The sequence below is a fragment of the Strigops habroptila genome, chromosome 11 (genome assembly GCF_004027225.2).
Source record: "Strigops habroptila isolate Jane chromosome 11, bStrHab1.2.pri, whole genome shotgun sequence".
Lineage (NCBI taxonomy): Eukaryota > Metazoa > Chordata > Aves > Psittaciformes > Psittacidae > Strigops > Strigops habroptila.
Genome location: NC_046360.1, coordinates 6164319 through 6286214, shown reverse-complemented (window position 1 = coordinate 6286214; position 121896 = coordinate 6164319). Strand labels below are relative to the sequence as shown.

The window sequence follows — 121896 nt, the reverse complement described above, 5'->3', positions numbered from 1 at the left end:
TAACAATCTACAACAGCCGCCTGCGTAATTTACTTTATGTCCTTTTTTTTATCTCTGCTTCTACCAGTACTGTTTCGACAACACATACGGAGAAAATGTTACCTCTCTTGCACTGGTTGAAAGTTATTTTTGCCAGTCAAAACATTACAAATAACCTTGAAATAATTAGGTAAATGGTGGATAACATGATTCTACATTACCATTTAGATGGCTCTTTTTCATTGCGTGGACAATGAAATTTCTCTGCATTAGCCACAGTGTTATTTTGTTTGTAGGAGTGTAAACTCTGCTAATTATGCCTGGCCAAAAATTGAAAAGAAACCTGATTATTGCTTCAATGGTTTAAATTTCTTGCATTCCAAGAGAGCAACAGCGAGCGGCAGACCAACTACCATTTTGACCATTATGTTACTCAAAGCTGGAGTTACATGAACGTTGTTTTTCATCCCCTTGCTTTGAACAAGATCTTCCATTGGACTTATTAATCTGTGTAGTTAAATTACCAACTAGTCTGTGAGTAAGAGTAAACTTCACCATATTCATTTCTCTAATCCATCTCCAATCTCCACCTACTCTCTATAAAGCTTGAGAAAATTAGGACATGAATCACTATAACCACAATCTTTCCAATCATAGATCAGAGTTTTTCAGGGGTCATTAAAAGCTCTGATTCCACTCACTATGGAATCAGATAACTGCCAATGAGAGCACCATTGAATACACCGTTACAAATTCTCACAGTTAAAGCAGGCTTGGGGAAAAATTCACACGTGCCTTTCTGTACTCATTTTAAGATCATTTAAATTAGAAAGAAAAAGAAATAATTGTCTCTTTGTACAACAAAGAACACACAATAAACAAACACGCAATTATACTGGGGCCACAAGCCTTCTGAAAAGTGTTAACTAGTATATGCCAGTAAAACATAAGTTAGTAAGCATCTTTCTCAACCATATGAAAGATCTTAAATAAGAGGACTGCTGGATTTCTGTAAAGTATGTCATTAAATGACCACAAAACATACTCTCTTTTCTGTAGCTACCTAGAGAGAACAAGGCACATTAAGACAAAAGGGCTACTGACCAATACATTAGTAATTAACTTCAACGGGTCAACTCCTCAAACGGAGGCTCAGAGATCTTTCTAAACGATGCACAGAAAATCATGTCCCTCATCCCCAAACTATCCACTGCTAACATCCAAGCACACAAGCATTCTTCTTAGGTCATTCCATGCGTGAAGGAAGATAAAAAGTATATGGTCAAGCAGCCTAGACAGCTGTTATTTTAAAAAGCAGAAATTACTGAATACAATTAATCTGTAACAAAAGTCAACCTCAAACAAGGAAGGACTCCACAAAAACTCTAGCTAATGAAAGATGTTTCCTTCTTTATTATTGTGTAATACTTCTTTCACAGAAACATGGTATTTACAAATATACACATACAGGCTGCTGATCATAAAATGTTACTGAAGAATTAGTCAAAAAATCAATTTACAAAAACCAAAAACTTCCCAAAGATATTCTGGCTGAAAAAGTTTAATGAAATTCCAAGGAGACGCTTCTGTACAGAAAGATAGGTTTTAGCTCCCCAAGTTCTGGTAATCGTAGACGAGTTGTGAACCAAGTGAGCTAAGCTCAGCTGTACATTTGAGATGAGGCAGTTTCTTTTAATATTGTTCTTTTTCACATAATTCCTTAATGGTCAGTTCAACAGGTCTCAGGAGGCACTAGTTTGTATGTTTTTGGAAGCTGCAAGCATTGCTCTCACTTTGGCCATAAGATCCTGTGGAAAACAAAAGGAAAATGATCAGACATGTCTGAGCTTTGAACAGAGCTAAAGCATGTGATTGCAAAAACCTGAACGAAAAGGTTAGCTTATGCTCCAGACTAACATGGAACAGTTAGAGTCATGATCATCAGATATTAACAGTTCCTAGCCTAAATGAGTGAAATAATCTGGGGAAAGTTCCTATGCCAGCAACTGAACTCTGGGTTTACTGAACGATGTGAGAAAATATGCATATGTATAACATGCTGCATAAATATTTAAAGTAGCTTCTCTACAACAAAACACAGAAATGGAAAGCAACTATGACTGTATCTTTACAAAAACTGTAACGGACACACAACTACTAAGGTTTAAAGAAGAAAAGAGACAGAAAGAGCTGGTAAGAAGAGAATGCTAACAATTACTCTGTAACAGAAAGCTTTTTTTTGTTTGCTTTGCAAACTTGAATCAAAAATTTACATAGCAGCAGTATTTTTACATTTGACAGACTGACTGAAACATTAAGTCTGTTGTGAAACCAAATAGCAAGTCTCAGGCTTGCCTGCGTATCCAGTGGAAACAGCATTTCAAAAGGAAATGAAATTTCATGTAAATGGCACCAAATAATTGGGTTGCAGAAAATGATCACAAAATAAAGTGCATCCATAATGAATTAAAGTTACTTAAAATATTTCTTCACAAATGCAATATGAAAGAATTAAAATCCTTAGGTCCTTTAAAGCCTTTTGCTCTCAAAACTCGTCATAGGGGAATTCAGCATCACTATTCCACTTTACAGATGGAAGGATTTGACTGAAAAATAGATACTAAATTGATTACGGTCAGCCAGCACATTGGCAGCAAAATGGTCTTAGTAATGATTAGGTAAATTGCATTTCTTTGGGCCCTTAAAGACAAAAAGATGCTTAACTAATCTATGTCGGCAAATATCTTGCAGACTCACAAGAGTTTCATTCCCCGTTTTATTTTTTGCAAGTAGTAACTAAGGACTGCATTTTAATATCGTAATCTTTCCTCCATGTACAGCTGTACTTCAAGTAAGCCAACTAATATTAAACTAGCAAATGCTATGCAATAAGCAGTATTTAATCCAAGAAATGCATGAACCAATTACCTTTGTCTGAAGGGTATATGTTTTTAAAGGGTGGGATGTTTACTCTGCTTTAAAGACCATGAAGTAGTTCATATCCCACTTCCCACAGCAGGAATTCCCATGCATTTGTTTGGTAGCCTAAGAAGTGCTATGGCATTAGTACTCCATTTTCTATCTTCCTGAATATGCTTGGTTTGGGTTTCTCATAAAAAATGGATGAAATATGGTATATAAGATACTAGCGTCTACCAGTTTTAATTCCCATCTACCACTATTTCCCTAGCGGAACTAAATCCTTGAACAATATTAATTTATTTAAAGAAAAATCTATCCATTGGAAAAAATAAGAATATAAAAAGCAACTCCGATTTGATATTGTAAATTTTCCAAAGCATAATTAAGAGCTTTCCTCCTCTAAAGTCAGCATATTCAATTGGAAGAAAGTTAAATATACATGAAGACTCTAAGAGGATGAGCGAAATTAAAAATTTTGAAGAGTGGTACCATGTGGTAGCTTTTAAAACAGGAATGGAATTCTTTTGATGGAGGCTGGGTATCTTAAAACTGTGTCAGGGAAGCTGAATGAGCTGAATGCATTTAAATTACTGCACAGCATATAGAGGCACTTACTTATTATGCCATGATTCACAGCAAACTTGAATATATCAACAAAATCATAACAATTGTTCAGAGACATAAACAGCAACAAGGGTGAGATAAGTGAGTTGAAGATACTGCTTAAGGCATACACTTCAGTTTGCAAGAGGTCATATTTTTCTCTACTACCCACACTACAAACTTAGCCTTTGCCAAGGTATTTCTCCTTCCTTCCTTTCTTCCTTCTTCCATGAAACTTGTTAAGAGCTCTACATGGTAAGATAGGGTATTGTAGCATAACGTGACTTTCATATCTTAACAGTGAATGTACTACGGCATGAATTTAGCTTGGTCTTCAGAGGCTTGCTTAAATTTGAAAGGACAGCAGCTACAGAAGCAACAGAATTTTCTTCTCATAAGCAAACAGATTAAGAATGACAATGAACATGTCTCTACATCATATGCAATACATCAGAATATGCATATACATCAGAATAGTACAAGATAGTAAGAAAACAACATGATGGACACACCTAATTAGGCAACATACTTTGAATTTTTTATTTGTACCTGAGTGATTTTACTCTGCACTGAAGACACAATTGCTGAAGAGATTTGGCCATCTTTTTCCTGATAAACTCCCCTAAAAATAAAGTATAATTAGAATTAGGAATTCATAGTAAATGTCTAAAAAATGCATTTTACTCATCATGATTTTTTATACATATATGCGATACTTTATACAAGTATCTCGTAAGTCAGGAGCTCTCCCATTCAACTAGAAGCCATGACAAGCCACAGTCAGAAGAGCCACTCATACAACTGATGCAGAGAAGTCTGGATAACAGCCTAGGAATTTAACAGGACTGTTTCATATTGCGTAGAAATAATTTAATTAGGAATCTTGCACAGACTTTACAATTCAAACCACTCTATTAAAACTCTACTTCAAAGAGTTATCCCATTCATTGAGATTCCAATTTCTAACTTACAACTCGGTTGCAGAATTTTCTGCACCAGTTTTACTGTAAGAGCATACAGAGATATTTACTCTAGTAAGCAACAGAAATCCAATGTCTTCATTAGACTGATGCACACAGTGCTGTCCTCCCAGTGTCTTCTACTTTTAATAGGCACACATTACATCCACACAGAGCTCCTCACCACGATAGGTCAAAAGACACACTCACAGTCAAGAAACATCAGCATTGCTGTATTACAGTTGAAGAGCGTATTACCTGGAGCGTTCCTGGCTGGATTCCCTGCTCTCCACAGGAGAGACACTAGTTGAATGTACAGAATTTTTGTGTGTGGACGGTTTGCCTGGTGACATGGATGGTGAAGGAGACCTAGCTTTGGACTTGGTACGTGATCTAGACCGCCTCTTCTTCTTCTTTTCATGGGGACTTCTGTAAGAAGAAAATATTCTACTGAAGAATACTTAAAGCAGTGGTACACTAGCTCTGTTGAAGTTGCTTGTCACCCTTCTAAAAGCTTACGTAACCCTTTTCCACAGAATACTTCTCACGCATTCAGCAAGCATCAGTTTTAACCCAATAATTCTATGGTTGTGCAAAACACTTCCTCAGAAGCAATTTTTTAACATATTACATTAGGCAACTACTAATACCTGAGGCTCTCACTTGGAATGTTGCTTCACAGGTACACAGGAATTACTGGACAATATTTGATAATTTGAAGGATGACAATGAAAAATCTTTCATTGGAGATTTGCAGAATAACTTTGCTAGAGGGAAGTTCCTTCCCAAGCAACATCAGATGCTTAAAATATAATGAGAAATATAAGAATTTATATCCCTTATGATTTTCCTAGCTCATAAATGAACAAACCATGGAATCATAACTATGCAAAAGATATACAAGGCAAATCGATGGTTGGTTTGTTGAAAGAAATGGCCCCCTTGTGACCCAATCTAATGCAACCGACAGCAGGCTCAAAATTATAAACAAGGTCTTGTATGCCACTCAAACAAACCTGGACCTAGCAACACCGTTTAAAGTGCAAACAGTTTATGAATTGGAAAGTAGATACACAAATCTTTGTCACAATCAGAGCTGGAACAAAGGGCTTATGGGTACCTGATGTTTTCATTATTGATAGAAGGGGAAAACAGAGGTAGCCTCCTCATATGCAATATTAAGCTCAAAGAGAATTCAATTAGCAATATACTAGAGACAGAACTATCAAAATCTTTATACATTGTTATGAGTTTATGGCTGTATGATTTACACACCAATATTGACATTACTGTAATTAGAACTACTAAAGTAATGACTTTCTTAGAGTTAGGCAATACCTCATTGTAGGCATATCTCTCTAGCATGCACTGCTAGAAGTCTGTTCAGGAAAATGTTGCTGAAGCTTCTAGAACCTCTTAAAAAACACTGTAAAACTTTGAGCCATCTTTTAAGTATTGCATTATTGGTTCCTTTATTTTTATTTGGAATTTGCTACTTTAAAAGCAGCTACACTATAACATTAAATTCTCATATTAACGCTGTACACCTCTGATGCTTAGAATTTATCATGCAAATATCTGGTCTTTATAGAGAATTCAACATTCAAGACTTATAATTGCAAAACCTCCTTAAACTTTTCTTGCAAAAATAATCATTAAGTGGCAGAAGAAAAACTCCACAGCTCTACTGACCTCTAACATTTTCACAACTATAAAAAAACCACCAGTTACAAAGTCAGCTTTTCCTTGGGAAGCAGATTATGTACTGTAATGGACCAGTTTCTTAAAACATTATAATGTAATCAAGCTGTGAATGTATTTCATACTTAACTCTTGAAAAATCTCAGCAAACATTCATCATGCAAGAATATTTTACAGTAATCTTTTTCAGTGTTTTTCATCTCAGATTATGAAGAACAAACAATGTAAGAGCTGAATGAATGTGTCCATCAATTTTCTATTTTTAGAACATTCCATTTGCTAAAACTAGGCTTATTTTTTTAATATCTTTCTAGGTACAAAAGCTAGCATCAAAGAACTATGCATATTCTTTGTGGAAAGTAATTCACTGCAGTCACATTAAAACACTCATTTACACTGGACTTCTTCATAAAGTGACTGTGATAGCAACTGAGGCAACTGAGGTACAGAATAAGTAGAACAAAAGACAATTGTTACGTTTATTCTGAAGCACACCTCATTCTACAAGCAGTGAAACAGTAATTTCCAAACAAGTCAAAGCATAGCTTCCTGGTTCTTAAATATTTTCTTCTGGAAATACACCTAAAGGTTTACAAGCAATGCTAGATATTCAGCACCATAATTGACATCAGATTAATGCCCTGAGCAAGTTTACAACATTGCAGTTTTCAGGAATTCTAACTTTCAGTCCTCTTGACAGTACTGGATTCCAAAGTTTGCCTACTTAGTGTAACGATGGTTAATAAAACCCACTCAGCTGGCTGCTGCTATGTAAGACTGAAATCTGCTCTCAGCCACCAGGTAAAATATACACTGCTTACTCATAGAAAGCCCAAGTAAAGTAATTAGCTTTCAACAGACCTTGAACCCAACCTCTGCTTCCATTACACCATTGTGAAGAATCTATTCCATAACTGAACAGGTCCATCACTCATCCACATTTCTACATAAAAAATTAACATGCCAGTCCTAAGAGGGCTGAAATAGTAGGTTTTCTGAAATCAGAGCTGCAAAATATTCTCATCTATATGTAACTACAATATTCTTTCTTCAGTCCACAATTTTTTGCACTTACTGTCATATTTTGTTGTGAAGTGTAGGCCTAACAGAAGTTTACCATTTCCACCTATATTAACTTATATAAGCTTTCCATTTATATAAACAATTTTCACTTTATATAAATAAATACTGTTTAAGGAGGAATCTAGTTTGTTTCACAATTACCATCATAATTTACCATTAGTGGCATAACTGTATTGAAAATAGCTCAGGGCTGTGAAAAAATTCTTGTGCGTGTTTATAGGAAGAAAAACATTTTAAGCTTCTGTATGTTTTCTGCTTAACCAAATCTGCAGGCTGAATTCCACAGAAGCCTCTATTATCTCAAGTTGATGAATGCGAATAACGGAATCAGTTGAAGTATACTGATGAAGCTCTCAATTATGCGTACCACACATCAATTAATTAGAAACTGTCAAGAGATGGAAAGTTACCTCAGGAAACAATAGACATTTTTAAATAATCGTAACGTCGAAAGTGATCTCTTTGCTTCTTATCCACAAGAGATAGGAAAAAACAGGTTAAGACTTAATCTTCACCAATTAGAAGAAAAATTCTGTATGCTCGGTTTAGTAATTCAGTGTGTAGGGTTTTGTATACACTTCAGGTGTACATATACAAGCATGAAAAATTTTCACTTCTTTGCATGTTGAAGGCATAATATGCCACAAAATATTAGACACAAAACATTTTAAAACCTTCTGGGCACACATTTTGCACACGGTTATCTTCTGCAACTGGTGAGCCTAAGTAATGTTTGGTACGCCATTCTGATTACAACAGGTTCAGAGAGACTATATGCAAGCTGCTCTCAAAAAAAGGCCACCTCTTGATGCATTTCACATTCCACTCTCTCAATAAAATAATTGCTAAATGTAAAGCATACCATTTGCTAAACTGGAGTTTCCCCTTATTTGTGCAGATATGATGAGATGCCAAGCAATGCCAGTAGGAATAACGTAATACCACTATATGACCTCTGCACGGAGGCCATTTGGTTTGCACAGGCAGAGCATGAGAAAATAAGTCAAAAAGAAGGAAATATAAGAATCCAAATAAAATCTGAACTCTCACAGCTAGTAGATAGTAGCATATTAGAGTTCACTGACTGGGTTGTACATAGTGTTCAAACATATGCAAGAATGGGAGAAGGACAATGAGAGCTTCTATTATTCTTTTTTTTTCTCCCCAGAAACATTTGTCTATTAAAATAAAGCCCAGAACATAAAGAAATGTTAACTTCTACCTAGAGAGTTTGCAACACATCAGGCAATGTTTATGGTCTCTTACGATGCCAGGACATAACCTTCTCCAGGACCAGGTATACTTACTTGGAACGTGGGCGTTTCCTACTATTTCCAGGACTGTTACTAATGCGATAAGCTGTGGGAACACTCCTTTCATCTCTCCGCCTTTCTGGTGTGTGAGCCCTTCTCCTGGGGGACCTTGACCGTGACCTGAGCAGGAAAAAAAAAATACAGAAGTTTGCTTTTTGTTACTTCTTTCACTACTTTTATTTCAGTGGAGTTGTGCTGTCAGCAATTGCAAATAGAACACCTTTCAAATGTCTATTTTATATCAACGTGGGGTATTTAGTGTCCAAGACTTGTCAGCTGCATAAAAATTTCCCACCCATGCAAGACATTTAGGATGTAGTTATCCATTGCTTTTCACTCCCAACGGGGGTGGTGGAAACATTTTTTGCTATAGCAAAACCATTTATTTTTTGCTATTGTGTACTAATGTCAACTTCTGCATTAGTAGGTGGAAAAGTTTTACTTTAGCCCTGTCACCTTTTGTGGCAACAGGACTTACTAACATTGGTATGCAGAAGCCCAATTTGGCTCAGAGCCTGAGATTGTCAGGCCTGACCTTGTCTTCTCGAATTAGTGGTATGTTTTTAGAACTGCTGCATCATGGAGATAAATACAAGTTTTTGTTTTCAGCGCATCTCCATCACTGACAAGTCCAGGAAATTTTATCCCAGATGCTGTAGAATGATCCTAGCACAATATTTTCACTTGTGCAAGTGACCAACAACCCACGATCGGTGTTGTTTGGCACTAGCCATTTGACTTGAAATATTTTTCCTAGAAAAGTGAGAGAAAGATATCAAGAGAGGAAAGAATAAAGCATGCCCAGTTAAGATCAGAGATCAACTTAAGCCTTTAACTCCTTTTCTCTACGATTTGGCATTAAGTGGATGTGCAAGTAAAATCTAAATATTTCTTAACAAAATAAATGGAGTGAGAAAAGTCCTGACAGATGCAGGGGAGCGGGGATGATGAAGGGGGTGATTCAGGGACCCAGCTTGGAACAAAGAAAAAAAAAAACCCCAACCCCAAATCCACCCAAAATTCCTGACAGTAACAGTTAGTTTTGTTCTCACTAAAATATATAGTTCAAATAGTTTTACTTCTATTTGCTTACTTATTTTAAAGTCTTTCTTATTTATTTACTATAGGTATGTCATTCCATGTATACCAAGCATTGATGTTCTTGAAAATACCTAATTTGCTGTGATTAAAAGACAAGTCATTTGTGAAATCACTGCTCTTCTGCAGACTCACACCATATATATAATATATATACATACACACACTCCTGAGCCATTTCTCTTACACCTACAACAAAAGAGATCAACTGAAAATGAAAAAAATTAATCACAATGACAGTTAAAGTGTTGCAAATTAATTGCTTTGTCACTTAGAAATCTGATCTTTACCAGGCCATTCAGAAGGATTAAAAAGGAAAAAACCAACAGATGATAAAGTTTGGGGTCAGTCAGACACCTTGACATTTTACCAGGATTTCCCTCAAAAGAGCTCCAGCAGTCAAATCTTTTCGCTGTCGAAGTTGCCTGATAATTTTCCCGCTCTGTTGCTGCTGCCATTGATGAGCTGCTCAGAGTTGGCTCCATGCTCAGTGTCCCTGTGGATGCTGTGAGTCTGTGATACGGAGGCACACACTTCACATTGAGAATAAAATGTCCTAGTTTTGGTTATTAACTAGAATCCTGAAAAGGCTCAGTCCCTTAACCAAAAGCTGAACGTTAGTGAAACATGCCTATATGGACCAGCCTAAAAAAAGTCCAATCAGAAAGAAAAAGTCATTAGCTTCATTTTTATGAACTGAAGTTTGTGGTTCTATAATATCACCAAATGTTAAGAACTTTGGCCATTAGGTTCAAACAATTAAAAGCAGCTTAACAGTTTTACCGCAATACATCAATTATTGCTTTCATTAGACTGTTATTTCAAAAGGTACTCTATTCCCTTTAAAGCCAATATCACTTCTGTTTAGTAGGGTCCCAACAGTTCAAGGGGTTACAAAGCTTGGCATGTCTCATTACAAAATAGGAATTGAAACTAAGTGAACGGACACTGCCTCAGTAATAAGAAAATCAGCCTGGAAGGAGGAAAAAAACCACCCAAATCACCTTTTTTCACGAAACCCAGCTATTTCCAAGTCTCTTAAACTAACATTGAGGCAAAGTTGCACACAAACACACACACACATACTCTATCCAAACTTATTGACAAGTAACCAGTTAATAAGGTATGCAACTACTAAGGACTCTTTATAACTCATTGACTGGATAAATTCTGTGGCTTAGCACTCCTCCATTACTAGACAAGATAAAGAAAAACAGTATCAAAGAGAAGTTTAGATGTTCCATCTCAACCAAGTTTCATTTAACTAAATCGCTATGTAACGAGTGCTTCTGCTTCTCCTCCTCTCCTTTTACACAGACAAACAAACCACACTCACACATACAAATAAATAATTAGCTTAGATCATGTAGTACAAAGATCTACTGGTAGTTCAGATGAACATCATAATTCTTTGATTTACTGCCAGCCAACTGTGAACCCTCACGTCTCAGCTAGAACAGCATAACTGAAGACTCCAGTGACCGACAACCTACTCTTCTTTAAAGAGCACCACTCTAAGGTACATTTCACATCAAACTTTTTAACAGTGCTTTCAAATCAATTAGGAAAAAAGACACTGATGAAGCATTTACTAGAGGTGCCCAAAAGGTACCCAAGACTGCTTGCCTTCCAAAACAGATTTAACAAATGTGCCCCATCTTTGACGTTGAGTACTTCTTTGTAATAACTAACTATCTCTTTGGGACTAACAGCTCCAAAGCAATCCACGCTGCAACACCTTACAGCACTTCTGGGCATGGTTTACTGTTTCCATGACTTTTCTTAAACTTTAATCTGTCATGTTGGTCTAGAATTAAAACTGCACAATGCTAGGAGCTTTATGGGACTAGCTTTGGCACAGAAACTTTGTTCTAGAAAATAACATGCAGTTATACAGAGAATTGCTGTTAGCACACCACATGCTGCAATTAAAACAATATATCTGGGTTCCTTATGTAGCTGCAGTGTTTTAAACTTGCTGCTGCAAAACAGCTTTGGTTGTGCTATCCAGAAGCATGCTTTGAATCAACTTCATGTTATAGGAACAGAATTTTTCAACTTTAATATTGCTGAAGAGGCATTAGAAAGAATTAAAAAAAAAAAAATGCAACAGTACAAAAATTGTATCTTACCACAAAAGACTATTTTTAAATGAAGCAGAGCCTCTAGACCTCTAATAATGCAAAAATAAATGATAAACAAATGGTATAAAATGGTATAGAGACAAATATATTGCAAAGTTCAAATATATTTCTAAGCACAATAAGCACTTTGGAGAAAAGATAATATTAAGATACACAAACCAAAAAGGAAGAGCTTGAGAAGTACATTGAGCATCCCCTGAATAAAGAGCAAAGAAAGTTACTGCAAATTTCTATGTTTAACTTCACTTCCCACATCTCATTCTCTATTAACTTGTCATGCTAAGTTATATGGTAAAGGTGAGTTTTAATCTTACTTTTTGAAAGAACTTATACCATTAAATAGTAACTACTCAAAGTATTTTCAAACAGAAGCTCAACTAACGTTTATGTGGAAACCTCATAAAATCTAAGGCTTCCAGACCGTTCCCCAAATACAGGGTATGTGTTGAGTGGTCATTATTACAATTTAGAGATAATTCATTATCACCTGAATGCAACATAGGCTAAGGAAAAATTATGAAATAAGCATAACTCCTCTTTTGGCTGTCACAGTTCATTTAAATATAATAGTTTAAATAACTTCAAATCCAAAATACTTATCTTCACTATGCAGATACTTCAAACCTAATAAGCTACTCTCTAATAAAGTTATGAAAGTTTCTTTATTAATAAAAAGATCCTGTTTTCATTAACAGGAACTGGAGCAGTAATTACTACAGAAATGGAAAATCCCTTTTTTTTTTTCCAGTCCACTCTTGAGGTAAAATAAAGCAGCAATAATTACTTTATACTGAGATTTGTAGCTTAGAATATACATTTTGAACAGAATAAAATAAGGCGACAAAATCTCAAACATACAACATCAGACTGAGATACCCAAATAAAGCAGTTACTCAAAATAGGGACGTTCCAGTATAATTTAGCATCAATGTCCACACAATAAAAACTATCTCTTATCACTATTCATTTAATACCTGATGAACATATTGACCTTTACAAATAGTTACACTTTATCCCAGGAGGGTATGTCCTTTTGCATAACCATTCAATAGCATTCAAATAGTTTTGGGAATCTAGGGAAAAAAACACTGGTTTAGCTGAAGCACAGGGGAAACTGAAGAGGAAAGAGATGTGAAAGGTGTCATGTTTTGAATAAGACATGACAATGCATGGAAATTATTTTCTCTGAATCCACACTAAATATATAAATACATAGGAAAAAGAAGGAAAACCAGTCACGTCTTCTAGCTAGGCAACAACATTTACCTTTTTTGGCAATTACTAAGACAAGGCATTATTTCTGTCTAAACATACGTGAGACAAAACACATCCAGATCTGACTGGGTTATGAATCAGCCTCCCACTCTTGATCACTCTACAAATTTTCTGGTTTCAGGAGCAAGAGCTTTAATTTTGGAAACACAGTGAGTATGTTAAGGCGTAGCAAACCCCTTCAATAAAACAAGCCTTCAATCATCACCATTTCTTGTACAATGTGAGACCACGTGGACCCTAATTAGAAAGTCAGGGCTAGAAAAGATCTCAAGAAATAAAGACTATTCAATATTCTCCAAACTATAAATCTTGATACAGAAATTTCCCACAATGGAGTGTTCCAAGCTGTATTAACTGCCTTTACCACTGAGACACTATGAAAAGCTTTCTAGTCTCTCTGTTAGCAATTTAAATCTGTTACTTATTGTCCAAACTCCAAGGACTGAAGAAGAATGTTCATTTCCCTCTTTTTTGGCATACGTGAAGATTTATTTCATCTTCCTTCAGTCTTTCCAAACAGTCATTCCAACTCTCAATTCTGAAAATTCTTGATGATTCCCTCTAAACATCCTCCAGCTGGTCTAATTCCTTCTAAAGGACGCACAAAACTGGACACAGTACTCTAGTTGAGGCCAAACAGAACAACATCTTCCAGATGAGGAGACACTTGACACATCCCGCCTTAGACTTGATTGTCTTTACTGACTACATTAAACCAATACAGTCACTGTATTAAGTATCAGTTGCAAGAGAAAAATATTCATTACAGTTGAATTAAAAGAAGTCCTTGGTCAGAAGTTTAGATTTAGCCATGTTCTTGTGAAATGCTATGGAGAGGAAAGTACATTCAGATTTTTAACAGGTCTCCCACCTAATATAATTGCCACTAATTGAATTTCTTATGGCCTGCAGAAAGCTCAAAGGGAACAGGCACTCATTCAGCACTGATGATACTGTCTTAAGTTCCCAGAACCAACGGGTTTCTGAATGGGAGAGACACCCTCCAGATACCTTCATTTCAAGCAGTACTCACAGAACACAAAGACAGGCTGAATGGAAAGCCCTTTCCCAATCAGCTCTAACTTTCATCACGTTTTAAAACGTGCAAAATATGTGCAAGACTTGGTGAGTTTTTCTGAAACAATTTTAAAACTCAGCTACCCAGCATGAAGCTTATTGGACTTTTCAGGTTGTGGAATTCAACATCTGATCAAGGAAATATCCAACCAGATCTAATCAGGTGGTGTGTTGATTCACGATTTAAGGCTTTTATGTGTCTGTTACTTGATTTGTGCTAGGAGGCACACTCAAGGTGGCACATGAAGATTAGCTCCAGTTGATTAACTGTTCTTGAAGATTTTTGTGTACTTTTTCTACCAGCTGGCCACCAAAAAAACCCAAAACCCAAACCCACCAAAACATAATGAGACTATCCACTGTGTATGTGGAGGACTTCAGAAGACTGTTGTCTTTTCACCAGCAGAACCAAATGTATACGAGTTCGTGGAAATACTCAAGCCTCTAAAGGACCATATATCTTATCTCCCTGAAGTCACTGAAGACATATCACAGTATATATTAATCTGAACTTGCAAGTTCCCATTAATCTGGTCACTGCCCGATGCAAACTCACGCAACATGCAGGATTATCTTTATCCTGTCGAGTCACATACCCAGGTATTGGTAAGGATCTTCTCAGGTGATTCTTTCTCTTTTTCAAGGTACCACAGAACATTACCACTTTTTTTCTTTTTTTTTTTTTTTCATTACGATGATGTTTCTCTTTACTTTTACCATGTATCAGTGAAATCGTGGATAAGTATATGCAATATAGCTTAGATGAAGTTACATGGGAGGTTCAAGTGAAAACATGGCTTGACAGGGAGTTGAAAAGATGAGTGATTCACCTGAGGAGACTTTTTTCCAAGGTATCCTTAACTCTTAAGACTTACATTCACTACTTGAACAAGGAAAGCTTCATTCAGTGTCATTCCCCTTACACAGTGGTAAGCACAGAAAAGGAATGACACACAGTACTTTGGAATGTGCCTTTTAACACAGAGCATCATGATCATCTATTGTCAAAGGTAGTCAAATAAGCAGCACTTCCGACTGATCCTTTCAGCCCAAGTTATGTTCATTTAATTCACTGCATCTCTGAACAGCAGAGATGCTTTCTGCAACAGTATTGTATTTAACCTTAAAATAGAAAGTTGTAATGTGTTAACACCTACTTATATTACTGTAGTTAGAAACTTCATCAACAAACAAAAAATGCACAAGAAAAAGAACAGATGGAAGTTCTGTCACACCGCCATAAAGGGCTAGAAGCTGTTTTTCAGGAAGAAGCATATGTCATAGGCATGGCCACAAAGATATAGGAATGCATGATTTTGCCTACATCACATACATATATAACTGTGGTAGTATTTATATACACAACTCATTTGAACAAGTTACTTAAACACTGCTCTGTAGCATGATCCAGGGAATACAACCGCAAGAATAAGCCCCTTCCTACTGACCACAGTAATTGCTATGTAGCAGGGATTCAGATACGACAAATTTTACAGACAATAAACTTTAAGTTGCCTAGACCCAAATGTCTTAGATGTAATTAACACTATTAATGTAACACAATATATATCGTTTTATAGCTGGGCAATTAATATTGTGCATTTAATCTCAGTAATGATTAAATACAGAGTTAACTGAGCTGGGCTACATTCATTCTATGGTCTCCCTTCCTTGTAAACTCTGTTTTCACCCTTCTTGGATTCTTGTCATATCTCTCCAGCCATTCATCCATCATTTTTTCACATGCTGCCCAAATGCTTGTTTTTCCTCCGAGCTTTGCTGTTCAACCACACAGTTCTCTACCTCTATTTCTTACTTTAATATTGTCTGGTTACGTTACTCCAGCAAAAGCCACAGACTTATTAGCAAGTTCTCTTCCTGCTGTAATTGCATTCCTACACATTATTGCCAGGTATTTCACAGACCAGAGTGAAAAAGCATTTACTGGTACAAATTTCACACTATGTAATTAGAAATCAATGACTCATTATCTCATTAAAACTATTTTCAAAGACCTTCCACATTTGATGATATTTATATACTGTCTTCAAGGTGACTATACTCTTTGTAATGGGTATGAAGACACATAAATAATGGAAGAAGTGCAAAAAATTTGTGTTAGCCCACAGAGAACTTGAAAGAATATGTTTGGTTTCCAAACCCACCTTGAATGCCTCACAGTTCTATAGGCAGTGGGAAGTGAGTGCTTTGCTTTTGAATGTGATCTAGATCTGGACTTAGACGATGAATGATACTTGAATGGTGATCGAGATCTTGTCCGAGATCTTTTCTTGTGTTTTTTTCTTTTCTTTTCTTTTTCTTCATCCCTAGGAAGATCTTTGCTTTTGCTTGAAGGCCTTTCTGCTTGTTTAACCTCGAAGGTGGGTAAAGTTCTGACTGTAGTCACAGGACATGGTATGCTATTGACACTCTGAAATCAGAGGAAAATAAAGAACAGTGTTCAGTTTTCAAAGCTGCACACATACTTTTAATCTGAGAAAGTCCTGTAAGTGTTGACAACACGTAAGCATCTCTAGTCCTTTATAGCGGGGTTACATCTACTGCTGTGCATGCCACATAAATGCAAGTTCTAACAAAGAAACAACAGGTATCCCACTCGGTAGTCCTGCCAATATCCAGTAGGTTTTTTGCAGAAATGTTGGATAACGAGTACAGCAGCAAGGAAAATAATAACTAAACAATCACCTTGTATTTTTTGACTCATGAAAGTGAGAAATGCATCCATCTTACGAACATAGTTCTTAAATCAATAACAATCTAACCTCCCACAGATGCTTTAAAACTTCAAAATGCTGCATCAGTATCACGTAAAGTGTGCGTAAGTAAGGCTGATGCCTTCGAAAACACGCGTCTAGTAGTATTTAATGGAGGCTTATATAGTTCCCCAAAGATACATATGCAAGGTGTGACATGCATGCTGAGACTGTCAGCTTAACTAGGACATAGTTCTGAAATTTTCACCTTTAGTTTTTGGAAGAAATGTGTTCTAAAAATGGGTACTATCAGATATTTTTTCACGTATTTATCTTTTTTATTTAAAAAGGCGAAACCTGAAAATACAATCAGGACCTGGTGACATTCAAAGTTAAGTTTTGTATCACTTTCATGCCTGAACCGTGCTGTTTAGATGACAACCTCAAGGAAAACAGCAAAATTAATTTGTGCTGTTACAAATTGTTACTGCACTTGCCAAAATAAGTATTTTGAATGTAAAGGGTTGGGAAGAATTCAAAATCAGGTCCATGCACAATTCATACTCAGTAATTCTGACCGCAGTCAGTTAAGCAAAACATACCATATTCCAAAGCATTTTCAAATTATCAGCTTTTACCGGAGAGAATTCTGCTCAATGCCTTGTTTAGAACAATTCAAGTCAGGTACTACAGATATGCTCCTCATTTCCAAGCCTGTCATTCCCCCAGCTGCCATTTCAAGGCAACTAGAGAAATCAGTTTCTCTCTGTCATAATTTCTGCTCCACCTGTCTGACATTTTCACCGTTTGATATGAGGATGCTTAGTGTGATCAGAATAAAAAGTGATACACTAAACCCTGAAATAACCAAATTAGAAACAAGTGATCTTTTCCTTTCCTTTTACCCTTCTTCTACCGTGAATATGTCAAGGCAATAACTGACCACATTTGACTAGCTGGAATTCCACCTTTGCTGCAAGTTAAGAGAGCCACGACACTTTTCTGAGCTTTAACTGGTAATTGCTATCACAATATTTACAAAAATAGAAATAAAGCAGTACTAACGTAGTTTACTTTAAGGATTAGAAACACTTTACAGCATGATCATTTGAGTAACTGGTTTACCAGAGGCCCATTTCCGGTTTCACTAACTTCACTAACTTCACTAACTTCCGGATCCATGTGTAATCCGGACACTTCATTTTTAAACTTCAATTTCCAAAGAGACCACTGCAGCTGACTTCTGTTCCTTAACAATGTTATTCACCTCTTTATACAATACCCTAGTTTTCGCTTTGAACACTACTGAATATGCAACAGACCAGTTTGCCTTGAAGTAGACACCTCTAATAGCTTGAAACAAAATAGCTGTAGGCAAAGTAAAGTCAAGAGGAAAACAAGAGAGGGAAGAAAAAAAATTCAATGGTTTTCAGTGCCCAAGTTCATTTGGCCACATGAAACAGAAGTTATCATACCACTGCCAGAAAGGAAGATAATAAATGAATGACACGTCTACTTTCCAGCTCACACATGGAGATTCTCCCAGCAATCAGAACAAAGGACCCCACCATGCTAAGCCCCCCTGCATATCCACCAAAAGCACTGGATGCTGAACCCACGGGCTCTCCTTGACTTTCAGGATGCTTACAGATGCTGACAGCACTGTCCAGATACCCCTGAGAAAAGCACAGCTGCAGGCTGGCTGGCTGTAGATTCAGACTCCACTGCTTCATGTTACCAACGAATTAGGTTTGGAAAGCCATGCAGAAGTAACTTCATCTACCTTCAGGTGAGTATGTAGGTTCTGGAGTGAGAGACAACAGTTACCACGCAGGGAGAAGTCACCTATGTGTCCAAACCTACTCAATACACTACTGAGACCAGGAGCTCAGGTGAGAGTTGTTGGAGTGCAACTAACCAAGTATGAACAAATATGCTGATTCCTGGTCGTGGTTTAAGGACATTCCTTCAGCGACAACTCTGGTTGCCTTCAAGAAAAACAATCACCACCAAAATGATCCATCACCAAAGCACAACACAGAGCTCAGTGAAAGAATTTAACATCGGGAAGTTGCCAAGCCACAGAGAAATTTCCAGGTGTATAAATGCTGCTGAATACAAATATTTGGGAAAAAATAGATTTGCCTTACTGTCTGGCAAACAGAAGAAGCTGTCAGTGGTTTGTGTTTTACTAGTGAAAGCTGATCTAGGTAAGCCAAGGAAGTGGGAATTAAATTGGAGGCATGAATGTGGGGTGGGAGGGGGGAATATAATGTAAAAAAATGAAAGCAAACAGAGATACTGGGAGATTCCTGAGCATTTCCAAAAGGCAGAAAGACTCCCTCTTCCTGACCAGGTTCTGCAAATCTGCAGGCCAGTAGGGACACATTTTTGGAAAGCATGGCAACAAACTGGTTACCTGCTGGATTTTATTACGCATCTCAAGGGACGAGAGCTTGAAATATTTTGAGAGCTCTTCTAAGAAGTTACACTGCAAACATTCAGATAGCATTCATTGAATCACACTTCTTTGTCCGTTTTTAGGTGACAGAACATTTTTTTGGCCCATATTAAATGCTGCATTGTCACACAATTTCACTGGCAGAGTTGTTCTCCAGCATTTTGTTCGCATGACTGAAGCAAATCTGGTTAAAATAATGCTTCCTACAGCAAACACTTGGTCTAAAAAATGTGTCAGAGATACCTTTTTGGAAAACAAAGATGATTCAACAATGCTTGTTTAGCAGGAATGGGTTAGGAAAGAGCTCTGTGTCAGGAAGAATTTATAGTTATATGAGAACAGAAATGAGCACTTCAGTTCATTACAAGGCATTTGCATATTTGAGGCATTCATAAGACCAGAACACACATTAGTTATTCTGGGGTTATACTACTTAATCAATACACAAAGCCAAGACTAGAAGTGAACCAAAAGATGCTTAATGCAATAGAACGAAATACTAGCATTGTTCCTGGTACAAATAAAATCTACTGGTAAAGAACATTATCAATAATGGTACTAACACTTCTACAACTGGCTAATATTTCTTTCTTTCTGAACAGCTGTATTTTGCAGAAATTTGAATCCTATGTTAGATCAAGATTGGATAGAGTGAAGAATGTCAGAACTGCGAAGAGTTAATCAACACATCTTTTACTTCATTAAAATCTGAAAATACTCCAGATTCTTTTCTACCACTGTAAGTTTTTTACCACAGGTTCCCCAAAGCTTATGGTGAAGTGTTCCCTGGCTGAGAATTAATAAGCAATTCTCTACCAGCAATGGAAATGTATGACTGCTCTGTGCATGAAAGCAAGAAGTTACTGCTTTGAGTCTGTCAGTCCTAACCTCAATAAATTGGCCCAAAATGATTAAATAGAAGTGCTGAACACATTTCCTATAGAGTAAGTTCCTATATAACAAATTCAATACTCAAAGACTCAACAGTTCCATGAGGGCTTAGCTGCTGCACCAAAACACAGCTATTAGCAGTAATTTCTGCTGTAGTAAATTCTTCAAAACTAGAGAGAATTTTGCATTCTCACTTTTGACAGGCCAACTGTAAAGAAATTAATGGCTGTGAATCTGTTTGCTGTATGGATCCATATACCTTTGTATCTTGAGTACTTTGAAGACTAAAAACCAAGGCATAGAACATTCTTAGCACCCTCACCTATCTTAATTAAGATGGCAGTTGCTGATATTTACCTTTCTTCCTCCCTATTAAACATTCAAGTATTTACAGTATGAGGAATACCAGTGAGTTATCCGCCCCCCAAACACATTAGTATGTGACATTTTGCTTTATGTTTTTATCTGTGCTTTTGAAAAAGCAAGATAAAGGAAATTTAAGCAGAAACACACACCCCCTTCCATGCTAAACAGAAGGTAGATACCTATATTCTAAAAAAGTAAAGTAAGAAACAAATCGCCCTGAAATATTCTAAAGCATTTTTTCTTTAAATACTTATTGGATGGTTTTCATTAGACAATTACATTTTGCTCACAAATTAACATTAAGAAAATATGCAAATATAAAATTCTGTTATACATTATTATTCCACAGGCATGCAGCAATATTTACAGTCCATTGCTAAAAAAGTAGGATCAATTACAGCTGTGAGAGTAAAAGACGTACACTATCTATAGTTGTTGATAACCCCGTTATGCTTGGCAAAACTTGAACAGCATCTCATTTTTAAACATGGCACACTTCTATTTCACTTGTAAGCAGACTACTTTCCACAGAGAAAAATAAATTGTTATATACAGGGCAAAAGTAAGGACAAGCTATCTGAAGAAACAAACAATAAATTAAGACTTCAAAACAGGGAAGATGAAAGAGCCAAAATAAGTGAAGTTTTGCTTTGCACTATAGAATCTTTACATTCTATAGCGCACAATGGCAGGTGACATTTGGAACAAGTCATTTATAGAGAGTTACTTTCAAATCATGGGCTTGTCTGCTTTTGCAGCATTGTGATTGCTGATTTCTCTCCTTGTTTAAATCAGACATTAAGGTTTCCACAGGTAACAGTTTGGGTATAACCAACTGTCCTTTACATGCATAGCAAAGTACCGTCGCCCCTAAAGCATTTCTGACACAGGCTAAAATATGAGAGATGAGCAGAATAATCGGTATTAGAAACCCATCAGACACGCTATTAGTTAAATCATGTCCCGTAGACAAAAATTGAACTGTATTATGGTTGCAGAACACTTGTCACTACATCAAGTAACTTCGCTGAAGAAGTTGAACAGACTGTGCCTTGTCTGGCCACCCACCACTGCTGGCCCCTTCTCCCATTTCTGTCAGGTATTACCAGTACCAGTAGACTCTGGGAGACACTTTATCAACTAATTTAATGGTCACCTACAACCAATTTCTTTGACAAAGAATGCAGGTCTGCAGGCCTTCCTTGGACAGGGACAGCAGGGAGGAGACTTCACCTACACAAATGACATTTATCAAAACTTTTTGCTGGAAGCAATGATTTTGCAGCTTAGATTTTCCCTTTGTGAGACTTCTATAACCTGCTACCATTGTCAAGCACTTGATGTGTTAACAAACACATTAAGCAAGTGTTCACCGGCAAGACATTGAACCATGCCAATTTTCTTCTGTGAGGCTTGGCTACACACAGATAGAGAAACAGAGCTCCATAACAGATTCTTTTCCTTTCTCTTTTCAACCTTTTGCTCTCAGATGCACCCAAGAACAACACTGCTCAGATGGACATGGTTGGGGATAACTAAAAGATTTGAACTGGCACATTTGCAGACAAACAACATTTTAACCCCTGATAAAAGTGGCAAAAACGTGACATGCCTACAACACTAAGTGTACCATACAAAGGCCAACTACCAACTGTGACACTTGTATTCAGAATTCAACTTGTGCCAATAGCCAACAATATGCTGAAAAAACCCAACAACCAATCCCACCCCCCAAAACAAACCCAAACCCCAAACATACCTTCTTAACATGAGCTCTCCCAGTATCTGGTCTACTTAATTCAGGTTTTGGTAAAATATATATAGGAATGCAAAACTAGCCTTTATTCTACTTATATATAGGTATATATAAATCTTTTTTGCCATTTTAGATTTATTTTAATCATTTTGGTATAAGATTTTAATTTTATATTCTGAAATACCTTATCTGTTTAAAAATAAAAAGGCACTTTGATGCAGCACTCCAGATAACCTGGGGTACTCCAGCTCTGCAGATCTACAAGAACTGCAGTTGTCAAAACTACAGGTTGTTTGCCATTGTAGGACAAAGAACATACGTTCACCGCAGAGTGACTGCAACTTCTCTTTACTGACACTACCCGACAGATGTGCCAGTTGGTGTGATTTTCTTGTTACAAAAGTGTCTATGTGAATTATATATGTAAACACAAGAAGCGAGATGCCACCCAAGTACTGTTTACCCATATCCTGAAAAAGCGCAGACTTCACAAGCTAAAACGTTACTGGAATCTTATCTCTTTTGGAAAGTGAGCTAAGCTACACGTTTTCCAAGTTCTTCCACATTTTCCAAGTTTTGAGGAAATATTATCCATAGAACTGTACTGTTGTAATGCACGCAAGAACGGCGAGAAGCTATTTGTGAAAAGCTGTGCTGCTTCATTGCTCAAGCTGATTTTTCAACCTTTTGTTCCTCTTGCTTGATTTCACTTTAAGGAAAAGCAGGAAACCATACAAAAGAAGTAACTCAGCTATGGAAAAAGTAGATCTGACTATTTTTAAGTTTCAGCTGAAACCAAAAAAGCTTAAAAACACTATGTTCTGTGGTATTGACTATCTTTACATACAGTTAGTGGAATCAATTTTGTTCAAAGGTATAATGTGTACTCAGTACAAGCATTTCTTTCAAGGAATGCTAGGTATCAGGAAAATCTGACAGAGGTCAGAAAAGCTTTGCTCATTTAATGCATTCCTACATAGTGTGATAAGCACGTTTTCAGCACGAATGTACATTGTGTGTGCATTCAAATTGCACTGCTAGTCTTTACACAGAGAATTATGCATCTCCCACAGACATTCTCAACTCCTCTTCAAGCTTCATTATACACCTCCATCATCACGCCACTTTTTGAAATACATTTTAAGCTACAAAAATCATTCCACTATGTTAAGTCTGTGACCATTGTATATCAATCTCTGTTTCCTGGATTCCTCATTGGATGCTCCTTCCCCCAAAACAGGAGATGAAATACATTAAGTGACATTTTTGGTGGATTTCAGTATTTAATTTTATTTGTTTTCTGTACTTTCCCCATTTAGTTCTATTGACCAAACCGCAAAACTAATTTTACATCTCTCTCGACTTTTCTGATATACATACTTATTTTTTCTATTTACAGCTACTGCAGTTACCCCTCGTTATTTTTCCAATCAGTGTTTCTAAATGTATCTGTTTCTGAAATAAGACTGAAAATAGCTCAGAAAACCCCTGTGCTACCTGTTGATTTATAAACTGATTTAGACAGCATGATGCAGCTTACTGGATCCTCACTGTATATAAAACAGAGGTTAACAAATCCACAATACGATTTCACTTATCTTTTTTCCAATAAAATTTCTTGACTCAAATGGGCTGTTACAAGTAGGCAAACGAGGCAAGTACAGCAAAAGGCAGATCACTCATTGGAACAAACATAGATGGAAGCTTTTCAAATACGGCAAAGGAACAGAGAACCACTTGAAAAACATTCACGTTTCAAAATAAACTTTTATATGCAAAATCTATAAGCATGCATCTATATAAACTTATATAAGCATGTCAATAAGCAAACTACACTTACACGGAATATTACTTCCAAAGACATGATGGCATTTTTGACTGTTCATTAAGACAGTTCTAGCATTTCCAATACAAAAGTCAATTTTATTTCAAAAAGGAAGGTCACTTCTGTGACATTTAAACATATATTTGAAATTCTAACTAAGCCCTTTTATAAAGGAAGCACCCTCCAAACCATTTCTATTGGTAAGAAGTAATGGAACTGGTTACTTTAAAATTCTTAAATACAAACCAGTTTACTGAGAAGTGGGATTAGGGGTGCTTTGTTTGTTGAAAAGTTCACTTGCTTTTAGTAAATTCAGCTTAGAGCTTTGGTAAGTTCAGATGTGAGTGAGGACACCTATCTGCTCTTCTGCAAAACTCAGCTGTTACTGAAGACTTACTGGTTATTTCAGATATTCTCTTACAGAAGAATGTCAAAAGAACCTTTGCTTAGAAGTATCTATGCTCTTGACAAATCCCCTTGAGAAGGGGAGCAGAACTGCAAGTCTGAGGAATTTTGCATTATCATTGTCTCTTTGCATTCATTCTTCAATGACTGGAAAAAAAGTACTGATGTGCCAGTCAGGGAAAAATTGTTAGCAGTAGCAATGGGAATCCTAAACAGGATCTCTTTTGGGACATGACCACACTCAATTCACTTGTCTGCTAATGTGTGCTGATATGGATCACTTAAACTCCAGGTACGCCAATTGTCTGTTCCCTTGAAAGCATTTTGAGGGATAATTTTTCCATGATTTGGAAAAATAAAGAACTGGACAATGAATTACTTGTTAGGTACTGGAATTCTTTCCATGGGAAAGAAATCCATGGAAAGCCATGTTGTTAATTCTTGTAACCACACAGTCACAATCAATGTCTGAAACTTTCATCTCAAGTATCTTGCTTGATTAGTGCAACCAGGAGTGATTTACTAGCTTTTCTGGAAGCAATGTAATTCCAATACCAGGAAACCAAAGTTCTACTTTCCAACAATATTTGTATTTGCAATGTGCATGGAAGGTCTAACTGCAGCATATACAGACAAACGAATTTCTGCCTGGCTTGTGAGGAATCCTGCAACAATACCCCAAATTTCTGGCCCTATTTGGGTTAAGTTTCCGGAAACTACATAGTCTACACCAAATCTCATTCCTACTTTTTACCTACAGCTGCTTAAAGATATTGCAGTGAAGATTTAAGTCTAAGGCAATTATTGAAAATGGATTTTGACAGTTTTTCTTCCATTAAGAAAAGAAATTGTCTGGACTTGCTGGAGGTGTCCGTAGAGGTGCTGGAAAAACAAGACTCCCCTGTCTTTTAGCAAGCACGGATCAGATCACACTGGATTGGCATGTGCTTGTGACACTCCTGGAAGTATTGCTTCTTAAGCTAGGACAAGCACTGGACTGGCACAAAGAGTGGCTCAGTGAAAAAGCTGGAACAATGCGAAAAGAAAAACAGAACAGAAACCACATAGGAACAGAGCCTATTCTCCTCTGTGGCTGAAGTTAAGCCATTAGGAACTTAAACAGAAAATATACAATGTAAATGGGAAAGTGATTCTTTGACAGAAAACACAGTTTTGCTGCCAAAACCTGCAGAGGGAGGGAAAAGCTTCAGGACAGTGCTACGATGCAGAACAGATCAATTCTTGAAGGATTTTCCTATATAATAAATTCAAATCTCTCATTTAGGCTTTCAAAATTATAGTTGTTTTATTGAAATCAGAAAGGTTTATGTGAAACACATTATTTCTTATCTATTTTAAAGAGCATTCTTAGTGTCTTAGTAGGGAAAAAAGCAAATGTGTGTCTTTGATCAATAGAAGTTTTTAGAGTTTGGTTTTCTATTTCATTACTGAAGTCTTATGGCCCAAGATTCCTCTTTAAACTTGCCTACTCAAAAACTGCTATCTAGAGGATCTACCCCAAAAGATATTTTTATTATAACTACTCATCAATAAACTGACTCATAATAGTTCTGTTCACTGAAGAAGATGACAACTGATTATCAGTTACATCTGCATGATAAATCCTCTTTTTCCTCTTTGTGATAAATTCTAATAATGTACTGTATGGCTATGAGAAATTAGGTTTTAATTTCCTTTTGAAGCAATAGTGCAAACAGCCAAATGGCAAGAGAACTTATTAGCAATGTTATTGCATTCCTGAAACCTAATAATTCATCATCAATATCCAGGTTACTCTCAGATTTGGCCTAAGAGTGCAATATCATGACAACCTCCTCAAAAGGGAGCTTCTGAAAGCCCTCAAACTGACATTACCCTAGTATTGTCTATTGTGGTTGACTATAACGAAAATGGGTGCAACTGGAAAAGAGAATTACAAGGCAGAAGAAAGATGGAAAGCAGTCTGCCTCTGCCACATGACTATTTCCTTGTAGTCTTCTGGAAAGAAGCAGAGGATTCGAATTTCTATCACAACTATCAGAAATTGTTCTTTGAAAGTAGTGCAGGAATACTAATGCTCCTATTTGATGTGCTACAGAAAGATACTTGCTTCTACTCTCCAAAGATCCTGCTGAACAAACCCAATAGATCAGGCCATTTCATGAGCAAGTAGGCACAGGCAGTGTGCACACTCTTCCAGTTGTCTAGAAGACAGCCAGCAGAATAATTAGCCCCCTCAATTATTTCACTGAGTTTTTTGTTTTGACTCTTCACTGACTTTGCATTGAATAACATGCATACCTGTATTAGAATTGTGTACCACTATCTGTAAATTTAGCTTTTTCTTAAAAATAATATCCTTATAATAAAACAAAATCTTTTGGAACTCCCACACTAAACTTGGACCTAAAAGACAGAGAAGAACATGCTAGCACTCTAAACTTTTAAGGAGTTTACATTAAAAACTCAACTAAAAGATGACAAAGAACCACCATTATATAGCCGAGTTTTCTCCCTCTTATAGTTTTTCTTAAGGATGTCTCAGCTAGAAACCTTAAATCACATTGATTGGTTTACTAACTATTCAACTGTTCCATGACAGTTAATAAAAATAAATCAAACAACAAACCCCAGCAGAACAGGTGCAAAGTACGTGTCAAAGTAAGCTCAGTTGCCTGTGAACTGTTTCTGAACTTGAAGATGTCTACTCACATCAAAATACACATTAAATAAGTAAGTATCACAACAGATACACAAATACTCTTGAAGGGAAAGCATTCTAATTCATTAACCACTAGTGTACAGAGTTAAGCTTGTAAGCTCATTTTCCTTTCTGTAACTGGCTGACCTCTGAATTGTGCATAATTTCTCTACCAGTTCTTTAATGACAGATGAGAGACATATGTAAGATAACTGAAAAAGATTAACAGTGGTTAAAATTCAAGTTTCTCTCCATTTAGAAAAGCTTCTATCTCTTCAGTCAACTTCATAACATAGTGTCAGATTCACAATCTGTAGGTAAGATTTTTGCTAGCTCTACCAGAAATTCATTTCGTGCTTACCTCGTTACTGAAGGAATTCTCCTCAATTTTCTCAGTTTCTGCCTCTGCCAGAGGGTTTTTCAGGGTCTGCAAGAACAGAGCAGCCTTCCTTTTGCGCTCTGCCTGTAGCTGCTTCTCTTTCGATTCTTTGGAGGCCTGGGCAAGCTTCTCTCTTGCTGCAGCTGCTAATCTATCCTCTAGTTTCTGCTTTGCTAAGAAAGACAATTAAGCACAAAGTTTAGAGTAATGCTCGGGGAACTTCAGTTTCCTTGAAACAAACACAACGAAACATCCCTTCCAACCATTTTCAAACGTAATACAGCCAAAGTCATAAGGATGCATCAGCTTGAAATTAGAAAATTCCAAGCACCTGAATTCAACCTGCTTGTTGAAAAGCGGTACAGGTGAAGTAAAAATATTTAAGCTTAAAGAAAATGACATGAAAACCCAATCCTGAAAATTCAGGATACTTGTCCTTTTGTATTTACAAAAGCTACTAAAAAATCAGCACTCTAAATTCAGAAGCTTTTCCTTGTACTTGTTAAAGCGATGCAAACTCTCCATTTGCTCTTTCCACAGATCTGATCTTTACCTTACATTTTCCAGCCCTATTTACATACATTTTAAAATGGTTACATAAAGGGCTGCTCCAGAACCTTTCAGAAGCTGTTTCACCATTGTTACAACCAAAAGCTATTGTTGTGTGATTACAGCAAATTAGCCATTTGATTTAAACGTGCGCCTAACAGATGTGTCTAATCCTTTTAATCTTACACTTCCACATCTGTGGAACACATCTGTGTTCTGTGCATGTACAAGGTGACTGCTTTTGCTGCTCAACTGCAGTTTTTCCAACATGCAACTTTTCCCAAGCATGTTTTATACTTCATTCTTATTATCACACAAAACATTTCACATTTGCTTTAGATATCTATCACCATAGCCTACTTTGTGTTACTGTACTCAGTGGTACAGAGCAACCACTGCTTAGGAACAAAAAAAAACCAACCTCATTTTGAAATGAAAAATTGAATTCCTGTGGTATACTCATAATTGTATGAGAAGTATTAAGTTTTTAAGCTGGTAAACACTGGCAGTATCTCCACTTATTAAACACTCTCTGCTGTGAAACAGCCCTGGGAAGGAATGAGGGAAATTCGATCTCTTTGAAAGATGGTTTCATTCAAATTCACACAGCATACCCTTCTGCCCTTACACATATAAACACAGTAACAGGAAAAACCCATACAAAGACTTAATGGCCTTGCATTGTAAGCGTAACAAAACATCAACAGGGTGATATTAGTCTCTAACGTGCTCTCTCAATGCTGTATAACTGAAAAACAGCTTGAAGCATTTCATTGTTCTCTGAAGAAAATGAGAAATGGACATGCCTTTTTCTGGGCTCTGTTAATGCAATCTGAAAACTAGAACTTTAGTGTTTTACTCGGAGGTTGTAGCAGAAAAACAAAATCACATTCAGAAAGTTCATGCGTTAGGGCAAAGTACTCAATTTCAGTGTGTTGTAAGTTTGATTTTAGCTGAGCAACCAATGATGTTTTCATTCTTAACAATAAGTAGGAAACTGGAAAAAGAATTCTCATTCTATTAACATGACACAGTGAAGATTCAATATACCATACTTATTCACATGACAGTTTTGTAGTTTGCCTGAAGGACTCAATCTTTCCTTTTGTTATCAGTGTAACATGGGATACCTTGTTTAGCTTCCAACTCCTCCTGTGTAAGTTGAGGTTTTCTCTCTTCAGTAGCAATACAAGGAGTGGTAACAGCTGGAGTATGGTTTGAAGCATTATTAGCATTCTCTTGGCCCTCCTTGCCCTCTTCTTCCTCCTCATCACTGTCATCATCTAATTTTACACGGTTTTTCTCCAAAGGAAGAAGGTCATTTTCTTTGGCCTTGATCGCAAAGCTTATCGGAGCAAATGATGCTGTGAATGAACAAGTGAGATTTTATGCATCTTGACCACAGCAGAAAGCAGGTTGAACTTCTTGACTTCTAAAGAAACTTGTATCATCCTTGTTACGCTAATTATTTTGGGGAAAAGAACATCACAATCTTTTTAATTTCTTTTCTCCTTTTTCTTTCTTTCTGATTTTTTTAAGAAATGTTGGGAACTTCATTTGCCCTATAAAGATCTATCTCAGAGTCCTTTTCTAATACTTCACTAGCAGCAGGAAAAAAAAAAAAGTGCTCTAAACCATCTCAGGAATTAAATTTCCTGAAACGAGATAAATAATTTCATATTCTGTCCCAAATAAATTTTAGTTTCAATACTACTACTTTTCCCAAACGAACAATCTACTCTTCCAGGCTTAACATGAAAACACTTTACCTGACACACTACAGTATGATGTCCCTTATGTGTCCTTCACACTAAATGGTTTGCACAACAATAGCATTTGGCAGGATCAGTGAACAGTATTTAAAGACTTATTTACTTTGGGGAGTTAACAACATTACAGGAGGTAAAAATGCAAAAGCTAGGTAGTTTTCCCCAAATGTCTTAGCTAGTCTTGCTGTAGCAAGACTGGTAGTCAACTATTCCTTTCAAGCAGCCCCTACTACTCCAAGACAAAAGGACAGCACAACACATTCATGCCAGCACACTCAAAGGAAAATGAATGCCTGTAAAAAATGTGGAATACCACAATAAAAAGAAAACTGTGGATCATTTCAAGCTAAGTTGTATTAATGAATCTTTAAAAAATATTAAGCATAGCTGATATTTAACTATCATATAAAATAGAGAATTAATCTCTAAACCATTTATCCAAAATGCAACTTTTAAGAATAAAGAATGGCATTTCTCACACATCTCAAAGAGAAGCAACCTACTATCATGTGGTCTGCTGCAATATTTATCTGCCTCAGGATGCCTTTTGCATATATATCCTACAAGATTTCAATTAGGGAAATTTAAATACAATAATGACATTTCATACCAAGGTTTATAAAATACAAGCTTTGCATCTTGTAATTCTGGGGAAAGGAAATAGGCTCAGAAATAAAAAACTCGAGAATTCCAAGAGAAGAGGTACTATAATAGGGATTTTCCAACTTTTTTCATATGACAAAACAAATCCTAAAATGGGATTTTATTCACTCAGAGGCAGAAGAAAAAAATCTAGTGCTGATTTTATGTCTATCTTGCAGCCAAGTACTGTATTTAGGTTACAAGTAAGTGGGATTTGTAACATATTAGAGGAAATTAAAATAAGTTTATAGGAATACGATTGTCATGAAATGACTCACTAGTTACGTTCCATCATCTAAATTTGAGCAGATTATGATCATTAAAGCACGGGCTCCAGTTTGCCATTTGTTAACACAAGAAGAAATGGTATCATTCCCTGCTGTATATTACAGTCTCTTAATAGGGCATCTTTGAAGACAGGAAGATTGCTCTTTCCCTGGGGAAGCTACTCAAGCTGCCCAGAGAAGAAACTGAAGAGTAGAGACAGCCAGACAACCACAGCAAAGATCCTGGAGCTTGCAATCCACGGAAGGAAAGAAATTGCAGAGAGGAGCAGGAAGAGAGAAGGATTCCAAAGGACCACAGGGAGCAGATAAACTTATCAGCAATTAAGAAAGCCACTGAAGTGGCAGGAAGGCAGTACCTATCCATGGGAACATAGGTCAAGACTGTTTTTCCTGTTTCATTTTTTTTCCAGTGGCTTTCAGTTGTACATAAAAGATTTAAGTTTCTAGTTTTTACTGAAAAGAAGAAATTTTAAAATATCTTTTCCCATTAGGCCAGGAATCAGTTCCCAGATATAAATAACTGCTTGTGCAACTCAGGACACTAACAGTGTGTTAGCTGATTTTGTTTGACCGGCTCCTAAGAGATCCTTCCATTTTGTCCTTCTGCTGCTATGACTGTAAGAGGAAAAACATTCCACTTAGACATGAAAAGAGTCTTTTTTTCCAGCATGACTAATGTCCAACACAGGAAGACTGAACAACTTGAGTGATAACCCTAGTGTACTTCCTCCATATGTATGGTTTCAAATAAGACTCTGCTCTTATTCAGAAAGAATAACTTCTTGCACAGCTTGTAACTGTCAAGTTTAAAATGACAAAAATAAGATTCTACTGGGGTCACTAATGAAAGCCTTCAACTTTGCAGAAAACTGAAATAAAAGAATTTCTTCTGTCAGACCATAAATACCTGATAGTCTCATAAGAAAGAAATATGAAAGCAATCAAATTACTTACTTCAGTCCTTTTTTGAGGCTTCCAGTGAAAATATTTTCTGCATGATGAAATTCTTTTCCCTACTATCCCTGTCTCTCCCCTACTTTCTTTTCTTCTCTTAGGTATATGCTAACATTTTCACACACAACAAATCACATTAACATACCTTTCACCAATTTACCATCACTGAGAGTTTTAGGAGGAACATCCTTTTTAGTTCCTGGAACTCCCTTAGCACTTGGCTCAGATGCATCTTCAGGTGCATGTTCATCTGCAAATTGAGTCTCACTTGGTGCATCACCGGCAGTATCTGCTGGAACATCTTCAGATGAAGATACTCCCTTTTCAAAAGAAACAAGCAAGCTTACTAACTGGGTAGCGCATGAAGAATTAATGCAGTGTCTGTGGACCTGCAATTTTGCCAGTCATTTCAAAAGTCACATTATCAGCTAATCGCATAACAGCTAATTTTACATCAATAAGCACTCATGACCAAAAGTCTGCTCCTTATAAATAATGCACTGCTTCATGTAAATCCACAGGCTGCAAGAACTACAGACCTACAGTAAGAATGTGTTGTTATTTTACAGCAAGGAAAATGTTCTTCAGCTGGTACACTTTTGCCAACAGCTGTTTTAAAAATTGTTTTTAAAATCAGACACTAAGAGCATATACTTCTTTTCCAAAGTATATTCTTTTAGGTCTTGATCTCCAGGGTCCAGGACAAAATCCATTAAAGTTAATTCACGGTGACAGAATGACAGCTCATGACATTTTTTCCTAGTGTACAATTGCATGATACCTTCTTTACAGAACCAAGTTTTACAGGGATCAAGCCAGGTTAACGTGTTTGACTTTTTTCACCATTTTGCTCAAGTCCATTGTGCCTATCAATGTTTTTTGTGGCACTAAATTGATAGAGTACAGACGTGCTGAGATTTTGAAGCACATAAAGAATTGCCGGTTCTACTAGTATGTGACTGAATCATTGAAGACTACTTCTAAACTCACAGCATAAAAATTTTAAGACAAATATTGTGGAACATATTTACATGGCGACTCAGGGAATGACATTAAGTAATTCAACATTTAAATGAGCCTCTCATTAAATAGTTTGGTTGCTTTCCACTGGCTGCTGTTAAGTATACTTGATGTTGAAATACCAGGTACTGAAGACAATCCCTGCAGCCATTCCCTGACCAGCAGAACTAATTTCTGAAAATCCTTGAAGGGGAAAACCACAAGGAAATCAAGGACTTTATCCTGTATTCACTGAAGCCCGTATTACAATTTCTTATTAACTTTAATGGCCAAAAGAAGAACAATCAATTGCATTAGTTGCGTGTATGTACATTACTAAAGCATAAAGATAATATTGAAATCATTATTCTAAAAAAAAAAAATTAAAGAGAATGCCATTATCTACCAAACCATGCAGTAGGAAAATATGCATTGCTACATATGACCCCAAGGGATTTAAGCCAGTTTCTGCTTACTTCTTAGCTGTACTCATTCAAACACTTAAAATGAATCCTTTATTATTACACTTCGGTTAGAGTAGTTTCCCCCCAAAATAAATGTTAACAAGTCCTTATTAATTATGTAAGTAGTATGAAAATTCAACTCACTGGTTTGCAAATAAAAAATTCTAGAATAACAGCACTGTGGTACAGGACAATTCTGCAACTAAGTCAGATCGTACTTAGAACAGCTTATCTTTATAAACAGTGTTTTTTCACTATTAAAACAGAATATTAGACGCAAGCGTTTCAAACAGCAACTAGTATTGAATTTCTTCATTTTCCACAAAGCGATTTTGAGGAGTTTATCCACAGGCCTACCTTCTTCAGTTTAAGGCTCCCCAATCTAAGCCTTGAGGTGACAAATGACATAGGGCCTAAAAAAAAAATAGCTCTTTCCCATGAAAAGTTAACATCAGATAATGTATTTTTGATACTATTTGCAATTTTCTTTTCAGCAAGAGAACAATCTAATGAGATTAGCTAACATGAGAATGGTTGAAAACAAGGATGCCAAGTCTGGATATCATCTTCTACTAACACGGACTAGAAGAAGCAAAACAAGTAGGAAACTGATGTGAGATTTTGAAGCTCCAGTATTGTTTCAGTCAATCATGATAGGACTCTTCTTTAAGAAAACCTCGTGCAGAAAAAAAAACATATAAGAAAAGTAGTCTAGCTACTGTGCTACTGTTCTACAAAGAACCATGAGACATGCGAGAAGGTATGGTTGTTAAAAAGCTATACATAACTCTTCTGACAACAGAACACTAATCCCAATCTAACAAAGCTCTAAACCTCCACAAAGAATATATTCCCTCGTATAGAAGGCCAAAAGATTTTCAGGTTGTCATTTTATATTACAACCACACTGAGTGGCTTATACTAAAAAGCAAAAACTAAATATCACACCATCTCACATATCCTTATTTAAATGCTACACAAAACTCAAAAGCAACAAAAAAAAAAAAAGCATTCACATACTTTGCTGAACTATTTCTCCATAATTCAGTGTTCCATTTTTAAAATGCCTCACAGTAACGCAACAGAGAAGCAAGTCCTTGTCTCACATTGCATTTTTAATAAATGTATATACAAACACACATACCTGACAGTTGTCACTGCTCTCTTTTTGAAGGAAGAACTGTTTTTTAAACTCATAATAAGCATTATACTGGTGCCACGGTTGCAGGAACTCAAATCTGTTAAAAGAAAACTGAATATGTGAAAATGCACATGAACATAGTAAATACCAACCATCCTTTGCCATCTGATTTTCTCTTGCAAGTGGAACATTATTTGATGCTTGGAAGCACTGTAACTATGCTAGAGGATATGCATTGAGAACATGCTCTTTAGAGATGTTTTTGTTAGGTTGGTTGTTTTGAGGATTTGGGCAATAATGCTTTGGCATTACCTTTAAGTAGGTCCCTGAATTTCAATTAAAGAAGAAAAATACTATTTCTCTTCATATCCTAGTAGTATATTTAAAAATTAAACCTTCAACTTCTAAGACAGAAGTTAAAATAATGTTTTCTCTTACCTGAGATCATTCTTGGCACGAACACTGGTTTCAAATTTTATCCCATTCCTAGCAACATACTCAGCTAGCTTATCAATAACAGGTTGGATATCTGGAGGTGGAGGTATAATGGCAACCACTGGAGCAATTGTGCTGAAAACATCAAGAGCACATCGTTTTTATAAATAGAATGTATCTTTCAGATTCTTGCTTTAACAACAAAAAACCCACAACTCATTACATAGAGGTTTGTTCCCTCATTTCATTATGCAGTTAAAACAACTTGATTTTCCATCATGCAAAAAATGTCGTAGTAGGTGAGTAACAATAACCACGTACAATATCAAACACCAAAGTGGAGCTAATCAGAGCTCAATGAACATTGGCAAATGATACTGAAGAATCACCAGCAATAGAATCCTTACTAAATACTTCATACTGAAGTGCAGGAAAGAGACCCCTCCAACTAAGCAGCAAATCAGTATCTGCTACCTTGCAGATGTTGTGGTAGAAGTCAACGCACTGCTGCTATCAGTTGTGTCTGGGGGAGGTGGAGGTGTAGTACCAGGGGGTGGAGGTACTGTTGCTACCCCTGTAGTGCTTGATACAGTCACTCCTGCAGGCAACGCATTGTAGTAGGTAGCAACATCTATTCCTGGAGGTGGAGGCGCGAGGCAATAGGTTCCATCAGGTAGCATATAGTAACTATAATACATGGCTGCCACAGTTGCTGTGAAAAGACACATTAAAGAATCACGTTCTAATTAGAAGACACCCAATTAAGATAAATAAATACATCTAGATTCACACAACACCCTAAGAAATGGTATCTAATTTCTTGTGTAAAAAAAAAACCCAAACCAAACAAATAAAACCCCCATAATTGACGCAATTAGGATGAATAAGAAATATGTAGATTAAGGAGCAGAATCAGAACGTACTGAAGGTCAGTTGGAAGCCAAAAAGATACGAATAAAGAAGTGAACCAGAGAAGGCCTATTGAAAACCAACCTAATACGAAATCATTCTTCCTAATCTAATTCACCTCTGGCAGTTTAACTCGGTTAGAACTATGTATGCACTAGGAAAGAAATGTGAATATATTCAAAACATTGAGAAATGAAACCACTAGTATTACTGTATACATATATATATTAAACCACTATATCATTATATACAGATATACACCTACTTACTGAAACCTCAAAAAGACAGGTTTTGCAATTTAACACTAATACAATGAACAATGGATTTGAGCAAGTTTTCCACACGAGAGGCTTCTCCAACTCTAAATATTTATTAATTGAGTGAAAAGGCGTAGGGCTTGCTTTCTTTAAGGACAATATTTTATAATGCTTTAATTAAGTTTTACACTTAAATGGCAGTTCTTGTAAATCTAAAGGTTTTCTGCAGAAAGTCATATAAACAGAAAGCATTCTCGTAAAATATTTCAAAGGATTTACAGTAAGAGTTTACATTTCTGGAGGCAAAGTTTAATCAATGCATTAAATTAAAATGAATTATCCTCTAAAAAGTTTTATAAACATTCCTGTGTGGCAGTATTTACTTTCTTCAAAGAATAAGTTATCTATAAGGAGAACAGGATAAAGATCTGTTAAATTTTAAAGACAAGGAGAGGAGCTGCAAACTTAGCTTGTACTGCTACTAAATTATTATGTCCCAGTTTGCACCACAGACATTCAGATTCAAGCCTGACATGAAAGTAATCAGAAAACTGATGAGCATTATTCTGCAGAGAGAGTTATTCTGATTTTTTAGTCTTTCCTGAAATAACCAGTAATTTCCAATTTGTCCACAGAAATCTCATTTCAGTTTTATTAAGATTCTCTTAAGGTACAGTTTTAAATAAAAATTACTTCCATGCATATTCCTCTCCATATATTACACACCGACAACACCTGTAATCCTTTGGGGGGTTCTGAACCTATAGTGCATCAAAATCAACCCAGATCATTATGGTGATACTTATTTGGAACAACTTTACTAAAAAACCCCAAGAATTCCATCATCACCACTAACCTGAAGTAACACTACTCATCAACTACAAATTTATAATATCATGAAACCCCACTGTAGTGAAGGCTGTAATATGAATTTTCTTATATCTCAGTAGTGCCAAATAGTAAGTCCCACAAATGAAAGCATAAGTTTCATTTCTGTATTTAAAGAATCAAGGACTTTCAGAATTCCGAAACTTGAGAAGAATTAGAGGCACCTAAACCCAATTCAGTTTGACGTCACCTTGCTGAGTATCAGAATTTACAAAACTTACAGAAGCGTTATACGAGGTCTGCATTAAGCAGCTTCAAAGATAATGGAAATCAGACACATCCAGAGAAGTTAAGATAATGTTGCTAAAAATTTCACAGCAAAGCTGATTCTTAAGAGAGATTATAGACAGGACAGTATTTACATTTATCTGAAATGGTTAAAGAAAAATCTAAGATTAAAGATTTCATAATAATTTGGAGACAGGAGAAAGTCTTGGTATTTCATTATCAGGCATGGAAAAAGAGGTTGAGCACACAACTTTCCACATTGCTCACTTATATCATTGCTTTTGTTATTCTTTTGAGAAAAAGATAGAATATCTACTCCTTTATTAAAGAATGCCCTCTGTAGCTATAGAATTTCAAAGTAGTACTTCCTTCTCAGATATTGCTATGAGAAATAAAACTTAAAAGATCAATTTTTCACTTTGAATTCTGCATGTTCCTGAATTTTATTTTCTACATATATATTTTCTGTGCACCAGTGCCTAGAATGAAAGGTAAACAATGAAAAATTCTAGGAAGTGACTGTATAATAAAACTTATTTATTTACCATAAAACTATTTCCATCTTTAGAGCAGAATAGCACACTAAAACCTGGTTTTAACACTTCAGTCAGAGCCTTCAATTTACGTGATTTTATCTTTGCAGATTTTCCCTAGTGTTAGGCACTCCAGCAAAACTGTTCTAAGTACATTTACCATCTGCATCTTGCTTAATATAGTAAGCTTCTTTCTATGGGAATCTCATGAAAATACTTTATAGAACAGTTATATATTCAACGGTGAAGGCATTCATTAGGCTTCATTAATAGAAATTGATGGAAGTTATATGCTAACCATACTCACAGACTGGAGACCTGGCCCCCTGCCTGCCCACCCCTCTCCACCCTATTTGCTTTTCTTAAGCAGCTAACAATTTGACAGACACCTTCAAAGATTCAGGAGATTGAAAAAGAATAAATATCAGTTACGAATGATCAAGTATGGAGCTAACGTACTTTTTTCCCCACCAGTATCCACATAAAATTCATCAACACACATCAGCAGCTGCCTAATCACAATGCACTTACAATCAGAAGAATACTCTGCTTGTGATGTCTGTACAGCTGCCCCATCTGTTGACTGTGGTGTAGAGGAGTTATTATCTGATTGCGCTTTGCGCACCAGCGCAGCAAGTGGATGATCAGGGTCTACCACCTTCAAAGGCTAAGAAAAAAAATATTCGAGAATAGAAAACGAGATTAAAATTTGAAGGGTATATTTAAAACATGTGAGAATCAACCTAATTTGGAAAATTAATTCATTGGAATTAATAGACATCAATAGTATTGTCCAAACACTGAAGCTACTGGTAGCTCTCACATCAGAACCATCTTCTTTGAAAATTAGTGGAAAACATGACAAACATGACAAAACAAAAAAATACTTTAACGTTAACAGAAACCCATGACATAAAAAAGTGGGCATTACTCTTACTCATTTACTGCCAAGGCTGGGATAAGACACAGAACCTGACTTGTCTAAATATCAGTCAGCACCACTGCCATTCCTCTGAAAGCCTCAAATGTGTGCAACTGTCTGTCATTCCCATTATTTCATCATTGATCAAACTCAGAAAACATCCAGCAAAATCTACACTTCATGAGTAGTACATTCTGCTGAAATATTATTCCCTGAAACTATGACTTCATGTCGACATTTTATCTACTAAAAGCTAAAAAGAAAACACTCTCAGCTTATATCGAGAGGGCATTAAATATCTTAATCTTTTCAGCTTCAACACAGGTTCTGTGGGATAAATCCTTGAGTGATGCCCTCAATGCATCAAAAACAGAAATGTAATTCCTTACAAATGGAAAAATTTACACACCAGAGAAAAGGTAACTTGAAAGTTTACCAAAAAGAGACTTAAATTACTAACACACAGATAGAGGGTGGGGGTGGTGTGGAAAAGAAAAAAAATTGATAACAAAAGATCTTAGCACCTGCATATTAGAATTTTTGTGCCCATGAATTAGATGTTTTACAAGGTAGAAAGTAATTTTAATAGGATCAAGTACCTTCATGAGCTCTTCAAGCCTACTGCATTTTTTAGACGCAAAGAGACTCGGATGCAGGTAATTTCCATCATCATCATCATCGTCATCATCTTCTTCCTCGGATTTGACTCTTGAATCTAAATAAAAGCAATGTCCAAATTTTATGTGGGTTTGCTATTGGGATAGATTTGTATTGGGAAAGAAAGATGGTACAGGACAAGCATGCTACCATTTCATAAATCTGCTTATTCACCAAAACACAGATACAAGACGATACTGCTGGCCATCATTAAAACTAACAACTAAATGCATAGAACAACTTTCCGTTGGACTAGAGCTACTTAAGCAAAATGTTGAATTATGACATCAATCTCAACTGCAAGATAACAGCATTGCCACTGCAACGCACCAAAAATATGTGGCTATTTTACCTAAACAGACCAGTAGATGTTTCAGTGATTCCATCCATTTGACAAGCAACAACTTACTTTTCTTCTCGTCCACTTTACTTTCGGAAGGAGCAGCGTATCGTCCCTCTTTCATAGCCTTCTGAATGAATTTGTAGTAGGGATTGAGGTAGTGATCAAACCGCAAGAAGTCAAACTGGGAGTTGCGTGCTTGCTTGGCTTTTAGCATAATCTCAAACTGTGCTCCCTGCTTGCAGACAAAGTTTGCAGTTCGTTCTATAATGGCATGCATTTTTGCTGTCGGTGGCTGTGGGAGCAAAATAACATATATTTGCATTTTCATAAGCAGCTTGTCAAGTGGGAATTAGAAACAGCAGTGGTTCCCTGCCCCTCTTCCCAGCTTTCTCTAACAACTCAGTTTCATAACCAATTTCAACTACTGAAAGCACACCAGTGCTAAACAACCAGTCCCAGTCTTCCCTAGCTCCTCATTCATTTCCTTTTGCTAAATCCTCTCCTTTTATCAGCACAACTACTTTTGCCATTGCACACCAAACTGAAGAGGAGAACAAATCCTGGCTGAGCTTGATGTAGAAAGAATTTATTTTAAATCAGGTACATTCCACAGCCATTCAGCCAATTCTGCTGGCAAAAGATAGGAGACAAGAAGTGTTTCTTGACACAGCTATGCCAACTTAAAGTGCCGCTACCTGACAGTACCTCCAGGTACTCTGAAGACTCAACATGCACGGTCTTCTTCCCAACCACTGTCCTTTATCCTGTTACTACTTAATGTGCAAATATAGCTCCCTAACTAGAAAAGCTCATTACTATGCACTTGCTTAAAAGGAACATGTTGCACCTTAAGCCCAGTGTAACAATTGCAGTTCCTATGTACTATCATGTTCCCATAAAAAGTCACTGAACGCTTCAGCAATAGAACAAAAAAGAAGATTAATAAAGTTAGGCAGCATCCATGCATTTCCACTCCTGAAATCCCATCTAAGGAGCATTGCCATATCAAACAAGAAGTGAATAGAACAAGAATATAGTGAAAGAATGAATGAACTTCATCACTCACTGTGTTTAATTTCATACTCAGCTTTGTTTTGTCTTGTGCTCAATAAACTGTAGAAACAGATACTCTGCCTGCCTACAAAGATTGAAGTGTCACATTAAAATAGTTTTAGTTTTGCATTTTTATTGGTTTAGATACAGAAGTATGTTGCAAACCTCAGAAAATCTTTTTCAGAAGATTGGAAGCACGCAAGTGCTGCTCTATTTAGGGGGGAAAACGTCTGAATGTGATCAAATTGTACATTTTTAGGAATTATTTTCAGCCAATTGGATCCTTTACTGGAATATGTTCAATATGGAAAATAATCGGTTTTTTCAAGGTTTAGTTGTCCTTCTAAAACACTACCAAACATTATTTTAATTAGAGGCAATGAAGTCCTCAACAAACTGGTAACATTTTGTGCATTGCCAGTTTCGCTACTTAATTGTACATCAAGTTTCTCTATTTCTGCAGTTCTTACACAGAAATACAACATATGCTTAAGGCTGAAAGATTCATAAACAAAGCTGCAAATCAGCAAAGAAAGAAGCTCAAAAAAGATTGTATCTGAAATTACTATCTGGTCTTGAATTTGAAGCCAATGCCACTATAAGCTCTGGAAAGCAGGCACTATGAATAATAATATGCTTTTAATTGACTTCTAAGATTTCTAACACCACATTTAAACTGAGAACTGTAAAAACTTCTGAAAGACTATTTGCCAGAGCAGAGAAAGAAACCTTCTGAAAAATACCATAAGTGCTATCATCTACTAAGATATTCTGTTCCAATCTTCAAATAGTACGGTAATTAAAAGTTTTTCATGAGTGAGTCTTCCTGACTCCCTAACCGATAGTTAAGGAAGTACCCTCCCATCTTCAGCAAGCCATTCACACTCTGGTTGGTCCTCAAATTCTATCCTATTCCCAAGCACTGCAGTTCCCTCCCCAAAATGATTCAAAGTCTACAAGTGTCATCCAACTGCCATGACCATCAACAAGGGCCACGTCTTTCAACTTGAACGTTAACTGGCAGCAAACTGAGGAGAGACCCGTCCACCACTCTGCCGTTTCCACAGATCAGCAATGTGTCTGCACCCCTCTTCCAATCACTTGTGGATAGACATAATGGCAATGGAATTTATGATGCATTTCTCTCTCTTCTTTTTCTTAAATGGCAACAAGGTCAAGTGAAAAGTATTTCTAAACACACCTGTAAAACCTCAACAATAATTTACCAGGCTTCTATCCTTCACAGCAACCAAATTAAAAAGATACAGAATAAATACATTCAACGGTAAAACTGAATGACTTAACAACAAATCAAGGCTTACAAAAAAAAAAAAGATACCCACAATTCCCAATCCAAGGTCAAGTATACATTGTTTGAGCTGCTGCCTAGATGCTTTCTTCAAAATCAAAACCAAATATGGCCACACACCCTTTCTGTTTATTTGAATACACTAGAGTTTAATAGCTGACTGACAAATTACTTCAGTAAGTCCCACACTGCATTCTGCAACTTACATTATAAAATATATCTGAAGTTACAGAATAAAATTCAAGCAAAGCAGCTATCTAAAACACCAAACATTCTTTCACCAGCAGTTACATTTTGGGAACAGCATGCAAATGCTAAATAAGCAGCTTCTCACTGGGAACTCAACATTCTTATTCTCAGACTGAAGTATAACTCATAGTTTAAAGGCAATAACATATAAAAATCTTCCCTGAACTCAGAAGTAGGCTTTTAAGTACTTCACTAATGAAATATAAGATTGTAAAGAAAAGGAGGGGAAGTAAAATCAGAACAGATAAAGTTGCCCATTAGATGTGTTAAATAGCTCTTACTTCATACAAAAAAAAAAAGGTAACAGGATAAAAATTTTCAATTAAAAGCTAATGAAGCAGAAAAATACTCTTACACAAATAGTCTTTGTTCACTATTAGTTATTCTAATAGAGTGCTTTGAATTTTTACTGGCCCAGGTTAGCAAGTTAAGAAGACAGCCCAAATATAAATTAACACTTTCATGACCACAGAATAGGAAAAATAATGTTATCTGACTTCCCAGTATCTTTCAGGAAATTTGAAATAAATTGAAAATCCTCATGGTTACAACTGTACTCCAGCAGGTGACTGTTCAACTCCCTTCAGGAAAAATTCACAAGCTGCAATGAACTTTAAACTTTAACATGTGGCAAATTCTGGTAACATCACATGAAGGAAAGAGCTTCTATATGCTAATACTTTCAAGTTATTTCAGAATTTGCTAGAAATAAATTATTGCTTTTCTCCTTAACAGGCCAATCTTAAACACAGCCCTTATATTTGAGAACTTCCTATTCCCATTAGATTGGGACTCAATTAAACAAAATCCAGAAAAAAAATCTTGACCAGAAGCAATATTTTGTTTTAATGATCCTTTACATTTGGAATGTCAACCCTGACATCTCGGTAAGCGTCCATTCCAAGAACAACTGCCTTTTTATTCTGCATTATCCAAAATAATATCAAAAGTGATAGTAAGTGCACTTAGCAGAAGCAATGCAATAATTTCAGTGTGAAAAAGAAGATTCAAGAGAGTTGAGAGAAGTCAGAAATTCAAGGAAGAATATTTGAAATTAAGCTACTATTTTAAAACAATTTAAAACGTACCACACTAAAATTAATGGAGAAAAAAAATTACCAGTAAAGCACCACAAACTCCTTGAAAATTGACAGAAATGTAGGTTGAATTAAATGTACACACATACCAATTCCACATCAGAAGGTACGTTCAGTCCTGGGGGAGCAACAAAAGGCTCTTCATTTTCTTCTGTGTTTTCTGTCTGAGCTGTTTCTACAAGAAATGGCAGAATAAAATACTATAGGACAAAGAATGTCAAAGTACTCACATGTTGACAAAAAACTGTTGAAATAAAGTATAATCAAAAAAGATGTGCAATCAATGAATTTATCAAATTAAGCTATAGCCAGCATTTGCACTGAAGACATTTTAATACGGTTACTCTCCCTGGTGTTATGTGTGGTTTATTTAAGATTGCATAAATTATGTTTCAATAGAGGTATTAGAAAGAATAAAACCCCATTAGCCTTTGCCCTGACTATAGTATTGCAGACAAACAAGTGCCAAATCAAATAGGAAACTTTAATTTTCATCAATATTACTTTTTGTTTTTACAAGAAAACCCATGCAAACTTATGGGGAACCATTTTCTGGTTGGATCCAATGCACTGGTTGGATCCTTTCCTAACAACGATTAAAATATTACAGATATCCAATATTTCTAAAGCTGTTAAGATCTATACATGTGGTCTGTCTGAATTCAGTTCCATGTTTATCAACCATTTCAGCCCATACACACAAACCTAAAGTACTTTCATCAGCTTCCTAACCCTAACCAAAGTTGTACAGGAACGCAAAAGGGAGGCTAAAATCCACTTTCACCACCTACAGAGATAAACCAGTAGTTGCCTTATTAATTGATTAAAATAAATGTTGCCATTCATCTGTGAGTTCAGTCTAAAGTTGGTATGGTGCATTTTATATCAAGTTTAACATACCCAAATATTTAACACATTTTTCACATGAACTACTCATCTAAAATAGTTATTCTTTCATAAAAGCCAATTTGTACTACATTCTGTTCATTGGTATATCAGAACCATTCCTCTGAAAGGATTTTGCTTCACAAATTTTTATTATAACTGAAATGGAAAGTTTACTTTTTAAGTAACTTTTGTATTATCTATTCTACCAGCTTTAAGAGAAACATATTCCAGTTTTATCCTAAGAAATCAGATAGCACAAACTGTATGAAAACCTGATTATGGAAACTGTGGACATAGCAAAACAGCCTAATCATCCATGAGATGTCACAGCAATTACTGCATACAGGGTCTTACCCATGCATGAAAGTTAACTTCTTTGTTGCTGTCTGGAAGCTTGTTGGGGGCAGGGTTATTTTTTAAATGAACTCAAATAGTTTAACTCCATAAAGGCACACAGAGATTTTAGCATCAAGGAAAGGAGGAATAAACAGCAGACAAAGCAGAACACGACTGCTGCTTTTGGCAGCGGCTCCAGCTAATACTTGACGTGTTCACAGAACCACAGCCTGTAATTCACATTACTTTTATCTGCATCTTCCAATACTGGATATTACTCTGCTGGCATTTATAAAAAAAAAAAATCAATGTTAAGAACCTATAGTGCTGTATTATTGGAAATTATTACCACATAGCAATCTATGAAAACTCTGTACAGTTCAACTACAGCAAAAGAATAATAGATACTAAAATACTACCAAGTCTGACTAGAAAATGCCCCTTTTTTTAATCCACCATTACTAACAATTCTCTAAAAGATAAAGAGTTTGGTAAGAAAGCTCACAACTGAGACAATATTCCAATGACCTGCTACGAGGATCTCTACTTCTCAGCAGCATCAATACTACTCACATTACACCACAAAATTTTGTAATAGCTTAGCATGACACTTCCATACTGCATCAAATATTAATTAACTAAATATTAACTTGTTCGAAGACTGGGTACTTACATCTCTCTTTTCTAATGACTAAGTCATCACATTTTAGCACTATTTCTAAAAACATGACTTTTTTAAGGCTGAAATACATTATTTTGGATATCTCATCAATCTAGGAAAGCAAAATAATGTGGAGCAACCCAGACACAGCTTCAACTCAGAACAGCTCTCTTATCAAATGAAACGGGAATTTTTTATTTATTCCTTACAGACTTGATCAAAGGCAGATTCTGTAACATTATGGAACATTTTCAAGCAGCTTTGCAAAGGCCTCCTACAATACAGATACCCAGTAAAAGTTTAGCAGATTGCCTTTTAGAGACTGCGAGGGCACTTATCTTTTTAGTCTCCAACCAGTAGAGACAGATGAGGAAGTCAAATTACAAACATGTTGTTCTCTACCACCTCCACATTTTTAGGAGGCTTTTCCCTATAACGGACAGATCCACAAAACATGAAAAAGACCCCTACGAGAAGAAACACTCAAGACCTGTGTTTTACGTACTATCAGAGAAACTACGTACTATCAGAGAAACTACGTTTTTACAGAGAAACTATCTGGCTACAGAATCTACCAAACAAATCTGAATAAAGCAAATGAAATAAACCTCAGAAAATTGTCTCAGAAAAGACAATGCAATTCAGCATCAGTAATGAAGAACAGAGGAGAAACCCTTGGTACAATGCAAGCAGCATGGACACTGCCCTGACACCACCTCTCACACACAGCAGCAAAAAAACCACTAAATAAGCTTTAGCACCTCTAAGATGATCCTGCATTCTAGCACTCACCTTGGTAAAAAAAAGCACATCTCATACCACCGTAACTTGCCAATATGTAGTTAAGCCAACCCAATTGTTAAATAAACAATTCTAACTTCACTAAAACATAGTTCAGTAACACTTGAAATCCTTAGGGCTTCACGTTAAAAATGCAAAGTTACTGTAATTACAGATGGGAACATGAGAATCTGAATTCTGCACTTTTTAAGATCACGGAGAAGGGCACACTATGTTGAAGACAGACTCAACAGTAATTAGGATGACAAAATTTAAACTTCAAAAATACATCTTCTTATTTCAAATACTTTGAAATTTTTTACTTGCATTTTAATGAAACACACATTTTCAACCTTCAGCTGCAAGTGACAGACACAGAGGTGCTATGTTCTGCCTCTCAATTAACCTGTTATTTTTTCCTCTTACCTCTTTGTTTTGCAGGCTGATGCTCCTCCTCCTCAGTGGGTTCTGAAGGGTCATAATAATCACTGCCATAATGGAATCCCACTGCGTTATAGGTACCATCCTCTGCCAAAGCTTCACTCAGTCTTTTATATTCCTCCTCTTGAATAAAAATGCAATTACCAATCATTAGAACATATTTAAAAGCTAATTCCTTAAAAAATAAAAAAAAGGGAATTTTCTTACTTTAGTTTTTAAATGGGAAGTTTTCACCTAATCATTTTACCTTTTATGCTAAAAACTGAATAGAAAAACACAGCATATATATATGCTGACCATTTATTTCTTCCTGAAGAGATAAAGGCTGCAGGTTAAAACATTCTAATGTAATTATGCATACAAGAGCATAGAATTTCATTTATACAACACTAAAAATGAAGCCGAATGTGCTTATTTTGGGTTTTTTGGGGTCTGAAATCCCAGTCTGCCCTCAGCATCTGGGCAAATTCTGTGTGGATCTATATTTAAACTATCCTGAGGTCCTCTCACATACGCAAAGACTCCCGTTTTTCGAATCCACTGGGTACTGTCAAGATAACATCAGAAAAAAGAGAGTATAAAAATTAGGAGTAAATTTAATTTCACAAATATTTATTTAAACATGTGCTAAACTCAGGAAGTTTCCTTGAGCAATACCTTGCCTCGCCTCCTCCTCAAGCAAGTCCGTATGCAAGGCTAAATACCTCTCTTCATCACAGAGGGCTTCTATTCTAGCTTCCTCCTCAGACAATTGATAATCTCTGTTCCATGTGGAATATTCAGCATCATATTCAGAAAGGTCATGCAGGTGACCACGTCCATCGTACCTGCAGGATGAAAGAGCTGGTCAATGCAGAGAACTTAGGGCTTGGGTTTATGCGACTACTTAAATACTTACCCATTAAAAATGAAACAAAAAACATACTTATACGTTAAAGCACATTTCCTTTTAGAATTTACTTTTAATTTTGCTAATCATTTGTCACCAACTATTGAAAAATTAATAGTCTAAATTCCTCTCAAAGAAACTAGTAAATTATTACAATTAAAGACAAAGCTATCCTTTAATAGTTTTAAGTGGGATCCATCTCCTTAACAGCTCTTACCGTACGTGCTTCAACCAACCAATCAATGTCACTTGCAAAATACGTTTTTCTGGAAAGTCAAATAGCTTACATTCACACAAACCCGAGTACATAAATACCTATCCGTAAGAACCAAACGGTCGAAATTTCCTCGCTTCTTTCTGCTAGTCCCGAACTCTCAGGAGATATCTTCACCATAGAAACTTGCGTCCATTGGAGGTAAAATCATGGCTAGGCTCGGCCCCTAGCCATTTGGCTGAGGAAATAAGTTCTGGGTTATGTGATAGAGAGACACACATACATAGGAACAGTAACATATACATGCAATTTAAGGAGGTTCACCGTAAAAACGGCAAAGATCAATGATGTACAGTTCCTTTCTACTAAGCAGAAATCATTTTATTTGCAGGAAAAGCACTGCATTGGGATAATGTTTTAAGAGAAACTGATTGGAAAGTAAAGTGACAGTAAACTCGACTCCGCTGAGGTGTCTTCCCACACACAACTCTTGACTTGTGCCAACTTGCTAGACCAAAAACAAAGAAAGTAAGTATTCTTATAGCAAAGAGTTAATGAAACACGTAGGTCTGGTTAATCAAGCTCTGTCCACAGGCAAACTTCAACCCACATCTTCTCATTGCAATGTGCTTTTCTCAAAATGGTGAAAATGAAGACTTCCTGCTGCTGGAGATAAAAGGACTCTAAGCTTCCAAAGGAGTTCATAAGATTAGTAATTGCAAGCTACCTTAACTCACAAATGTGTGTTATTTAGATTTTTCAGTATTGTATGCACATACATGCACATACTTAGCTTTTGCTCCCAACAATTTCTGTAACACCTGTAAATTGGGTTACTGTTGCAAAGGACCACAAAAATGGCCTCCACCTACTAATGAAATTGGTCACAAAAGTGATTTGGATTAGAAATGTTCATCTTAACACTTCTACTCTCATGTATGTAAGAAATTAAATGTATCTAAAAACATTTGTTTGTTTTTTCACATCTGCGCATGTACTCCAAGTTCAATTAATTTCAATCATAAACATCATTAATGACATAAACAGCAAAATAATGTAAGGGCATTTATTTTTTTCTCCAGTCTTACAGAAGGAAATGAGAAGGCCTTCTCTTACTGGTATTTTTCTAAGCCAAATATAATTGTTAAATCAAAACAGTAAGAATCAGGTACAGCACCAGAGCACAGATGAAATTGAGGGAGCAAATATCTATAGTATGTCATGTGATCCTTTTCAAACCAAAATCCTTCCATCTTTCCCACTGAGGTTGTCAGGGTGAGCCACAACTCTTAACTTGTACTTTCAGTGTTCCACACCACTATACCCAACCTGACCTCCCATTTTCCCTCTCTCCAGGAAAATATCCAGAAAATTCATTCTGAATTAGTGTATTTCTAAGTTCCACCCTGCACTGCTGAGACAACTTAAAGAGACCAGAAGAAACATCAAAGCAGATTCTACTCCTCTCTGGCCGTGAACCTGTACCTACTGCAAAGCAACCAAAATAACTCACCCCGACAACAAATTTGAAAAACAAGCACCCAAAGATCAAAGCTGTTCTGCCCAAGTGAATCATGGCACAAGCAAAATGTTATTAGGCCAAGAATTGCTTCTAAGGAATCCCACCAACAGCCTGCAACCAGATTACATTGGAGAAATAAGACACCACCATTTCCCCAAAGATGGATAAACACCTCACCGCTCCCCATACTGCACTGTTCTTGCTGAGAAAACATTTAAAGTGCCTAGGAAGTATTCCCATGCACTAAAGGCTCCCTTGGTTTCCAAGTAAGAAGAGATGATGTGGCTTGCATTGAAAAGGAACAGATCATTCCTCTTCTCCGCTCTGCGCTGTAATCCCTACCCTAACCAGTGCAGCTGAAAGTCCCAACACACACCAACTCTGAGGAGGGGATCTTGCCAACACTACCATAGCAGGAACGACGAGTTCCCACTGCCGGGGGCCGGACCTGCAGCGTTACAGAAGCAGCACTCAAAGCACTCTACCAGGAGGACCTGCCCTCCACCTCTGCCAGTGAAGAAGCTCTCCACACGTCTGCCAGAGCGAGCCCTTTGTTCATCCCCCGCCCTCACTTGCCCAACAGCACAAGGGGAAGAACAGAAAGAGGCTATAACAGGAGATCTCGCAGCAGAGTCTGGGGGTTGTGTTACACCGACCTATCGATCATGATCTTGGGGTCTCCCATCCAAGGAATAAGGTGTCGCCCCTGCTCCTGGTACTGAGCCTTCTCATCATCTCGAAACAGCTTGCAGGCATAGCCGAACACCAGCAGCTCCACACGGCTATTCCCACCTCCACCTCCTCCTCCACCTCCTCCGGGGGGCCCAGGCACCGCTCCCCCGCCTGACAACAACATTAGGGGCGGCGGGCCTGCTTCTTCTGCAGTCCGTCGAGAACCTCCGCCCCCTCCGTACATCACCGGGGGCCGCGGCGAGGAGGAGGAATCCCGCAGTAACAGCGACTGTCCCAGAGGCGAGACCCCGCGACACCGGGCCCGCGCTAGACGCCCCGGCTCCTCAGCACCACAGTCGCCATCACCCGAAACAAAATGGCGACTCTTCCGCTTCCGCTAGGCAAGGCAGAGCCGAGCTTGGCTGGTTTCCGGCACCCGGCAGATTCGTCACTTTTCGCAGCCCAAGTAGGAAAACCGAAAGAAAACGCGGAGCGATGCGGAGCGACCTCGCGCTACCGGCAGTGCAGCGCGGCGTCTGGCAGCAGCGCCCGGTTGCTGGGCAGCGGGGGTTGTGACTCTGCGGGTGTGGCGAATGTGCGTGACGAAAGTGCGGAGCCAAGGGAGGGGACGGGGCGGGTTCCCTGACGCGCCTGGGGTGTCTGATGGGCCGCGGGGTCCCGGTGCGGCGCTGGTGGGGGAGGACGAGCCTTTCCTGGCGCGTCCCGGCTGCAAACGTGAACACGGAGTTTCGAAAGAGAACGGGGGAGCCGCCCGCGGGTGTCTGCCACGCTGCCGAGAAGCGCCCCGGGGGACTGCCGGCGGGAAGCCAGCGGCGAGGCGGGCAGCGGCAGAGACAAAGGAGATGGAGAGGCGGGGGCCTAACGGGGCTCGGCAGAAAGAGCTGACAGGGCGGGGGGGGGGGTCTTGTAAGGTGCGTTGTGGGAAGGTGGAGCAGAAAGTGGGGTTCGCTTCAGGCCACACATGGGAAGTCCAATGGGCCTGGGAGCCAAATCAGGAAGAGGAAAGGCTCTGGCGCCGAGGAAGGTTTTAAATAATAAATTGGACTATTTTCGACAAGTTTGTGTAATCTGAGGTGAAATTTTCAATACTTTTTACCTCAGGATTACTATTTTCATCACTCTTCAGGAGGTATAATGCTTCCAGTATCTAAAGAGGGCCTATAGGAAATCTGGAGAGAGACTTTTGACAAGGGCCTGCAGGGACAAAACAAGGGGGAGATTTAGATTACACATTAGGAAGAAGCTCTTCCCTGTGAGGGTGCTGAGGCGCTGGCACAGGGTGCCCAGAGAAGCTGTGGCTGCCCCATCCCTGGCAGTGTTCAAGGCCAGGTTGGACACAGGGGCTTGGAGCAACCTGCTCTAGTGGAAGGTGTCCCTGCCCGTGGCAGGGGGTTGGAACTGGATGAGCTTTAAGGTCCCTTCAACCCAAACCGTTCTACCATAAGTGTGAAGTAGCACATTGGTTTGCATGCTTTATAATAAAATTTCATAAGGAAGCACATCGTGTTTTGCAGTTCACAACGGGAGTTAATCCACAGCCTTTGTTCTGAGGGATTCTGGATGCACATAAATACAGGCAGAGCTGCTGGGGTTTTCCTGTGTGAACAGCTTCCTGGTGTCATTGTACACAAAGGAATTAAACATGTAGAATAGTGTGAGAAAAGCAATGCACAAGCACTGGAAGAGACAGCTTGTGTCAGCGTTTAGAAATACCTGCTACCATGTCGACTTACAGACAGAGGAATCTAGAAAGTTCCTTGGATGCTGCTTTATTCATCTCAAGTCATGAAATCAAAAACAATAATACATGGGGTTTCCACAGTATCTTTGAAAGTGGACTGTGAAATCTGAGTAGACTTTATAATGCTGCTTTTATGTATGTGTGATGCATATACAGATCCATTCCATGTCCTACAAAAGATGGCTTAAAATCTGCTAAAGTTAACATCTGTGTCCTTTGCAATGAATATGTGAAAGTTACCAGTAATTATCAGATACTGCAAAGCTGTCAGTGAACAAATCTGCTGAAGGTAGATGCTTCAGACATATCTTACTGGTTTATAAAAATAATAACTGAGTTGTTTTAATGAAGAGAGAAGCTCTGAGTGTAGCATGTGCCTTTGAGAAACAAAATACAACCTGAACACCAAGGATACAAGCAGGATCATTGTCCAACAATTTTATACCAGCTGGGAAACATTTGGAGTAAAGAAAAGATCAGGAGTAAACCATAAAAAGGACTCTAGGAAAAATTAAAATTTTTAATGGGAAGTATAAGAAGGCAATATGTGGTCAGGATTTTGTGACCTCCTTTTTTGTGCCTTCTAGTAATGCAGATGATTCACAAAAATGATAGCATTGCACAAAAATGGCTCCGTGCAGCTGAAGTGGCAGTGTAATAACTTCAGACCATTTTACTGGGATATCAGCAGTCGAGACAAGGACGTGAACTGTGCATGAGTCAGATAAAGGACAAAAATGGAAATCTTAGTTACAAAGAATGCAATTACAGAAAGATGGAGGGAGTATTTTAATGATTTTTTTTAATGGTGAAGTGGATAAAAGCAAGCAAACGGCAATTTTCCAGCCAGCTGAGCCATTTGTGGAAGAACCAAGAGGCAACCAGAACACCCAGGAACAATCGAGCACCAGGTGTTGATAATGTTCCCACTGAATTATTAAGAACAGGAGGGGATAACAGTTTAATTTGTGCTCATTTGGTGGTGTGAAAATAATGTAAAAAAATTCAAGAGCGGAGCCATGTGTTTATTTTTTTAAAAAGGGGACAAAGTGAAACCCAAATCCTAGGGGACCATCCTACTGTTTATTACAGCATGTGATGGTCTAGGCTATTTGTTCACATATAATTAGCCAGTAAACAGAAGAGAGGTTTCTGGAAAAACAGGACTACAGCACAACAGTTGTTTTTAGATCGAGTACCTGAGGAAAAGAATAGGAACATGAGCAGACTACATACAGGGATCTGTAATGGATTTAAGAATGCATGTTATAGTGTATTATGAGTTTGCATTATAATAAAGTGACCATCCCTTTTTTCCTAGTATGGGGGGGGGGGAAGTATACTTTTTTCAATTTTTATATGGTTTTTACTATACATCATCATCAGGAAGGAAACTTGGTGCTAATCATAATATAGAGTATACTTTTTTACCACATTTAAAGACACATCTAACTTTAATATCTACTAATAAGAAAAAATACTCTGAAATTAGCATAGGCTTCTGGTTTAAAGCCTTTATGTGGTAGAATGCCCAGGTTATTTCATTCAGACCTTGATTAGTCCCAGCTGTGATAAAGGGCAAGCTGTGACAGGAGAAATAGAATAAATAAATCTCTTTCCCTCTCATTCCATTTTGCTGTAGGTAGGAAAACAAGAATAAAGTAAGTAAAACTCAAGCCTTTCTTTCCTAGGCTGATACTAGTGTTTTTTTCTTATTGGAAGTGTAGTTTTATAGTGGTGTTTTGCAGTTTATTTTTAGCTAAAAATGTATAATAGCACATTATTTTTTAGTTCTGAAGTAGGTTTGAAAGAAAAGTGTGTTGTGCTGATTCTAAAGAAAAATACCATTTATATCATGTTTCAGCAATACAAAGGAATTTCCAGCATACTAAAAAAGCACATCTAATACTATTCCAAGCACATGAGAGATATGAAATCTGGAGCTCTGAAGTAAAAAGACACTGCAGAAACCAAAGCACAGGATGGGTAAGCAGTTTCGTACAGAAACACATGCAATTTTTCAGTAATTAAGAATTTGGGAGTGGGATTTAGTATAAATTCAAAGAACAGGCGTGCAGTCTTCTATATTGGTAATAAGCGGACAAAACATAAAGGATTTTGTTGATCAACACGAGCACAATGGTTTTTATAGTAAAAATGGAAAGCTTGCATCTCATAACAATAATCTTGACATTGGCCCTCTGAAGCTATTGAAGTAGGTTTGTTATTTTTGTAGAAACTGCTCTGCTTAATCAGGCTGGAGCCAAGATCTTAGTTTTTTTCTTTTTTGGTCATAATTTGTTCGTTATAGAGCTTGGCATGAAGCTGCACTTTTGTCAGACTTCTTTATTCTGCCTCAGTGGTGTCTTGTAACAAAAGCCACCTTTAGGGAAGGATGCACAGAACCTGTGAGGTTTCCTTGAAGGCTGAAATTGTACGTGATTATGCTCTTAAAGAAGATATTTTCTAAATTATCATGACCTTTTGAGCAGATTTCTTTGTTACTTTTGCCGTTACTGTAGCATCCATGTATAAAACATGGCAATTCCAATCCAAGTGAATTGGAATCCCATTTTAAATACAGAATTGCTGTGTAACAGTAATTACTGTAAGCAATTTATGTGCATGTTATTGACTGCAGAATGTAACGTGCAGCATTAATGAGTGGGTGCAGAGTTGTGGTTAGGATTTCCAGCTCTTTTTAATTATAAGTTTGCTGTAAATCATAGCTTAGTTGCTCACTTTATATCCAGAGAGTTACTTAACTCTTGTATGAATTGTATAAAGATTCTGTTTACCTCTTAATAAAAATTATGAAATCCCCACATCTTCGTTTTAGCACAGTGTTTTTATCTGTTGACCACCTTTCTTACTCTGGCAAGCATCCTTCAGTGGGGTTTTTTTCTCCTGTTTTGGGTTTGTGTATGTGTGACTGTTTCACAGCCTGCCAGTGTCTATGGTTAATTTGTTTGATTACTGTCTTTAGGCCAGAGGGCTTGTTTCTTAAAAGTGGTTTTAAGAAGCAGAGATGCACTTAAATGTAAGAAGAAAACAATACAAAAGCTTGTCCTGTTTCCCTTTCCTTTGTCTTCTCTTTGTACTCAAAACCGTCTTCACTGTTGTATTACTGTGTGATTGAAAAGGGTAAATTAAAGCTTATGAGTAGCACTAACAATCAATGTTGGATTTGCTCTTGAATTCTTTTATAGCAATAGCTTTGTTTTCTGATAGTTTGTCCCCAGAAAAGTGCTTGTGCATGAGACATTTTCAGTTCAAATGTGCAACAAGCAATTTCTGTTACTGTACAAAAGAGTCATAGAGAAAATGAAATAGCCTTAAAATATAATCGGTTTATAATTCACCAAATTCTTTGCATTGAGCTTTCATCATAGGTTTGCTTTTGTTGTTACTGTGGAAACGCATGACACAAGTTTCATAAGGAATGTGTTGTGGTTTTGTTTGCAAAGCATAGCATTGCTGGATAGAAACTTACATTGTTTTGTGGTTTTGATTTTTTTTAGGTAATGTTCTGTCTTGCAATTAAAAGAATCAAAATGATCTGCTACTTCATAGACAGCACTGATGTGTGTAAGAGCAACCTTCGAAGTTGATAGTGTATCTGTCTTACAGCAGGGAGGTTTTACACTAAATTCATTGGACAACAAAGCAGTTAACCGTGTGTTAGACTCTGGCCAATCGTATTTAATCTCCTCTTAGCCATTAAGAGGAATCCTCTGCAAAAGAAGGTTGTAGCTGAGCAGGTTTACTGCATACAGAAAAAAACCTTATTTTTTCCTATGAGTGGTACCATTTGTCAAAAGGTGTGATAGCATTCGTAAGTACACCTTGATAGTCATTGATCTGCTGCTTGAAGAGAACTCCACTTGATACACAAATAAATGCTTTTTGCTTTTTTGTGCTTGTTTGTATGTTATATTGTTGGGAATATACAGATACCAAAAGATCAAAGTCTGCCGTTGTGTGACCCTGTATTAAAGTCACTGTTATAATTTATAATAGTAGCATGCATAAAGAACCCCAGACAGATTCATTAGCTTTAATGGATTGCGAGGCCATATTTATTACTAATAACAAGGAAATGCAGATTATTAATGGCTGTCATTTTATATGGTAAAATGAATGTAGAAGCTAGAGAAAGGTTTACTCACAATCTTTGTGGCTCTGGCAATTCAGTTGTGGGTTATTTTTTGTTTTGTGTTTGTTTGGGGGGGTTGTTTGTTTGTTTGTTACAAATGAAGTAAATGTTCTTCAGCAGCCACTGCTTTTTTGAGGCATCTCTTTCAAATGATGCTAAAGCACTCCTGGCCCCCCGTGTGCTTTAAAGAAATCAATACTGTGCTCTGTGCAAATAATTACTAAAGATTTGGGCTGGGTAGACTACTAATCATTCCTAGAGGAAAAAGGTGGAGCAGCAGCAGTTTGTATTGTTTATTAGCTTCTTAATGTTCTGTGATCGTCTGTTAGAACAGAAGAGTATTTTTTGAAGAGTTTAATCTTATTTGCACTTAATTTTCAAATGCTTTACCAAAGATTAGTCATTTAAGATAACATGTTGAAAAGCTTCATGGATAGGAGACATCAGAGGAGCTCTTAAGCCTCCCATGGTGGGTGCTATGCTGGGTGGTGATCTTGTTTTGGCTTTAATGCTGGTAGTTGAATGTCAATAAACTTTGGTCATTGGCTCCTTTAATCCATAAGAAGAGACACAGGAATGTGTAAAAAGATAAAATAAATGACCAAAAATTCTCTCCCCCCCCCCCCCCCCTTGTTGCCATACTTTTTGTGAACAGTTTGGAGTATGCTTTGCTATCTTTCAGTTTTGATTTTTTAGCTGTTGTTTACTTCACAATTACTTTCTAATTCCTGTGAATGTTCACAAATAGCAACTTCTTAATTTGTTAATACATCTGTGCAGTGAGTCATCTACTTGCTAGACCGCCGTTCACGTCACTGGGGGTTTTGGTGGAAAGCAGAACTTTCAGTCCATATTGTAGTTGTGATCCTTGAACACAGTTATGGTTTGCTTAAGTTTGATGGAAAATTAACTTACAGTTTGGCTAGGTTGAGCTGTAATGTTCATTGTTGCCACATAAAAATCACTGCACTTTGTGTGGTGGCGAGGAGAGAGAAGTTGTCTTCTGAAAGGTTTACATTCAGAGTTGCTGATGGAGTCTGCCCGGACATGGATAGTTTGCCTAACAAGCTTGTAGGCAGAAGTGTTGCTATCAAGCCCTTGATAGTGTGCTTGAAATGATGTAATCATATGGACTTAGGAGTAAAAGTTTGTGTTTGTGAGGTCCTTAATAAGCAACTGCTGTAACTGTGATATTTCTTACATGGTTTTTCATTAGCTCTTACTGCATCAAAATTTGTGAGTTTAAAAACATGTGAAAAATGCTTCTTGAAGTAAACATTTCTTGGAGTCAGAACGTAACTTTAAAAATGGTGACTTCAGGGTAGACATCTTACAAATCAAAGTTGACTACAATTGACCTATCAGATATGTAGCTGAGTAGCTGAGTAATAGCTTGTCAGGAGTGTGAAAGCAGGCAGTGATAGACACATTAGCCTAGTGCCAGATGGCACAGTGGGACAAGACGTCATGATACGGTTGCTTATGGCTCTCTGCATCTTGAAGTTGGCTACTGTGCAAAGACCTCCAGCAACACTGGCTTTTGAAGGCTACGTGATTCACAGAGATGCCAAGTAAGAAGGCTGAAGTGTCTTCATATCGATATTGTCAGTTTGATTCTTCCCTCTAAGGCTTCAAATTTTCTCGGATGAAAGATCCTTAAGTTTCTCTTTCAGTGTTCAATGTTTGGCTTCCAAACGTCTCAACAGTGTCAAGTATTTTACACTCAACAGCTGGTGCTTTCAGAGTGTGCTACACATTGTGCCTTCAAATCAGTCAGTGTAAAGCCATATGTAATTTGCCACTTTCTTGATGTGTGTTTTCTGTAGTGCAACTTACCATCACCCCCTGCAAAACTCTTGTCTTTCCCATTAACACATTGGCTGGGATCAAGTGAGAGACTTGGGAAGCTAGTGGAGCTGTTGTGCCTTCATGGTGGATCTGCTGGGTATAAACTGTTAGTATTTCCATAATGGCAATAGTGAAGTCTTGAATCCAAAACAGAAAAAAAAGCTCACTGCTACTGTTCATTGAAATGTGCTTAATATCTTAGCCTGTGCTATATATGATTGAGATAACATCCATTTCTGAAGGTGGTTGAAGTTGGAAAAGACACCTGTAATTAAAGGCGTGTACTTCCAATGATTTATTTCAAATATTTCGATCTGAGATACATCTGAGTGGAAAATGCTAATAAAGTGATGCAAGAGACATCCTATATTAGAATTATTATTCTAAGTTTCACTGACAAGTTGTGCTTGCTGTGCTGTCTTTCTCTATTGATGTAAATTCCCACAGCTGCTTTCTTTTTTGATGCTGTTTTTCGTAATACGTAATTCCATGTGCAAGGCTCAGAACATTATTGCTCTGAGGGGGCTAAAAAACGAGCTACCAAATCTGTTAGCAAACCGCTCCAAGATCTTTTGATGCTTCATAAAGATGCCTTTCTGCCTTATGCAATGGTTATGTTTTTCTTAGCTTGAAAGTCTGAACCGCATAATACGTTTCAGTTAACATGACTTGCCTGTACAGGAAAAGCCGAAACAAAAGCATCATAGTGCTGAGTAAGTTAAGAAAACCTGCTATGATTAGTAAAGACATTCAGGCAAAGTGTATTTGCCATCTCCACACTGTGTGTGGCTTTGGCATAAAAGGAAAGCACACACACGGTAAGGAGACAATATTTGATTAGCATGATAAGCTGAAGTCTCTGCATAGAAGCAATCCAAGCCTTGTGGTGGTTTCTCTATTTTTGTAGGCTTGATAATATAGGAAAACTTCAAAGACAAAGATCTCAGCCTATTGTCTGCCTCAACACTGCCAAAATTATCTATGTATCCATACAGCTGCTCAGGCACGTCTGTGTGCCTGTGCTGATCCAGTCATAGGATGAGACTTCTGGTATTGTTTTCTTCTTGGTTTGCTACTGTTTGCAATCCTAAATCTTTATTCATTCACATCTTGTATGGGAGTACATTGGTGCTGAAGACATTAAACCATGTCTTAGAATAACTCAGTTATACAGGCACTGTAGTTCTTGAATGCTCTGAAGAGTCAAAGAAAAACTTCATAAACAATAGATGTGTTAAAGATCACTTTGTGTTAACCTCTTCAGTAAGCCCAAGGGTTTCTACTGCTATGGACTTCAGGCAGAAAGACTTGATTAATTATTGTTGTATTGCTTCTATTCGGATCTGCACAATCTTGGTTGTATCTTACTGAGTTAAAGAAGTGTCAGGCTGAAGGGAAGCGCACCTAAATGTGTTAACATGGAAAGGAAATAATGCTGCTCAGCAGTCAGTCATTCCTGAAGTTCCAGTAGAAGTAATTTATGTTCAATACCTTGGTGGCTTCTGTTTAAGAACTTAAGGGTTTGAAATATTGGATCAGACAGCTAGTTCATGTTTCAAAAGAAAATAAAGCAATAACATCATAAGGGTTTTAATATGTCTTGGGAAACAGAATTAATGTTTTAGAGATCTAATTTATGGCATAAGTAGTAATATTTTGGTGACAAGAACTAGAGTTAGGATGGACAACAATAACATGCAAACTGAAATGAGAGTGTTAATTATGCACATAATATGTTAAATCTTTATCCTAATGATAAAAGCAAGGAAAAATAGAATCAGCCACACACAGTGATCCCTAAAATCTGGAGTAATGAACTCCCCCCATGAGGCTCAGGATTAATATTTCATTCCAAACTTCTTATTTTCCAGGGCACTCTACAGGCAAGTTGATTTCTTCAAGCTTCACTTCATGCAGTTTCCATAAATTCAGTTTCTGGAAGGGGAATTATCTTCAGAAGATTATAACTTAAAAAAAATCTGAAACACGTAAAATAGCCAGCCCAAGGATTTGGCTTAAGCTTTGAGTAACCAGGTCTGGCTTCAGAGTGACCCTGCTTTGAACAGGAAGTTGGACTGATGACCCCTCCTGAGGCTCTTTCTAATTGGAATGATCCAGTAAATCCGTATACATCTTTCCACTGACGCGTACTCAGTGTGGGGAATAGAGGATGCCATTAATTTCAAGAGGGTCTGTGTCGTCTTTAAGGATGCAGGCAGTGATGGGCAGAGAGTGGGGAGTATGCTGCTGTAAAACCAAAAAGTGGATTTTGTTCACTTTTAAGTTTTCTTCTCTAGCCACTGTTCCACTTGCTCTCCAGCATTTTGGCTTGGGTTGCATTGCTCTTCATTATCAAGGTTTCTTAACTCACATGTCATGCAGGAAGCTGCTTCTTCTGGAGGGTCCTCACTTTTTTCCATCTTTTCAGTGCAGTTTGTTTCTCATTCCCTGGGAACTCACGCCTCCAGCAGTCTATCTCTCAGTTGACTATCTTCAAGAAAAGACTGGTGGTATTTCATTGAGCAAGACGGGCAATCATACAGCTGTGTGAATCACACCTATACTCTTCTGCCAAGAAGAGGATCAATGAAAAGCTTTTAATTTTAAATAGCTTGTATGGGTGTGTTCCTGTGTGTGCATGAGGGTGTGACTCCTTGCTAGCTACAGGAGAAGGGAGAGCACTTACTTCCTTGAATTTCTGGTTTTAAAGTGGATTTAAAGGACCTCGACAAGGAGTGCTAGAAGGGGTTACACCCTATTAATTATTGGCTGTGTTTGAATTGTGCTTGACTCCTGTTCCAGTGTGGAGATTAGGGAATGGACTGAGTTTGAGCTAAATGAACATCAGACAGCCTTGATCATTGAACTGAGGGTTAGAGGTGCGAACAAGGCACAGCACAGATCTACTAGATGCAAAATTTAAGCAAGATTATTATTGTGAAGACTTCAAAAATATTTTCTGTTAAAACATAGAGGCTGACTAAAAAGCTTTGAAAGCCTTTGTGGGAGAACTTTCACAGCAGAGTAGATGTCTCAAACATAAGTTTATATCAATTTACGTAAAAGGACATCAGGATTAGAGAAATCCTAGAACACCTCCAAAGGTAAAATCTGCATTTTGAGCTCAGACACCAGCGAACTCATACTGGAAAAAGACCTTAATGCTGTCAGACCTAATGTGTTCTTAGCAAAGCTGAAGGAACCCAAATTTACTGTGCTCAAAAAAGCTACATGATTTAACAGAGATGGAATGGGATCATCTTTGTACTGCGGCAGGGCACAGACACATCTTGCTTTTTCAGTTGTTTATTATCTGGGTGACTCCTGACAACCTGCTGTCTTTATAAGATATGTTTCTGGATCACGCTACATTAATTAATTATTGGCCTAATTTGCATCTGCAAAACGTCAGTGTAGTTTTGGCATGTGTTCTGGGAATGGAGGGCTTTGTGTGCAGTATTAGTCCTCACAACTACAAAAAAAATCTATGAGTGACTCTTGTTTCTACCTAGTTACTGAGGGTTTCTTTGGAAAAAGAAACAGTGCTTATTAAAAGAAACTCAGACTTTCAACGACATTAGAAATACTTGAAGCACTTCAGTGGTGTTTTCTTTCCTGTTTTCTGCAGGCACTGTTACTGCAGTAAGAAGCTTGAGAAGGTCTAACACAGTGTTTCAGAAATGCAAGAAGCAAATACCATTGTTTTCAAATGGATAGCTGTCTGCAGAAACACTTTCTAAGAAACCACTGCACGGAGTTTTGCCTTTAGACAGGATCTGACCACACAAACCTTTCCCAAATGTGTACTCTGGGCAGGGTTACTTAAGGCTGACTTTCTCCACGGATGCTTCTCTCGCAGCAGGTTACTGCAGAAGTGCTTTCCTTTCTCCCCATGACAACCTGTTACTGATGCAGCTTCCCCAAAGTTCACTTCTTTGTTGTTTTTATTGGTAATTTTATTAGTGCGTTTCAAAGGTTTATGCATAGAAAAAAAAATAGAAAAATTTGTTATCCCAAAGGAAGGATTTTTTTTTTTTTTTTTCAGTCTTAAAATTTAGGCTGCCAGAAATGTAATGCCAAAAATGACTGCTCTGTGCCTTTCTCATGTCTTTTCTTGTGCTCTAACTACTTTTATTGAAGTGTGGTAAGTTTATACTTTCTTTGAGACCTGATCATCTCACAAGACACAGAAAGTGATAATCTTTCATCCCCACCCCAATGTCAGCTCCACACCACATCTGGTATTAGTCTTTCCTTATAACCAGTTTATTGACAACACAAACTAAAAGTCTTAAAATACATCTTTCTTCTGCTGGTCTCTGTGGTGTTCTACTATAAATCCAGTACAACTCACCTGCTCCTGTAAGACTATACCTTACTCAAATGTAATCTAGCGCACTCACAATACATAAAAATAAAATTCCCAAATGATGCAGCGTATTGAACCAGCAAAGTGTGATAGTTGGTGTGAGACTGCAGTGTGGGGTTGAAATATTTTCTATGCAATTATTCTGGCATTTTTATCTGGCTCCTTCCTTAGGCAAAAATCTCTGATGTTATTGAGGTACTGCTGAGAGAAGCTTGTGTACAATATGAGTATAAATAACACCAGATCTGGCCAAAATTCCAAACCCATTAAAAAGTATTAAATTGGCCTTGTAGTTCTGCTGCTAAGGCTGCCTAAAAATTTCTCCTGAAAAATAATTTTCAGCTTCGAAAAACTGTAACATTATCAAGCTTTAAGTGTTGGCCATGAAACTTTCCTGTCCTGCATAAATTTTCAGCCTGGATCTTTGTTACCAGAAAAGTGGTTCCAAAAGGGACATGGAGCATGCTTTGGCTAGTCTGGGGGTTTTTTATATGAATTTTTTTTCTTGGGTAGTAATACCCCTACGGTTTGGAAGAAGCACAACTTAGAATTTGGCAGTGGTGTTTGAAAGTGGTTAAAATGCTTTGCCGTGATAGTCATGCAGTCTTGCTACTAGAAACCTTTGAAAAGCACCTGTTGGCAAAATTGCCTCAATATCTTGTGAGCTTCTACCATGTACCAATCCCTGCTCCAGGCTAAAGGGAACATAAACTCCATGACAGCCCTTTCAGCAGACTTTAAGAAAAGGGCAGGGGAGCTCAGGATGTCAGAAGGACTGAACAGTGAAGACCTGTGATTGGAATATATTGCACATTTAGATCTGTTATAGAATAAGTTGATGCTGGACAATACTTAGGGCTAACAGCACAAGCTAATGAGACAATCAATGGCACTGATGCTTTCATGTGCAGTGGTAGTAGAAGGGAAAATCTGTCTTCTGGAACTATGGAAAAGGGATTATCCTCTATCATAGTTTCTGATGTGTTCATAAGTATAATTTATTTCTCCTACGCCATTTTTTCACATGCTTTGTGCCCAGAAAGTTCTGCTGCTCTGGACAGCAGGCTGCAATGTTCCCAAGATTTCATTTATGCCTTCTTGGCAAATAGCCTGTTAGCAGCTGAACTACATCGGACTCTGGGATTTTTCACTCCTCTTTCCTGAGTAAAGAGGGGCGAAGTTAGCTAATCGGGGAAGAGGAAAAAGCATATGGAATTGGAAAACTAACTTGTAAGTTTTGATCTCTAAGATGCTGCTTAAAATTTCATTGTATTTTTAGCATAACACAATGCCTCATCCATTCCAAAACTCACTGGGAAGCTGCTCAGTAATCAGCTAAAAAAAAAAGGTTAAACTTTCATACCGATTATCTGCACTTCCCATGTAAAACAAATACTTGGTTTTTCTTCTGTGCTTAGCATAGAAATCCTAAGAATGTTTGTTTCTTCCAAAGTAGTTTGTAATATGTGCTTCTGTGCTGATCAAAGCATGATGGCTTTAATCCCCTGTGTGGGGAGGTGGAAAACTTGGCTGGATTTCCAGAAAAATAGGAAGCTGTGGCTAGTAGCTGCCAACTGTTAACACATTATTTTTTTTCCCCTCACACCACTATGTTATAGAAATGCTGCTGTAATTTTGTAGTACTTTATGTGGGTTTGTTTATAGGATAAAGGCCATTGAAAAGATAAACTGTGATTTCAACTTAACAGCAGAAAGCCCAGAATAAAAAAAGGCCACAATTGTTTACTAAACTCTACCATTTATAAAGAATATTCAACCTATTGTCCTTTTTTGATAACTTTCCAAGTTATATCTGATTGCCCAAGTCCTTCTCCTCAACTGTTTCTGCCAAAAGCCTAGGTCTGAGAAGTATTTTGTCAGCTTCAGTAAGAGAAGAATCCAGATGTATTTTTTTTTCCTCATACAATCTCAGAAGAAAGGCAAAAGCCCCAGGCAAGAATTAAAGATTAGGGGCTCTTCCCCACCCCTCTTTCTTTCTTTGTTTCCCAGGCAAAAGTTATTAGACTTTTATAAGAGCCTCAGTTTCTGTAACCAAGGGTAACATTGGAGTCTTCAGGATTAAGGAAGTGCTGCTAGCAGAGGGTTTTCTCTGTATCAAGGAAGCAGTTGCTGCTTAAATTTCTTTTAACTGTTAAAAAAAAAGTTCTTAAGTAGCACCCATTCACTTTTCCAGTTTGTGATGGTAACTTTTACTGCAGAAGGAGAAAAGCTATTAAGGAAACATTTTCTCTGGGTCACAAGGTTAAGTATGTAAGAGCTTGCCATTATTTTTCTGGTTTTGGTGGAGTTTTGAGCAGCCTGTTTGATTTCTGGCTTATGTAGGCTCCTAAAGAGAGGAAAAAGAGAAAGCTGCTGACATAGTAGAGGGTTGAAGTAGTCTGTCTTGACTGTTAGCTGGTCATTGGTGCTTCAGAGGGCAGAAAAAGCACTAGCTGGATCCAACTTTCTTGTCCCTGAACACAAAACCCCAAAACAGACCAAAAAAAAAAAAAAAAAAAAAAAAAAAAAAAAGAGAGAAACCCAAACCAAACCCCAAAATCCAAGCCAAGAAATGCACAGAAAATACCAGGAAATTAATGTAATTTACAGCATTTTGCTGTTTGTCCTGGGTTTCTCTGCTGAGATCTGTTGGTTTTTTGGGTCTGTCCCAAACAAATATGTCTCCATAATTAGTTTCTTCATTCTTTATTGTGTTTTCCATTCAAAGTACATCAAGAACCAACTGTGTTTTCAAACAAATTAACATTTGTATAGTTAATACTTTAATTGTTATACTTTAATGTATGTATATTGTAGAGTCGAGGTTCTGCTTAAAAACCAGGTAGAAGTTCCTCACAAGGAAGAGGAGGTACTTTACTAGCCAGTTGGGGCCTCTTCTAATTTTGCAGGAATAGAACTGAATTTCGTCTAAGTTTCTCCTCAGTGTGTTATTGTAGAACTGTCCTGTAATTAAATGCTTGTTTGTGTTTGAGCAATATAAAACCTTAATTAAAAAGGCAGAACCTCTCTCTTGTCAATGTGATGTGAAAAGCTTCTGTTGTTGAGGATTACTCCCTTTTAAATGCAATATGTGAAAATTACTCTTCCTTGTCTTTCTACAAGCCTCCTTTTCCCTCTCGGCAATCTGTAGAAGCACTGGCCATTATGCAGAGATTCAGCGTAAGCCCACACTACAGAGCTTCCAGAGCCAGTGGGTTTACATGTCCCACCACTGGGAGCTGCTGCTTATGACTTGAGACCTGACCTCACAATTGCTTGTGCTCAGCACCTACCTGATTGCTGAAAATGGCCATGTCTGGTGTGTGGTCTGCAGGATTCTGCTCCCTTCTCTCCATGGGAATTTGTAGGACAAAATATCTCTCTTCAAATTACGCTTAAATGTGCTCTTAATCACCCTGTCAATAAAAAAGAGTGAACTAATCAGTAGTTATTTTGAAACTACTATGTCCCTCGGCAGCTTTAAACATACAAAAAGAATTGAAGGTTTCCCTGAAATTTTCACTAATGTCTGCCAGAGAGGTGCATGCTGCCAAGCAGCACCATCCCTGTCATGATGTGTAAGGATCTAGGCAGGATCTAGGTCAATCCCTCACTCCCCAGTTGATGCTCTTTTGTCTCCAGTCACAGGAGTAATTGTTGGAAAGTTCCAGTGAATGCTTCTGAGCGCTAGCTGGAACCTTGTTGTTTGGGGAAATAAAAGCAAAACAAAGTGAATTTGTGTAATCCCAGTTTGGGGCAGGAGGATGGTTTGGAAATGTGCGTAGCCAAGATTGCAAGTGTGACTGGGAATGGGCTGAGCTTTTCAAGTTTTAGTGTATGCAGTTATTGAAGAGATTGAGGGAGGTTTAAATTGTAATGAAGTAGTATTTTCATAGGAAAAGAAGCACTGGGTCCTTAATAGTGTTTTTGTAAGAATCAGCAGATGGAAACAGAAGCCAGACATATGCCAATTAAAAAAGATTAGACATACATCACAACTGCTACAATAAATCCATAGTTCTCTGCCCTGAAATGCCTTTGAACTAAGCATAAGTACCCTTTTTTGAAGGGTTTTTTTTAAGATTAATTTTAGCAAAGTATGTGTTAAGCTTTAGTCAAATGTAAATAATTGCACTAGGTCTAACAGTAATGCTTGTCCATAAAGCCATTTGGTTAGACCTTCTGGGTGGCTGGCTCAGGATGGAGTGGGACTGCCTCCAAGGGGGCTGAGAGTGGAGTTGAGGAGTTGTGGTGTTAGGCAGACGCATGATTCTTAATGAACAGCATGTTTCCTATTAGATTTGAGTAAAATGTGAGTGGAAAATGGTGATGGGGCCCAGGATGGTATTGTGTATATGGAAATAACTAATCAAACAGCATTTTGGGGAGGCTGAGCAGTATACATATTGCACACCGTGCAGAAACAGTGTTAGTACAGCTACCAGGCTAATAACCTACTGTGAAAACATCTTGAACATGATAGGAGACAGGAACATTGCAGCTTCACACTTGTGTAAGCTAATGCAGTCTCCAAAACAGGATGTTTCCCCATCAGCCGTTAATGATGAAGAGCGATCATACTGTTCTAGAGACTCCTTTCCCCTTTATGAGTGGTGGTAATTGAATGGCAGGCAGTTGGAAGATGCATAAGGAATTTTTACAGATTCGTCTGTGAACCAGAGCATTTGCTCAGCTCCTCCTCTGGTTATGTGTGCAGGCTGGCTCAGAGTATACATACGACTCCCCTCCATAATACGGCATAACCTCTGCTACCTTGTCACAGCCTTGGATTGACTTTTGTGTCCGTAGATCCAAATGTGTCAAATATATCACTGAACTCTATTTACTGACAATGTGTTGGTCTTCATTTTCAAAGTTGTGCTTGAGAAACTGACAGCATGAATGTAATGAAGGATCTTAGGGTGTCCACTGGAGCAATGCAAATGCTTCTATGCTCGCATATAGCAGATAAGATGCTGTGCAAACACCCGTTGTTTTGTTTTCGTAAAAATGTATTCTTGTGATCTGAGCTACTTTTTATTGTCTCCAGTGCTGATAGTACAGGGAAAGAATGGCACATTTACTATAAATCAGCACATGGTGCTGGCTTTCTGCTGAGAGAAATATTGTTTATTAGAGCAGCAGTTGGCAGCAACTTACTGGCAACTTTTCTCATCTATTTAAGTGATAGATAGTAGCAGCCTTACTGCGTGGCCAGATGCAACTTTGGTTGCATGCTGTTTTGTTCTTCATATACGAATAATGTGTGGTTTGAGCCACTGAGGAATGTGTTGTAGTCTTCTATAAAACATGAATTTCCCAATAGCTGATGTATGTAAATTCTTTTAAGGTTTGGAACTGCACAACTTGTGGGGGTTAAGCCCTTGTAAAAAGCGTACTGATGCTTTGTACAGAGAAATCTGATTGTACTGTGAAAATACAAAAAGGCAAATACATTATCTTGGATAATTCCCACCAAGTACTATTAGCAATGCACCAGCTGAAGAGACTTTTTCTTCTGCAGAAACAGGGCAGGGTCTAACCAGGAGAAAGCAAATTTTTGTTGTTTTCTTTGTTCAGAAGATGACATTTGGCAATGCATTAAGAATATAGCAAAACTGAGAACCAGCTACAGATTTTCTGTCCTAGCCCAGTACTTTGCACTTGGGCCCAATTTTTTAAACTATTCAAAGCTAGCTGTCCCTTAGTGGAGTCCACATAAAGATTTTGCCCTAGGAAAGTTGCGAAGCTGAACTAATATTTGTTACTACTAAGTTGAAGAATATGTCAAATACCTAATTTTCTGAAGAAAGCTAAAACTGAGTGGTAAAACTTTGGTTCCTGGTCAAAGCTAAATTATACCCAAAAGTGTTTTCCAATAATTTTGGCTTGATTTTAGTGCAGTGAAAGGCTAGTCACAAGCTTGACCACAGGGCTCACCTGGGTGTCCTCTTTCATGTAAATCTTGGGCCTAGTTATAATTCTATTTCAAATCCCAGTGGTGTCTTGGATTTTTTTGTGTGCCAGTCAAATTCCTTGCTGGGAACACTTACACGTTAAGCACTCCCCAAATTAGTTGTAACTGCTTTAGCAAGTAAGTGACGGTTAGTTGTGAAGAACAGATTGCTGTATTCACTTGAGTCTTGCCCCAGTAGTCATTAATTATTCTAATCCTTATTTTGCTTAGACAGTAAGTCTAAGCTTAGACCTAAAGGGTAGTTCTTACAGTTTTCTGTCTTAGAGGCTTCCTGTTCTTTTGGCAGCGTATACTGCAATCCTGAGGAATAGCATCTCTGCAGGTGTTCAGGTCAAAAGAGCTAGATTATGACTTCCAGCCTACCAGCAGTAAGGTCCAGGCCTATTCGTACCTATGTCAGCAGTAACTAATAAATGTAGGAGAGATGTTCCAAATTATCTACCATTTTCTCTATTGCCTTAATGTCCTTAGAAACAAGAAAACAAAACCTTTTAGAAAACCTTCTTTTCTTGTTCTAGCTAAAACAAGAAAACTAAGAGCTTACAGCTCTTGACTGCAGCAAGTAGTAGTGCCATAAGAAAAAAAGCACAAAAATATGCACCAAACAAGCCTAGGATTTTGCTCAAATAATAAGGGGGGGGGGGGGGGAGAAGCTTGTTATTCTTCCCCCAAGCAGCTGCTGTGACTGGTAATTAGAGAAAGAAATGAAAAGCTGTCAGTTCGTTTCTACACTTTGTTTTTAATCCACCAGAGAAGCAGACATACCAGAGCCTGTGAGAGGTTTCTCGCTTGATCTGCAAAGGGCAGGGGAGTTCTCTGCTGTGCAAGGTAATGCTGCTTCTAATAGCAGGTGCGAACCTTGCAAATCTATTGAGAATCTACTTGTTTTCTCCTTAAATTTTCTAGCTTTAGGATACTTCCAAACCAAATAAATCTAAAAGCTAGTCTATTTGCCTTACTCTCCTTCGTCCTGCAACATGGGCATTTAAGCATCAGACATGCTTGACATTATGTGAGTTTATTTAAAACAAGACAAAAATTGAACTTGGTGATTTGTAAGACTGAGTTTACAACGCTCTTCTGAGGGCCTGAATAGTACATAATCTCTCTAGCCATGAACAGACACACATACCTGCTTCTGTTAGTCTGTGCTGCTAAGGAGTGGTACAGATGCCTGCATATTGCAGCTAAAAGGATAGCATGATCTGTGTCTAAATCACAGAATGGGAGGTCAGAAGTGTGACGACTTCACTTACTCGTGCCATCACTCCTGTTTTTTTAAGTGTGTCTTGCTTTACCACTCCATATAGCACAGTGGCTTCTGTGGCTGAATGAGACTGGATTTATAGGCTTTCTTGAGGAATACATCTGGCTTTGCAGGGTTTCAGTAGAGGCTTTTTTGTGCAGCACACTCACATCTGTATTTTTATTTATCTATCATCTGAAACATTTTCCAAATGGTTTGGGAGCTTTTTTTTCCCCCTTTCCTTCTTTGAATAGTTAAGCAGCCCTCAGTTTATATGCACTTTATGAGACTTCCCCCAGTAATAGTTTGGAATTCTATTCTACTCTTCTAAATAGAAGAGGATGGAAAATATGCCATTGATTTTCTGTAATCGTACTGCTTTAATTGCTAGTATGTGTGTGAAGGGGCAGAGTACAAAGAAAGAAAACTGTCCCAGAGACCTTACATGCCAAGAAAAGACCTGTCAGGGTATCTGACAATAACGGGTTTTGTTCTCACTGATGTGTGTTGCTTCTTTCTCTCCCATTCCCCAGCTGCTGCAGGTGTAATTGCTAACTAGGCTTTGTAACTAGAGAGGAGGCTGGGGTGCATGTTACTTCTCTGATTTTGGCAGAAACACATTCTAATGGCTTGGATAACTGAGGAGGGAATTAGGAGGGGTAGTTAGTTTTTGTAGACAGGGTGAAAAGTCATTAGCAGGTTTCCTGTGAATTTTCGTGGTCATTAAAAGAGAATCAGTTGCATTCCTTACATCAAAGTGAGCACTGCTTGCTGTCAAAGACTGCGCTGGTCTTCTTGTTGTGTAGGACGGCTGATCTTTCTGGTTAATTTGGAAGTTTTGCTTTTAGATGAACTAAAGGCTTGAACAAAACCAGTGATCAGTGTCATTATTTATATCCTAATGACTCTGTGGCATAGGTAAACGACTTCTGAACTGTGCATTTTAAGAAAGCATCTATGCTAATTGGGGGTTGCAGATTGTGTGGATTACAAGGTAAGTAAAATAATAGAAGTTACTGAGCACTGCCTGTAGCATGCAAAGCTCTTTGGCCAAATTCAGATCTGCACTGGCCCATCCGGTCCTTATCTCTCCCAGTTTTCTTGTGTGACAGAATTGGCTGGCATTGGGGACAACTTTGATGTCCCTCTGCCATGTAACAGCAGCTCTTTTCTAGGAAGTGGGGAGAGATGCAAACAGCATGAACAGAAGTTCAGAAAGGGTCATTGTAGAAACCAATATCTTTCCATTTTTGGATCCTTACAAAGGGAGCCTTTTGAAACCTGAGTTTTGCATCCTTTGCCACCTCCTCTCCTCAGTAAACACTGGATGGAAAATGAAACACAAGCCTTCAAGCCAACAGTACTGGAAGAGACTGGAAGCAGATGCTTATTTACAATTATTGGCAGCTGGACAGCTAAAAACATGTTAATGTTAGGATAGAGTCTCCTTAACAATGTGAAGTCCTGCTTTCACTAGACACTTGTGTAAAGAAGTTTTCACAGTGACATTATTAAATTTTGGGAGGACTGAATCCAGTCCTGTTTACAGATGTGAGGTATGTGGGTGGAAGTTGCTGCATGGAACACGAAGTGTTCTTCCAAATAGGCTAACAACATCCATTTTTGCTTGCATAATGTTTATTAGAGACCTTTGATAAATGCTTGTTTGGTCAATATTCCACGCCTGTAAGAGGATGAGGTGAAGGAGATGAGCTAGCAAATGATAAGCATTGAAATGCTTGAGTTATGTGAAACAGAATTAACTGAGAAAGTTAGTTTGAGTCTGCATCAACCACGCACAACTCCCTGGAAACAAGAGCGTGGGATTCGCTGCTGGCTGGAGGAGTCCTCTGGGAGGAAGCTGCTATTAATGAACATTGTGTTGCTTATTAGCTATGGATTTTTTGTTTGGCGCAGAGCTTTAGTTGTGCCTCTTTTACAGTCTTCCAGTCAGCCAAATTATGATCACATCGAACTCTCAATCATAAGCACTACAGAAAAAGAGGACTAGTAGAAATTTGCATAGATGCTTTATGCAGTGGATCAGGAAAAGATTTTGTTATTTGAAGTACTAGTTGACGTACACAATTTTATGTCATCTTAAAGAAAAGCCTTTGCAAATGAGTGTAATCTGTTTCTTTGTATGCGTTATACATTCGTATAACAGTAACATTTCTTCTGTATGAATTGAGTGAAAATATTCTGATTATAGCAGCATGTTTATCTGCAAGAAAGTAGTATTCTATCCCTGTGGGTTACATATTAAGTGACTTAAATTCAAGAAGATAGATTAATCTGGAAAGTTGTGCTGATTAACACCATTACATGGATGACACAGTATTCGCGCTGTTACTGTGACCCTCTTTCACAACTGTAGTCTCTGTGTTTGCTGCTTTTACTCCAGCCTGACTGTTGTGTTAGCAATTCTACAACAGGGGCAGAAGTCAGTGATAATTCACATCAGTATTTGGAGTAGTTTGAAGCTATCAAAGTTATATATAGTATGAGCCAAATCCTGATTTCATTAAAGTTGATGGCAAAATTCCCATTGACTGCAGTGGAACCTGAATTCTGATTCCAAATAGGAAATGAGCTGTCCTAAGTGCGTGTACTATAAATATGCAAAGCACCCTGAATAACTCAAATGGCACAGGATTGCAAATAAAATACCTCTTTAATATCTCTCCAAAAATTACTTGAGTAATACACTTTCTAAAGAACATCAATTGATGACCTCTCAGAAGTGCTTGGGATTTTTCTTTCTACTGTATATTAGGTTAAATAACCTTGATATGATGACAATCCAATCACAATTCCTTCCAAATAAATGGCTTGAAAATAAGAAGTATATTTAATCTCATTAAGAGTGACCACATGGAAAAAAAAATTAGCCTCACATGTAATGAAGCTGTCAGTGATGTCACATGGAGGGTGAACATTGTGAATCGATACAAGTTGTTCTGCTTGTCAGCATTCAGGAAACAAGTACGTTAAAACCTGACAGTGAGATCTTAAAATACAGACAGAAATGAATTTCATTTTAAAACTATTAATTTCCCTGTCTTGTAGTAACTTGATTTAGCTAGATTTGTACCAAGCCTATTAGATCTGCAGAGGGGAGAGCTATCGAACAGGCACACGGAGTGTCACAGATTAACACAAATAGGAACAAAACTGAAATTTCATTAAGGCATTTAAACTTCACACTGCCAAGAGTCAGTGGTAGATCTGCTCTACTTTTAGGTACCTATATTGTGTATGGAGTAATTATCACCTGAGCTGTGCACATCCATATATAGTACTCAAATGAGGAAGACCCAGAAAAGTGACATGAAAGAAATTCATGCAAGTTTTGTACCATTAACTTTTGTAGCTTTGTTTCTGTAAAGTGAATTTCCTCTCTCACTACCCTTTGGCTTCATAGCTTGTTCTTGAGCAAAGTATGGCATGATTTTCAACGGCAAAAGGAAGGACATCGTGTTTGAGTGCAGCGTAAATGAATTTCTCTGAGTCATAAAAAAGGAAATTCACTTGAATGACATCCTTGGAATAATTGTCCTTGAAATAACTGAACAGAAATAACAAGATGAGATCAACAAATAAATACTATGATTGCTATAGCTGCAGTCCTTTTTTTTCCCCCCAATCTCCATGCTTGTTTCTTGAATCTTGTACATATGAAAGAGGTCAGTTGGAGTTATACCTTCATCTGCTGTTAATTAGGTGATCTTTCTACTCTCCTTGCTTGCTTTGTATTACAACACACTGCTGATACTGCTATGCTGCACCTTCTATATCCTCCTAGGATTGTAACTTTAAAATCCGCAGTTTAAAAAGCAAAAGCACTTGAGAAAAGAAGTTGATATTGCAGAGTTCCTTGTAATAAAAGCAGCAGAATCAGGACCATGCCTGTCCCCACAGACACTCATTATACATTTGTAGATGACAAATTGCAGACCCACAGTAACATTTTGCCCTTTAGTTTGAGGTGCAAACAAAGGGCTGTTTTACAAGTGTTTTGTCTGAGCTCAGATAAAAGTGCTAGTAAATCATCCCTTATTTGCAGGAGTGATGAATGTTTTCAGCTTTGGAGCAGCATTTGTGTTATAATCACTACGGTTCAGTTTTGATGGGTAAGTCTTTGTGCTGTATGCCAGGGTGATACTTCTTAAAAAATAAAAATATTTAACAGGCCTGTGAAAACATGGGAGGGAGAATGTAGCAGCTGAGACATTCCATTATTTCTCTGCTATGGTGGGGGAACCAAAAGAGAAAGCAGAAAGTCAGGTAACTGAAAGACTCTCTCAGGCAGGCTTGGGTTCAAATGCGATATTCAGTAAGGCTTCTGAAGAGATGGACCAGTATACAACTAACAATCTGAAGTCTGAGGCTTTCAGGATGTAGCTGGTAGATGGGTCTGGGCCTAAAGGCCACCCTGACTAGTTGCTATAAGCACAGCCAGGGCCAAAGTTGCATGCCGCAGTGCATCATTGATAGAGATCACCGACAGGCTGGAGTGGTGCAGTGCTGTATAGCACAGGTCCCCAAAATAGAGCAGATGTAGTGCTGTGGCTCAAGACAAGCAACCCTGCTCCAATTAATTTAGAAGTAGTCAGTTTACCCAGCAAGCCGAGGGATCTCAGTGCACAGCAGGACCAACTGCCCATGCAGTAAGCATGAAGAGGGTGTGCTGCTAGGGCTGCAGCACTCCTCTGCTGCAGCAAGACCTTTAATTTTATCTGCACAGTTTGTGCTGCTTTAACCACTTCTTTGCTGCAGTCGTAACTGAATTCATGTGACCACAATATATAGACGAATTCCAGTTGTTACAGTAGTAATGTCCAAGAGGGGAGATTGCATTGCATTGGGGCTCTATATGCTGGCACCTAGACACACCCACAAACGGGGGGAACAGGCTCACAAAAAGCACTGCCCTCATCACTAGATAAGTGAGTTAATCATTCCCAGCTTTGGTGCTCTATACTAGCCTGCTTTCTCCTTAAGGATTCTCAAAACACTTTCTTCACTTTAAGAATATAGGGGTGATGACTTTTGCTATCAAACTGCTGTAACTTGTCAAGCATAGCTTGACAGCTACTTTGCTGCTATTAGCAGTACGATAAAAGTGCCATATAGCAGCTAGCACAGCTGCTTACATGCGAAAGAAAAGAGGACAGATAAGTAGCAGGTAAATTTCTTAATCAGAAATGTAAGATCGTTCTAGAAGGAAGTTGTACATTATGGTGAATTTAAATGCCACTGCATGAGCTGTTGTATACATCTCTGTAAATCTCTTCATGGAGCACTTGTCTTGATGGATCCTTAATGGGCATCACAAGTATTCCATTCAATGGGAAACAGCACCGTTCGCACAACATACAGAATAACCAGACTTGGATGGTGAGTAATTTTACCAGCTATCATGAGTTATCAGTTTCAGAAAGTGCTCCAGGTGTATTGTAAGAATCTCCTACCTACCTACACAGTGGTATTGTTTAACTCTGCTTAGCCCTCACTTAGAGGGCTGAGTGATTTGTTACTGTCACTAGTAGGCTGCATGGTATAGACAAATTGGTCTCTGATTTTTAAAGAGGAAGACTTTTTTTTCTCTCCCTGGTTGTCATTTTATATACCTTTTAAAATAGACACATCTGTAGCCAGACAATTATTATTTTGTCATTGTGCTTAAATAGAAAAGAGCATTGTATACAAATGACAGCACTGTGTATGTTTCAGGATTGTTGAACCCAAACAGTATGCTTTTCATCTTATATCCATCTGTAATGTTCCCTCCTCTGTCTCTAGAGCAACAGCAGCAGAGCAGCTGCTTGCTTACATGTGGAGAGCATATTGTAAATCATCTAACTTGTGTTCAAATCATGAGATGGCATGCTACTTACAAAGGAAATGATGCCTTAGGCTGAAGGTATGCTGCAGTCTGGTGTGTAACTGGAGACAGCACAGCATTAAGAGTAAGTTTAGGTTGGATTTTTTCCTAATAAGTAGTTGTTTTACACTTATGGCCTATTCTCAGATGGCAGCATATCTGAACAAAAACATGCCATCAGCTAATCATAATCCCTTACAAAACAAGGATGCTTGCAATCATGCTCTTATTAGCTAAAGGACTTACATCAAATGGAGTAAGTTAAGAGCCAGACTAGAAATGCTTAGTCCCTATTTTGATGTGAATTGTCACAGCTCTGACCTTACAGAGCACTGATCAAACTGCAGCAACATGTGTAATGTATCTTGTCTAACTGTAATTTAGCATGTTTAGGTAACATAAAGTGAAGTTATTGTAGGAATAACTCCAGGCACTAGCTTGCACTGATGAGTGTGCTGTCTGCATCTGCTGTGATGTTTACTTGGAATCTCTGGACAGCAGCTGCACCCTCCCCTATGGTGTTTGAGCAGGTTGAAGACTCTTCCTTCTCTGGGAAGGTCCAGGGATGCTTCCACTTCGTAAGGCTCCTTATTTGATCTTACCTCCTAGCCTAGATCTTGCCTGTCTGAAGGATGCATGGTCTAGTAGAGGAATGCTGAAGGACCTAGCTCAAAGCAGTAGCACAACAGTGTGGGTGTGCACGCTGCTGTTCTCACCTATTTAACACCACTGTGATGCTTTGGGGTGCCAGGCTGGTATTTCCGCACACTGCTCTTCTGGGCTGTGCAGGCTAGTTTCTTAGAACCATCTCAGTGGTTGGTACAGAACCAGAGTGATGCGGGCCTCAGAGGAACTGAGATTTTTACCAAATCTCCAAGTGGCAAATAAATTCTAAATTTAGCAGAAGAATCCTCACTTATCCTGGTTTTTAGGAGCAGTTGGAGTGATATGGGCAGTGAGGTGTTAGCCTTCCTTTGACTCTTTGGTTTTTATCAAGTTCTCTTGGGAACTAACAGCTACAGGAAGGCAGAATTTATTAAACCAATGATGGTTATAAACCAGTTCCCAAAGGTGAGCTATGTGTAAATGAGTTCATTGCTGTGTGTATCTCTTTTCTAATTGTTTTGAATCAGAGAAATGCAGGAGCTCTAGGGAATTATATGTATTTTCATGGTCATCAAGAAAGTAGAGAGAAATTACTTCTTCTCCTGTTATGATTAAAAACTTCACATGAGAAACACAGTCATTTCAACACTAGCCCCTTAAACCATGCACTGTGGAATAGAGATTGGAAGCACACTGTTTTGTGGACGTGAAAAAAGTGAGTTGGGGGTTCCTGACAGAGCCTATGTTAAATTAGAGGCAGGACTCCAAACTGCACCTTCACCTGTATGAAGTGCAGATTGCCGTGTAGTATTCCTCCTGTCCATACATCCCATCGATAGATACAGCACGTAAAGAAATAAGGATGTTGGAACTGTTGAATTATTTAGACCTCTAGATCAAAATTGTGTTCCACAGCAGAAGGTATGGAAGAAAGGTAAAAGAAACTGAGTACAGCAGCTCAGCATGGAGTAACCTGTTCCAAGAAATATACAGGCCTTCAGCCCATGTCAGTTATGATTTGTCTTTTTTTATTCTGAGACATGAATTAATTTTCCTTCCAAAATTGCTTTGAGGAGGGCACAAGTTTAATTGGGTTATCTGTTTTGTAATGTGAAACGTTGTCTGAGCATGTATTTAGTTACAAGAACATCCAGAGCAGCATTTTACAATCCTGTTAAGATCTTCCTCCATTCTTCTTTTTGACCCTTCTAATTAGTAGAGCTATTTATAACATGTGGGAGAGAAGTGTAAAAAAAAAAAACCAAGCAAAACCACAACCAAAAAACCAACAGAACAGCCCCTCCAAAGCCCTCTCAAAACAATAGAAGCATTGTGTACTGCAGAAAAATACCTTTTTTTAAATGAAATATTCAAACAAGCTCCCATGACATCTGGAAAAATGTATATCATTTATCAGTTATGCTAAATTTCCCAAAGCTTTGGGATTCCTACTCCATTTATGTTTGTGAATAATACTCTCTCATTGTGTAGGAGCAAAGGAGGTGAAGAGCCACAGACCCTTTATCCTCACTGCTCCCTCCCCACCTTTAGTAAATGCCAAGTGTCTTTGTTTCAGCTGCCTTGGAGAGGACACCTCAGTCAAGTATATGGTCTAATTGTGACACCACCAAGGCTTGGTCCCTGCCTTGTGAAGGTTACAGTCTTTGCTCCTTTCCTCTCTCCCACGCAAGGGCATGGAGGGAAATCTCTTCCCTGTGTTTCTGTCATGTCCCAGGCAGTTGGCAGAGCTGGGAACAGACCCAGATTTCCCTGTACCAAGTGCAGTGTTCTCTCTGCTGTGCCACATTTTTCATAGAATGTGATGTGGATTGGCCTTCAGTTTACTTTGCAATCAACTTAGTGTTAACTCTGCGCTTAACTCTGCAATCAACTTAGTGAGTGGAACATGCTTGCTGAATTTGTGTGTTTGCTTGTTTCAGCCTCCTGTAGATGTCTGTGTAATGAAAACCCAATGAAATTGTAATGGTTTAAAAAAAGCCGGACAACAAACCAACCCTTTCATCAGCAGATCATTATCTCATTGCAGGCAGGTCATGCCAGGGTGTCACTGGCCTAGAATCTAAACAGCATCTAACCAGGAGAAGTCATTCTTCAAACGTGAATCCCAGAATGAGCCATTGCATTATATAAGATGTATGAATTATTCATCAGCTCTGACTTAACATTCATCCTGCCACTGAGGCTAAAGCCAGCCATATATTTGCTGGTATAAAAACCAATTTGCATTAGAGTGGATAATAATGCAAATTGTTATTTTATCCTTAACTGACAATATCATTACCATTATAACTTTACATACAGATAGAAATTGTATCACTTTGTACTTTGATGTCCTCTGAGACCAAATAGTCATTCTTGTAAAGTTGTGTTACATATGTATATGTGTAAATGTGTGTGTGGTTTTATATGTATCTACACAATCATACAGAGCAGAAACTCTACCTTTAGATTTTTAATAATACCAGAGGGGCAAAGTAAAAGGACTGTACAAATAACAATATATTCAGGGAGGTAGTATTGAATTATACTTTTGGCTGTATGGCTGAGCAATCCTTCATGTCTGCTTCTCTTTCTTTCTCCTTTCATTTTTCAGCATGACTTTTCCTTATGCAGTACACACTGTGCATTTGGTATCTTCTTTTTTTCATCTGCAAATGTTAGAAATTATTTTCTTTGACTTTTTCTCTTTGTTTTTGCAGAGCAGTTGAATCCATTGACTTCTGAGGATAATAATCTGCAGTGGCCAGCTCTGTCTGGAATACTGAACCTATAAGTCAATATAATAGACTGGTGGTATTAATTATTTCGGCGATTTTTCCCAGCCCAGTGTTGCAGCTTTCATTCAACTAGATATTTTTCAGTCGCCTGTAGTTACGTAGGACAGCAGCAACACAGGTTATGTAACCTACAGGACAAGTTCTTTTTACTTTCAAAGTAATTAGTGCTTTGTTTCTACAGTGTAAAGGGTCAAATTCTCACCCGCAGGCCCAGCAGGCTGACTGCAGAAGGCACAAAAGGCATTTCAGTTGCATTGCAGCTCTCAGTGTTGGTCCAACGCCTTGAATAGAGCTTTGCCAGTTTTGGCCTGTTTCATCATCTTGTGGGACCAAAGGGCAAAATTAACTCTCTGCAGTTTGCCCATCTGGCCTGCGTCGTCTTCCTCAGCACCTCCAGAAAACTTGTAAAAGTCCTTGAAGCAAAGGTCTGAAATAGAGCAAACCCTCACTAGACCCAGGTGGAAGTGAGGAAAAGTGTAATGTTGACTTTAAGAATCAATGTATTTAATTTTAAAGCCAGCTGGAGTTTATCCAAGATCCCTAAACAGATATTATACAACTTTAAGAAGAAAATGATGGGCAAATGTGGTTGACCAAAGTCTCCATTTTGCAGTGCTGGTGAACAGCAACGGTGAGGGAGTCTATCACAGCTATTCATTATGCTTTCTCCTTGTGTTCAAAGCAAAATCCTGCTTTTTGTAGCATTCACGCAGATTTTGTTTTCTTTGACTTTGTGTGGCAAGTGTTGTGTGCACGATGTGCTGCAAAACAAAAACCCACCAGCACACCAACGCAAAGGCAGCAGGAGCTATTGTCTGCATGCTCAGTCCCACTGGGCTCTGGACACGCAAGCCAAAACAGCTTGTGCAGACATCTTTTTTTCTTGGCACTGTTAATGTTCTGAGCTCAATCTGGTTTGCTCTTATTAGCCTCAGCCATCAGAGATACAAACATCCCTGTTTAGGCGCTATCAGAAGCAGATGTTTCTCCTTGTGCATAATGGAGGGACTTTCCTATGGAGAAATAGAAATGTTTCTAAGGGGGGCCACTTGTCATGAGGGCAGGAAGAACTACATGTACTGGTCCATGCTGCTTATCTTGATCTATTTTGTATGTTTGAAGTAGTAGAAAATCGTTTTTAATCACTGTGGGTAGGAGATAATAGAGTCATGTCCCCTCTGTCACATGTGCAAGCTGCTTTAATCACTGGAGGCCTTGCTCTGTAAAGTAAAATCCATTATGTCCAGCCTTTATTGTTTGCATGTACAGGCTTGCTTGCAGGTACAGGCTGTTTCTGTCCTGGATATTTTTGCAGGTCTGGACATGAGACTGGAGAGTAGTTTGCTGGATATTTCTAGCAGGTCTACTGAAAGCTGCTGTGTATACAGGGCCTCCAAGGTCTGTAGTAGAGCAAATCAGCTCCTTGGAGCTTTCACAGTCTGCCAATCCTAATGCAGCCACTCCTGCTTCCCTTTACTTACCGCTCTTCCTACTTACTGTGCTGAACTGTACAGCAGATATGAACCCTAAAGGAAAGGCTACAAGTGTGAGGACAGAGAAACTAGAAAAGGAGCAGGTAGGTAGAGGAAGTTCTCCAGGGGCTTAAGAGTTGCCAGAACCCAAAGGAATGACCCACGTAATGATACCCATTTCAGGACTGGGTCCTGTTCAAGCAGTGTATTTGTAGTTTACAGCTCTGAGGGATTGGCACTGGATATCCCCAGTGTTTATGCAAAATATCCAAATCCACATTTAGAATTTCTGAAGAGGGCTAGAAAATGGTAAAGATTAGTCTGGCTCATGCATGCATGAGACCTAAAATTTAACATTAATGGGCCTTTGATGTATGAAACAGTAGGAGCACCCTTAGATGAAAATTCAGCTTCTCTGCTGTTGTCCATTTTGAAGTACCTGCCACTGCTGCTTACATGCTGTGCATATCCACTGAAGCAATGCTTCATAACCATTGATTGCTTTCATTCTCTACACACACAATTTCTTCTACTTTTTTGTTAACTTTAGAGATGTCACAGATGTATTACTGTGAATTCAGCTCTATACTTTCCCCTTCAGATCAAAGCTATGTTACGAAAGGCACTGCAGATGCAGTTCCTGTCCCAGAGGACTTAGTGTTAGAGTAGAGGCTATAAGCAGGGGGATTGTGATCGGACATTTGGTTTGATCCCATGCTGTAATCTGTTGTCACAGGCCTGGGCTAAGTGTGCAGCTCTTGAGGAAGTCAGATATCTTCAGTGGTTTCAACAAAGTGGAAAAAACCTTCTTCAAATTTCCCATATTGTTGTTCTATGCTATTGCTCATTATGGTAGAAATATAACTCTTGCTAATTAAAATGGGTACTAGCAATTACATTAATGTCTTAAAATACCCAGCTTCACATAACATTCAATAATGGCTGTTTCTGCAGGGGATACTTTCTTGTGTGTATGTATTTTCCTAAAATGATTATGACATGATTTCCTTTGTTCCAGAGCACTGAATTCTTCATGGGCTTGACCACAACCTCAGTCTCCTAATGAGATTGGCAGTGGCAGAAGGGGAGGAGGGAATGAAAGAGAAAATAGTCAGCAAGTTGAACAACTTGGAAAGTAAAACTGAGAGGATCACGTCCTCAGATTGTTGGATAACCAGCTAATTCCAGGTTTTATTAAGGCCCATTTGATCTATGAGTCAAGATATATAGAACATTTTTCTTGGTCTTGGTATTTTATTATTCGTAAAATAGCCAAAGTATTTCTCCATTATTTCTCAACTATTATGGTGAGGTTTAAAGCAGCAGAACATTAGATAATGTGTGTACCAATGCATTTAGAATGTGGTGGTAATTTTTGTTATTTCAGATCAGAATCCAGATGGGTACCTGCTGCTGAAACATACTTTAACTGGTAAAACTGGTCTATGCAAGTGCTCACTCCAGAAGAGAGTACATATTCAAGCAGACTTTGGTGTCCCCCTCTCAGCTCTTTCTGAAGTTGCCCATCAAAATGTTCTTCCAGTTCTGAATGAGATTCCTCTCCTCTCTTCAACACACAAAAGGAAGCAGAGAGTTAAAGATAAAATACGGTTTCACTTGAAAAATTAGCTTACACATGAACCATCTATATCTACAAATTCTGCTTTGTAATACCCTTGAATTTCTCACTAACTGTTGATGGTGTAGATTTAGCATGACTTTTATGTTTTTATCTCAAGAATTCCACTAACATTAGGAATCAAAACTGCTGTTCAAGCCAAGTTCTCATGTGACTTTGTAGGACTGTCACATAGCTTACAGGTCAGAAGATACTTTGCCAAATTTGAACTGAATTTGTGGAAGAAGATCAAATGGAAACCGAGGAGAGTAGATTTTTTTCAGTGTGACTTTCTAGCCTAGACCACCATTACAAGATGGGGTAAAGTTACTTGTTGCTGGACCTTTCCCTGATGGATCAAATGGTCCATGTTCTGGGGTTCATGCCAGTATTTTTTTACCAATCAAACTGGAATTCTGAGTATAGAGAAGTGGATTCACATCTGCATTTGACATTCTGTTTGTATCGTTTCCCCCTCCCTTTCCAATTGTATTCTATAATATGCTGTGTTGTGCCTTCCAGTTGATTGCCATGTGGAACCGAGCCTAGTTAAATTTTCATATTCCTTTGGAAACGGAGCCAGCTGCTGCAGCATCCACTGTGAACAACCTGGCAGTGAGAGTGCCCAGCTAGAAGTTGTTATAATGGGTTTCCGTGGACCACATTTTAAATATTTTGTATTGTTTCTCTTCTAAATGTTTCTCTTCTAAAGTAGGCACAGAGTACAAAAGATTATGCTAATACTTGCAGTTATAACCTCCTGGCACTGCTAGTATTTTTCTCTTTAGAGACCTGTCCTGAGAGATGAACTGCTCAGCTGGAGTCTCTGCTCTCCTGTTCAAAGCAGGTTTCAGCTCCTGCTCTGAATGCTATTTATTTTGGGAAGAAAGGACCCATTTTGTTTATTTATTTGCTAGATTTATCTGACAGAGAGCCCTCTCTTGATTTAGACCACACAGATGAATTCACAGGCATAGTGGCATTTCTCAGAGCTGCACAGCAAAAAGCAGCTGTCACCTGAGGAAACTGTTGGGAAGCAAAACCCCTCCTTCTGAAGTGTCTGCTTTTCGTAAGCCAGGATTTTTCTGACTGCTTTCTTATGCCTTCACTTGCCCAAGTTTTCCTTCTCTGTGCTCACTCATGCGCTACTGTAATCAAAAGCACAATTTTCATCAACTTCACCAAATGGGAAGATCAGGCCCATGAAACCCCTGTTGTTACAGGCTACAGCTTGCACCCAGTAATTGGTCTGTGTGAAAGAAACTGTTGAACCAAGCAATGGGCTCAGTCCTTTTAATCCCAGTCACGGTGTTGGTAGAGAAAGAGACAGAAGCATAAGACACACTAGCCTGGGATCTCACTTCATTTGCAACTCCAGAGCGGGGAATGCCAAATGGATTGCAATGAGGATAGGTTTCTAGCAGCAGTAATCAGCATGTGACTGGTTTTGTGGCTGGCATCTTCTTGGCTGCTCTGTAGGTTCCACTTTCTGTATAGTTGCTAGAATGCTGTGAAGCTATTCATAGGTGAGAGAGCGTGAATTTTCTGCTGCACTATTACCATTTATTTTTTGGGTTTGTCTTTCTCTAATTTTCTATGCCACAAACGTTTGCATTGACCTATCTAGGAATGCTTTATGGTAAAAGCAGCCAATTCTTCCTCTGCTTACAGTTATATTTTCTATAAAAGTGTATTTAGTATGCTGTAAACATCTCTAAGCTGATGAAAATGGTCTCTTTCATTGCCTGGTTTGTAAATGCCACAGCAGGCCTGATAACACATTCCTTCAGCAGACTGCAGAGGAAAAGCTAAGCACAATTTACATCACGAGGTCAATGTCACCTCCTTATTCCCCTACAATCTCACTACTTGCTTATAAGTAGCAGAGAGTCCATGACTGTAGGTCACTACAGGCAGGGTCTCGAAGAAAGGGATGGAAGGCATGGGCAGAATTGCTGGCTGCCGTAAAGAGGGTAGGAGTAAGATGTGATGATAAGCGTCTCAAGACCAAGGCAGGCTAAGGAAAGGAGGTAACGGTGAGTGCCAGTTTTTTAAGTGAGGGTTCGCTGCAGGAAGTTTGGGAATAGCAGTGCTAATAGAGATGGCATAGCCTTCTGTTTATGTCAAATCTGTACTGTGCTCAACAGCTGCTTTTCCAAAACTAGATTCTTTCACCTCTGCTGAGCTGCAGAATATTTGGTTGGTTTTGGAAAGGACTGGGACATGGTTTCTTTTTTGAGACAGGTCCATTTTATTCTTGGCTATTCCTGTTGGATAAGCACCAGATTATCCTTCAGAATGTGTGCTGGCATTTCTGAAAGTGAAAACTGTGCTGGGTCCAAGTGCCTCTTCCTGCAGTCATAGAGGGTGATGTTTGGCTGGCAGCACCGCACAGCCATGCAGTAAGCAATCATTGCAGAGATATACTCATTACTGTGTATCTTGGAGATGATTTTACTCTCTTTTGCTTCTCTGTTTTGTATCATCAGATAAGAACACTGCTTCTCATAGGGGAACATAGGGCACAAATGTGTGGAGCTAACATCTGAGTCCCCTAGCAAGCAGCTAGTTGAAAGCTGTGAGTGCTGAGCAGGGAGTCTGTCACTGCCTGGCAGGACAGGGTCAGGGAAGAGGTGTCATCCCCTTCTCTCAATGGAGGCTGTAATTTGGGTCTCACTCCCTGTTAGCTGCCAGTTTTTGTTGGGCCTAGAGGCACTCACTTAGAGACCTTTTCCTCCACCAGTTTTGTTTGAAACCAGCCAACAGGCTCAGAAATGAAGTGGAAGGAGTATTAACAGCACATGAATAGGCAGATGGCACAACTGTATATGTTTTATTTCCTGTGGGAAACCAGACACAGTTTTCCGTCAGAAACTTGCAGCTTTGAAACATTTAAAGGGAAGTCATTTGAAGCAAACTTCTGTAAATTGCAGAAACTTCAATGTAATGTCTTAGTCTTTGTGCATAGTTAAGTGGTGTGTGAATAATATGTATACTGAAAACCCCCTGTATCTGAGGTGACTCACATCTTGCTAAATTTAGCATTGCTTCTGTGCTGGTATTCCCTGTCTGTGAAATGGGAATAGCACTACCTCTTACCTCCTGTTAGCACTGTAGATTTAACTTCACAAAGATCCTGTAAGAAGTGCTACTGAAAAGCTGACAAAGAAGCAGAACTTTGTTATCAAACTAGGATTTACCTATGATGCAGGAAGAAGAGTAAAAGGCTAAGCAGTAAACCAGAGATTGCATGTTAGTCAAACTGAATGCTGCTGCCTGTTCTGTGCACTGAATGAGGCTGCAGTCCTCTGGAAGATCAGTATGTGGTCACATATCTAAAGGCACTGACACAATGCATTTGTGTACGATGGTTTAACTAAGGTTGCATAAGTAATATTGATTCTGGCATTTCCCAATGTTTGAATGCTTGGCTTTTTTACTTTAATAACAGTCTTGAAAGCTCCTTTGCATGTAAGCCCGTATAGCAGCTGACTTCTTCCTTCCCTACCAAAGTGCCTCTCTGCACAAGCAATACAGAATGTGCTCTGGGTAATGCAGCAGGTCAACAAAAACAATCTGATTTTGGTTAGCATTTTCATCTCTCTTTCACTTGCCCTGTATGATTTTTCCCTTGTGCTTGAATTTAACACATGCTCTGTGATAGAATTTTTTCCACCTCTTCCAAGGAATGTTCCTTTCCACTGTCAGTTTAAAAGGATATATTTATCCTGTGTCGGCATCACATTGAGCTGGTAATGAAGCTTTAAATGAAGCCTATCACATGGTCTAAATAGGCAAAACCTTTACATCCAGGTGATCAATAGGAGAGAAAAATGGAATTCCTTTAACCCATCTGTGAAATATCTACCTGACCATAAAGCAGTTCCAAATCCAAAATTTCACTGGAAGTCATGCAAAAATCTCTGTAAAAGTACCAGGAACACCGTCTTCTGCTTCTTTATACCAAATGCACTGGGAACAGAAGCTGTGAGCACTTCTGCATTTCATAATTGGAAGTGGTTTGACACTGCATTGATACGATAAAAATATCTGTGAAACAGCATACCACAGATATACAGCTGCTCTGTATAATTTTTTTAACTACCCAGATCATAGATTTCAGGAATGAATAACTCAGTATCCCACCTGGCTTCTTTATGTCAACAAATTGCTCAAATCACAAGACATTTCCAAAATGTAGTGAAAGGATCAGTCTTTGGTAACATTCTCCCAACTGACTTTGACAAATGGCATGTCATCCTGAAAACATACACTTGGCAATTCCTCAGTGTATCTAGAGTGCTACCAAATGTGTCTGCTCTTCCATGAGAGCGTAGATCTTACTGCAGCAGCTAGCAAGCTTCATCGATTTTTTAAACCTGAGTTTTGGAGATCAGCTTGCCATAAGAGGAGCAATACCTAACATAGAGGTCTGACTCAGGAGGTTCTTGTGTTCTTGTTCTCATTTGGCTGTTGATTGTGATTAGCATATGTTGAAGGCACAAGATTTCTGTAAATCAAATAACTTGCCTGTGGCTGAGGCCTAGCTGGATTATGGAGGAGAAAATTCACATCAATGTATGTCTGTGAAAACCTGCAAGAAGGTTTTCTACAGAGATTAGCTGGAACATGACAGGTAAAACCTTTCTTACTGATGCAATAGTCATGTCTTCTGCAGTGTTAACTGCCAGCGTAGAAATGTTCTTTGTTTACAGTCTTCATGCTTTGTATCCTATGGATGTGGGATTGCTGGCACCTCCTGGAAACAAGAACACTTAATGACTTCTAAGCTGTCTTGGAAACTCTGTTTTGGTTTGTTAGTATTTTTGCAGTATGTGCTTTTCGTGTCAGTTGCCACTTGTGAAACATTGGAGAATAACTGTTACCAAAAGGACTCAACTCTTAATGATTACCCTCCACTGCTGAGTTATAGTAGAACAAAGACACAAATCGTGAGATTTTTATCCTTTTCAGTGCTCTCTCTTATGTGGCTTCATCTTCTGAAGGGCACAAGGAGGAAGAAAAAGGTTAAAATTTGCAATGGTTTTCTGTGTTCATTTCTTTGACTGAGCAAGAAGGCTAGTTAATCTTTGAGCTGTGATGTCACTTATACGTGGTAGATAAGAGAAATAGGTGGCAGGAATCTCTTGTGGAAAAAAAATATTCCAAGTAAAGCTTCAGTACAGCTGTTCTCTTCCATTCCAAGGAACACATTGTCTCATGGGGAATGCTGTTTATTAGGGCTGTGTTAAAACAGGCTGCTTCTCCTGCTTTGTGCTCTTCTTTCCTTAATTCAGTGTGTAAGTTTCTCTATTCTACTTTGAATGATCATGTGCCCCAAGATGCTGGAGTATTCCAAGCCGTGGGTATTTCAACATCATGTCATGCACAGTGCCATCCACAGAGAAGTAAATGATGACCTGGAGGGATAAAACAGGAGGAAATGAGGTACTTCAGACCACACTTCAGGCAAGACTTTCAAGTGTGACTTCTGACTCCAATTCAGGTACTTGGAAAGCACAGACCATCTAATCTCCAAAAAATGTCTTTCTGTGCTGTCTCTAAGTTGGTACCTAGAACTGGACAGACTCTGAAAGTCCCTGTGCTCTCCAGTTTTCTAGCAAAGGATTTTATCTTAGAATGAGAGACTTAGGATACTAGGAAAGTCTAAAAAGGAGAATATGGCAAAGGCTGAAAAAGTTTATTCATAGGAACTTTCCAAAATTCATCACTGCCTACACACCTGAAACTATGATTGCTGTTTTGCCCTTGAAACAACAGGTAGGCTAAGTTATTAACTTAAGCCTTTATTAATGGGGGAAAGAGGGAATGTCGACACCTTAAGAGTTCTCATTACTGAAGTTGTATGTCCTTTGTTTTTGTAATCTTTGTTAAAGTAAAAGGTGCAGCTCCTTGATAAGAAGCAATACCTTGTTAAAGATGCACCATCACTTCTGCCTTTCCAGGGAATTGTTTCAAATGAAGAAAAAATGTCTATCAGTTCTCTGTGAAGAAAGGTCAGGCCATCAGCCATTGTGCTTGTCTTATTCCAGCCAAATGAATCATGAACAGATTGCTGCTGCCTCACAAGTTCCTCAAACATTTTGCAGCTTCTGTTGCTGATTAGGAGCCCACATAGGTCCCCCAAACTGCTGGTCTCTTTTCATATTGAGCTGTTTGTTACAATGGCTTTTTTTTCCTCTCTGTTGATTCTTTGTCCATATGTCTTATGTGTTTCTAACTTAGATGCACAGAAGAAATACTTTGGGAAATGAAATTATCCTGCAGAATCCTGGATGTGTTCATGACCAGGGTTTTGATTAAACTGTCTTTCTACTTCCTCGGCAGTCAGGCTACTAGATGTGTGCCAAATCACTGAGACAGCAGTTTGCACAGTCATGTGAAAGAGTGAATCCTATGGACTCTTAGGCAATATGCACATTATGCCAGTTTTTGTTTCCGGCCCTACATGCATCATACTACCTGCCTTGTGAGTTGTTTCTGGTCATTGTGATGAACTGCTAGATGCTCACCATGAAGGTTTCTTATCTGGGAACCTGGATTAATCAGATGTCCTGTGGGAGTGAGACTGTAACATAAAATAATGGTTGCTTATTTTAAAGTTGAAGCATGCTTTCCAGAATCACTGTGAATTAAGAATGACAGAACACCCAAGATGAAGATGAGATTTTGAGGCAAGAAATCAAAACTGACAGCCTTCAAAAATGGATTTAAGGGGTAGGTGCAATGATAGGCGATCATGTTCACTGGTAGAAGTTGAGTGATGAGCAGTGGTCAATAGAGGAAGGGTTAGAAGGCAAGAACTGAGGTGAATAGCAAAGTGTTTCTAATTCACCTTGTCTTTTTTCCTTACTAACAAGCAAACAGGCAAAAAAGCTGACCCATTCCTGAACAGCAGTAGCTATGAGGTTGTATTTCTAAAGAAACCTAGCAGTATATTAGAAGCTTTTGCTGTATTTTGGAAACGTTAATTTGCACAATGTTCCTGTGAATTGGAATTATTTTTATCTCCATGTTATATTTGGGAACTAATGCAGGGGGGGTTGAAAGCATGAGGTGATTTCTTTTAAGGTCACACAGAGTATAAGTCTGCCTAGCTTGGTCATAGTCCATAGTTAATGTGTCTAAATGACTTTTTAGGGCTGATTTCTGCTCTGCCACCTTCCAAGCAAGAGAGCTCTGACTGTATGGTGTGGCATGGCAGCAAGCAGAGCTGATTGTCAGGGCCATAAACACACACCCAAGGTGCTTTCTTTCACTGCTAATGATCATGGTAGGCTGTGGCTTGCATTATAGTACAGACTAGGGATTTAAATATCAGTTTAAATTACACTGTGGAAGACTTTGTATGAACACAGTAAAAGTTGGCTGCTTGTCCTAAAGGTCTCATATGTATGATCTGAAAAGGGAAGCAATGTCTTCATCTTACCAAGAGCATGTGCTGTACAATGCCATTAATTGGCATCTTTGCTTGGATATGGATTTTCACACCAACTGCAGAGCAGTTGGGTTCGCCTGTGCAATTAGTAGCGTAACTAGATGTAATGGACAGGGCTCCCTCCAAATACAGTGAAGTGAGGTCTGTCCACCCTGTTGGTGTAATTGCTACATGGGACATAGCACCTGGAACTAATTGCATCTTCTGAAGAGTTTATCTTGGGGCACCAACAACTAGAGGAATACCAATCGATGCCTGGGGTGACAGAGGCATTAATCAGAGCTGTTGCTGCTTCTATATTGTCTAAGGGCTTGTCTGTTTGAGATAAATTATGCACAAAGAGAGGAGACTCTTAGTGTCCTTCATGATATATGAAGTAGGAAAAAGACACCCAAAGTTTTCAAAATATTTCGTTTTGATGTAACTCCCTTATTAAAAGCCAGTAGAACCTGAATAATGCAGAATCTTGAGACTGTTCTGCTTGAATCAGTTCCTATTCTGCTTGTATTTGTTTCCTCACCCATAGCACTCAGCACTACCCATTGACTACACAGGTATAAATGCTGTATTTCTTTATTGAATTTTCACCTTTTTTTCCCTTAAAATAGTAAAGAATTAGATGCCCAGTTCAACCTGAAATTCAGTAGATGATGGACATCAGTTACCTTGGGCTTTTTCAAAAACCCCATTTGCTCTGTTTAGTGACTATTATTAAATGTCTGTCTTTCAGCTAATAAATGGAGCTAGGCAACGAACAGCATGTTTGTTCTTTGACACGAAGGAAATGGCATCTTTCCATGCAACTGTGGAAAAACCGTGCAGGCGGAACTGATAGTAAACAGTTAGAAAGGCGAAAACATGGATATCTCTTGATATTCCTTGTTCCACCTTTTCTACATACACAAGAGATGTTTGCATATGCAATGAGATGTTTCCATGTAAATTTAATAGTAACAGCATTCTGAGGTGTTAATGCCTAATACGCTGGTGTGTATAGTGCTTGGCAAAATATTTGGGGATCTGGCTTTACACTTAAGTGTAAGAAGTTAAGGTCATAGTCATAATTAATTAAAGAGAAGGATTTAGTGGCCACATGTAGGAAAAGCCAGAAAATAGGGAAGAATCATGAAAATATGAAAAGCCTTGAATGATTTGACATTTCTTTAGGTATTAGGTGGTAACGATGTGTGGCTCCTTCTCTCTGTCCCCAGAAGTCTATGCTCCAGAAGAACGCAGACAGTAGCTGAAAGTCACAGAAAGCACAGGTCTGAGCATGTCAAGGAGAGAGAATGATTTGTGGGAGAACAGCAAATCTTCTTTCATTCAAAAATGAGAGAGATGGGAAAGCACTGTAGAAAGAATAAGGAATGTTTTATAGAGGTGCTTAAGAGACTCTGCCTTATCTTTGCCAAGAAGGTCAGATGAGAAACATGTCTCCATCTTCTCAGCTTACCATTTTCTCTTTTCCTTCCTGTGTGCTCTCTTAAAGTGACTGATCCATGTTGGAGGGGAAAAAAAGTGCTGAGACATTAACTGACATGGAAATAAGTTTTTAGAAGGGAGATTCAGAAATAAGTGGTCTAATTTATGCACTTAGATTCCTTGGTTTCTTTTTCTGAGTTGTAGGTATAAAACCTGTATAATATGTGTTTGTGAAAACCAGTTCCACTCTTCATTTGTCTGTAACCTTTTCAGGTGGACTCACTTATTTGGTTAAGTAGAGTTTATAAGATGTATGTGTTTTTTTCCTTCTATGTCTATTCATCCCGGCGAGTGGTCACAGCCTGGTAAGAGGAACAGGCAGAGCTGCAGAGCATCAGTTCAATGGTTTTGTGCTGAAGACAACTGAGCAAAAAATTTCTAGTTTTTGATGTTGTCTCTTTCAGTCCTGCATTCATCAGCTTCCCAGTAAAATCTCATCAGGCAACTTCCTGGGTTTTGTGTTTTCTTGACGTTAATATACAAGTAACGTGTAGAGGTCCCAGAAACCATGAACACACAAAAGAAAACTCTTTTTCTTCAATTATTGTGTTTAAATCATATTGATGATGTTATCAGCTGGGTATTTGTGCTTATAACTCATGAACTAGGATGAGATTTAGTCCTATGTGGCTTCTTGCAGCTTGAGTCCTGGAGTGCATCATTCATGCATAAACCAGATTTGATTTTGACATAGGGATAGCGAGCTTTTTAACAGAGAAGTAGTGGTAGTAGAAGAGGGGAAGTAAGCTTTTAGTTCTTCAGTAATTCATCTAAAAGACTTGGAAAAAATAAAGGAAAAGTGGTCCTAATACATGTTACTTGTGAGGCACATGTTTAGAATAAAGTGTTCCAGCCTAAATCCTGGTTCTCCTACGCTAACATCTATATCTCAGCCCTTCAGTCTCTTGTCTTAAGGGCAAGGTTTTGTTTGTTCAACAGAGAGTTAATTAATGTTCATTGATAAGAGTCGATGACTCTGCAGTGCAATGGTCCACCATGTAACATTTCAGTTTGTGTTTCTAATTACTCTGTGCCTCCAATCTGTAATGTAGTAAACATAAGTATGACACTGTGATGTGCTCAAACATGGGATAGGTGAACAGTCTAAGGTGTCAGATTGGTAGGTTTGTTTCTGCAGTTTCTCTGCATAATTTTTCAAATAGGCGAAAAGCTTTTTTATTCATGAAATGGCCTTCCCAACTAGCCATAAGATTGGACTGTCTTTCAAATGGACTCTTTCTTGTGAAGGATGATGTGTGTTTTTAATAAAGCTAAGCAAAAGGTCACAGAAGGGGATCACCAATAACGTGGAGTTTCAGCTATTAGTTTTCATGGTTCAGACTAATGTTAGACCACCATTAACTTTACTCTTTAATGGAGCCTCACACTAGTCAGGGGTCGGATGCTTGGTTAGCGTATGTCAGAGTAATTACAGACTTGGTATGAAAAGCACAGCTCTTAATTAACTGTACGGTCTAGAGGAAATGAATGACAAGCTATCTGTATAATTCATAACCTGTCCCTGTTAATTTGATGCTGTCATGCATGAAGTTCAACTCCCCTGTTTCCTACTAGCCGTTGAAAAAGTGTTTATAGTGATGCATCTCTGAAAGAACAGAGAGATGAAGCATAAGGATGTTGTAAACTGTGACAAAGAATGAGGTGAGCAAATTGTGCAGTGCCTCCCCTCTTTTAAATCATGAGCAGAAGAGATTACTGCTTGCATAAGCTATTGCCCTCAAGATCAGAGTCTTGATTAGAATGGAGTTGGTTCTTAAGTCTTTCTATGAAAGTGCAATCTGGTGTAACAAGAATTTGCATCAAGCATCCCATGGTGCTGAAGCAGACAGATGTCTCTGCAAAAGACTAAAAGCATTGTCTTTCTGAGCCAAGGTAAACCACTGTGTAACTCACCTGGCTTTAAAAAGACCCCACAATTTTGCTGGAATCTTCTCAGTGATGTGAACAAACACTGCATCCTACTCCAAAATAATGAACAATCTAGTTATGTTCATGTTATTCTCTCAACTAACGAAGAAAAGTAGTAATTTTGGGTTGAAGTTACTTGGTTGCTGATAAGGTGCTTTTTATACAACTTTGGTGAGTGCAAAAAGGAAAACTCATCAGTGCTTATGACTGCAAACGAGAAGAATATGAGAAAGTACTGATGGGAGAGAGCTTTCTGAGGAATGCTTTCTTCCCTGATTTATTTCAAGACACCTCAGACTTTTATACTAGTGCCCTGTGAAACCCCTCCGTGCCCACCCGTCCCCTGGTATAACACCTTTCCCACCCTTATCCCAACCTCAGCTCACATACAGATTGAGAAATGACTTAAGTTTCTAGGACTGCTGATTGTTCCATTTTTATAGGGAAAACTTTAAATAAAAAAGCCACATGATTTTGCTGTGAGATAATGAGGTAAAACTTTTTATCCATCTGTTGTACACACATTTTAGGTAGCAGATTTTTATTGAGGTAGCACTACAGAGGCACTTGAAAACTGCAGGATTGGCTTGGTTTAATGTAGCTGCCTCTGATTCTCCTGCAGCCTTTTGCTTCAGGTTTCCTACTGTGATCTTCCAAAGGCAGTGAGAGTAATTAAAGCCGTCTCTGGGTGCATTATGAAGCCCTAGTAAATGCTCTCCCTGCTTTGGTCTGTCATGTTTCTCCAAGTTATACAGCATACATGCATGTCCACGTATGCATATGTGGACACGAAGGAAGCAGGGCTTTGAAGGGAACAGATGCTGACTGCTTGTGGAAATGTCGCTGTACCTTCAGGCTGCTGTTTCTCTTCCAGCACCACAACTCCCCTCCAGTTCCCGCTCTGCCTTTGAAGGCAGTTTGAAATGCAAATACATTTATGTTACCCTTTGATCTAATTTCATCTCAGTAATTTCTCATCATGTTATAAACCACTCAGAGTGAATAAACCAGTAATTAGACATTATGACTGGAGTTAGGTGTAATTAGCTATTTAAAGGAGAGCTAATAATGGTGTTAATGGAATTTCTCATTTTGGGAAGAGGGACAGTGTTAAAATACATCTAAAAGAAACTCCAGTTAATGCATATAATTAGCATTCTACTGATTTTGTGTGTGTTCTGTAATTCTTCAGGTAAAAGAGCCTCCATTTTACTGAGAGATTAGCCCTAACTTTAGTTTATGGGGAAACTGTTTCTCGTTAAGTTAATGATAATGTAATTTTTCTGAGCTTTGCTGCTCTCTCTGGGACTGCTGCTTGCTTCTAGAGGATTGTTTTGACTGGTCATTTTCTGTTGGTTAGGAGAATGTCTGATTATTTAGCTTGGGTCCCCCAGGAGGAAACATTTGTATATTATATAAAACCTGCATTTGAGAATGTTTTTACATCATGTATCTTGAGCCAGCCTGGAACATACTGAACAAATGGAGGGCAACCAACTTAGCTGAAAACCCATTTTGCATAATGTGACTCTCCCTGGCTGTCTTCCTGACTCTCTTTGAAGCAAAGTAAAGTGTTGCCTGTTGATGGGTACTGCTTCTTCTACTTGTACCTGGAAAATGCCTGGACTACCACTGGTTTTCATTTTCTGTTTTGCTTCCCATTATGCTCCTAAATTTCATTTGGCAGTAAGTGATCGTCCCTACCTTAAAATTCTGCCTATAATTTAGTCCATTTATGTATCAAATAGCTGTGAGTAGATATATTTAACTCCCAAAGTGCCATAATTTAATTCAAGAAAAGATTAGCCTTTGAGGGTCACTTCCACCATGTGTGAATGTTAACAATAAAATAAAACCCCTTGCCTTCCAAATCGTTATAAAAGTAGTTATTTCAGTTTGTTTTGAAATGCTTTCAGTAACTACTGGAAAAGGTCTTGGAACCTTTTAGTGAAAATGGTGAAAACATGTTTAGAATCTGATGTGTGTGGAGGTGAGAAGGTCAGACAAAAGCTTCAGTTAAAAAGGGGTGTGGAGGTTGACGTATAGAGTCACAGGATAATTCAGGTTAGGAGAGACCTCAGGAGGTCTCTGGTCCAACTTTCCCCTGGGAGCTTTGTCAATTGCATGGTCAGACCAGGTTATTTGGGGTTTTATGTATTCTGATCTTAAAAACCTCCAAGAATGAAGACCATACGTCTTCTCTGAGCAACTTGTTCTATTGCTTGAATGTCCTGGTCATTGAAAAGCTTTTCTTTCTATCCTGTTTGAACCTGTCTTGTTTGAATTTACGTCCATTATTGATTGTCCTCCTGCCATACAATACCATGAAGAGCCTGGCTCCATCTTCTTCATGACCTCCTTATAGGAATTGGGTGTTTGATATTGGGTCCCTTTTAAGCACAACATTCGAGTGACCAGGACTGTGATTACGTCTCCTGTTGGCTTCTCCAAACAGGGAAAAAGATTTTAAAAAGGAAAAAAAGGAAAAAAGAAGAAAAAAAGAAGAAAAAAGAAAAAGACCTTTCTTGAGAGGGTTAAGAGAGAACTGTGCCCACACAGGCTCATGACTGTTCTTGAATAGCAACCAAAGATTTATCAAACTCTGTAAGTTTTTTGTGAAATAATAGCTTAAAAATAGCAGCACTGGAGGAAAGGAAAATGCTGGTAGCAAGCTTGGAAAGCTCAATTTTCTGCAAGAGTGTTTCCTATGATAAAGAACTAACAAGCTTTCTGAGGGCTTGGTGATAGAAACGAATGATTCAACTGTAGGATCTTAGTGGCTGGGATCATATGTTATTTGGTTTAATGGGAGTGAGGGCTTGAACTACCATGTTTCAAATTATAGTATTAGTAAAATCATTACTTAAAGTAAATTCTGCTGTGAGTTTGACAAGGGCAGTGTGAATAACTCCCTGAAAATAAAGCAAGGATCAGTTTAAGTGATGAATCTTCACTGACATGGTTTTTGGTTTTTTTGATGTGCAATCTCTGCCATTAGTCTTCTCAAGTTCTTTCAAGTACAGTTTGCAATATCCAGTTGTGGGCCTCATTGCAGGCTTGCACTGCACAGCTTCTTGAGTATAGGAATGCAGGCAAAGGGGAAGAAAAACTCTATTTCCTTCAGCCAAAACTGAAGAGTCACATCCGTGCAATACAGTCTTGGGAAGGTTGTGCTTTTGCTTGACTGGCACATCTCTCTGTCTCTCCCTTTAAGTGCCTGCTGTGATGAAGGAATCTCTGTTGGCCGCAACATTGAATAAAAAGTAGGAGACTGAATGGAAGCGCAAAGTCCATTGTATCCCCTGGGCACCAAATGTGCACGAATAATCCAGGCTGTCATGATCTAAATGGAATACAGCAGGGCTTCCCTATGGCGAGTTGTCCACCTTCCCCTGACCACCTCCTCCATTGTGGGTCTGCAGGTAGGAGCACAGCTAGCTGGGGAGTGTAATGCAGATGTCACTTTATCAAAAAGATTACTATCACAGGCTGCAATATGAATCACCAGCTCTTGTTCTGTTTTTACTGTGGTTTTTACTGTGAATGTTATGTCACAATAATGTAAAGCACCCAAGGAGAGAGACCTCGTGCAAGAACTTCTTGCATCCATCCTCAGCGTGGCACAGGCAGCTGTGCGTACCTCAGACGTTCCATTCACTCTGTCTGCAGACCTTGGAATGAAAGTCAGTGTAGCAGCTTTCATTTCTTTGGAGGCTTTTTATGTATTCAGCTGCTTCTGATCTTCCAAGAAACTTGTGTCAATAGTAGAGTGATAGAAGGGATGTGGCACTGCTCTAGTCTCATCATGAAAACAAATGCTAATTACTTCTACATGAAATAGAAGCACATCATGAGTCTATTTAAAATCAATCACCAAAGGCAAGGGTATGTTTTCAAGATTAGGGTCAGCTGGATTGGTTGTAGAACGTTGAGAGGTGTTTTTTATCTTCCAGAAAATACCACTGGACTTTAAATTTGGGTTAATTGGGGAATTTTTTTTCTTTCCATTACACTAATGATTTATTCTACGTAACATCCCATATGGTTTCACGGTGAAGAAAGCGCTCTTGTGGCTTTCAGTGGTCTAATGCCAGAAGAAAGGGCAAAAGAGTGGTTTGTTTCTGTCCCGTGTTAAAGATATGTGCTTGTCACAGGTATTGCTTAGCTTGTGAAGTCTTACCTGTAATCCAGCTACTTCAGGCCTGACTAGTGTGTTGTTTTCTCTTGGAGCCCATGGGGAAGGAGGTACCTCCTTTCATATACTCTGTGCTCTGAAAACAACAGCTGTTCTGTCTTTATGGGTCGTCTTTTTCTCTGCTAATTCTTCCTCAAGGATTCATGGATGGAGAGGTACACCACAAAGCAGCTAGCTAAAAACTGGAGAGACAAATTTGTTCTGAAACTTCTTCAAGAGAATCCCTGCTCCTTACCTGCGGTGTTTGAATGACGGCTATTGCTAGTCACAAGTCTGTGGTGTAGAAGAGAATTAACCAAAATCCCATGTTTCATCCCAGAAGGTGACTCTGAAGTGGGAGCTGTCAGATTCACCAGCCCATTGAAGCTAGGTTTTTGGGCAGGAATTCCAAAGATTTCACAGGGGGACACAGGCTTTTTGAGATTAAAAAGATGACAATGCAACGCAGATGGTTTTTGGCATTAGAACAAAATTCAACTTCTAATGAGAATGTGGGGATGATAGATGGCAGGGCAGGAAGTTGAGCCAATTTTTGTAAAAAAAGCATAGAGTTGGGAGTATTTTAGAACAAAGCAAAGATGGGTCCTGTGCAAAAGTTATTAAATAACTTAATCATACTCAGAGATGGGATTTAGTTTCAAGTGAAAGCTACATCGAACCTAAACTCGTGATCTCTTTAAAGCATAAACACTGAACATTATCCAGAAAGCTACTGAGCCTCTTCTATTTATATTTTCAAAAAATCAATTTAAATACCATCTGTCTGATTTTGCAGAGCAGTGAGGAGGAACCGGTACAAAAACACCAGTCAGTGCTTTGTACACCTTCCAAAGAGCCTATAGCTCCAAATAATATATAGTGCCATATTCACTGCCATATAATATGTATTTTTCCAGGAAAGTTGCCCAACAGCTCTTTTTCCCTCTGTCTAGGATCACACTGCCATGAAGCTCGGCACAGACCACTGAATGAGGCATGCCTGCAGACCCCCACTGTGCCACCAAGGGAACAGTGAAGACCTGTGCTGGCCTACCCTACTGGGAGATGGCAAGTGCCGCTGTGCTCATGGGGCAGTCCCTGGTCACACGTTTGGCCAAGGGCTGTAGCCATCTCAATGAGTGAGTTCCTCAGGCGGGTGCTCGCTGCTGGAGTTACTTGTTGACAGCAAGAGTGGTTAGGAAAGGCAAGTATCTCATGCATTTTGTGATCTCTTTTTACTGCTTCCCTGGCTGGTTGTTTTACTAGCAGAACGAATTGCTCCTTCTACTGTCTGTGATGTCTGGGGAGAGCAGCAGCTGAATAATAAGCAGTGATGCACTTCAGGGCAAACCCAATACTCCCTCGTCAAGTACCCCAAATAACGAAGTTTCTACAGATTCTTGAGGGGAATAGACACAGTGAGCGTAGCAGAGGTGTTCCATTTTATTCACTCTAGACTTTCCATGTATTAACTTGTCCACATTGCTTTGTGCTTCCTAATAAATAATTAGTTCTCTTTGAGGTTTACTTTAAATTAGATAAAGCCTTTTATCCCCAACTACTTTATTGCTCAAAATACATTCCTTTAAGTCACTGGTAGTTTTTTTCTTTTCCTGAACTGCTTACAATCTTTCAGAGCCTCTATGGTAATGAATAATAATCATGATAATGATGATAATGAAACTGAGTGCTTACTACAGGCTGGAAAGAGAGAGAAATGATGTGATTGAAACCCCACTCTGTAGCTCTAAATTCTTTCAATATTTTCTGTTGTTGTGTAACTGAGTGCTGTATCTAATTTGCTGTCTTTTTATGCTCTTACATTTCTTTCGCTGGTACAGCTTTCCCTGCATCTCTTCCATTGAGTTTTACGTTTGGTGTGGTTTCCCTGAATGATGAACTCTGATTTTTTTTTTTTTTTTTTCAACCCTACTTAACCTCCTTCCTGTGTTTCCAACCATATCAACCATGTTTCTTTAGTGTACTCTTCTCACTGGCTTTTATTTCAATTTCCATGTTAACATAATCTGCCAACCAGTAAAACAATTTATAGCTGGTACTTGTTTCTACTGCAATAACATTTTTTATGCACCATGGTGAGGATTTTGTCCCCTAGGGCATGATGCTGCCACCAAGCACACCAAGGTTCCCTGCTGAATCCATTCCCAAAGTGAGCCTGGGAAGATGAAATCCTTCTTATAAGTTGCTCAAACTGTCTGTGTCTACAATGTTCTCTCGGTAATATCATCAGCAATGCCAGCAGACTAAATAAGAGTCTCTGCAAAGCTTTAACGCCTCCTTCATCTGCTAGGTTTTAATCTTTGCCTCTATGCAACCCTTTCCTTCAGCTTTAGCTTCTTTTGCTGTCATTCCATCACTGTGAAAGAAAGAGTTATTAAAACTGGAATGACGAGGTTAAGCATGTTTTGACACATCACACTAACTGCAACAGTCATTCAAGCTTTTCTTTCTAATTACCATAAATAATTAGTTGCTACCCAGGAGCAAGTTTCAGATTAATTAATTCCCACCAAAGTTGTCATCCAAAGTACTCCTTTGACCAAATGCTCAAGGTAACTCATTATAACTTGAAAGCAAGCTAAGAAAGTGTTATTAGCTACAGTGCAGTACAAATAGCAATAAGGTTAGTGGCTTTGCTATACTTCTGCCTTTTTCCTGTGCTTTTTGGTGGTGTCCAGGAAAAGGAGAAAAATGGAAACTTTCACACTCACTAAGGCTGTATTGGATTCTATTTCTTACATTATCCCACTGAATAATTCAAAATGGTGTAGTCACATTTTCATTAAAATCTTAATATAGGAATGAAAAATAACTGAGTTCCCTTACTTTGGCCATTCAGATGGACAAACCTTAGGTTATTAGCCATCTATTAAATTATTTACATGAGCATGGACAGTGAGGAAATGAAAGTAGACCTAAGACGTCTTTGCCATTGACCTCACTGGGACGTCACTGATTTTATCACAAGTATGATTTATTTTGCAGTCCATACTGTGTAATGTAGAGAACTGATCTGCTGCATTGGTGGTGCTAGCTAATATTTACTTCTTAAGGCACTGAAGTCATTTAGTGATAAAGCACTAAATTTACTATTCTCAAATAGAGCTGTTCTTCCAATTCACACTCTCCCCAGGTTCTTTTCCTTCTTTGCAATACAAGAATTTTCTGTGTATTTTTTTTCCAAGGTACCAGTTTTTCCTCTATGAGTCTTGAAGCATCAGTTAATTGTGGGTAGTCTTAAGCAAGAGCCCTGCAGTGATACCAGCTATTGAATATTTGCTTAGGAATAGTTAGATCAATGTGGCAGCCTTTGAACTTGCCATGTCTTCAGAGCTGCACTGGCAATAAATGATTGAAAACTTTTCTCCCCATGCTTTTGTTTTAGGTGCTCAACATTCACCCTGTCTGTCAAGCAAGACAGATGAGCGCAGTTCCAAAGCCTCTGTAGGATTACATCACTGCAAATGATGAGGCTTTGAGGAGACTGTGTGCCCTTATCCCCTAAAATCTATCGTGGGAGGATTTCCGTAATCTCTCTGAAATCCTGCGTTTCCAGAACTCTTCACAGAACTCTGTAAACCCTCTCCTTGTCAAGAGCTGTGCAGGGAGGCAGTCACGTTGCTCCACTGCAATCTGGCTTGATGCTGTTAATAGTTTCTCTACAATTCCTTGCATCACCATGCATTTTTTAGAAGTCTTTAAAAAGACAGAGTGATCACATGAAGTAAATAAGCAGAAAATCTACTTTGAAGAGTCTGGAGTCTTGTTTTCAGGTTATGCTTTTTTTGGAAATGACACTAGACATTTTGTTTTAAGAATACAGGAAGAAAAAAGGTTGTAAGCAGAGGTAAAATCTTTTAGTAGATCAGACAATGAAGTTGGAAAATGGAGTCTTATGTGCCCACCAGCCTGTCTAGGAAAGGGATGTGAAGAACTTGTATAACTAGGTGCTGTTCTAATTTGTCCAGCCAAATCAGCTGGTCTAATATAGCTACTTGCAAACTCTGCCCTTTGTTTAAAGGAGAATTGAATAGCTTATATTCAGCTGAATATCTGCATTTCCTTTGGGATGGTCAAGGTTTTATGTAAAAATCTAATTATTATGTTAATCACTATTCAAATGGCAGGAAGTAAACTACAGAGCTCCAATTGCAAGGTAACAATGCGAAGATATCAATCGTTAGATTTGGTTCTGAAATACATGAATTTTCATGGTTTGTTGAAAGCAAACCTTCTCTCTGGGGGGGGGGAATTGCCTTGAAAATCAATGAAGTCGTTGCAGCTGTAATTTAGTGTTTTGATAAAATGGAAGATTAGCCAGTTAAAATTCTTGTCAGCAATGAATAAGAAATCTGAATGATTGTATGTGCAGATTTCTGCAGGACTGTTGATATGTATATGCATATATATGTAATTTTCTTTTGCTCAAGTCACAGAGAAATAGGAAACGTTATTAGCAATGGAAAAGACAGCTCAGAATCAAAAGGTGATTAAAAATGCTTTCTTTTCTTGATAGTGCTATTGTGTTAGGGTAGGAATTGAACACAGAGAGCCTTCAAAGACTGCATCGTCATGATACTGCAGCAGCCAAGCAGCACGTCTAAAAATAACAATGTATGGGTGAAGTCAAAGAACATGAAGCTGTGTCTCTGTAAGACACTGAGCATCTCCTGAGTGTTTGGTACCTGGCAGGGGTAAACTGAACGTTGGCACTGGGGCTCTGTTCCTCCACCTCACTTTGATTTTTGTCTTCACCTTTCACAAGCATTGAAGATGAAGCAGGGAAACAAGGTGAGAGCTGGTCAAGAAAGTTAGACATGTGTAAAGTTACGTAGCAAATTGAAAATGAAGGAGTCATTGTGCTGTTCAGTTGCTGAAAGGGTTTACCTGCAGTTGTGAGGCATGGAGAGAATAGCCCAAAACTTAAAGCATAAGAATATAACTTGGGAGAAAAAGTCTCAAGTCTCCAACAGATTTCTTGTAATTTTAGAATAGCAACTGAGTTTCATGAGGATCAGTCCTGTATTTTGAACACTGATGCAGAAAAAACCTTTTTCCAGACTTTTCTGTGGAAAAATAAACACTTTCCAAACCTGTGACATGTGCAGAGGCTACAGTGTGGCAAGCTGTTTGGTGTAATTCAGTTTAAGCAGTTCTGATGTCAGATTTGATGTCTAAATCACAGCCATGCCTTTCAGCATCTGTAGCGTGTGACTGTGATGGATGATTTTTCAATGATATTAATTTGTATGAACAATATTTCAAGTGCAATTTGTTTGTCTAGAGCTGCTTGCCAGCCGCTGCTGTTTGCGTGCAGGACCAGCCATTGCATGTGTGAAGAGGTACCAGGTGATTTTCACTGTGGCAGCTCCTCCTCTGGTGGATGACATGGCCACATGGTGGACTGACTTTTCTTGTGGCAGGGTAGGAAAGAGGTCTGCTAGAAATGCACATTTACAAGTAACATGGCACTTGAATGTGCAGGGTATAGCTAACATCAGCCATTGATGGGGCTCTTAAAGAGGAGCCTTGTCACATCTGCTCTGCTTAGAAACCTTGTGGCATAGCAAAGTAACCATGGATGGTTACCTGAAAAAGTTTCTTGATCCACATTTGGGAGAAGAGGCAGATTCTGTATGTTAGGTGGGACTGATTCGTCCTCTGCTCCTCCAAGTCATTCTGTAAACATTTCCTCCTCAAGGTCAGAACTCAGCCAGTGCCTAATAATATGTTACAGGATACTTGTTTCTGAGGCTGATGCTAGGCAGAATTGTGGTTTATGTCAGCATATACACCGAAATCCCATGCTCTTTACACAGAGCACTGTTTCCTGTGTTCTGGCACAATTCCATTTCACACAGTTATTTCATGTCATGTAATTTCAATTAATGCTTGCAGGCATATGTTGATATAAATTGAGGAACAACTGAAAAGACTGCAAGCATTCTAGAAAGCAGAGAAGTAGTCAGGGATGATGGCAGACACCCTGTTTGCTGTTTGTCCAAATACAGAGTCAGGAGGCTTTGAGCCAAATTGAAGATGACAAATTCAAAAGCCAGTGAAGAAGATGCTCTTAATACACAATATTTAAATAACTCCTGCTTCTTGGAAGAAATGCTGAGTTAGGTGACATAAAAAAGAAACAAAAATATACCTCTATAAAAGCTCCCTGTTCCGTTTGACTCAGAGTGGTAGTAAAGCACAGACTTCTAGGTCATGAAAGCCTTGATTTAGTAGATTGCTTGAGCATGCACCACTATTCTAGGCTCTAAGTAATTCCACTGACTCCCTTACTGTTCCATGCTCACTTAAAGCACGTGTGAAGGGGTTTATTAGATGTTAGCCTGAGAAAACTGTTAAATATATGGCATACAGAGACTTTTTCCATGAGAGCTCTTTCGGAATTTGTTCCAGTGCAGTGCTTGCTCTTGTGCCCATTAGGGATGAAGAGAGACCTGAATGCTTTAGTGGAGCTTGTTAGCCTTGTTAGACAAATGTAAGGTAAATGTCAAACAAGGGAAAAGTACAGTCAATGCCTTTCACTGGACTTGTGACAGGCTCTGCCTGACAAAGAAAGACTTGCTGTTAGTTCTGGTGCAGGTGATGACAGTTCAAGTAAAAACAACTTATATCGAATTATTTAGTATTAGGCTAAAAACATTTAGCATCACATCCAGGTTGAGAAGTGAGAATGGGGCTTTAGTATCTTTACAGAGAGGATGCACTTTATTTAAAATGCAAGCTTAATCAATACCGACATGCATGTTCATTTCTCTTTAAAGCTCTGTATGTTTCTGCTAAGCTTGCTGTCTTTGCTGAATTTCAGCAAGAAACAGTAGTCATTACCATACTTTGTGCTGGGGGGAGTTCCTCTTCTCTATAGCCCCCTGCCCCTATTACAGGTCTTCTAAAGCAAACTTCCATTGTGACCCAGGATGCTGATATCAGTGGGGTAGGTAAAGGCAACTTTTTGAGACTGGTTTGTTTTGGATGTATATGCATAACAACACAACAAAGAGAAGGACTTGGAACTGATTATTACCAGCCAGCACATGCTTTGCAGAAAGTGGTTTATATTGGTAATTTCTATGAATGAATTTCTTGAGGTTTGTGTGCTTGGGGCCAACCACATCTTCATTCTACCTACACCACCATGACGGTAGGGTACCAGTCAGTGCCAGTGTAGGAAAATAACTAAGCCTTAGCATGTAGGACGCGTATATATTTTCACCTTTACAAAGGCATACAGTAAAGTGTCATAAATGGTGTGTACAACACAAGAAAGATCACTGAAGAGGAATATCCTGTTACTTTTCTCTTTGCCAGTCATTACAAAGTCAGTCCCATGTTACGAGACACACAACACATTTTATGAATTTCATGATGTATCAATGATAAGTTTAATGTACTCTGCACAAGAAATCCCATTATCATGATTTTATGTGTAATATATAAATACATGGATTCTATTAAAACCAAAAGAATCAGGAGCACTAATGGAACTCCGTTAAAAAGGACTTACCTTAAAAAGTAACATGGTATGATCCTTAGTAAATTCTTCCAACTTAATTTTCCTTTGCAGTGTTCAGTTTTATAACGCGAGCTTTACTCTATTAAGCTGTCAGATAAAAAGGGAGCTAACAGCCTGGCCACATTTTCATCTAACAAAGGATACATTTAGCTAGCTCAATTACTAGTGGAAGCTTTAGATAGAAATAGAAAAAGAAGGACGACAGAGTAATTTATTTTTACAATAAAACTATTAATTCTTGCACCCTCCCCTCCTTATAATATTCTGATGCTTAACACTACATTAATGAGGCACTTTTAATATAATTATGGTTGCTTTTGTCCCAGCTTTCCCTGATTTTTAGATGTGGCCTTAGAATTAACTGTCCTTGGCCAGAGTTAAATGTTCCCCTTAATTGGGCTGAAACTGTCAGCTCTTTATAATTTCCTGCATCATTTTTTGGTATTTTTTACCATTTGGATTTAGGGAGAGGAAAGAGAAAACATCATTTCATGGCGCTCCTCTTTTCGGATCATTTAACCAACCTAAAATATGTAGCGTCACTGCTGGGACTTGCACAGTCTAAAGCTCAACATATGGCCACCTAACTGATTCCCTCTGCAATCTTTAGATGTGATATAATTTACATTCTTTTACAGCAGGCTGAAAAATCCGGGATCTAACTCCTAATACAAGTAATTCATTAGCAACAGGCTATGTTGATCCTGGAACCAAATATAGCAATTACCCAGAAGGTCTTTAAACTGCCTCTTAAACAATTATTTGAAGGAGGGGGGTTATTTACAAAGCTGGTAACAAACTGTGGAGCATTTAATCTTTTATTTGCTGGTCCACTTCTCAGTTAGGGTTGTGCTGACTCTTGTTTGTGTCCTGTGACTAAGTGGGTTGGTGCTGTGCACAGCCAGCTAGTTCACAGGCTCAGAGGGATGGAGGGATAAATGGGCCCTAACAGCTAAATGCCCTTTTAAGTTTTAGCGTGCCACCTTCCACCCAGTGCAGGGAATACAGTGCTTTGTAATTCAGCTCAGCACCTCTACTGTGGTGTTTTCTTCATCTTTATGCGTGTTGCTAGCTGTAGCAGGTCTTTGATATGGTTATGAAATAGCAGTATGAATTACCTCTCTCTCTGGAGGTATATCCCTGTTTGCATATTAAGAGAAAAACTAGTCTTTTGTTTCAGACATAAGGTGATCTTTCAAATATAAATGAGGAGATTCCTCTTCACGGTCCAGTTCACCCATGAACTTTGTGAACAGGGCATCATCGCCACACTTGCAGCCCCGGGAGTTTCAGATGCTTGGTGTGGGTGATTGATCATTCCCTTAAGTGTGCAAGAGCAGTTCCTTTGGTTTTAGTTTATATTGCAAACACAATCCCAGAAGCTAGCTCTGTTCCCTCTGCTTACCTCAAGGTATCTGTGAAGCAACGATGTGAACATGTTGCAGGACAGGACATTTGTTCTCCACTGCCTCCTGCCTAATGAGCAATTCAGCGTTAAAACCCTTGAACGTGGTTCTTCCAGAAACAGCATTAGTCTTTTGTTTTCTGAGTTCCTGGCTTGAGGAATAGGCCCAGTTAGAGAGACAAACATCCCACTGGAAATGAGGCCTGCTGTTCTGTTTCATGAAGGTGTAAGAACAATTCCTTCAGCACCCCTGTTAAAACTCAGGGCATTTTCTCCCTCAGGAGGAATATTTTAAAGCTATTTCTGTTCTGGTGAACTTCCATGCAGTGGTTGGTAAAACCAAGTTGTGCAGCCCAGGGATAGGATATTTGGTAAAATATGGAGCCATGTCCCAGGGTGGGGCAGCCCTGATAGACAAAGGTTGTGCCCTGGAAAATGAGAAAGATACTAAACTAATAAAGCCCAAATATTTGGCTTGTCTTGGTGGAATAAAGATCTTGTCCAGATAATCCGTTTGGGATCTGAAGAGAATGCTTTGGTAAACAAGACTAATAAAAGAGTTGTTAGAATCCCTAGTTAGAACTATATGAGATGGGTTGAGGCTGTGTGGATGGAGAGATGAAGGCTCGAGCTGAAGTGCCTGGGCGGAATGCAAAAGCAAAGATTTAAAATCAGACTGAGGCAGGAGGAAGCAATTGCTATTAGGGAAGCACAGAGGGTTCCTGGGAACAAAGGGTTTATAGGTTTTGCAATCCAGTGTGGGTGTGCTGCACAACTCCACAGCTGTGCTTTGTGACAGACACTGGGGAGGTGACTTTGTGTTGGGCAAAATGGGGGGGTTCATTACCAAAGCTGGCATGAGAGGATAACAGAGACTTCCCTTACTTTGCTACCAACCCTTGGAGACTGCTCTGGTCTGGAAAGAAAAATGACAAGGATCACTTCTTTTGCTTTCAGTGCCTAAGGCCATGAGCTCTGGTTCCTCTGGGTGGAGCTTAATATTTAATCACAAATCACTTTGAAACTGAAGAAAAGAAATTGATGGTCAGCTTTGGCCTGCTATGTTCAGGGTTTAGTAGAGTGTAATTCTTTTTATAAGAAGATGTCTTTGCCAGATATTGAAGTCAGGCATTGTCCAATGAATCATTCAGTGATGAAATATTCTGGAACCATGAGAAATTTTAAAAATTAATCACACATTAGACTTTTTGCACCACTTAATGCAGCAAAGGCACGTCCTGTTTAAATATTACAGGCTTCATTAACTGAAACGAAGTTATTCGAAATCAAGTGCGTCAGTCTCACCCTGAGAGATGTTTGAGCTGTATTTATTTCTGCTAGTGGAACAATTATACAGGAAATTGTACTGTCATTGTTAATTTTGGTCTTGTTATCAGGAAAACTTGTAATGCTGCTGCTCACAGCCTTGAGGTATAGGAGGGGGTCGGAGCTGTGTTAGCGCTGAGGCAGGGATTCGCTGAGCATTCCCATTTATGGCTATTTTCTTGGACAGGTTTTATAAATATACAACAATGCCCAAGAAACTCAGTTGTGCACCGTAGCTTAAAGATAACCCTAGATCCAGAAACAGGAGCAAGCATCCATACTCATGTGACTTCATCCTGCATAGTATGCAGTCATTTCTATTGATAAGGTGAGGCTTGAGTTGATACAATAGGCCTTTTAAATCTATATACTCTTTAAATGTAAGGTTTCCAACAAGAATAAATCTAGTCTAGTACTTTTTTCTTTTGCAGGTCGTCTGTCTTTATACCACATTTCGGTAACTGAACTATAATGTGACAGAATTATATATACTATGTATATATGTACTATATATACTGCTGTATATAGTTGAAAATGCTATATAAAATACACTATTTACTCTCACAGAGAAACAGTGATTAGGTTCTGTTTTAAATGGGGTTATATGAGTGCAGTTGGTGACAGTTACTTCTTCAGATAGGTCTATATTGTTATGAGATCACTAACTCATCAATCAAAGTGATAAGACAACTACTATTAGATTTCATGAAGTTGTTAATTAGCAAAATACCAGTAGTGCTTACGGAATGGCTGGGGTATTATTGCTTAATTATATGCTTAACAAAGCATACCCTTTGCTCTAATTAGCAGAAAATGAGTTAAAAATATACAGGATATGGCCCACTTCTGCAGCCAGTCACTGCTTAACACCTTTTCTTTAATTCCCAGATATTATATCAACATTATAAAATATTCAACACATGTATTTCGTAGATCTGCTGCCGTTAGTGTCAGATTTGTTGATGCAGCTTAACTGATCTATGAGTAAGTTTAGAAATTAATATTAATGTATTGTTTACAAAGACCACCAGTTCAAAAAACTACTTTAACTGTAAATAAGGCATTTTAATTTCAAGTGTCTGTGCTCAGATGTAGTTAAATGCCAATGTGAAACATATTCCATAAGGCTAGAGGTACACCACAGAAACACATTTTAGTATGAGTGTGATTCTTCAGCTCCTCCTGTAGCAAGCAACATCCATTGAGGATCCAAAAGCCTCTCTCTAGCAAGGATCAAATGTGGTTTTAAATGACACCTGTGAGTTGAAAAATTGTGTTGAATAGATTTGTTTTCAAGGCCAGGTTTGGTTGTGGTTTGCTGGTAACTTTAAGCAGTATCTAACTCTACCAGCCTCAGCACACACTTGGCGTGTGGGAAGCTGAAACCTGAATTTTGCTAACCTTGTTTGTGTTGGTTATGGTTTGGGCTGTTGGTTTGTATTGCATCTGTTTGTGAGCACTAGGATTTTCAAGTGATCATAGTGCTGAGATTCAAGCTCTCTTCCTGGTTGTACCTGGTTTCTCTGTAAAATGAGAGTCTCCATCCCAGAGGATGCTTAGGAGGTTTGTGTAATATTCTAGGTAACTTCGGCTGCTGGCTATAAGTTATCCAGGAGTTGTAAAGTGTAATCAATGAATGAGGAAAATAATATGGAAAAAAGAGTTCATCTGAGGCTGTTAAGACCAAAGATACCACCTCAGAACTGCCTGAGCTGCAGGTCATTGAAGGCTGAGATAAGCATCACAAAGTATGTGCCTTGTTCTCACAGACTTCCTTAAGGCATTCGCTGCTGGAGACAAAGTCCTAAGCTAAGCAGGCCTTTGATTTGACCTGGTCCACACATCACAGTGTAATTATTGCTTGTCAGAGCCTTCAGCAACCTGTAATCTGCTGCAGTTCTGTTGCTGGATGTGGGCCAATGGGTGGTCTCTTGCTCTAGTCTCAGATCTGTAAGGTAATGTCTCCACTGAAGTTAAAGGAGCTTCTTTCAGCAACACCAGCTGGTAATTTGGCCCAGAAATATGAGAGTGGACCAGAAGGACACTTTTTTTTTAGGCATGTATAAAGCTCTAACCTGAGAGTGGATCATACCGATATAAACCTACTTTGAATAAATTTCCTTTACTGCAATGAACATTTTAAGTATTTCTGTGCTTCAGCTATTTTTATTTTAAATATTTTTATTATCATTTTAGAGTTTTGTCTTGTGTGAATGTATAGCAAGTAATTTTTCAGTGTGAACTCTTCTACCCCTTTCAAAGATATTTCCTATAGCAGGTTTGATATATAAAGTTTAACTTCTACGCAGCCAAAAATCACTTTTAAAACTGCACATCCCAAACTGAAGGGAGCAATGAAGCTATTTACATAGAAAGCTCTGGCAATTAAGACAAAACAAACTCGACAGCATGGAATTAAGCATGACAATAAGAAAACAAATAAAACCTTTAAGTATCAGGACAGAGGGAGAGTGAGAGAGATGCTAGAAATCTGTTCAGCAGGAATTGATGTAGTCAGCTGGAGCGAGGAATATAAAGCAGTGATGTGTGGATACCCCTGCCTGAACAGCACATAATTCCTGTAGAAGGGGGAAAGGTTTTATGGAGTCCTGGTTAGTCCTCCAGCGATCAGAGCAATAAAATCAGTTCTTCTAAGGTGATCCCACTGAGCACATACTAGTGCATGTTGTCAGGACAAGCCACTGAAATGGCTCGCTTGTGAATGCTTTATTGGCATCTCTCATTCTCCAACTCCCATGTATATTTAGGGCTTTCTTCCCACTTATTGCCTATAGGGGACTACAGCAGGTGGATAACCCAGTGCGGGACCAGCACTGGGAAATTGTGAAGCTATCTCACCATAAAGATTTCCAGGCAGAGATTCCGTATGGAGAAGAACAACGAGCTAAACCTAAGATCAAAGAACAAATGATCCCTGCCAGAGGCTGGGCAATGTCCTGAGCAAGCCGCTCTGTTCAACCCTGCCTTGAGCAGGGGGCTTACTATAGATGATCTCCATAGGTCGCTGCTGACCTCCCCTGTCCCGTGATTCTGTGAAGTGAGGTGTATTAGTGTGTGTCTCAAAGTGAATTTTCTTGGTATGGCCTCTCAGCAGGAGTATAGGAAGAATTTAGGCTCCTCTAGAGAAGTCAGTTGCTCATAACAAACATCTTGCTATATAAGGCAAATGCCTGTGGGGAGATAGGCAACTCTGTTATTGTCTGCTGGCAAAAACACATTTCTGCAGGTAGTTTTATTGCCATCAGTCATATTTCCCTCAAGTACGCTCAAGGGGCAAACATGTCTTAAATATCCAGGAGATGACTAATGTGCTGGTGTGGAAGCAAACTTCTTCTATAGTGTTGACTTCTGACACTTAAAAGTGATGCCATGAATGTACATCTGTACTGCCACCCTCACAAAAAGCATTCCAGGAAACTGGAACAATCCCTTTTGACGTAAATCCTCTTTCCTATTAGCTAGAGTTCAAGTTTTGCAGCAGTCCTGAGTCACGCTGATCTGAAACATAGGGGAAACTTGTACAGTGCAGGAACCTCCTAAATTCTCAGTGCCTGACCTGTTTTTATGCAAGTTTTCCACCCACTAGCTCAAAAGCCTCTCTAGACTGTCTGATGCATGACCACTCCTATATAGATCAGGTGAAAGCCCCAAATCGTTTCCCTCCTGCGCCTTACCCAGAAGTACCTGACACATACCCTTTTCTCAGTGTAGGAATGCTGCTCTCTCTGCACAGGCCTGTCCTAAAGCTCATAAGCTTTGATCCAAATTCCATTATGTCCTTGTGGCCATTTGACCTTGTAAACTTACTTGAAAATCTGGTCACTGAATCGCTATAAACAAGTAGAACCCAGAATGCTTTGAAATCTGGGGATCTTTTAAAGTTTTGCCCCAAGCTGTCTAACCTCAGACATTAAAGAAGGAGTCACCTTTGAAGTCCAAACCTGACACGGCCCTGTGTACATAGTGATGAATTTCAGGTATATTGAAAAAAGTAATTGACAGGAAATCCTGACGGGAGTCCCTGGGACTGAGTTCAGAATCCCTGGGTAACACCAGCTTCAAGAACTTCTTAAATGAGCAGTTCATAAAAGAATACTTACCTCTTCAGTATAGCAAGTTCCCTACAGAAGGCGTTTGTCTCTGCAAGCTGGCTCAATGCATTTGAATGGCTGGTGTCAAAAGAAGCAGGAACGGTGAACAAATGAATTACCTGCGTGCTGAGGATTTGCAGCTTGGCACACCGAATAGCCTCCCTGAGCCTTACATGACTCTTCTACTACAGGCAGGGGAAGGTGAAAAGTATTTACCCCAAGATGCTTGTGGCTCTTAGGCCTTTTTATTAGGATAGAAATTATTTGATAAAAGCTATTTAAAGCACTTCTAAAGTCTTTTTGAATAACATGCTTTATAAAATAATACCGTAAATTAGAAATGTCACTTCTGTTGTTAAAAGCAGTTGAAAGGACATCTAAAGACATATGGGCAGTGCTTGTGTAATTCCTATGAGCAGATGCCTGGAAATTAAGGGAGTGACTGATCACTCCAAATACCTCTGTGCGGCGGGAAGGAGTATGCCACACAGCTACCAAGATTTCTGACATAGCATCTCTGCTGAAATACTTCCAGTGTAGACATCTGGTATTTGTCACTGTTTTTCCCAGAGGCCCTTGGAACAATTTCTCTTTCTTGTGGTTTTCTGAACAGGTTTGTGAGGTTTTGTTATCTGGCAAAGTCAGTTGTAAAAACACAGTGTTGGTTTTGGTGGGTTTAAGCACACAGTAATGGTATTTGTTTTGGCATTAAGCTGCGTGAATAAATGTACATCTGCAAGAGCTGGTGAGGAACCTTCATCTGAAAATTGCCATTAATGCTTTATGGAATAAACCAAAAAGCCTGGTGCTTCTATTTGGTCACACATGTGGCAGTCCTGTATGATGCCACTTCATATAGGCACAGCAAGATTACTAGTGCGTCCATCACAAAGAGTAATTTTTCTTTCTCATCTTCCTCTCAGCTTTCTGTTCTTTGCTTATGCTATCATTAGCAGAAAGACGAATCTCACCGTGCCTTGGTGGTGTAGTTTCCCCCATGTAAGTTGTACCCACATATATCCGCTTGGAAGAGGGTAAAAGAAATACAGATAATGTAATATTGGAAAATAACAGAGAAGAATGATCATAATGAGGAGTGTAGATGTATTGTGGCAAAGGAGCACTGGTTGATAGAAAGCAGCAAGTCTGCAGGCGCTTCTGACGGACAAAGAGGGACCTACTCAAAAGAAGCAGCCCTCAGCATCAAGTATTTTGATGTGCAGTGAGCCTGGAATGCAACATTTCCCTAAGAGCTGTCGGCAAGTTTTATGCTGACCTCTGAAGGAAAAGAGCTTTCTGTGGCCTGTGGCCTGGCTCGGTGGCTACAGAGGGGGAAGGTTACACTCACTAGTGGCTCTTCTGGAGTGAGAGTGCTTTCAAATGGTGGCTAAAATGAGCTTGTGATATCAGAGTTGCTGCTGCAGCTGCAGTCTGGTTGGTAAGGAATGAGTTTTCTCTCTTGACTTGGTGCAGTTGTAAGCATCAGTGTTAGCAAAACATGGGACAAGGCTGTGTACTTTACTAAGCACTAGAAATAAGTTCATTTTAATTGGCTGAATTAAAAAATATTAATACCTAAATATGCTTGGCTTTATTTGTTTTTAAATGCACTTGATTTGCATGGTTTAATGATATAATTTGTAGCTGTTTGTTTACTATTCCTCTCTTGATAGTTCAGAGTAAAAAAACCCACTTGTTTATCACAACAGGTAGGTCTTCAATTTCCTCTCAGTTCAAGTCTTTCAGAAGACAAATAATTTCCTTCTTTTCCATTTCATAGGAAAGCAAAGATTATATTTATCTTCTGTACCTATAATTGCACTGATAAACTGTGTACATATGTGTCCACAGATAAAAGTATCACATCTGTTTTAGTGGCTTCAGCACTGTGAAGATTACCCTATGTATTTCTAACCATATGAATTTGACAGCATCCCCTTTAGATTTCTATTCTACAGCACATCAATAATCTTTGAAAAATGTGTTTCTTTGCTCTGTGAGATGGGGTTGATAAGGTAAAGTATTAGACTAGAGTTTAAGCATTTGAGGGTATTTCAAGGACATCTGCTAGGGAGGAAGAGTCTTCTTGGACTTCCCAGTCTAGCTGGTGTTATTAGGTACATACATGTAATGGATTAGTGATATTTAAAACTTTCCATTATCATGTTGTCTTTAATAAAGAGTTGCTATGAATATGCATATATGCCTAAAAACTTAGAGTTGGGCCTTATGAGTTAAAGAAATGCTTCCTCCTTCCTTCTTTCCCCAGCCTGGGATTTGCAGGCTTCATCAGAAGCAGCAGAAGCAGCAGCACTTTGCCCATTGCTGCCTTGATTGCTCCTGGAAACTTCCACTTACTTGCATGGAGCATTCCGGATGTGTCCCTCCTCCCAGGTAGCTACCTACCAGCCATAGTGAGAAACACCTCAAAGCCAGGGCTATCAGCTCTGTCAAACACAGCTGAGCAGAGAGGGAAGAAGGAATTAAATCAATTTCTTTATTACTTCCTGCATGAAGCATTATTCCTAGTGGTTTGGGGGGTGTTTTAATCCCTGTTGCTTTATCCTGTTAATTGAGAGTTGATGGAGACTTCCCACTGTTTTCTTCTGGAGACTGTTTCATACAGGCCTTGGACAATCTTTCCTGGAGTCTGCCTAAAGATTTCTGCCTTTTTCTTGGTGTCATCACATCACTTCTGGTTGCACGCTCACTGATCCCCTTCAACGATCTCCAAAAGCGTGTTAATGCATCCCACAGAGTGTTGGGCTTTCTTGGTGTGGCACTTACAGCTGGGCAGGGGGAGCAGAAGCACAGGCCACCAATGCACCTGCAGAGCTTTGCCCTCCATGTACAGGGCAGGTGGCCAGTGCATCGTTTCATGGTGCTTTTCATTTATGTGGCAATGTAAAAGGTGTGTGTGCTTCAAGACAGCTGTCTGCACACAGACGTATTTCATCCCCAGCAGATTCCCAGAGGCTGGAATTGAGCTCAGGAGTCCTTGTGTTCAGTCTTAGGCCACACTACCTTCTAGTATAATTTTACAGTGTTTCCTCCCTTTTAACTTTTTAGCACTTGCTGACAGTGATCAGGAGACTCTGAGGCACAGCTGAACTAAACAAATGTAGCTTTTCAGTTTCTAATAAATGGCAAAGCTTTTATTTTCTCAGGAGCAGTAAAAATACTCTTTCTATTTCATGGGCTTTGTACCCATCAACCTGTAACAGAAATTTCAAAAAAGCATAATTGCTGTCTTTTGATGCCAATCTGAATATCACACAAAGTCTGACTGACATAAATGAATTCATGGTTGATAGACTCAATAATGGATAGATACGCTGAAACGTAAGCAGGCATCCTCCAAATACGAATCTGAAGTTAGAAGTGTTGAAGTGTTTAGGAGACCATGAAGTGATGTTGGAATAGACACTTGGTTGTTAGAGGTTTCATTTTCACTTTGCAAGTTATTTTTCTACAAACCAGAAATAACAATAAATTATGAACCCAATTGGTTTAGATTAAAGTATTATGAGAGTATTTCAGGCTGTTCTGCATGGATGACAGTGCAGAAAGACTGTAACTAGCTGCCGATGTGCTTGCAGGGGGTTGGATTCTGGCCCAGCTTTTAAGGTTGTGCATGTAAAATACCAGGTAGGCCAGGACAGAGTGGATGCACCAGTTCCAGCTGAGCAGAGGTTTGCATTGAATGTGATTCACTGGCTGATCTTTTGATTATTAAACCATCTTTTGACCTGGAAGATGCAAGAGGCTCAAGAATAGGAGTTTCTTTCCAGGGCTAGCAGGGCAGTTTTGTCTACTGGCATGGTGCAGCCTACATGTAACAGTATAACCTGAATTTTGGACAGCAAGAACTGAGCTTGCAATGTAAGTGAAGAGAAACCGCTGATCATTCTGTGAAAGAGCCACGCAGGAGCTCAGTGAGTTGTTTGGCCATAGGCTGGCAAGGAGGGGAGGGAAGAACAGGTTGTGCTGTGCTGGATTAGTCAAGGTTACACTTCATAGCAGTGGCAAAGGTGCAATGGCATAATTTGCATTATGTGTATATATACTCATGAGGAAAAACATCCATAAATTATGCCTTTTCCAACTCTTCATAGTAACAGGGTATTGTTACCTTAGCATCCAAGTCTGGAACCTATAGATGTCACTGCTTTAGTTTTCATCTTGTATGAGAGAGACCTGTTAAAAGTTTGGCAGCATTGTGACGAAGTAGCTAGGTGCTACAACACAGTCGGGTGGACAAGGAAGCAAAATCTATATTCTAGCTACCTGATGCATGTGTATATATTATGTATATAATGAGCTATGAAACCAGAATGCACAACTCTGTAAACAAGGGGAAAACAGAAACAAAACTGACAGCAATATGTTGTTCTTTGTGTGGCCTCAGGGTAGCCTTGTTCGGGTGTTCTGTCAGGTTGTAATACTGATTTGGTGCATGAACAATAAGTCATGGAAGCTTATTTATTGCTATCAGCTTTGTGAAGGAATGTCATTGCCTCCAAGTGAGATGAGCTGTGTTGTTTTTCTCTTTTTTATTTCTGCCTAAGCTGTAAGATATTACATATGTGTTCAGACAAACAGTGTAGGACAGGTAGATCCCACTGTAAAACCTGAATGTTGCCTCTCTTGAAATCTGGTCTTACCCTCAGAGTGTTACTGCCTGCACAGGACTTCCCTTGTTACTTGCCCTAGTATGCACAGACAAGTGTTTTATAAAAAATAAGACTGTTTAACAAAATCTGTGACGTGTCAATTTGACTTTAGAAGAAACCACAGTGGAAAAAATTAAGTTGCATGTTCTTATGATCATTTAAGATCAGTCAGGAGAAAGTTCTATCACTCAGTTCAAGAAGTGAGTAGAAGTGGAATTACACCCATAAGATATTAGGGCAGGGGGTGGGGATGTGGTCCAAATATAACAAAGTTGTTCTTCCATCTAAACCCAGTGGAGACTTCATAGTTAATTTCATTAATTGGGCCTTTGCAGCTGATTTCCTTAATCAAAGCTTTTCAGACCTTTACAGAGATATTGTCAAGAAGGAAAAGCTGCAGTTGCAGTTTGATTGACCAGCTTCACAAGCATTTTTTGTTATGAGTGGAGGAGATTTTAATCGCCTAACCAACTATGTCAAAGCAAAGTGGGTACAAAGCACTTCTGTAGTGACAGAGTTTCACACTGCAGCTGAGCCTGCACTGAGCTCATGTGCAGCAGCTGCCCGCTGCTCTCTGTCACCCCACGTTACATGGGAACATCGCTTGTGGGATGGTTTGGCAGCACAGGTTAAGGGATGATGCCAGTTAAAATTAAAATGATCCTCAAAACACTGGAGCAGCACAAGCAAAACTGTTGCCAAAAGAAATGTTCCAGGCTGACGTTGTTACTGACTCAGTGCTGATGCAGATGAATATGCAAGGACAGAGCAGCAGGGACCTCCCTCCCCTCTCACTCTTGGTGTGTTACGGCAGCAGAAGACCCAGTCACAGAGCAGAGGCATGGTCATTCTTGTTGCAGTACAGAGGGCAGGTGAGGGCCTTGTCATGAGGATCCAGGCGTGTGTGTGTAGAATTGGCCCTTTCTGTATTTTGCACTCTGTAATTAATCTTTCCCTTTCTGAATCCACCATTCAGCTGGGACTATGAATGATACGTCTTTTACTCCCCACTCCTGCCAGTTAATTTAATTCTTATGCACACATACTGATGGACTTTTTCACAACACTGAAGGGATATGTTCTTATGTCTTCTTTATTTATGTCTTAAACCCGTGAACATTTGGTGAGGTTTTGTTTTGATTGTTTTTGCATCATTTGCTTTATGAAAAGCACTTCCTTGGCTGAAAAGTAAAAGCCTTGAGGAAGTTCTTAAGTCATTAAACAACTTGAATGACTTTAACACTGAATAATCCTATTACCATCACAATCCTTATTATGGTGCAACTGGGAGGGAACAGATCCTGTAATTCAGATATTTGGAGGGGAGAAGCAGATAGCAGTTGGGGAAGAATTAGGCCTTTTACCTCCTCACAGTAGCTGAAAATAAGTATGTAAAAGAAGAAATAACTTAATCTTATGGTTCTGATGCCTGAAATCAACATTTACACCAAATCATCTGAATGAAATTCCTGTCAGAGTTTAACTTCTATAAATTATTTTCCTACCTACATCTCAATTCAATTGTTATTTATGGCTGAGAGATTCCTGTTGGTGTTATGTTGAACTGTGATTCGGAACCCATCTTGATTTTGGTTAAAAGTATTCATGAACTGATGATGTAATAAAATAAGCAGCTAAATGGCTTTAAGTGATTGTTCTGATTACTTGTAAGCGAAGGCTCATTTTGCTCTTCTTCCCCATTCTTAATTTTAATTCAGTTGTGAAGCTTGCAAATTAGAGATCTGAAGCAAAGGCAGCAAAAGTAGTCTTGGTGGAGTTCTAGCATTATCCTCTGGGCTTTAAGCAAAGAGTCAGAGGGAGGGAGATTCCAGAGGCTTTTGTTGTGAACATGACACTTATGCTTGTGCTTTCCAAAGAAGTGTGTATAATCTAGGTCTGCAGTGCTGCTGAGGAGGATGAGTGAGCCTGTGCTGCATTCTAACCCTCTCCCTTCTCCCAGAACTTGGTTTTGTGCAGCCAAGCAATCAGCCAGTTCAGGAAACTGACCTGGGCCCAAAGCTAGAAATTGATAATATTCAGCTTAATCAAATTCCTGATGAAGCTGGCTGCAGGGCCCAATGTGCCATGTGAGTATGCAAGCTTGTGGGTAGGCAACAAAAAGGCAAGATCAGCATTAAATCAATCTGACCATGAAACTGCGCTTCAGGTCTAATAAACCACATAATGAATTGCTGTTCAAAGCTCTGGTATAAAAACCTGTAATGTGTGTCTGGAGCAGAGCTGTATCCAGAAGCCACTGGCAGAGAGTGGCTGGCAGGGGATGTGTCCCAGCAGTAAGATGCGTGTTTACAGCTGCACTCCTGGAGACACATCCATCCTGTACCAGCACGTCCCTGTCAGCACTAGCGAGGGATGACCATCAGTCCAGCGAGGTACTGCGTGAGTGGTGGCTCCTCACCGGCCACACGTGGGTGCATGGGAGCCCCTTCCCTCAGTGAGTGCACCTGCAGTTACTCTCCATGCAAATTCATCTACTCGGTCTTTTGAGCATTCTCGAGGGGGCTCTTCTACACTTCACTTCCAACACTTTCCCAGATGGCAACTCCACAACCCAGATGTTGTTTATTTATTCATTTGTCACTTTAAAAGGAACACAATACCAAGCAAAGGATAGAATGAGACATGTTTGTTCTCCACTGAAGGAAAAAGAAGGGGACTTTTCTTTTTCTACCAGAAGGGTTCTGCCACTGAGAAGCTGGGCTTTAGAAACTCCATTCCTAACAAGATGCTGTAGGTGCCCAACAGGAGCTGTTTACCTGTGGTATCTGGGATACTTCTCTTTGCTAATGATTGGGTTATTAACAACTATGTTTGTGACAGCCTGTGGTTGAAATCCACCAGTGTCTCTGGAATGCCTGTGTGAGGTGTGACTCTGCTTCTGGTTGTTCTTCCGTGGGGTTAAAATAGGCATAGTTTGTAGACATGCTGAGGTGGGTACATATCACATTAAATGTATGTAGGAAGCTAAAGAATGTTGCCATTTCATTTTCAGGGAGCTATTTCAAAGGCACAGTTAGCAATCCCCTATCAACAGCCCTGTCAGGTCATAGCACCTCTTATTAATATTGCAGAATATTTATGAGATCAGCCTTTTGCAAGAGTTCAAGTAACAGTGAGTGAAGAAACGTTGGGTGCAAAAGTTCAAGCATCAGCAGCCTTCCCTCTGGGGCATTTCAGACCATTCAGTTCTCCAGGGCATTCAAGACCTTTTCTACCACACTGCTGTGCCGAATAATGGGACTTGGAGAATTGCACAGTTCTTTCAAAGTGTTGCTAGAGAGATTGAGGAGGACTTGGGCTGCAATCAGTCTCTTTAATGGTATTACTAGAAAGGCTGTATCTCTTGTGCATTCATGTGTCAGGAAGTGTTTTTATAGCAGACCCAGCTATGGAACATTTGTCATCCGAGACTAAATATAATAGAAAACCTGGTACTTCACGGTGCAACAGCCAGTTTGCTCTCCTCTGAATGGATGTAGGTGTTCAAGCTGACTGTGGTCTGTGACACTTTTGTCTATTGATGCTGTGGCTCATTTTCTAGGCTGGAAATAGATGTGTTACTGTCTGAATGAACGCATGTCAAAGAGATGGTCCGCTCTTCCATTTGGTTGGCTCCCACAAGATCTGTAATAGCCACACTTGTTGTTTTGCTTACAGATACAAGGGTTGATGCATTTGTATCCTCTGTACCACCCATCACAGCAGCAGTTGGAGTAAATTTCCATCTTGTGTTTAGCAATGCTCAGAGCCCGAAGATAAGTTTTAATTGAGCTTGCAGAAGTTTTCTTTTGTTGGGAAATTGTTCACATTCATTTGTCGAAGCATCTTCTAGGAGAGCTCACAGGCAATTTCAGGCTTTGACAGGATGGAGCTCATTAACTTCCACCCAAGCTAAATGTCAATTTACATACTAATGTCAATTTTCTTTTACCTTTGTGTCCCCAGTCCCATTTTTTAGAAAACCAAATGCTCAAAGTAATTTTTCGTCCATGAAATCACAACAGTTAAGAAATGGGCCCCAGATGTATTCCTCCAATTGGAGCTGTTATACAAGGCACTACAAACTGCGGCTTGCTCGCGAACTGCCGCGGAGGAGAAGGGGGTCTTGAAGGAATTCTGGTTAAAAGTAAAGAATTTTAAATGTACTAAAAAAGGATTAAATATGTGAAAGTCCTGGAGAACACTGAATGGGTTTTTTTCAACGTTAGATCATCAGAACGAATCCATCTGTAATTGGTAATTAAAAAGATGAATAGCAATGGAGAAGGAGGCAGCGAATAACAATGAAAGAGAAGAGACCATATTTCTGCTTTTACAGAACATGCACACAGGAGGTAAATCCATAAGACGAAAAATAGGAAGTCTTTTTTGCATTCATATAATAAACATGCCAAACTTGCTCCCAAGAGGTGTAGTTAACAGGAGTTGGTTCCCATTAATTTAAATGTCACACTTCTTTGGGCAGATATTATTATATTTTTTAAGGAAATTTAGTAGTCAAAGACTTGTGCTATGAGCTAAGTATCAGCCAAAAGGGAAATATAAGAAAGGATTTAAAAGCCATTTTCCATAACTCTAATTTCTTCTGTTTCTTGCACCTTTCTTTGAAGCGGTTTGTGATGCTTTTTCTTAAGGTGGGATTTTATTCTAGGAAGACTTGGTTACTTTTCTGCTGTATTTCATAAATAAATTTCCTCAAGCTGTATTTGTGGTTTATATTCCTTATGAAAAGAATAATTTTGCTGTATTTCACTGGTTCTTGGAAAAGTCAAAGCAACGTGGTGCCAGGATGAGAAAAAATACGCATGCAAAGCATCTGAGCCAGAGGAGATTTAGCATCCATCCAAACAAGAAACAAAAAATGTACCAATTCTTTGGCCTCCAGCAGCAACCCAATAAGGCTTGTAAAGCAAACATTTCATATTCATAAAAATACCAGCAACTGACTTTAAGTTTACACAGTGCAGCAAGGAGAGGGAGCCCTGTTTTGATCAAGTCAGGAGGTGGCAATTTCTCTTTTTAACGAAAATTTCAAAAAGAGAAATATGTGACACTGGAGTCACTATGGATGGGTGTATTTCTGCTCCCATGTAAATCACAAGGGATTTACCATGATCATGAAATTTTTGGTCTTTGAAAACTTCCTTTCAAATATACAAGATGGGATTTGCACCTGCTTATTATTGCTCTCCTTCAATAGGACCCAAAGCTTTGCTGGTATTTGCAGATTAGTGGGTGCTCCCAAAGAAGTAAATTAGTAAGCTCAGCCAAGTAATATTTGCACCACTGCCATTTTTGGGGCACTACTTCATATATTCCTTGTACGCATGCCAAGAACTAGGAGGAAGCTTTCTTGGCCATGGAGCAGATTCTTACAGGTAAGGTGAGAGGGGAGGTAAAGTGGCATGACTGAACTTTTTCATTTTTGCTTTAATAGCTTCTGATCCTGGTCCAGTTCCCTGCGATGCAATTTCTAGGCTATGGAGTGTGTATGATATATATTTTCGTCACCTTAGAAACGTGAAGATACTTACCAACTGGCTGAAGAACTTCATGGTGGCTGGAAAGTAGGTGTAAGCAACCTGAAGTTTATAGACCTAAGCGTGGTAGAAGGTGCAGATGAAATAGCTGCGTATGCAGATTAGCACATTTACATAACTTGCTGGCAGCACCAGCAAGCTACTGCATCCTGCACAGGAAGAAATAACCTTGTTCTCGAATCATTGCAGATGATGTGACAAGGCTCACCTTCTGCGTTGCTCTGGGCATCATGCAAGATCTCAAAACTAGTACGTGTGCAGACTTGTTTTCTGAATATCAAACCTGGAAGTGTTTGATAAACTCTTAGTGTTGGCTTTACTGTAGGTACATTTAAAAATCTTTGTTTCACTATGCATCAGTGTGAGTGTTCCAACGTTAACGTATGAATATAGCTTGATGACAATGTTCTGCAAATAAAAATCACATAGAAGAGAGACACAAAATGAGCATCAGGTAAAATGTGATCAGAAAAATGAACTCTGAATAAATAAGAGGATAGCACAGATATGTAAAACCCATTTTATTTGCAGATATACATGCAAAACTGTCATAGTCCCACCAAGTGATGGTAGGTGATAGGCTGAGATGCCTCTCAGTTGCTTTATGTGAGGAATGAGAGCTCCCGTGCTCCCAGAAGACAATTCCAGGCTGGTCTCCAGAACAGACGGGGTTTGGCCAAACTCCAAATTAATCTCTTTTTAAAAAATGCTTATTGCAGATAATGTCAGAAAAAAGTTTAACAC

At 38.7% G+C, this 121896-nt stretch overlaps 1 protein-coding gene across 5 annotated transcripts; it reads right to left on the bottom strand.

The window, feature by feature from the left end:
• Window positions 1-1174: 1174 nt before the first annotated feature.
• SFSWAP (splicing factor SWAP) lies at window positions 1175-50120 on the bottom strand. Of its 5 annotated transcripts, none has more exons than XM_030500453.1 (19): window positions 49725-50120; window positions 47101-47270; window positions 46429-46566; window positions 43427-43512; window positions 39696-39921; window positions 39229-39344; window positions 38239-38374; window positions 35367-35604; window positions 34896-35027; window positions 34461-34554; window positions 31999-32173; window positions 29332-29565; window positions 27635-27825; window positions 16320-16585; window positions 10016-10171; window positions 8555-8680; window positions 4722-4892; window positions 4054-4126; window positions 1175-1787 (listed from the first exon to the last, which is right to left on the bottom strand). In XM_030500453.1, exons 1-19 carry the CDS (start codon window positions 49982-49984, stop codon window positions 1722-1724), a joined length of 3054 nt encoding a protein of 1017 aa, XP_030356313.1. In that variant the 5' UTR covers window positions 49985-50120; the 3' UTR covers window positions 1175-1721. The 5 variants fall into 5 exon arrangements, with proteins under 5 accessions (XP_030356313.1, XP_030356318.1, XP_030356314.1 ...); XM_030500458.1 differs by having other exon boundaries at window positions 1364-1787; window positions 47148-47270; window positions 47648-50120; XM_030500454.1 differs by having other exon boundaries at window positions 1364-1787; window positions 10029-10171.
• Window positions 50121-121896: the final 71776 nt, after the last annotated feature.

Bases quoted from the DNA above. Each gene is read 5' to 3' on its own strand.
- SFSWAP (XM_030500453.1), bottom strand. From the start codon at position 49,984: ATGTACGGAGGGGGCGGAGGTTCTCGACGGACTGCAGAAGAAGCAGGC. The intron at 35,605-38,238 runs GTAAGTGCATTG...GTCTTTTCACAG, and splicing joins AGCAGAGTATTCTTCTGATT to CAACTGTGGCAGCCATGTAT. The intron at 32,174-34,460 runs GTATGTGTGTTT...TCTTTTGAAAAG, and splicing joins AGAGCAGTGACAACTGTCAG to GGAGTATCTTCATCTGAAGA.